Source organism: Pholis gunnellus (assembly GCF_910591455.1).
Source record: "Pholis gunnellus genome assembly, chromosome: 23".
NCBI lineage: Eukaryota > Metazoa > Chordata > Actinopteri > Perciformes > Pholidae > Pholis > Pholis gunnellus.
Window position 1 is genome coordinate 8,706,528 of NC_136550.1, and position 144,179 is coordinate 8,850,706.

The 144,179-nt window shown below is 42.1% G+C and overlaps 2 protein-coding genes across 5 annotated transcripts in view; both read right to left on the reverse strand.

Annotated features, from left to right (window-relative positions):
- Nucleotides 1-1,722: 1,722 nt before the first annotated feature.
- kcnip4a (potassium voltage-gated channel interacting protein 4a) lies at nt 1,723-114,018 on the reverse strand (the record flags this gene model as incomplete). Of its 4 annotated transcripts, XM_079185202.1 has the most annotated exons (9): nt 1,723-1,770; nt 1,852-1,914; nt 2,009-2,113; nt 2,870-2,977; nt 3,545-3,615; nt 4,170-4,239; nt 10,014-10,134; nt 11,460-11,559; nt 113,961-114,018. In XM_079185202.1, 9 exons carry the CDS (start codon nt 114,016-114,018, stop codon nt 1,723-1,725), a joined length of 744 nt encoding a protein of 247 aa, XP_079041328.1. The 4 variants fall into 4 exon arrangements, with proteins under 4 accessions (XP_079041328.1, XP_079041329.1, XP_079041330.1 ...); XM_079185203.1 differs by lacking the exons at nt 11,460-11,559; nt 113,961-114,018 and adding an exon at nt 100,801-100,939 and having other exon boundaries at nt 10,014-10,138; XM_079185204.1 differs by lacking the exons at nt 11,460-11,559; nt 113,961-114,018 and adding an exon at nt 37,394-37,493 and having other exon boundaries at nt 10,014-10,138.
- A 5,238-nt stretch (nt 114,019-119,256) lies between these two features.
- The window catches only part of adgra3 (adhesion G protein-coupled receptor A3), a 26,349-nt gene continuing 1,426 nt past the window's right edge, over nt 119,257-144,179 (reverse strand). The window contains exons 2-19 of the mRNA XM_079184416.1: nt 137,450-137,521; nt 133,022-133,093; nt 128,509-128,580; nt 128,332-128,403; nt 128,039-128,199; nt 127,189-127,402; nt 126,906-127,070; nt 126,354-126,555; nt 126,066-126,215; nt 125,370-125,528; nt 124,769-124,936; nt 124,369-124,576; nt 124,040-124,248; nt 123,795-123,919; nt 123,421-123,544; nt 122,680-122,825; nt 121,730-121,825; nt 119,257-120,983 (exon numbers count right to left, since the gene is read on the reverse strand). Coding sequence (XP_079040542.1) covers nt 119,495-120,983; nt 121,730-121,825; nt 122,680-122,825; nt 123,421-123,544; nt 123,795-123,919; nt 124,040-124,248; nt 124,369-124,576; nt 124,769-124,936; nt 125,370-125,528; nt 126,066-126,215; nt 126,354-126,555; nt 126,906-127,070; nt 127,189-127,402; nt 128,039-128,199; nt 128,332-128,403; nt 128,509-128,580; nt 133,022-133,093; nt 137,450-137,521 — 3,904 coding nt within the window. The 3' untranslated portion in view covers nt 119,257-119,494. The remainder of the gene's footprint in view (nt 120,984-121,729; nt 121,826-122,679; nt 122,826-123,420; nt 123,545-123,794; nt 123,920-124,039; nt 124,249-124,368; nt 124,577-124,768; nt 124,937-125,369; nt 125,529-126,065; nt 126,216-126,353; nt 126,556-126,905; nt 127,071-127,188; nt 127,403-128,038; nt 128,200-128,331; nt 128,404-128,508; nt 128,581-133,021; nt 133,094-137,449; nt 137,522-144,179) is intronic.

The following is a 144,179-nucleotide window of genomic DNA, read 5'->3' on the forward strand; positions in this document are numbered from 1 at the left end:
AAATGGCAATTTCTTGATGGAAATATACAGATCATGAGTAAAAAATGTTTATTTTTCATTCTCATTACTAAACTAGCTAATGACCAGCATGCCTCGCTAAGGAGATTTTTTTTATTTTTGTGATCATACTGTTTGAACACTTGATAATCTGTTAAACGCTGCAAAGTATTCACCACAAATCCACCAATTCTAAAGTGTACGTCAGATTTCCGGCTGGTTTGATGGATACTTCCTGTACCCAACATCCAAGTCTTTGTGAAAAAGAAGAAGAGAAAAAGTCAGTAACTTACTTACATAAAGTTCAGACACTTCAGTGATCCAGTAGATTCCAACAAGCAACAGGAAGTCCGTAAGTGGGACTTGTACCCAGCATGCCTGGTGTTTGACCACATTTGGGGGGCCAAGCAAAGCTTTAATCACATACAGCAGGAACCAATCAGGCTGAACAGGTGTGGGCGGGCCTTTGGCCCACAGGACGAGGAGGAGGAAAACAGCAGGGAGAGTATTAGCCGACAACCCCAAAAATATGAGTAGAATACAAAGTTACAGTGTTTGTATCACCGATCAAACCCCACTGCCCTTTCTTTTTAAAAACAGTGAATTATATGAACAAATCTAAAGACCTGAAATTCACCCGAGAGCAAACTTTCATTTAATACTGTACAACCAACAATCTTTTGTACAATGACCATAATACCATATAAATAACCTCAAACACTGCTCTTAGTGTAACCTCCTGAACAGTGTTTCAAAAATAAAAACATATTCATAGATGGTTTGCTTTACAGAGAATGTACATACATAGGGTACAATGAAATGCACTGAAAGCAGCATTCATCTTATGACAAAAGATCATCGGCTAACGTTATACTCGTGGTAAATATCGCTACCTGTGTGCTTCTGTAGACCAACCGTCGATTTTATGGTCCAATTTTGACATCAATACAATCCTTGTGTTGTCTCATTCTAGTTGGCAAGTAAACACGAACAAAGTTGTAAAGTTTCTCATAGAGTTCTTATCTAATGCTTTATCAGTGGTATATACAATTGAAAATGGTCAAATGTATATTGTTTTTTACCTCTAAATGCTTCGTTGAGAGAGCAAAACGACTTAAGTTGGGGTGAGAACACTCTGGAATCGAGAGCCAGTCTGGAATGTAAAATCAGAGAAGGGGGTGTGAAGTTACCTTCTATATTTTGTTCTTATTTGTTATGCTGTATAAAGTCACAGTGATTTTCACTTGGCAGTAAATAAAACAAGTCAAGGCTGCAACAGAGTGAGAGGCATCCTGTTTAATGCCCTTCATCGCAAATCTCCCCCGAGTGTTTGTGATGTTGGAGGCTAATGCACTTTGCAGCACTCGCTGTTCAGCAAACAGAAAGACACTCCAGAGACAAAAGGTGGAAATCAACCTTGAAGTGAAGATGTTTTCATTTTTGAAAATTAAACCGAAAACACCTTTTTTTTACCCGCCCCCTCCTTTCTATTCATTGTCATATAATAAAGTTCAAAGATTTATTTACTAAAATGTTCAAAAGGCAACTCATTCCAGAGGGTTCGCACCGTATTGCCGACTCCTACTTGTGGCCCACAGTAATGAACAATATTATATATATATATGATCAAAAGTCTGCATAGCCCACTGTACACAGTTCGGAGTCCAAGTTGGGGCCAAGCTTAAGATGACGTTCTCTTCCAAAGCGTCCACACTCAGCCAAAAGTTAAAGAACGTTCTCAAAGAGGTGCATCGATCGCATGATGTTTTCATCCTGCGCAAGAGAAACAATGCAATGAGAAAAAGCAAGCGTGCCAACAGCAGTGAAAGAGATGCGTCGGGATACCCAGCTTACATTTTGGCAGCAGTCGATAAACTCGTCGATGGTTACCACTCCGTCTTTATTCTTGTCCATCTTCTGTTGGAGACGGAGAGAAGCAGAGATGAAAAACAGCCTCTTTAACTGGGAGTGACACTTAGGGTGCAGGGAGAGCTGCCAGCGACACACTTGCCTGAAAGAATACTTCTACGTGCTGACGCGGCGCCTCTTCTTTGAGGACGGGGTATGTGCATTTTCCCATCATGTCGTAGATGGCCTTCATGATGTCCAGCATTTCCTGCGACACACAGAAAAAGGGTCAATCCACCCAAATTACAAGAAGCATTAATTCCACATTTAACCCTAATCGGCAGGAACGCAGATCATTTTGGTTTCATGTGCCTGACATTTTGAGCTGTAGAGATTTCTGCAGTTACTCCAATGCAATTAACGTGAATGGATATTGTGGTGTTTTTGAACAGCACACGTGGCTCTAGGGATTGTAATGGCTCAGCCCTCAATCGTGGTGCAGGCAGATAAAATAAATATCTCAACTACTATTTGATGGATTGCCATGAAATATGATACATTTATAACCCAAGAGGATGCATCCTTTGATTAATTCCTAACATTTCTTCTCACACGTTTGTGGTTTTGAGTCAAATGTCTCCAGAGCTATTATTTATTGGATAGAGTTCAATTCAATTTGGTACAAACATCGATGTCCACCTCGGGATGAATTGTAATGAATGATTGATCCCCTCTTTCCATTTGGGGCCATCATCAGCTAAAAACCAATGACCATGCCACCAGCCTGTACTTTGTCTTGAGAGCTTAGAATCTAATGTTAGCATGCTAACAAGCTAAACGTAGAAGTTAGATGGTGAACATAGTACACATTACACCTGTTAAACATCAACATGTAGGCATGTTATCGTCCTGATGTGAACTGACCCTTTAACAACAACTCTACGTCACACAAAAGGTGGATATTTGGGTATTCCAGTGATCGTCTCATGGCATTTCACTGCTGATACCGTTTAAAGGGACACACCTCTTTAGTGATGTATCCATCTTTATTGATGTCATACAGGTTGAAAGCCCAGTTGAGTTTTTCCTGGATCGTGCCACGCAGGAGGATGGAAAGGCCCATGACAAAATCCTGCAGTGAGAAAAAGATTCACTGAGAATTGTATTAAATACACAGATTCAAAAACTATCTCTCTGTAAACAAGACATATTTGAAAACCTATGGAGGTAAACAAAGACATTACAAGCACAAATATTCACCATGCACATCACACGTAGGTCGTATTTCAGCCAATTTCACGCATCAACATTTCTGCAAGGATATTATGTCATGTATTAATTAGAAGAAATCAAAAACACCTCGTTATTCAAGTTATTAACCGTCTCTGCCCTCAGGGAATCCCCGTACTTTTGAACTAAATGGACTGCACATTAGCTCTGGGTTGGCATAATGACAGCTGTTCTGTCCTAATAAGCAAATATATGGCCTTCATAAATATTAATCACGTGTTGATAGCATCCCAAGAAGACTTGCTTGGGCTAATTTAGAATGATTGGGGTTGCAGATTACATAATGCCCCAGAGTAAAGCCTTTGGGGTTCGCAGTGTCGAAACTTTAAAAAAATGTTCAGTTTGATGCAGTTTCGTAGGAGACTTCGGTGATGGACAAGACAAAGAAATATGACAATCCTTGGCTTACCTCAAAACTCACAGAGCCATTGTGATCTGTGTCAAATGCATTGAACAAGAAATGCGCGTACGTTGAAGCATCTATGGAGAGAACAAATGAAATATAAAAAAAAAAACAATCTGCCGCTCAATCCTCAATCGACAACAGCAGAAACACCTACTGCAGAACAGAAACATGGTTCAAAAGGAAAGTTTTGAAGCTTTTATGGACAACTTCAAAGAATCAGAATGTATGTTCCCTCATGATGAGAGAGAAACACAATAATGCTGAGAGCTCAGACTTTTATCATTGTGACTCCTCTTTGGTGAGCCATCATATGTACTGGTCTGCCTTTCCTCTCTCTGAACAGATATATCAAAGCCTTCTAATGTTTTCTCTGTTGTTCCTCGGGTAGAATCTTTGCATAATGATGAGAGCTAACAGTGAGCAACTCCAGCCTGCATATGAAATACAAAACTACTTTCTCCCTCTCGCACACATTTTCTTGGGTGGAGGTTTAGCTTAAAAGTACTCTGGAAGTGGTGCAATTTTTCCAAACATGAGTGAAAGGCAATTTGTGTCTAACACACAGGAGGTGATAAGAAGCAGCAACACGAGCTGCAAAAACAAAGCAGTAGGCTCACATGACACAAACCTCCTTGCGGGAAGAACTGTGCGTAGATCTCTTTAAAGGTGTCTTCGTTGACGATTCCGCTGGGGCATTCCTGAAAGACAAAATGGAATCGCAAAGGCATTCAGCATCTATGTGAAAGACTCCCTCTTATATTAAAGTCCTTGCTTTAAATCGGAGTTAAGACGTGCCAATCATTAGTCCAATATACAACTTGCACAAGTGTGACTGACACAGTTGGCACCTCCAAAAGTACATTTTTACTGTAGAAGGAGACATCTTGCATCCAGTGGTTACATTTGTAAATGAGCAATAATTTATTCTAGATTTTTGAATGTAAAAAAAAATGTAAAATCTTTTTTCAATATGCCTTAAAATATTTAAGAGGCAAAACATAAGCCAGCCTTCTAATGTGGCCAAACATTACCTCAGTATTTTTTTTTAAAGTACATTAAATTAGATGACAAAATGTAATATTTAAAGAGCAACTTAACAGTAGCGGCAAATCTTGTTTTTGCTGACCTATAGTGGTTAGACTTATTACGGTCCTTTTAAATTTGTGATGCGGAAGTGTACTCCAGGGTGTGTCAAGTACACTGTGACATCACTGTTGGGTTCAACAGACCTGCATTTTTCAACCAGAGAGGGCAGTGTAACACTGTCTTTCCTAATGAATGTTAAGTTACTCTTTAACTTCAAATTAATAAATGAGTTGCGAGTTTATTTCTGGATCATTATATGTATCCGTCTATGGTGGAAATACGCATTGAGAAGAGCAATATTTGATTCTTTCAAGGATACATCATTTTATTTTCTCAGACATTCTGTAATAGGTAAAGGCTCATGTTCAATTTGATGGTATTCAAACTGCAAACCATCCAAGCCTCAATATTTATCTTGTCCGCAGTCATTCAGTGTCACCCACCTGTGGTTGTCTGTCTTCAGCAGAAAAAGACTGAATACTCTTACATAACACCTCCAAGAAGGATGCTTTTGTCTCCTTTAAATGAAAAGGAGCTAACTAAAGACTCAGTGGATGACCTTGCTCGGGGCAGCGTGGTGATAACGGCAGCTAGTTTTGCTGGTTCAATTTCAGCTTGGTGTGAGGCTGCACACTGCTGCAGGATATTGAATCTTTGGAACAGAGGAAATGCTCCACCTATACAAGACAATAAACCACATATATAGTGGAGGTTGTTGTAGGAAATCAAAGATAAGGAACATACTGTATATAGGATGGATACAAAAACTTGAAAACCTCTCTGATATAACTTCGCCAGAAAATAAAGAAATATACTTGTGCAGTTCATTTTCTATATCTTTATGAGAATTAAATGTCTGGATTTAAAGAGTCAAGAGAGTGTGCTATTTCACTGGGATGATGGGAATGTCTGAGACAAACTATTTGCTTAATGTGAGCAACACAGGGCACACTGGGTTTGCTCTTCCTGTGACCATGTTTGATCAGCCGCGTTAGGAAACAGAACAGTGGGGATGAAAATATAAAGATGAAACACCGTTGTCTCGCTCCTTGTGTTTCAAGAGGATGCTGCGAGGTTGTCTGCATGAATCCCCCGACACTCTTCTTCTGTTGTCTCAGTTACATATCTTGTCGGGTGAGGTGAGGTCAAGAATTTGGGGGAAGTTAGAGAGACAGAATTATAGTCTATTGACTATAATTATAACGTTATGATGTGTTCAAATGTAATTTGGGAAAATTAGTTTTTTGTTAAGGGTAAGGAGATGTTTTAACAACAATATGAAATAGATATTAAAGAGGGTATTACGACCTGTTAAACTTCCTAACACTATAGCTTTAAGTACCTTATAATCATTAAAACTACCAATGCCAAGATCTTTTTTTGATCAATGCAAACATTTGTGTTTCATGCAAATAACTGACAATAACAAATTAAAAGGATAACATTTCATATTTTTGACGGTTCACCCCGACTTCAGTACAGCTGAAATGATTTTTTCCAGAAGTTCAGGGCAGTGGTGAAATATTTAGCATGGAACATTTAAATTCAGCATGTAATACGGCACTTAAATGCATTAAGTGTGTTTAGTTTTGGAAGAGAATATGATTGTATGCAATTCATGGCAATTAAAATATAGATTTTCCTAAAAGGGAAAACGATTAGTTGTTCCTTCTTACTTTACCGTTTGTATATTTGCTTGGCTTAATGCTAAGCTAGGCAAACCTTCCGATTAAATGGACAGATGAGAGTGGTATTGATATTTTCATCCAACTCCAAGCAAGAAAGCAAATAAGAGTATCTTCCAAAACTTCTCAGTTTACTAAACATATCCGCTCTAAAAGCAAAGTTGCTCCACAGCATCTCTGTACATTGACATTGTGAAGTATTTCTTTGATGTTTTGTGTTAATTAGAACGTTGTTTATGATCCACAACACTGCAGTGAATGGGTTGTCAACCATTTGTTGAGGAAGTGCAAGTAGATGTCAAGTAATTAAGGACTTATAGTGGGGAGGGGGAGATTTTTCAAACACGTAATTTCACGTTGCTTGCCTGTGCATGCCTCTGTGTGTGTGTGTGTGTGTGTGTTTCAACACAGATGGTAATTGCAGCTGTCAACACTAATAACACACTGTTTAAGTGGGGCACTAATATACAAATGGCTGTGTTCCAAGTCAGCTTTTTCTTCTCCTAACCTGGCTAAGTCATCCTCACAAACCTGAAGGAAAATGAACGGTCAGTAAAACTGGGATTGCTGAACTGTTTCTTACACCGACGGCAGAATTCATCTGATCACATTCTATCGTCTCTTTTCAGCCTCGCGATGACATGAGGGAGTTTTTCGATTGAGAATAAAGCCACCGTGTTATCTCGTTATCATCACGTACAACACCGTGACCCTGCAATTCAATTTAAAGTTCAGTGAAATAGTTACACTCACTCAATGCCTGAACTGCCTTAAGGTCCCGGCAGGATAGACTTTGATGTCGCTAAGCCAGGGCCTCATTCACACTGTTCTCTATGAGTCAATAATATTGAGATTTTTCTTCCTCCTTTTAATACATTTTTCAGTGAAGCACTGACAGATGAATACATTACCTATTCATTTACATTTGAATATTTTACATCTACTAATTATGGAATTAAATTAAGCATCTTCTGAAACCATTAATGGAATTCACCAAGGTCAAACTTGCTTTCTTTTCTACAAGCATTGATTCTTTCAACTTGCAACACCCCCTAGATTTGATGCAAGGTTATGGTAAAGGCACATTCATAGTTGTTTACTTCTATATTTAATCGGGTTTTTCATATCTGAATATTTGTTTAACTCTAAATCAAACTGAAATTATGGGCAAAGAGCTATTGGATGAATTTAAGTAGTACGTTATGTAGAATGACAACAAATGAGGTACTTTTTCACTTGCCCTTGCATGTTGCTCCATTTTATACATTATTAATTGACAATCTCATTAGACGGAGTGAGAGTTCAGAAAATGTATTTGTATTCATTTGATATGCTTGTAAAATTAGCTCACCCGTGATGATAAAATAACAAATACAATCTGTGAAATGCAAAACCGGCCAGGCATGAAATTCCTTTCCGAGACTCGTGAAAAGTTGCAGTGTGGGGAATGAAATAAAGCTGTGAAGAGAGGCATCATCACGGACAGAAAAGAAAGGGTGAGATCTTAATCTAATGCCCAAGGCAGTGCCCTGGACTGTGAACTGTGAAAGCCCATCAGACTTAGCCAGATGTGAGGACAATATTGTGTTATTTTCTGTCATCTGAGGTCAAAGGATTTGTGAAACAATGGATTCCTTCATACCTTTGAAGGTGACCTTTGCTAAAATTCCTCCAAAAGAACAAGACCACAGTGCCGGACGTCTTGTTTTAGTCCCTACCAGACATATTGCTGGATCTAAGACAAAGCTCTACTTTGACCATTTGTGTGTCAAGTGAATTTTGCACAAATTGTTGTCAGGACAAATAATCTCATTTTGCCACCCGCGGGCATTTGGTTTGCTTTGAAACCCTGGACAACAAGGACAAAGGGACACATTTATCATCACTGGAACTAGGCCAGCTTCTATTAGTCTGGCTGGCCATAAAAGCTTTCCCAAAGTTAAAGCCCGTCAAAATCTCATTCATGAGCTAACTTCAAATCAGATTCATGAGACAATTTGTCTAATTTCAGATTAGATTTTAGAGGAAATGGTGCATTGTTACAAAATCATTTCACGCCAGGTTAATAGCAGACCACCTCAAGGTGTCACTCAGAGAGAAGTAGGACATTCTGATGTAGCGTTTCAAAATTAAAGCCCTTCAAAATCTCAGTCATGAGCTAACTTCAAATCACATTCATGAGACAATTTGTCTAATTTCAGATTATATTTTACAAAAAAATGGTGCATAGTTGCAGGGATGAGCTGTTTGACACAGACGCTTATAAAATGATTTACATTTTGGATTTAGTGATGGAAAAAAGCTATTCAGTGGCTGCCATAGTGACATTACTCTCTCTCTCTTGGCCTAATTTGGACTGCTGCCCAACAACATCTGTCTAATTATACAGCAGTGATGAGTAACTCTTAATAAAAGTGAAAAGCGTAATATTACTGTAATCTGTGATGTAACAAGTCAACAGCTCTTTACTTAAGCACAGTTTAGTGTGTTAGCATTCTAACATTTGGCAAATTAGCACTAAGCACAAAGTACTGCTAAAGATGATGGGACTGTAATAAGATTTGCAGATATTTTGCCAATTAGAGAGTATTGGACAAACTGAAATCTTGACCTGATGAAGGCTAGATGAAAAATCTAAGGGATCACTTAAGTTATAAACAATTAATTGTGAAGGGAACGTGAATCCATTCAATAGTATGAAACATTTTACACGAATGTCAACCTGACGATGGCCATAGAGGAACGATTTTTCACTTGATAAGTTAAACTTTGACCTGCTGGTGGTGCAAGATAGAAAGCTCACGGTTGACCAAAGTCAACAGGATTCATCCTGTGGGCACCATGAAAGTCTGTACAAAATTGCATCGCAATCCATCCAATGGAATGAAGAGGACCAACCGACAGACCAACCAGCCGACTGACCTCCCCAGAACGATGCCACTAGTACGGCTAAACTTAAAATAAAAAACCTGGGAGGGTGTCTATAAACATATGCAAGATTCTTTCCCTCAGTGTTACAGGAAGTCAGCACAGAGTGTGCGGCACAAATTAAAGGACTCATTAGTACACTTCCTACTTCTTAACTCGTTCTCAAGTGGAAGTGGACTAATGGGCAGGCTTTGCATGGACTTGGCTGGAGCACAGTGAACAGAAAACTGAAGCCCCATGGGAATTCCTCTATCACAGGACTCTCGCTTTCCTCCTCGCTTTCATTGCCAGACAATTTGGGTTGAGTTAATTCTGGGTCATCTCATTACGCCTCAAACCAGAGGTGACAATGTAGTGATATGGGCTGCTCTGGAGCACTTTGAACTGAATGCTCATCAGTAATCTCACACCATGTGTTGGAGGTGTGAAATAATTATCCTCGGCACAGTGAACAATGTACAGAAGATTCAATTTTTTGTGGTAAGCTCAACTGGACATAACATAGATGATTCAGCAAAAATGACATTCATCAGAGGCTTGATTATAATTTAATGCTACACAAGCAGAGTGGACGTTGAATAGTTATGAGATCAAGAAGAAAGAGGGGCTGTCTAAAACTCAACACCCCTAAGCTTATGAAAAAGAATAAACCAAATGAAATCAAAGGAAACCCTGTTTTTTCATGTCAAGGAGAGATGTCCAAGAGAGAACAAAGCCCACTGAGCGGTACATTATGTATGGTGCTGAGGGTTCATGGTGGCCCCGTCACTCACATTTTTGAAGCCACGGTAAAGGATCTGAAGTTCCTTGCGGGAGAAACGTGTCTGAGCTTCAAGCTGCTCCAGTCCCTCGGGGCGATGGCGAACTGTAGACAGTTCAAGCTCATCTTCAACGCTGTCTGGAGAGGAGGAGGAAGAAGGTCAGATGTGAACAAATGCTAGTTAGTCTTGGCAAATTAGCATGTTTGAGTCTAGAATTTGAGATATCCCGTTACACTTGCAAATGTCATCTGAAGCTAAGCAAATCAACCTAGATATTTGCATCTTCTGCATTCAAAATGTCACATTTTGGCACCTTCTTGACAACAAAGAAATGCCACAGAAGTGATTCCACTTGGAACCCCCTTTTGTCCTTGTATTTGCAAACGTTAATTCACTAAACCAAACAAATATTGAAATGACCTTGTCTTCTCTACACCAAATACAGCAGCAGAGATAATTAGCGCTATTGAGGCTGGTGAGTCTTTTCAAATTAGCATGCTCGAGGCTAGAATTTGAGATATCCCATTACACTTCCAAATATCAGCAATAGCTCAGCAAATAAACCGAGATAATTGCATCTTATTTTTCCAAAACGTCACATTTTGGCATTAAATGGTCACAAATTCTGTAGAACTTCTTGACAACAAAGAACATCCATCGTGAGTCCAAGTGATTCCATTTTCTCTTTGTTGTGTCAGGTCCTTTTATTTGCAAATGTTACTTCACAAAACTGTCTTTCTCTACGCCAAATTCGGCAGCAGAGGTAATTAGCGTTACTGAGGCCTCGGAACAAAGTCCTTGTGGCAGTGAGCCTCTTCATGAACCCTGTGAAACTTTTTAATGGGCCTGTAATGATGGCAGATGCGGTCTGGGCCCTGCCACCGTCCTGCGCTATCCTCGCAGCACAGCGTTTGACTTGTCTTGTTGGCCTCTTCAAGTGTGACACAGTGTCTAAATGCCTTATTAGCTCAAAGGGTACTATTGTTGCCCACAGCCCAAAGGCCACTTCCTCTAACCGACCACAAATAACCCGCTGCTATGGAGCTAATGCTTTGTATTCATAGGTGATGTTAACTGATATATTATAAGGACACAAAACAGCTGCTTGATCTCATTATACATACAAATGATTAGATTTGATGATGAGTATTGTTTGATGCAAATATTCTGCAAAATGTAATTGTGACAAAACTAATGTAGATTCAAGAACACAATAGGAAACAGGGTTTGGGGAAACAGTCTAATGTGTTTATAAATGCCACATCAAATCACATATTCAACATCCATCCTTTTTACTTATTCAACTGTAAAACCCAAATGTTCTGTGTGAATCAGAAAGCTTGAGCAGCTATGTGTGACTAAAGCCTACATTGAGTGTGCACCCCCCATACCAAGAAAGAAAACACAGGAAAAAAAATAAATCATCACAGGGGAGACAGAGAGCCTTGGAGGAGCCACTTGCTTTGATAATCGGAGGATGGCTTTTTGGCTGCGGAGCATGGAAATAGCCTCATGAGTCGAGCTCTCACCCCGCGCTTGTGGACAATCTGAGGGTAACCTGGGAAATACAGCATTAGGTATTACGGTTACCCAGGCAACTTAAAGCCTCAGCTCATTCCAGGAAACTGGACATGCAAGAGGCGAGGGTCTGTGAAAGTACACATGGACATAGGGCTGCCTCATAGGTGCTTCCTCAGGACAACAAGGTATTGTTTTGCACTGTAATAGTTTAAAAGCTGCAGCAAACACAAACTACCTTTAAAAAAGGAACATGTGCTGGAAGCTTACCTTTGCATTTACAATAGAGTTGCAAAAATATGCGCATGTTTGCTGACATCTAAATGCTGATGCAGTCGGATGAAAATAAACTCAAGAGGAGTTCCCTCTTGTTCTACCGTGTGTATCTACATGTAAAGCAGCAGCACAAGTTCAAGGCGGCCTAAATATGGCATCACTGAAAGTCACGAGCAACTAGTTCACTGGGTTACATTCATTATTAACAAGTCTTTTAGAACAATGTAGGTCATCAGTGTAAAAGCAAGAATATGATATGGAGCCTGTGACCTCAAGTCTGGGTGTAAAATTACATCTCATCAGGCGTCTACTCTTTTCACACGTCGCCAAGCATGCTCCTTTTCTCGCCGGTCCCCCTAAGCAGCTTGCTACATGATTAGTATAATAAAGTGGTGCATCCCAGGCTTGAATTGATGAACACAATACGCAACCTCTTCTGTTCTATGCAGCACCACTCCAAGTATGAAAGTCATTATGTAGTAAGTTCACAGCCTAAAAGCCCATTTCCCCTTCCGAACCGGGCTATTCAGAACATTTAGAGCGAGGTTTATTGGCAGCGGTGGGCGTTAGGACGGGCTTTCAAGTCCATTTGTCAATCACAACAACACTTAATTAATTTCGATCACAGGTAAAAGTACAAGCAGAGGTTGAGCCAGTCAACCTAACGTCAAGATGGCGGGTGAGACTGGTAAGAGGCCTCTACGAACCTTTGCGACAAAAGAACTTAGTGGTAATAATTACATCACTGAAAATTACATTATAAATCTATAAAAAATTCTTGTCAAAAAGTCATAGTGTAGTATGTTGAAAGAAATCATAATATAGAATGTCGGGAAAAGTCATAAATAAACTCATGGTATAATATCTCAAAAAAAGTAATTGGATAGTATGTCGAAAAAAGTCATAAAGAGTCATAGTATAGTATGTTGAAAAAAGTAACAAAAAAAAGTCATGGCAAAGTATATCAGAAAAAGCGAAAATAAAGTCATAAAATATTTCGAAAAAAAGTCGGAATGGCATAGTATAGTACGTTATACTCTAGAGCATTACAGTGAGTACATTGAGTTCACACAGATAATCAAGGCAAGTATCAAGGCCGTAAATATATTATATTCTAGATTTCATAGAAATATCAAGTTGAAAATACTGCAAATACAGCTATAAATCTATCAGTCTACAGCCTCTAAGTCTGACGTGTCTATTAATCACATAACATAAATTTGTGTTGTTACTTATGCTGTTCTATCATCTTGAACAGATTCATATACACAATGAATGACAATGAGCCTTTAGAAAATGCTCATCTAAAATGGCTCGAGTTTGGGGTAGCTTGACCAAATGTGACCAAAAGCAAGATTTCAAAATCTTTGCACACACCGTTTCACAAAGCTGGCAAGGAACCCTGAGGGAAAAGTTGTATAATGGAAATGGAAATGCCACACGGTCCGAGCCTTTTCTGTGCAGAGTTAAACACTGCACAGATACTGAGCAGATGGCTAAAAGCTCTTGGCTCAGATCTGGCACAATGTACACAATGACTAACATCATGGTGCACAACAAAGTTGTCATCAAAGACATTGTTGATTCTGGCAAGTCACGCTGTCAGCTTAAAAACAGTTCATATTGCCCTTTATAATGACGCAATAACTTAGAGATTTAGAGGATAAAGAGACGAAGTGAAGCTCCCATCTGTTCTTGTTACCTGCCTGGCACACAACTTCCTTCCTGAGAGAGGAGGAGACGTCCGAGGGCCTTCACTGAGGTTGAACTAGACAGATGTTGGTCTTGACGGCAAGCTTGCTTTATTTGGAAACATTACTGTACGACTCAAGAGTCATCTTTTTCTAACTTAGAGGTCAAGGGCATTGTGGTGGGCTTCAGTATATTCTTTAGGACCAGCACAGTGACTGAGTTTGGGATGAAGTGCAAACATTATGACTAATAGAGCAAACGATCTGTGCTATCACTAATAGATTTGAAAGCATGACCGTTGGTGAAAAGCTGAACGAACACGAGGGCAATAAACAACCCTCTCTAAAGTGGAATAAAGCAGAGTGTGAGTGACACAGCGCTTAATCAGGCAGGAAAAGAGCATGCAGTGAAGGCTGTCTGATTAATGTTTGCCCTTTTAGTTTATTGACAAAACGGCTCCGACGCTCGAGTACATGTGTGATAATGGAGAGAGCGGCGCGTGCTGTGCGCTGTTGCCCTTACCCACAAAGGTTAAAGATTACCTTTTTGCTGTTAAAAAAACGAAACAGAAATGGGTGTTGTTGTCCTGAGGAATCAAGTATATCAAGCAATAAGTAATGATTCTGCAGAGGCTAAACATTTAACTGATTCAGTCATCACATGCACACACAAAGTCATGCCATACTTTTGCCTTCCTTGAAAGAAAAAAACCTGACCTCTGCTATAACGGCAGGTTGCAGCTGACTGTGCAACTCATCAGAAATGTAATTTATAGCCACCACTGGGTAACAAAGCTGCCGTAGCCATTTTAGCCTGCGGCAATACAAGATAATGAGATCGAATGCCTTTCAAGGGGCTTAAACAAAGAAAAATGCCTCAGCAAAATATATTTACCACGGGATAGAGTGTAACTAGCTCTGAAGACGAAAGCCATGATATGGTCTAATCTAGTAGTCTTCATCAATGAGCTGACTAAGTCGTAAGAAATACTTAAACCCTGGAAAATGAAAGTGACTATGTAACCCACCGAAATGAGTCTGGACAGATCAGTCATAGTTCAACTACCGCGCTTCGTTCAAGACTTGTGAATCAAGAGTCATTCATCTCAAAGGTAAAGTGGAGCTAGAGGGTAAAAACCTCCCTCGCCCCTCAATCAACCGGATCCATGAACCTGAAAACGAGTGGCCAAACAAACATTTGATAAATCGATATCATGTGCAAACTACAACGTGTTCAGTTGACCGCAAAATGTTGCTTGATATCGATAAATCTTGGGTCTTGTGCTGAGGCACGCAGTTTGATGAACGGTGCTGCTGAGCTTGCTGCTTCTTTGTTTTGGTACGAGGGTGTATCTACAGTAAGTGCTACGCAGAGGCTAATGATAGCCTGGAGGTCCACATAGGACGGATGAATTTAACAAAGTAAGTGCAAAAGCCCCTTACACGGTGTGAGATTCAAATTAAAACTATTAAATGGATCAGTGATGGGGGAACTCTAGGTTTAATCTGTGTGAAATTGGGCAAGATAATTCTAAATTTCAGACATTGATAGCATTCATCAGAGTTGTATTTCCTCTTTTGCTTAGTTGTGAAAAGCCTTTTCCCCTCGGTGTTATGAGACTAAAATAGTGCAGCTGCATCTGTGTGTGTGTGTGTGTGTGTCTGAGACAGGGTCTTAACTTATACAATTTAGCACCAGCTCCTCGCTGTCGCTTTAGCGCCGCGGCGCCAAGAAGGCGGGGCTCCCGAAAGTAGGCCACGACTCCCAGGGAGCACAACTTATCTTCTGACAGTTTAAATGATACTGTAGTGTACCAGGCAACAGCACCCAGCAGCACGTGAGCCTGTGCTTGGACAAGGATCATTGGTATTCGCTGTGATCAAAATGTTAACATACAGTCTTGGATGACTATGTGAAAAAATAATGAATATAGGCAGACTGATGCTTGAGTCAAATTGAAGCTAATGATGGCACGAATACTTACTCAAGATGAGCATTACATCATTTTAGAAGCTCCAGGTTTGTTTTTCAGACTTTCAGGCTGATCACACCGATTTTTGTTAAATTTATAAGAATAGCACTCTGCTTATCAGGTTACACAACTCTTCTGTCATAACCATGTTATGTAAATAAACCACATGTATATCAAAACACTGTTATTACAGTAAATGTTGTTGTGCATCATTGTTTTTTCTAATTTCTAAAGGTTTCCACAAAGGCAGCAAATCACTGATGGCTGATTGATTAACTGTAAAATGGAACTGATATAAATCAGATTTCTCTATTTAAACCAACACAACTTCTATGAGGCTTCGAATCAATAAGCTACCGCTGTTGATGACACACCATCCTGACACACGTCACACCTGGACCGAACTCAATACTGATGTTATCTCAACCTGAGCTCACTCCTAATATAGCCTGCTCCAAGTCCTGGCAATGCAACACAGAACAATCAACCAACAATCTCAGAGTATCAAGTTCATCACAAGGCTGCACTGTGTCCACTGCTGTCCATTTAAGGGCAAAGTATGTAAACACAGTCACAAAACAGGTGTGGATTATTGCAGACCAAAGCAGCATGAGTTAGACATGTTAAAAGTTACTGTCAGGCTTTAAACTGATATTACCGGAATTTAATTTATCAGGAGAATTCAAATTGGAATTTAAATTCTTGGGCTTCACTATGGTTTTATCATTGCTTTAGGCATAGTATAATCAGTAGTACATTTCTGGGACATTTCAAGTCCCTTCTGTGAGTGATTGTATCTGGCAGTGGACACCAGTGCTGTCATACCATCTGTCGGCATCTTAACCTGTCTTCATCTGGAGGCAGTTCAATGCAACTGCAGACTGAAATTGATCATTTCCCTTAAGATCCATCATTTGTCGGTGTTTCAAACTAAAGATAAATAGTATTTCATCAACATAAGAACCAAACATGGTCATACAGTGTAAAAAATAAATAATCCTAGTAGCTTTAAAAACTGCTTCTTGAATTGCATGATCTTTAGGTCGAAGCTCATGATTGGTGGCGACATGCTACGCAGGCTGGTCAATAACTCTGTCGATTTTCAATTTAAACTCTCCTATCTCTCTAAAAGGTCAGCTTTAACAGTCTAGCCAGAAAGTCTATTACACAATAGCAGAAGCAAACACCTTTTGGGCAGATTAAATATAAGTCAATCAGAAAAGAGCCAGGGGGATAGATTCTCTTTAAGCCAAATATTTATTGGGTCAGTGTAACACCTCATTCCGTGTTTAAGTCCCAAGGCTGCATGTTGTTTTTGAGTGAAACAGGGACAAATGTGACACTTTTCAGCTAGCAATCAACTGAAATTACACCCAACGAGACAGAAACAAGGACAGCAGATGAGCAGTGTCTGGCAGCCGGGCCAGCCTTGGATTTTATCCACGCTGGCTTTCCCTCAAAATAAATCAAAAGGAAGGAAGTCTGAGGCCAGTGTGATATCAATCTGACCTGATGCCCAAAGCCCAAAGACCAACGCTACTGGCGTTAGTCACCTCCCAACAGAATACTAAATTGGCAATATTGTGCATCTGTTTTGATTTAGTGCTCAAGAAATGCCTCAGTCACAAATCTTACAGATGATCCATCTGCCTCTTTAATTCAAAACATAAGGAAATTTGGTGTAATGCAGACATACAACATGTTGAGATTTGGAGCAGAGCCACATTAGATGGAAGGATTCGATTGAAAGCGAGTTTACTATAAATGTAATACTCTCCTTAGCTCAGACGGATGTTTTTACTCTGCTTCACTGGAATGGGAAAATTTGGATATACACATCTTCACTGTACATATTGTACATAGGACAAAAGATTAAACGTTTCACTCCTTTCCAATGACTGACTCTGTCTTTCCTGGGGTGGAATGATCTCCCCTTTGTAAAACCAAATATTTTCTGATGCTCCAAAACAACGTATGGCCGACATCCAGAATACCAGAGCTGCCAACAGTGGACATCTGCCGATTACAATACTGCTTTTGCAAATGTTAGATCTGCAGATCCAAGTCAATAAATGAAAAGTAATTCAAACACAGTCCCACTGTGTAATGAGAAAAGCTCACTTCATATCAGATGAATCACATGGAAGATCTGCCATTTGTTTCCATTTGGTGGGTCCAAATACAAATAAGCCCAAAGATTGGAGTCGGGGAGAGCGATATGTCTTTGCTGTTATTTAATAAAACAGCTTCCAGTTTCTTATGGCAAGGCAGGAAAAATGGCTGTGAAATCGACTTATGGAAAAAGAGGAAGAGGAAGGCAGAGTAACTGCATCGTCTGTCTTAAAACAAAAGCCAATTGGGAACACTGATGAAAGGCCCACGGTCTGTCCAATGATCCTGAATAATAAAAAAAACAGTCTTTCTGATGAGATGATCAATTTACTTACCCTGAGACATGGCATCAACTTTTGTGCTTTACTGCCAATGATGAAAGGCAGACGCAAATAAATCTGAGTCCAAGCGTCCTGGGAACAGATCTGTGTCTACAGCCAAATGGACTGAAGCCTCGATTATTCCCTTCAGGTTAGCTCTTGCAAGACAGACGGCAATGTAGCACAATCTACAGTAGCTCTATGTTTGCAAAAAGAACGCACTCACCATCGCTTTCTGCCATTGGTGTGTGTTGGCTCACGCACTTAGTTGTAATCAGTTTAAATAAGCAAATCTGAGTATCTAAAATGTCAGTGTGGATGTCAAATAAAATGCTGTCGCTTGCTGTTCTGGTGTGACCGACTGCACTCACTGGAGCACTGGGGACTGGAGGCCAACGTTTTGTTACGAGGGAGAGCATGTTCTCACGCTGGCCATAATGACACCATCAGAGGGGCCGAGGCCTTTATTGGAATCTGGGGGGAGAGAGCAGTCTGTGCTTCTAATTGCAAGCATTTGTCACTTGGAAGTGTTTCAATGTTCAATGTCTGGCATTGGAAGAAAAGGTCCTCTGCCCTTTCTACGACCATCATTTTTAAGACCACAGGATCAAAGGATTAGAGACACTGTCGAAGAGGAGAGAGTCTTTGTCACTCATGTGGGAGTGAGTCATCCGTATCCCAGCTGCCGACAGGAAACTCACACTGATGCCATCAGTCACTCAGAAAAGTTCATCAATGGATTTATGGATTTCTTTCTGACAAGATATTCATCGTTGATACTTCACATATGCAGCCTGATATACCCCAAAATACTTGAATTAAAATGTATTTTACTCTATTTACTGTAGCTCAGCCAAAAGCCAAACAAAGTGACGCAATATATAGTATCTGTTGAGATTTGAGACTGTGGAAAAACTGAAACTAAATTTGCTTGGAGGGTCGATTTGTACTTGCTTACTTTATATTATAATAAGGCTTTCACTCACTACTGTAATACAAAAGGTGCTAGCTAGTGTTTTCTGGTATCATTATGTAGTCGGACACAAAATACTAAAAATAACTTGAGTAAAAAACTTTGCTCCGTGCAGTTAACGGTATCAGTATATACTATAGAGTTCTAGAGTTCACTGGTAATGAGATAGGTCCACTATAGGTCCAAGTCAGCGTTTTCATCCCAGTGTTCCAATTATTTTAACACTCGTGTACCCATCTGATGAAAGTAAAGTGGTGGAAAGAGCCCGGTCTCACTGTAGTCGTCATCAGAAATATTATCCTCAATCAGTAGAAGGAAGAAATTAACTGTCCTGTTCCAGTCAGAAACAAAGCAGATCAATATGAACACGGAAAGGCAGTATGCAGACTTCACAAAAGAAACTAAAATGTTTTTTCCTCATCTGTGAAAATTAGAAGGGGCTCTAAAGCCTGGAATGTTTAATCCAGCTGAAAAAAAAAAAGACACAATTAGCTATATTGTGGGCAAGGAACTACTGCATTATACATGAGAATCTATGTCCTTGGCTTACTGTTGTTGGTGGATGAATGTGGCAACATGAGTATTCATTTTGTTGGCTAATTAAAGTAAACATGCTGGATTGTACATACGGGTTGGGTAACCTTGATTGAAAAATAAACACCACATGTGCAGCTTCAAAAGCACCAGGGATACTTCAAGGTTTTCTGAAAAAGTGATTCTTGTTTTCATAACAACACGAGAACAATTTCCTTGAATAAACCCTCACAATCTGCAAAGCCAAATAGTGTTACGGTTCAAATCACAATGGCGTTCAATCACACCTGAGGATATCGCAACATAGTGCTTTACAGACCTTCTACATCCCTGCACTGCTAGCACACATGTCATTTCATTAAATTCATCTTTAAGAATACAGTTTTACCTCCGGGTGCCTTTTAAGCACAGCAATTAGCTACCAGATCCTTGACTTAGGCATCGGTCATCCTCCTCCTATCACAATTTATTATCATTGATGTTTTCGTCAAGATTGATTGCCCGAGTCATACTTGTCCTGACTCAAATTGACAGGCAGAGTCCTCTCACTTTTGATAATCTCCGCCGTGCCCTTCTTCCCTCTGAAGACACCAGAGAGACCTATAACTTAGGACGCTCAAAGGTTAAGTCTATCATGTCACCGCTCTCAATCGGCAGCATGGAAAATAGCCAAAGGGTAATTGGGCCAGTTGGTTGTTGTCCTTTAAAATGGACCACGTAGAAACAATTACATTTCGCAGGGGAGCTGCTTGGAAAATATCTCACACTTCTCCACCTATAACTGAGTCATCGTTTCCATAGTTTAATCTTTTAAATCCTACCTGAATTCTCGAGTAATAATGCAATTTATTTCCCCAATGGATTTTGGCCAATTAAATTAAATTCGCTGGACGGATTTGAAATGCCATCATATGGAATAATAAAAAGAGATGCCTTCAACTCCTACTCACTCAACTTTGATAATGGATGTGTGACTCAACACAATCCTATAAAGATGCAGTTTTTACCACACCCATAAAACAGTTTGTATACCGGAAGTGTACACACTACTGCACTTAACAAAATGAAGAACACACTTCAATATTTTACCGCATTTCAATCTGTTGGCAGGCAGCCTACTTTAAACACCATTAATACCTTTACAGGAAATGAAAACCACTATGACTGCCCTGGACTCTGAAAGATAACTGCGTTTCTCTTGCTGTTCATACGTGCATGATGTGATCGTCAATGACAGGCATGTCAGAATTGCTGGATCACAATTGAATGCCACCAAACAACAGCTGAAAGGTCACCCATCATTTTGTATCATAACAATTAAGCGAGCTTGCTTGATGTTCAAAATTCATTCCGAGCCAAAGAAAAGCCAAAGTTGTGCCACTTGTTTCAAACAGAAGAGCAATTTTTTCACATTCCTCCAGTGAACCTGAGAAGCTTCCTGTATTGGATACTGGACAACAAGATGAAGCTTGATCAAGGGTTGAAAAAGTATGAGATGCGTCATGACAAGTGAAGTGCATTGGTTTTAGCCTTGATTAAACAAGAGTACAGCCAGTAGTGTCGCTGAGAGGCTGTTCTAAGGCAAAGCTTTCATTTCAGCTAATGTCAGCATGCTAACTGCTCACATTGGCAATACTGACATATGCTTATATTCAGCAGGTGATGTTTACCATGTTCACCATCCACTTGATCTGTCAGTTTGCTAACATTCATGAACCAAAGCTGCCTGAACTAAAGAGTTGGTGTGAACGACCAACCGGCATTACCATACATGGAACCAAGCTTCAAGTATTGCTAAAAGAAAAAATATTTAACGGGTCAGGAAAATGAACCAGATACTGCTCCCTACCCAACGGTAAATTCAGCATTTATAATATCACAATATCAATATACCCGGTGACATTGTAAACATTCTTGCAAATCACGTGATACAAAGAGGAATGTTTTTTTGGGGTTAACCGAGCAAATAAATACCTGAAAAACCTAAGTACGTCATCACTTTGATGCAAAAACCTTTGCAGTCTTTACAACACCAGCTAAAGTGGTCTGATATATCAAATGTATAATTATGGCGGTACTGTATATCTTGTTATAGTGTATATCGTCATATTTCCCTATATTATAATATTGGTTATTGTCAAAGTAAATGTGACAATTTCTTGAGACGTTGAGTTTTGGTTACATTTTCAAGCCCTATAATATACAAGGTTTGGTTTAACTGTAGTGTGCTCTGCATTTACTCAAACACATTTAGTGGTGAACCCCCCCACACACACACACACAGCCATGACTTGCTCACGACTGGAAGTGAAAACAGTCAAATCGGCAGACAAACCGGCCCAGGTCAGCGCTGACACTAACCGTCTCCGCTGCCAGGCCATAAATCCCCATCAAGGGCACAGAGAGCACAAGAACTTTGTTAGATGGATATCAACGCTAAGACACTCTCTGCAGTCCCGCCCGTTAATAGCCTACGGCAGGTCCAAATTGACACGACGTTCCATCCCTGTTCGGGAAATGGTGTACTTGTGAATGTGTGTGTGTGTGTGTGTGTGTGTGTGCGCGTGTGTGATTGATTGAGGAAGAATGGGGTTGGGGGTGTTTCTGCATACAGCTGAACCAGAGAATTATTCATCATTGTGTGACACACTGATTAGTCTGCGCCCTATGAGACTTTGCTCAGCACTTTGCACTAATAGCTCTGCGTTGTATACGCAGAAATGAACATGTGTGTAAAAAGAATCACTGTGTGTGTGTGTGTGTGTGTGTGTGTTTGTGAGATAGAGTGGATGAGCTAAACAAAAAATGAAATGTGTTCCTTGTTATGTTGCAATGCATCCAAACACCAGAGAGTCCACATTTCTTCAATAATCATAGAATTTCCAACAAAAAGGCTCATTCCATTTTTTTACTAGCCAAGTTAAGCTAACACCTAGCCCGCTGCAGATAATTCCTGCCTTTGGATAGTAAGCATTAATACATGCACACATCAGTACAGCTACATTCATAATCAAACTTCGAGTGGTTACCCATACACTGCTTGCCATGCCTTGCTCATGTTCACAGTACAATGCTCTGGTGACTGTGCATTGGCTGATGCAATGACCTTTTTCCTCTCCAACAAGGAAGCGTGCCAGACCAGTGGCTGGGAGAGGCTGATAATTAACTATTTTTTTTCAGGTCTGACGTCCTTTCAATCTGCAGGAGAAGTGATCAGAGTGCTGGACAGTCCCTGCAGGCCTCCGCTTGCAACGTGTCGTCTGCTACGACTTCATCCGAACGAAGCTTGCAGTTTATTTTTTATGCCAACTGACATATTTGCAGCCCAGCTGAGAAACTCCCTCTGCATTTAGCACACAGGGGCTTTTGAAGCAACACCTCTCCCCCAGAGGCCTCAGTGGAGTTGCTCAGGTGGCCGGGCAGTGCAGGGATGTGACCGTGCTGGGCGGCGCCCAGCTGCGAACGTGTCTGACTGTATGAAGGTTAAGCGGAGCGTGCGCGCTCAGTGAAACGTTTCCCCGAGAGGTTTTTACGAAAATAAATAGGTGAAAAAACAAACATTTTTAGTTCTTGCACAAGGTGACAGCTGCAAAAGGGGATTGGTGTTCCAAAAATGGAAAAAAAGAGGTAATTCTTGTGACTGTTGGGTTTCTAAAGGGAAGCAGTGCAGTGACTAAGTGGTTAGGTCTGTCACACTCTAATCTCAGCACTGGCCCCTTTACAGTTTGTGGAGTTAAGTGCTGAAACTATCTATGATGGACAAAGAAGTCATTATTTAGGAGTTATCTATCAAAAATGTCAATTGTTGCCATGGTTTGCGGCTTTGTTTTTAATATTACTGTGAAAGGAATTGTATTCAATTTGGAATTGTTAGCTGAGCAAAACAATCAACTTGAAGACGTCACCTTGGGCTCTGTCACATTGTGATACAGTTTTCACTATTTCTGTCATTTTATAGACTTTTTTTCAAGCAAAAATGCCAACGATTTGCTGGTTTCAGCTTCTTCAATGAAAGGTTTTGATGCTTTTTTTCAGAATGTGAACGCTGGGTCTGGGGAATTAAAATAGGGATTATTTATAGATCGAGGATTCGACAAAGTTATCAACATATCCATTTAAAATGGAAATAAGGTTGTTGCAGCCTTAGAGCATCTATTACCACAAAAAGATTTCAAACTCCCACACCACAACTTTTGATATCCCCTTCCCTCCTTCCTCTCCTGAACATGACATCAGCAAAAACATCAATACCTGTATTGTCTGCTCCTCACGTACCGCAGGCTCAGATAGCGGATATTCTGGCAGTAATTAAACTCTGAGACACCTGTGTGGAATACAGATCACACAATCAGGCGCTTGGCACTCGGCACAGTGGTTTGACACCTCTATCATCTCGCTACGGAAAATAATCAATATCAAGTCGGCCGCATCGGTTAATGCAGAGCGAGGCGGGAGAGCCAGTCTCAACTCGCCGCTGTTTAGTGAAGCATGTAAACTGTTTCGCTCAGCGTGAGCTTGACAGTGTCCCCCGAATGAAAACACAGCTCCCATGTGCCTTGAAAATAACACAACCACAGCCAAGAACGCAGACGCTAACACCGCCGTGCTCCATCGAAACACTTCTCTCTCTCAGGTCAGGTCGGCTTTTTCCAGCGACCCACTATTACACATTAGCACTGTTCTCATCATCTCCCTGAATATGCATACAGCTTTGGAGACTTCTGATTGATTATCCTCATTAGAAAGTAAGGCGTGTTTTCCAAACAGCAGTCTGTGCTGCTCTACTTTATTTAATGAGACGACTGCAGAAGGTCCAAACTAAACGATTTATTTAGGCCTGAAACATTCATGCTTAGTGAGCCTCACTGTGCCCGGACAGTACGATAGGTATGTAATAGGTTGTAATTTGATTGTATTTTGAGCTAATTGACTGTTCACACATTTATGAACTATGACGCAAAAAGTGGCCCCACAAAGCAAAGAAAGATTTGAATCATCATTTGACAGTTTTCAACTCCAGAAATGCAGGCGCAACTTGTCTGTATAGCGTCTCGAATTTCTGTACCGACACGTCTTTCCTGCTAGATAACTTCCTCCTTCCAGTCACATCACAACCTCTCTCTGTTTTCATAGCTTCAGTTTGGAAGATAGCACAGTCCATTTGTTTGTTTTCCCTAGAGTCCCTGACTCCTGCTTTGGTATGGTGAACTCCATTAACTTGTCAAGTTTTCAAATGGAAACATTTGAAAACTGTTTCCATTTGAGCTGCCAAAGATGAGTTACACTTTGCTTGCTAGAACTCCTTTGAAAACACACTTGAAGTACAAGTTTCCATTTCATGCGTCAAGGGAAAATGCATTTGCAATTTTCACGACACATTCTATCAGTCAGCTATTTCTTTTTTTTCCCCCCCATGATTTCTCCAGTTCTGTGTCATCTTTCTCCTTGTTTCTCTCCTCCTCTCCCTCAATCTCCATCAGTGTCTTACCCTCTGAGAAGCTGATGAGCCCCAGGAGGTGCAGCAGCTTGATCGAGGCGAACACCAGCGCCACGATACCCACCGTCTGCAGCCCCTCTGTCTCCCAGATCGCGCTCAGCATTGCTCCACCCTCGGCCCACTCCACGCCACCATGCCCGGACCCGGAGCCCGAGCCGGCCTCTTCGCCCTCTGGAACAGCGCCAGGACGAGCGTTGCCAGCCGGCCCTGCGCTCCAGTTCCCCTGCACCCACTCCAGGACTACACCAGCCCACGCGCAGGGGCCGGGAGCCTCCTGGCACCCGCCTACTGCTCGCGTGCTCCCTAAATCCAGTCTGGGTTGAGCTAAAATGGGTTGAGGTTAAGCGCAAGAAATACTGGTCTCAGGTTTGTGCGGAGCCTGACGTCATTAAACCATCTGATCTCGAGGGGTCACTAAGAATTAAGAAAAGCGTACTCAAAAAGGAAAAAAAAGTCCATGCAAGCTGATCCAAATCCTTCCTTCTTTTTCTTTCCTCTCACAAATGAGGGGACATGTGGAAGCTGTGGAAAAGCGGGCAGAGCAAACTCTGCTCTTCTCTGACAGTTTGTGGCTCTCTCTCGCTCTTTCAGGCACACTGACTGCTCTCCCTGCAAAGTAAAGGGAGGGAAGATGAGAGGGAGTGGACATGAGTGAGGGAGCGAGGAGGGAGGGGAGATGAGATCGAGGCAGAGGGGAGGTGTGGCGCTACAGTGGAAGACGCACAACCCCTCATGAGCTACAGCCCAATTGTTCGCATACTAGAAATGAAGTTTCGTCCTCGCCTGCCACTTATGGCAGGTCGATGAACATTTCTACCAGCCATTCTATCTTTGTGGAACGCTTGAGCGTCAGTGGTACCGGACAGTATGTTTCATGTAGGCTAACCTTAAAAATAATACTTCTTAATATAAAGAAAACCTATCTGCTACGGTGGCAGTTGATGTGAAAATGTTGTACATGTACAGCCAACATTTACCCAGTATTTGGCAAGTCATGCTGCTCGAAACAAATCCTAAAAATGCAAATACAGCGCTAAACGCCGGCACAGGTGTCAATGGATTTTAATAAGACGGAAGTTTTTAGTTATAGTGTGCATGTCTGTGGTCAGACTCTTTTACCTCTGGTCATATCATTAAATCATAAAAATGTCACTATTTCCAGGCTATCTGAGGGATTGAAGATGACGATGACGAGGAAAGAAAAGGGAAATTATTCTACTCGAGCTGGACGGACAGCCAAAACAATAGCTTTCTTATTCGGCAGTCATTATAATCTACTTCGAAAAGACAAAATAAATCTCTCACGCTTTAAACTACTATTGAAAAGAGGCTTTTGGAAATCTTACTCATACGGGTTTGTAAAAGTTTTTTAAAGGCTTGAAGCTGTGAGAAAACTCCAGTGCACATAATCCACATCATCCACACATAAAACAGTGTGTGTGTGTGTGTGTGTGTGTGTGTGTGTGTGTGTGTGTGTGTGTGTGTGTGTGTGTGTGTGTGTGTGTGTGTGTGCGAGAGAGACTGATTCATGCAGTCAATGTTTGTCGCAAATGAGTGAAGACACCACCATCTACTGCCCTTGTGTAGTCATCGTCATTATCAGCCACCACCGAGGAATTATTTCCTCACAACCCTAATAATAATAATTGAATCCATCCATTTAAAGCTCAACATTAAATCAATTTGCAATATCGAACAAGTAAAATGCACCATTTTGAGCCAAACAAACGTCCGGAGCTGTGTTTGTGTTGTGTGCTATTATTCCCTCTAGAGTCAAGTCAGCCGTTAATCATTGCTGTAAATGCACAAAGCCACCTTAATTACAATCATCACGTCAAGAGTATTATTATTATTTTCCGGAACAGAAACTGTGACTCACCACTCTACTCAATTGCTCTCTGATAAATGTTCAATAAGAAGTAGCTTATTTAAGAGATGGAAAAACCTCACATGCAGTCATTTCCATTCATCCGTTTGCTGTTTTGCGAACAACACAGAATGGAAAATGAGGGACGTAAAAAAAAAGAAAAAAATCGTTGTGAATAATTTAGCATGATGCCGTTTGAAAAAGAAAAATTATATTCAGCGGACACATTCTACTTGATCTGGATGGCCCCCTGGCCACGTGAAGAGTCATTGCTATGCCAGGCTCATGCATAGAAAGTGAAAAATACACACCGACAACAAGACTGCATGGACAGTTTGAGTGTGTGCGCTGTCCTTGAAATCGAATTAGAGAAAAAAAAAAGTGCTTTTTCGGACAACAATGTAGTGATGTATGCTTCCTGTATGGGACATTTTCTTTGTCTAAGGGGCCAGGAAAAACAATTCAGTGATAGCAAAAACATTTTCATGAAACATTAAAACTGCAATATTTATATATCAGCATAAAATGAATGTAATGTGAAGGTAACCAAGAGGGAATTATCTCCAAACGTTGCAGTTCCCCTCAGCACCACAGAGCGTGTTAGTGCCTTTCACCTCCAACCAAAACTCACAGCTCTCATCAGTAGCATTTCATGACCCAGCAAGCAGCTGATATTTTAGCAAAGGCAGTTTTAAAAGCCCACTAAACACTATCTTTCTCCAGCACTTAATAACAGATATAGTTTGCAACTATGTGTGAATACAGCGAATTTAGAAGCCAAAGAGTCAGATCATTTTCTCCAGAGACCAAATTGAAAGCTACTGAAAAATAAACTCCTATGAGGAACAACTGCTGGTTTGGTTCAAAGCATTACCCAGTGTGTTAGCTGACCTAAATGTTGGATGCTTCATCGACTCCTGGGCTGGGTTGCAACATCCAGCGCAGGGCTGCCAATATGTGGCCGCTGGCAGTACATCAGTGAAGCCATATCACATCGCCATTCAAGCCACATGTACAGTTTCCTTAATGCAGCCAAGTTCCCCAGAGCCAGAGGGATGCATTGCCTCTGGCTTTACTCCGCCACGACTTGGCTCTGCAAACAGTCCCTGATAGACCGATGGTTAATAAAACATGTAGGAATGATTTACCAATCATAACCTTCCTGCAGCACGGCGATACTATATCCGCCCAATAAATTATTGAAGCAATGAGGGTGGTGGAGGTGAGACATATGAAAAATAAAAGAGTGGAGGTGGGTTTTTTTATGCCACGGAGCATCCATCCAACTATTAGAGTAGCCTTGATTCTATCAACACTGCTGACAGGTAAATATTACACCCCACATCTTCCTACATTAATGTCACAACAATTCTGCACAATCACCACTCCGACATAGTTGCAGGTGTGACGGATGGAGAACCTAAAATGTCATCGAAAGGCATATTTTGTTTTGGAAGACTGAAATTGCAAAATGAAGTTGTATTTAAAATGGAAAAAAACTAAATGGAAGCTGTAGAGCAGTTGACACTGCTATGATGTGAAACAAAGATTTGAGGAAACAAGGGCACTTGATGACACAATGTTGTTCTGATCAGATAATAACATAACGTTCAACATATAACACCACATTGCAAACAAAGTCTCCTGTCCCATATTCTACAGTACAAGCTGCCACGAAACGGTTCTGTCATATAATCATCCTACCGAAGAACTCGTCAGAAATAAAGGATATTTTCCTAAATAGTATTGCCCTTAATCTATAAAATGTGAAATGGACTTTTCTCCACCCATTTCTACAGCTAAGGGTTATGTACCTGAATGAATAGTAAGTAAAGAGAAAACGGCGCGAAAATACAGATACTCAAAGATACTACAAGAAACTATCATTTTGTGTTGAGTGTGGTAATTCCTGTGGATGAAAGTAGTATTCCTAGTCAGCGGAAATGCAGATTGTATTCAAATCAGTCTAATGTATTTCTCAATATCTGTTCATAAAAAGATCCCTATTTGAGATACACGCCTCTTAAAACCACAAATTGGTTTATGTTAATCATTTTTGGGGCTTTTCATCGCCACACAATAAAAAACTAAAAATCGCTCGATGACAGCTTGCGCTACTCAAATCGCCACATGTTTTCATCTGAGGGTTTCGCACAGAACTCGTCCATCCTCCGTAGCCTTTGACGAGCGGCATCTCTGGGTGATCCAAGTCTGAAATGTCAAGCTGCACCGAGGTCTGGCATGTCGGTCTGGCATGTCACCATCCCTGCAGTCCTTATCGGTGTAATGAACAGCCTCAGTCTGGGAGACAAACCTTCAGCCTTTTTGTCCATCTGCCTCTCTAGACTGATAGACATTGATCTTGGGAAAGATTACAGATTTTTCTCACTGGTCGCTGCCATCTGTCTCGTCACTTAGTTTCCATTCTCAGTATTCACAAGGGAAGGATCTTATCACTTTTGTCTGGGCAGAGTGGACACAGAGGACACGACCCGACGACGTCAACGAATCAGTCTCACCAACAGCGGCTGTGAGAGAAACAATATATCGAGAGGAAAAACTAACTGATTTTTCCCGAGAATGTAACAAATAGTGACAAAAGGCGCTTACCAAACAACCTCCGAGACCAGAATTTCCATTAAGTATTGGACAAGTGTTATCTTTCACAGGCGCTCACAGTGAGCCACTGTGAAAGCACGGGACCATAAGAAGGGACCCGGCTTCAAGGTAACCGCCATCAATCAAAGCGGCGCCGATCGGTGGACATGGAAAAGAGGCGAAGATTCGATCGTCCCGCTGTTTATAGACCAGCTTAGTGCAGAAGTGATTGATATAATTAGGCTACACCTGGAGTCATTTGCTCAGACATGCAAAGTGCCATTCGTGTTTGGCTTGTGTTCTCCGCGGCACGTTAAAATGAGGCTGTCATATTTACTGAAGCTACGATGGGGAAGGCAATTATAAGCTGTGAACCGGGGCAACCCTCAGCGAATTCGGTACGTGCAATCAACCATGGAGTGTCATGGGGTAACTCCGATATTGAGGACTTACTTTGTGGACTCTGGATAACTCTGCCAGGTGCGTGTGCATGCATTCATTCACGAAAAGTTTTCAACCTTAATTAAATATGTATTTGCAGATCCTGGGGTGATGTCTCACCATTCAGGGTTGGACGGGCAGTCAACACTTGCCCTCTCTGTGCTGATCATTTTCACACCCAAATCAGGTTTTATCCAGTCGAGTTGACCCGTTTGCAAGTTACGAATGTGTCCTGTGAGAAAGACACAATGAGCCAGTTCAGGAAGCACAATTTTTAACCCTAACCGGGCTTTCTCACTAAATGCACAAGCTCTGCATTTAAGCTGAAACAATACATCAGTCACGTTCAAATCTGAGCAATAAATGCTTTGTCTTGTGCTGTGTGTTGTGTAAATTACAGTGAAAGCTCAGTGAGCCTGCCTTAGCGAATGCCATTCACTTTCAAAAAGACATGCCAGTCTTCTTTTTACAGCAAGACCACGAGATCTTTATCAACGCCCCAATTCATTCCAGATTAGTTCTAGTGTAAAAGGGAAAAGTCAATGGCATTGTCTGCAAAATGGACAGAGCCACAAGGCCCAGGGCAGTGTGCTGCAGCTGATAACATTGACCTGCTTTCCTCCACGTCTTAACCATATTAGCTCTGACGTGGCTATCTGACAGCTCACTGTGGACAACATGGAGCAGCGGAGAGCTGGACACGGATTGCTTTCGCGCGGCCAGCCTGTCATTTGAGTTACCGCGCTCCATCCGTCGGCAGCAAAGTGCCAGTCAAACTAAACTGCAAGTGCAAAGGTTGACGGAGAATATGCATTAGCAGGAGCAGTAAAAAATAAATAAATAGAGAAGACGAGGGAGACATAAAATGGCAGACAGAGTTCACTACGGCTGGAGCCACTGCCCAGAGGATGAGCTATAACAAGCATAGTTTATCAGTAAGAAACAAACGCTGAGACAAAATCAATACAGTCGGGTATAACTTACAGAAAGCATGGATTTGGGAATACAATTGTTTCAGCAATGAGTCAGACTGATAAGTACTGCGATTATAAATTAAAACAATAATATTCGGTGTTTGGGTTCAGTCAAGACACTTGCAAACTTTAAAGGGAAATGCCTTGCCGAGTTTCCAGGTTTATTGAACACACAGATCATGTTAAAACTCTATTAAGCATTTCATCAAATGATACCTGGGGACATTCATTGTACTGCTGAGTTAGCCAATTTCAAAAAGAACCCTAACTGAGGGATCGAACCAAAGTGAAAACACAAGTTAATATTGGACGTGCATTCGACAGGCAGGGACACTGGAATGGACTTGATGTGTCAGGTATCTTCTAAAATGTGTGTTTGTTTCTGAGTCTACATTCTGCCCTCAAAATGCAGCTTTAAGTTAGTTACATTTTCAATCAGTGTTACGCATTTAAACACGTTTGTGTGTATTCTTGAGGTCACACAAGTGTGTTCAATACATTTCCTCTTTGATAAAATATTAGCAAAGCTGAAATTTTGAAACCTTCGCCGTTTTCTATCCATGTTTACTTGCTATTTGTCTTCTTCTTCGCTGCCTTTGTTGGCCCATTGCTGCGTTATCTGTACATGCACCTGTGCTTCAGCGGAGTAGTGTGACATCATTGGCAGAAGTGTGCATCGCTTCACCGCTTGCGAGGATCCACGACAACAAAAAACAGGGACACGCTGATGGAAACAATTCATTTTGCATTATTAATGGTCAAAAATCTCAAATAAATGCTACGGGGCAAACAATCTTCCACTTTATTGTATCCTTATTCACGATTAGAAAATAATTGACTTTTACCTTTCAAGCCTGGATAAACGGTAAACTCATAAAGTTTAATATTCCAAGCAAGCCGTGTTCCTGAGGCAAGCTTTGGTCGAGGTGTTGATATTATTGCACTACTAAATATTCAAGTATTCCATTCAAAGATGATTGTTTGGAGACATCCCTTACCATAACAGTATTTAATGGAGTTTTGTTCATAGATCTATGAAGCAGATCAGATATCACTTTGCAGCAGAACCGGCAGTAGATTTAAGTTCGAATGACCTTAAATTGAAACACAAATAACGTCCAAAAAAGTTAATTACACACCATGAGGGACTTAGTATCATTCAAGTATGTTAAATTAAAAAATTATTAAGCCTTGTGGTAGAAGTAACTGAATTTACCATCAAGCTAATTACTGAAATTCAAAAATAAAGGGGTTAACCCTTTCTAAACATTCATTATGAAAATACTAATTCTATAGATTAATAGCAGTCTCTAGATTAATAACACTGAGCACAGTTACACGAAACCTTGCAACAATTAATAGCAGCATATTGTTATATACGGCACATAATCAGGCCGTGTTTTATCGGGAGGTGGCGAAATAATGTGTGAGAATTCTGAAAAAATGCAGAAACTGAGAGAACACTAAAAGCAAAAGTCTACATTTTCCCATGAGCTCATGCTCAGCGTCATACTATCACACACGTGTGAAACACCAGCCAAAACAAGTTCCCAAGAGCCTCATTCAACTATAACCAATGCATGACAAATGGCAACGCGATTTGACTGCAACAAATGGGGAAGAAATGAAGTGGATTCTTCATAGTATAGCTCCCTTAAATGCATGCATTTACAAAAAGTCTCAACAGTTAGTTTAAGGTCTTGCTTTCTGCAAAAAAACGTTTCACTGCTGACAAATTGCAAAACCGCTCCATGCTGTGAGGTCTGCTAGTTTATTCATTATCTTATGTATTCAGTGGCCTCGAAAAATCAAATTCATTAAATGCAAAGTGAGGTAGTTCAAGCAGAGCTTGATTGTTCAGGTTCCATAATCAGCAATGTGACTTTACAATATACAGCTCAACACTTCCAACTCCAGTCTTTTTTCAATCAAGGCAGAAAACAATCTGGCCTTTCACAAGGCTGCCTGCAGAGAGAAGCAAGAAGCTAATTACAGCAGCGTACATGTGGATTCTGAAAATCAGTGACTTGTAGCTCTCTTAGCATTGCTGAGATTGATGATAGAGTGCGTCTAATGCCTGTGGAAACACCACTAACAGTGTTTAATTCAGTGGAAAGCTATGAGGCAGAACATTATGCCTGTAACACCTGTCTGAAACTCCAGACTGTTATCAAAATGTAGAATAAATTGTAGAGTTTTTAATACTCCTTCACTGAATTATATCCAACTCATTTGTTTAGGATGTCAAAAGAAGGCAATAAAGAGCACATTAGCAATGCTAACATGAATAGGAATTACAGATAGAAATCAAAGCCATCGGCCTCTTTTTTTTAATAACTCGGAACATTATATTTCATAAAAGAACTGTGCCAAGATTGCTCTATTCAACCACTGGCTTCTCCGATACCTTTCCATTTGTACATGGACATGATTGCTGAAGTGTATGTTTTAACTGCCCCGATATTCTTAGAATGTCGAAACATTTACAACATTGTCTTTAACCTGTGACAGGGTGTCATCCTTATGCTCCCAAGTAAGAAGATACTTTTGAAAGCATGTCAAAGTAGCGAGCAAGACCACAAGGGTGCATCAGTCTCCGCTTACACACATTTATAAAAAGCGATTAGAAAGAGACTTGCCACTTTTATCTGTGCTGAACAGAGATCGATCTTTTGCCCTTAGCTGCTTTAAGATGCCTGTCTCGTTTACTCCTTCAGTCATCCTTTTTGCAAGTTAATGTCACGACATTTTATGCATTTTTAATGTGGAAAGATTTACGTTGTCTGATTACCATCTGGTTGTGAAGCACTTTGCAGTTGGTAAATGGACAGCATTTATATAGCGCCCTTCTACATATTGGCTGACATTATATTCATACACGAACGGCCGCAGAGCTGCCATGCAAGGTTCAGTGCCTTGCTCAAGGACACTTATGACATACGGACAGGAGGCGCTGGGAATCCAACCCCCGACCTTGTGATTAAAAGCTGACCCGCTCCATCTCCTAAGCCACAGCCGCCCCATTGTTACATTGTTTTTAAAAGTGCAAGATAAATCAAGCCAATACCCTCCTGAACTAATAAAACACCCAATTTAGAAACATTATTGGGTAAATTGATTAAATGTTAATTAAACGTCTATTGGATGATTAAATGTGTAAATGTCAGAGTGGTCAAAGCTATTTATAGGATTTGGGATGTTTAAATAATTTACCAGCACATCATTGTTTATTGAGCTATTGAGTTATTTAATCATGTTCACAAAAAGTGGGAGGAAAAAACAGGCTTTGCTCACATTCGCTCTCCACTTCACTCGCAGACGAGCAGCTGGTGTGACTGGTGGAGACCAGAAGCTTTGGTTCCCTCTGCTGGCACATCTGTTAACTCTCACATGTACTTGAATGAAGGAGAATGTTTCCAAATGTGAAATGGGGCATCACTGCTGCTGGGAACCAAAACACATCAGTTTTCACTTAAAAATCAGCCCTTTAGCTCAAAGGACAGCACATTTAATATACTTACACTGATGAGTTTTGAATGAAACCATTCATATCGTTTGTGCAAATAATGGAAGATAAACAATTTGTGATGTAATGATAGCAGAAAGGCTCCCAGACTTGTGTCTTATTATGTTGGCAGGTTCTCTGGCTCACAAAACTATTGTACTATATGTTGTTTCATTATCCATAAAAGTAACAGGATATAATAAATAAATAAAACATTTCTAAAAGCCATGGCAGCTGGCGGGCCAGAGATTAAGCCCCTTCATCTCTTTCAGCTACCGTATGCGCCTCTTACTCCAAGAAATTGTGTGTCATAAAGCACCATATGCTTTATGGCGTCTCCTTCGCAAATACTATTATGATGCAAACTCATTTCCACACCATTGTTCATTCACACTGGAACACATCAGTTTCCTCTATGAATCCAAACCATGTGCTTTTTGTGATAAACACGAATGTGGAAATTGAGAGACTCGTTGAAGCCGTGCACAGCTTAGGCCTTTGTTCAAATCATCTCGTACGTCTCCCTGAGCAGTGTGGCACCATTTGTATTCCAGTTCTCTACTTAGTAACAGAAAACCATGTTGAATCGCAGGCTTTGTATCACACACTGCTTGAGAAAAAGGCATCCTGAGTGAGTCAGGGGCACATAGAACGTATACGCTGATCCTTAAACACAGCGCAGTTGCCTCAGCAGCCAAGGATTTATAGTAAAACCTGTAACAATGGGCAGATAATGTGTCACAGTCTGAAGATATACATATAGCTCTACAAACACAACACACCGTATGGGGCCCAGGTAGCTCGAACCAGTGGAGAGACATGAAGAGTGCACTGCTTTTGACAATCTATATATGGAAATAGACAAAGTTGTGAAATAAACACTTTTTTCTCCACTTTTCCGAAAGAAAAACATGTTAAGGAAGCAAGCAAGCAATAGCCAAAACTCTCAAAACTGATGGAACAACAATTATTAATGACTGGAGTGTCTCCTCTTAACATGTACAGGCAGTGCAGCGAAACAGTTAAAAAGAAAAATAATGTATCGCTCTCCTCCTGTATTTTGCGGTAACGATCTGCAAGCTACTGCTTTTGTCCATTTGTAATTGGAAACATTTGTTCCATCCCTTCCTGGCTGGGTAAAGCCACACCTGCAGGGGGAATCATTTGCACAAAGTGCCATATCAAAGGCTGCCCGTGTCAGCTGTCACATCCCACACGCTGGTGGCACACCACTGTCACTCACGGTCACACTACTAAAGAGTGGCACAGAGACTGGAAAGAGCCCGGCTGTGTCCCGGCTGTGTTGCAAGTCTATTTTTAACCAGAAGCCACTACCACAGAGTAATAAAGCAGCCCAATAAAATATGTATTATTTGCTTGTTGGATGCATTTTTGGATTAATATACAATCAAGAGCATCTTGGGTTCAGTTGGACCTCTAAAAGGGCACTCATCCTGCATATTCCTCCTCAAAAAACACTGATCAGATTCAATTTAAAGATGTTTTTCTGTCATGTTCAACACTTGAAATCTTAAAAAGCTGTCATTGCTCTTCGTAAATACTGAAAATGTGAGGGTGCAGTGCTCACAATGAATATTTGGTACTGTAGGCACAGTTGAAAACAGGCAAAACTTACTTCCCAATAAGCAGAAAAATACAATTCCCTTTGCCAAAGTTGGGTACATTTAAAAAGGCTTCTACAACTATAGAAGTATCGCAGCCTTGCATACAGATTACAATATTAAACGTGTAAGATTTCACTTCAAATTAGTGATTACAATGATTCAGCACTTTCTTCTTCTTTAAAGTATTCTAATAGTTCAAGACAAAACAGATCAATAATTCAAATAGCACATGACATATTCATTTATAAAACAGTCTGCATGTTTAATCAAAATGGTGATTATAATGTGGACTGATTTAAAAATTACAGAATGCCAGACATCAATCAGAATGTTTTAATTAATTAGATTTTTGGACACCTTCCAAAGAATCTGCATCTTATTGCACGTCACCTTGACACATCCCGAGTGGATACAGGCTCAACCATTGTTCTCCTCTAAGCTACATGGAAAACATGTCAAAGAAAGAGAAAACCCAAACTAAGTTTAATCTTAAAGCAAAGTTGCCTATTTACATGATCAATATGCAGCATTTATGTGTACCCAAAGCACTGCATTACTATTGAAGAGTGTCATAACTTAATGCAAACGAGATACAACTAACTCATTAACACTCCCAAAAAAAGAGTTTGAGTTTCTCCATTTTCATTCTGAGGTAACAGCCAATGCCATCGTGGCACTGTCCAGCTCTCACTGGTTAAGATCCAGGTTCTCATGCAGAATTACATTCAGTCCTCAACTGTCTCAGTTGAAAATGAATGAACAATACACAGATGATGCAAGCCTTCACATACAATCTCATTTAATTAAAATGGAATAAACTAGCCATCAAAAGTGGAAGCAAAGTGTCCAGATGCTACAAAGACTATTTGACGTCAAATTAAAGCTTTAAATGAGATCAAGAAACACCAGAAAGTAAAAAACAAAGGATTAAAAGCATGTCAGATTATAATAATTGGTCTGCAAGCATCATCACGTTAGCAGCAAAGTCAGCTGGTTCATATAATGATGCAACTTATTACATTTAAATAGCATGAAGGACAGCTGCAGAGGCTTTTCTTTGATGAGAAACCATCAAATGTGAAGAATCATACACCAAGAGGCCAAAACGTTCTACGTAACTAGAAAAGACACTTTTTGACAAACTATCCCTTTTTAGTGTTTATGTACAGCTTGAAGCATGATTTATATTTCCAGGATAGTAGCAAAAAGGAGTCAAACTTGTAGTTTTTTTTTTAACTCAAGGCTACTGTATGATGTATTTTAACTCGAAAAAGACAAAGATGAGAGCAACAGATGGAAGCCCTAAATCAGGACTCAACATCTGGAGAGGGATTTTGTCTTAATACATATTTAACACAAACATTTAAAGATGACAGCCTCCACTTCCGATGCTTTAGACAAACTCACAGTCTCACAAAACTACACTCTTTAAACTTGGGCAACAACTAGTGGTTGGAAAAAAAAAAGAAGAGTTTGCAGTTTCCTTACCGTCATAGCCGACTGCTAACAAACCAAACCGCTCCAGCACCTTAACAAAGAGGACCACAACCACCAGCACCGCAATCATTTCCAGTCCCTCCAAGTTCATAGTAAACATGTCGGACGAATCACAGCCTGCCCATGGTCAAAGACACAGAGCTCAGCGTGCAGCGCTGTCTGCAGGCCATTAAACTCCCCTCAAAAGCCCTGCATCTCTGGGTCCGATGAGAGACCGGTACAAGAAGTGTGTGGATAAGAGAGGAAGGAGGGGGGAGATGGAGTAGTAAGGATAAAGACGAGGGGGCGCGAGGAGAGAAAGGAGAAAGAGAGACAGGGAGGAAAGAGGGAAATGGAGGGATGAACCTGATCATTGTGACAAACAGGAAGAGAAATGATGACATGATGCTAAAATAAAAGTAGGAAAATGTGAGATGGTACCGAGTACTGTTTGGGTGTGTGCAGACGTCAAAAGCACCCAAGTCCCGATTTTTTAGCTTTTATGTTCACCACAGCTAGGATGCAAGACAGAAAATCATTATTCACCAACACTCATTCATCAGGTTGTTTCACACTAGATCTATTTGGTAACCTTTAGTATAGCGCCACCATCAGGCGAAATCCTTCAGTTTATGACTAAATACTCAGTTGCACTTTGTGTTTATAAAATGTAAAGTATGCTGAAAGGCTAAACTATGAAGGTGAACGTGACAAACATGTTTACCATCATAGTTTAAACATCAGCATATAAGCATTGTCGTTGTAGCATGCTGACAATAGCATTACCTCGCGGCCTTACAGAGCTACGAACATGGCTGTATGCTCTTAATCTTGTTACATAGATTAAACCTTTTTTAACTAATCTCAATTTATGGAAGTATTGTCTTAATTAATTGATTAATTAATGATAAAAAAGGAGTCTACAAAATAACTGTGCTAATCAGAGGTCACAACATGTATGAATTGAGTGACATGAAAAGATCTCCAATATTTTCCACCTTTTTAATATTTACTCTGTTAAGGAACTAATGGCGGATATGATCGAGCTGTGGCTCAACAAAGAAGCCGTGCAAAATGTCAGCTCGAGAAGGAACCCGCGTGCGTGACCTCACCGCCGCCTGGACTTAAAATAAAGCACGAAACCTTAAAAGGGAGAGATGACAAGGGAGAGGTCAGAGAGAAAGACTACACGGCAGAGAAGAAAGGACTCGGAGGTAGCGAGTTGAAATGTGCCTGCAGGTGGCTGCTGGGAAAAAAAGGAAAATAGTTAAATTGGTGTCTCCTGCTTCTCTTTCAGTAGGTAGATAATAACACTTCTGTCTATAGTTTTCCAATAGTCACGACTAAACATGATCGGGTATGTTCACATGTCTATATAAAAAACCTCTATGAGTCTTTAAAATGGGCTTTATTTGGTCAGGTACGAGTACACATAAAACTATGAACGTATAACATCTCTCTGCCAAAAGCAGATGAAAGGAGCTTGAGGCTTTTATAACATTTTTGAAAAAGTGAAATATTTATTTCGTGCAGAGCAGTATTCACCACAGCCTGGTACAGAAACACAGGGAGACGATCCTCCATTCGTACTCGCAGCTCGTCAGCACAAAGGGAGTTGTTGGGACCGTGATTTACCATGGAAACAACCTCTGTGCTGTGCATGCTATTGGACAGCTCATTTAGCCCACTATCAGTTACTTGCCTTTGTGGCAGCTGAGCAAGAGCCAAATAAAGCTCTCGAGCCCCAAGAGTGTCTGCGTGTGTGTGTGTGTGTGTGTGTGTGTGCGTGTGTGTGCGCGCCGTCTCTGGACATGACAGGGCAGTAGGGTAGAGGTTGTAGGGTGTTAAAAAGGTTTGATAGAAGTCCCGCAGGCACAATATGTTGCGAGACAGAGAGGAAAATAACTTCCAGCTGTGTTTTAAATTGAACTTACTTTTTTCCTTTTTTTCCTGAGATGTGTTTTTATTACGCCCTAATAACAGAACATGACTTACTCTCAAAGAAACTGCCTGCACTCTCCAGCATCTGCTCTCCAGTCACCTCGCAACTTTGCATAGGGGGCAATCAAGGCCCTTGGCTAATGGTAATGAAAATAATCACTGTTTGTGCATATCATCAGCACACAGTATGCTGTATCAATCAGTGTGCGATAGGTAATTGCCAGAGTGGAACATTGTGGTGTGCTGGTTAAAGCCAGGACTGCACACTGTACTGTAGGTGGCAAAGACTGTCTGCAGCACCTGCAAACTTAATACAAACCCTGCTGCATGAGAAATACACTGGGTTATCAGTAACACTTGAGCAGGGTATCAGTCCAAAGTTAAAATAAGTTGGTGAATCATTGATACCCAGTGGGAATTGTGAAAATGATGATGACACACAAACAATGTTCAGTGGCTAAGAGTTTGTTACATATTGATATCTAAAAACAAAACTGGATGTCCCTAGATTACTTTTATTTATTTTTCAAATGTAAGACCGATGATATTCTTTCTTTTCCTTATTGTGGGCAAATCCCATTAAACAACCAAACAACAACAATTGCCTGTATTGCCTCTGAAGCCAAAGCCTGATGTCTCTGTGCCATAGAGCTCCATTGTTGTCCAAAAGCTATTAAAATGACCCACAATGTTGCACTGGGTGACATGTTCCTGCAATACAATGAACACGGGCACTACAGTACTTTGACTCAATGTCACATACACCAACCTGCCAAGAAAGTCAAGAGCACACACTTGAATCAATCCGCAGCTAAAAATAGTCCCAAGTGCACCATTTACTCCTGTTGAGTAACATTTGCTAATATGCAGTACACATGTATGATCCAATTATAAAGATCTTCATCTCCAGTAGGAACTAATTTGGGCTGTGAGCCACAGACAAACTGGGTAAAGTAAATCAAAGGTGGGCTGAAGCATTGTTGGGTTTGGTTTTTTCAATGGATTTGTTATTAATGATAAAAAATACACAGTATTGCCAGCCTTAACCTTTAATCTATTCAACTTATTGATGCTTCTTTCTTTACACAATTCAGCCCTTTGATTTTCAGTTAGAAGCTTACTTACCATCTATATGCACTATTGGCATTAAATCAACACATTTTCTAGTTTTCTCAACAAGTAGTCACAACAGGGGATTAGCATTTCAATAGCCCTCCTTGTCCTCCCTATATGTTGGCCTATTTAAATCAAAGTGATAGGTGGCCATGCAGGTAAAAGCTCTGAACGTAAATGAATAAGCACAAAGAAAGGAAAAATTGGTTTCTTTGTGTGTACCTAAATCAAGTTACAAGTGAATTATTATCTCCAGACAAAGCGAAGTGCTGCAACATGGCGTTAAAACGAATACATGTCCTCCATTGGTCTTTACAGAAATTACACGAGAAGGCCCCAGTGGCCTGAAACCTTCAAATAATATGTTTGCTATGCAAGACATTTTCTTGGAAAGATGCAATACAATTTAAAAATGCTCTTTGTTTTAATAGAAAACAATATTAGAGTGAACTCTTGCTAAATAAGTATTTCACATAATCTGTATGAACTTTGACAAGGTTTGATAAATGACAACTCGACAGGACCCACATGTATTATCCCGCTTCCTCCAGTAAATTATCAAAATTTGAATATTGGTTTTAATTGCAATGTATCTCAGTCAATCAGCCATTAAAACGCCGTACTGTTTCTTTTAGCTCATCTTACTGCAAGAAGCTTGCTTGTTGTATTTTGCTGCCATCATGTGGAAACTAGGAGAACCAACAAGTCCAAGTAGAGTAAATGTAATTCTGCAAGTACAACTTAATCTGTTACACGTGTTTCCGCTGTTTTTACAATTGTTAGTTATTCACGTATGACAATATGGACTTAATATTTTGGGTAATATTAGACAACTATTTTCATATTCCACTGACAGTAGTTCATTGTAATTCCTTGTCCTCATTAATAGATGCATGCGTTTTAGAATATCCCCAGCTTAGACTGCTTATATATATTTTTTGCATTGACTATCTAATGATTTATAGGAAAAACATTTATTATTTCTATTGTCATTTGTATTTTTATACAGTCTGTAGCATTAGCATGAGGTTTTCTTACATTGACTGACGGAGGTCCATGACAGAAATGCTGTACAGCAGAAACCGTCTGTATTATGGTGGGGAAGGAGGTGGGAACGCCAATCAGGACTGCATGCTGACACTCAAGAAAGTCTCCGTCTGCTTTGCAGATGTCACGATGCGCTGCTGCCATGACATACTGTGAGAAACATCACTGTCTGTACGTGGCTAAGCCCACTTTCCTGCACCTGCAGAGCCTCTCTGAAGCACGGTGCTGGTTCTCAGTAAGCCCTCCTAATACTTGGTCACCGTGTCCTGTGGGAATGGAGTGATTAATTTCACAGAACAAACTGCTGCATCCCACGACGGGAAACCCAAAACAAACGTGCAGCCCTAAAGCCAACTGATTCTCCTTTCAATTTAAATGCTAATTTAGAAACCTGAAAAAAAAATCAGTCCAGTACAATGACACAGTGACTTTGAAAAGGGCAGAGATTACATGAAGCTGATAACAGAGGAATAAAGAAACCCAGAGGGAAGCAGGAGCTGCATAAGTGACCCCTCCTTATTTCCTCATGTAAGACGAGCCTTACACATTTGCATATCACACATTTGCATATCTGAAGGCATTTACACGCACGCCATGTGGCTTCAGAAAATCAATGACATTTCCCCAACTGTTGTGAGAAGAAATCTATTTCATCAAGATGATTTTCCACATGCAACCTTTTGTAAATGCAAGGTAAGCCTTGCATCAGAAACATGATGGGTAATGGCAACGCTGGTCCTCGGCAAAGTGCTGCTCTGCAGTCTATAGCAGCTCAGAGTAATTCATAGAGGGCAATCATGTTCTGAACATCATGCACGCTATATTAATGACCACTGGGCATTTACCAGAATCGTTAAGAGGACTTCTCACTCGCCTGCCGTGTATACTGCGATACGGATCAGTAGACTAGCACCTGGGGTGAGATGAGAGTGCCAAAGAACCATGTCCAAACCAAATGTTCTCTCAAATCTCTGTCATATTGTGACATCCATCCGGCATGAGATGAGTAAATCTGTGAAAAAAAATGTTGCATGTGACAGATGGGTCGGAAAAAATCGAATGGGAACAATTTGAAGTGGTTTGGGCATACGGGGCTTTTTTGCAGTAATTATGTGCCTTTGACTAAGAGACCAGTAACAAATATTAGTCTTTTATCTACAGTAAAGAAGACAAGCATTTCTCAAAGATTTTGCCTGTTAATTAAACGTGTTAATAAAAATGGTGCTGGTAGATGCATTTGCTGCCGTTACACTCAACTGGGTCATCTAAAGCTTAGAGACTGCTTATTTAAAGAGTAGGGATGTCGGCTCTGAATGTGATTTTCATGCGATCAAATTTGGCTATGAGCGAGCGATTGGTGGCACTGGCTACCCCCTAAAAATGACAGCTGCTCTCCCTGTGGTCGGCCAAAGTCTCCGCTCAGTTCTGTAAACACCAGAAGGCCTGGAGGGAGACTGGTCAAGCAACAAGAACCACAATGGACATCCCCATCACTCTGTGGGATAATGTCACGAGGGATAAGCTCAAGAAAACAAACCTCAGCATATCTCAACTTACTTTACATCGCTTATTCATTCAGCTTAGTGACAAAAGAACAAATGTGCTTCTATTCTAGGAATCGGTGAACTTTGTTCAGACTTTGTTGAACGAATTTCACCTGCATTTTGGACTCTTCCAGTTGGTAGCCTGAGTCATAGTTAATGTGTTGTCGTTTCCATTCGAACAGCGCCTACTTCTGAGTGTACCTATCTCACGCCCACACAAACTCAACTCATAAAAGCTCCTGACAACACAAACATTTAAAAACAGGATTGACAGTAAGCACGACAGGACGGACACATCAGCCAGCACCACCATAATGCCACGTCTCTTATTCTGAGGACATTTGAAACACTGTGGAAACACACAAAGCCGGGGCGAGTGTGAAAAGGAGTTGGAGGGCAGAGTTTATGGGGGCTAGCATCGTCTCTTGTCATGTAGATGATAATTAATGGGATGTATTAGAGTGGGTAGTGGAGTAGGACGAAGGACAGTACATGTTTTAATATGTGGTCCTCATCTAAAGAGCACTCTAAAGTGTGAATCAGAACGTTGCATAATTTTTCTAAATTTTTGGTAGAAATTTCAATACAAAAACAGTTTCGAGCTGGATTTCCACAATAAACTCATTATTTTGACCTTCTTCGAGGATGTGAGGGTTACAGTTTTTGAAATGCGACAACTAACTGTTAACAATTGCAAAGTTGTATTATCATTGCATTTTAGGGTGTCTTCTTCAATTCTGATTGTTTAGTAAACAAAATCTGAGTGTCCATCACAATTTTTAGGAGCCAATTTGACAGATATTCACCTTACAGTGATACAACACAGAGAAAAGCGGCCTCAAATGTTTGGCTTTTTTTTTTGATAGTTGACTTAATTGTGTGTTGATATATCCACAGCTAACTAATCTATTATCTAATCAGTTAATCCGCTCATTGAGCCTTCACTATACCTCTTCCCTGAACAGCAATTGTCCAATCACAGCTTAGCAACCGCAACTAGGAAGCTTGTCAAACTTTGGATTTCTTAACGTTCTGGAGCTGTGTGCAAGCTTTCCAATGTAAAAAACAAACAAACAGAAGAGCAAAACTGTAAGAAACAGAGTTAGCAGTGTATTTATGTGCTAATATATGGCTACAGCAGTTATAACTCAGCATAATAGCACTAATGTGTTGTACTACAATCCCCAAACACAATCATTTCTTTAATTTCCCTTTATCTGCTTCATATTAGCTAAAAAACAACATACAGGTCAGTCTCCAAATAAGCATTGTAATACAGTGCAGTGCATGCTTATCTACTGTAAGGCTGTGTGTGCATCTGGATCTCATGTTTTCCTTTCTAGGTCCCTGTGAAAAGTGCTTACAATGCACACAACTGCCCGCTCTTTGATCTATGGCTTCAGAGAGTCTCTCGTCCATTTTGCTTTCAAGCTCTCTCCCAACACCACAGTGAAATATGACTTACTGTGCTTTAGGTGTCATCCATTGTGTCCGTCTCCCACTACACCACTAAATATAACCTCTGACAACCATTGTCCGCGGGCCACCCACTAAATATTTCATTGTTATTCAATAAAGACTGGACTTCCTCGTCTTTTGTTACAGTGACAAGCTGCGACGTTGACGCCGATCAGCATATCACTGCAGGGAGACGGCGATGTAACATTAGCTGGTGTCACTGTGTTGGCAGAGAGTCGATGTGGCACGCTGTGTGTGTGCTGCCACTGTAAAATCAATAGTGGGAAAAACAAATGGAAAAAGTCAAGCAAGTTTGTGGGGTTCAGACTGCAATGTTTCCCAAAAGGGGGCCGATTTCCAGTCAATTTCATGGACCGCTGGTGTGGCAACATGAGTTCAGATGGGATTACAGAGGAAACAGCAGAGTAATGGGGAACTTTCTGAAAACGGAAATCCAAAACACACACACACACACACACACACACACACACACACACACACACACACACACACACACACACACACACACACACACACACACACACTCTCAGAAACACAGAAAAACGCACCATTTTTGCGAGTATTTCAACAGAAATGCCACTGTACAACATATAAAATGACCCAAAATCTTTTCAAACAGGTAATTACATTGCATCTTTCATTAGATAAGCTGCTAGCTCATAAAACACGAGTCAAATTAAACCGTCTCCTCCCCTTCCCATCAAGCCTACCTGTAGTCTTGCGTCTTTGTTTCGGCTGAACAGAGAAGATGACCATTAAAGCCCCCATGATGCCCTCCAGACTTTCTCGCTTAGTGATCTGGAAGTCCTGCTAGATTTCACACACTTTCACTCCCACACTAGGATGGCTTGACAATAAAAATGGAGACAAACAAAATATAGAGCTGCTGGGAAGCTTTACATGAAAAATGAAGTCTACGGTCCAAGCTTCCCTTTATATTCACCCCGGCTAGGTGGGCAGCACGGAGAGGAATAGGAGTGGGAGTAAAAACATGCGTGCCTCTTGAGTTTTGAATTTTGACGCGCACGCTCTGCAGCCCCCTCCTTTCCTCTATTTTCCCGCTCTGAAGTGAGAGCTTGTTATCTGATCTCTACTCTGCAAAAGCTTCTTTGTACCAGTTGATCACGCTCGGAAAGAGAGCCAGTAACATGCTGTGGAGAGGGGTACTGTAACCCTTTTCCGGCAGATCTCTCCTCACACAGGGAGGGAGAGATTGGAGGATGGCAAGAGGGCTTTTGCTGTAGATAACCATTGGTCCTTACTAGATGCCTTTTAACTACATCCCTGCTAAGGACGGGGGGAGGGGGGGGGGGGGGGGGGGGGGGGGGAGACCATGCTGTGTCCATAAAAACTAAGTGCTGAGAACTCAGGCCGCCAGTGGCTGATTATTGTATGTCTAAATTAATGCAATCATTGGTGAGCAATGTCAGGGAGAACACCTACTCATGCAGAGGAGTCCCTTAGGTAATAGAGTACCTGATTAATAAAAGCAGGATATTCCTGTGATAATATCAAATGTCATTTGATCCAACCACGATAGTTAAAACATGTAGTAATTGAATCCCTACATGCTGGCAGTCACATTCGTAGCCAAGAGAAAATAAACAATAAATATTAAGAGGAGTGACAGTTTGACCCCTACACTTCCAGAAAAATACATCAGTAAAGGTTATTGCCCATTCCATAATATAAGCTATGAAGATTGCCTCTCGAGAATTGATCCTGCGACTGCTTATTTGGCAGACTCAGAACGACTTTGGAGAAGCTTTTTTCGGATTATGGTGAAGGTCTGCAGGTCAGAATCGTGTCTTTTCCCTTTCCATCCTTTGCTCAGAGCGGGTGAAAAATGCCACAGCGGTTCTTGCTTGATGCGACACATCAAAAGACAAAACAAGAATGAAACGTACTTCCACCAACTGTGCCGCCCACACGCAACTCCTTTCATGAACTGTGACGGCAGTCCAATTCAGAGTTGGAACAGCTAACCACTGCAATCAAGTATCATTTCTCACCCACTCCATTAACCTGCTCCCTGTCAGCCAGGTGCACTTTGTTGCTTTGAGGCCGGAGTATGTAAGACAGAGGGGTAAGGTACATACAGAAGGGGAGGCTCTGTACACTATATGTACACACACACACACACACACACACACACACAGAAATGACTGCGACAATTCTGAAGATCAAGGACCTTTAATTCAATAACCAGTGTGCACTCTATTCCATTGTGTCTTTCAGGAGTCTGACCAGCAGAACATGCAATTACTTCAGCATGACGCCTGCATTATAATACTAACAACTGCCTTGAAAGAAAGCCCGTCCTTTGCCTGCACACTGCTGCTTTTTAGCTGTACCAGTTAGCCCGGTTCTGATACAAAGCTCAATAAAGACAAATACAATTTGAACCTTTCCTACACCTGATCAGATGAACACATAACTCTCTGCATGGTCATTTGTCTTTGCTTTAGATTGTAATTCTGGAACATATGATGGCTGTTCTGAAAATATCAAACTTAATCTCTTAAATTCTTCAGATTTCTGACGGATATATCAGCGTGAGGGTCAAAGTTCAAGGTGCAACGTTGTGACGAGGAAGTATGTCCCAATTGAATGCATACTGCATGCAACAGTGCGTACTTTGCAGTATGTACTAAAAGTAAAAAGAAAAAAAAATAGGTGATTTGGAAGCGTCTACAGCCATGCTAGCGGCTCAGCGACGCTGTACTCAAAATGCTAACGGCAGCATGCTAACAAGCACAATGACGCCATTCTGACGTTTAGCTGGCTCTGAAGGTGCAAAGCACCAGCAGATAATGTCTGTTTTACCCGCACACAAAAGTAGCAATGTGAGACGGTGTCAAAAGCATATCATCTCAGCATTAATTCTTAAATTGTAGCCTCGGTTTGATGTCGGGTCCAAATCAGCTGAGCATGGCTTTTCAAAGGGTAGCCTAATTATGTTGAAGCGGTAATGACTTTTCATTAAATTAGGCACTCAAGAGAATAGAGTGGAATAATCAAATGTCTCTGGGGTAAACCAACTCCACATACTGAGGCTTATTCCACACCACTTCAGGAAAACAATCTCATCAACTATGTGGGATTTTAGAAACAAATTGAGAAGGCAGCACAAGTGGTTTATAATTGAAATGAAGTTGAATTTAAGCGCATGGAAAACACCAATCTAATCACATACCAGTAACATCATCAATAACAATTTGGCCTGGTAATTTCAAGGACTAATTTTGAAACATCTGCTTAAAAATGCAACGCTTTTACATCTCAAGTATCTAGCTGCTCAGCGGCCCACATACTTGATATGTCTGTCCATTATCCAGTGTGTAAGTGGTGGGCTTCAAGCCCGTGTCCACCCTACAGTACCTTTCTTCCTCCTCCTTTTTGCTGTTAATCAATGTGATGCCATATACAGCACCTCATTACAAGGAACACTTCTAGTCCGTAGGTGTTAGTGACTCAGACACAGGCTGTCGTTTGAACCAACGATGTGCAAAGGAAAAATGGAAATGTAGTCAAGCCATCGCCACAGGGAGCTTGTGAACAGCAGTTGATGCATGAGGAGAGCGACGGATCAGACAAGTTTTGCTGTGCAGAGGTGGCTATAGACCAAAACAAGATATTAGTGATTCTTATACTTTTCATAAAGCCTCTCTTATAAGCTAAGGTACCCGAGTAACACATGGAAACAGTAAATTGCATAGACAGTGTTACCTGTTCTATTCACTATAGATGTTTCTGTCGGATCTCTGATCTGTAGTTTAATTGTAAGAGCAGTGAACACAGGATGTTAGTCAATAGACAAACATTTGCACTTAGATGCTCTATAAGTCAACTGAAGCTCTACATTTACAGTAAAGACTTGTCGAAGGCGTCTTCATTTCATTGTAAATGTAAACCAGGGGTGGCATGTGACACACGCCTAATTCAAACACATTCTTATCTAATCGCAAGTACATAATCATCATCACGAATGTCTTCAGCGAGTGAAACCAGCAAACCAGTAAATGAAGAGCTGAGCAGAAAGATTCAACCTCAACGGACTCAGTGGCACAGAATCACATTGGTATTGTCTTCTGAATTAAAGATTAAATATCAATAAATTCACCAATAAGTCTGTCAACTTTGATGAGGGATTAATAGTTAGTGTGATTACATTTTTTATGAAAAAATAAAGAAACAATCATTGTGATGCATGTTGCAAATGTGCATCTGCAGATTTTCTTATTTTTACAGATTAGTAAATCGAGTATCTTTGGGTATTGGACTATTGGTTAGGGCAAAACCAGACATTTCTTTGCAGAAATCAAGAAAACTATCAACAGATGAATCAATCACAGTATCTGTTAACATTCGTATTCATGATGGCTCAACCATTTGTTATATTCAGCAAGTTATACTGAACTGATGAGCTTTATGTTCTTCCTCAACATTATGCATATTCATGAGCACATGTTCTTCTTCTCCTCACGTAATATTACTGCCTGCACTGGTCGTTAGATGTTTCACTTTTTTCATATGGTAAATATTTCATTTAACTGGCCTTTAACTAGGTATTTTTCATGTTTATTTGCTGGCTGTGTAGATTAATACAACACTATAAATATATATTTGTTTTTGCAATGGCCCAGTTTGTCCACAGGTATGATTAGTTTCATCCCCATAGGAACAGTATCTATATTGTCCACTAAGTGGCAGCAAAACAATGTGAAGTGTCCATCTCGGTCAGCTTTTGCATTTTAAAAGAATGTCAACATGGTTATGTTATTTTATGCATACATGACATGGATTTACCACATAATTATAAATAAAAAACCCAAAGTTGCATGGGAGCTTCAAGCTTATTTCCCTGCACTACACCATATGTCACTGTATCCCAATGCTTTTGCTGTGCTTTTAGAGTGAAACATACAAGCAAGAGAGCGGACAGCTGATCAACAAAGCTAATGTAGGAGCCTGTTCTTATTATTCCTCTCGACTGATAAACCAAGGGGCCAGAAATTGGCACGGAAGCTTTGATCTATTTGTGTCACATTATCCTCCTGCAGTGAGCAGACAGTGATGACCAGCTTGTGCTGCCTACAAGCAACTCCTGACATTCCCTTCAAGCTGTCCTCCCTTAATTAAAACCAGAAGACCTATAAAACAGACACATGGGAAAATAAGAGCAGACTATTGCTGGTTATCGTGTGCTAACATGCAAACATAAATGATGCAAGTAAGAAGCTTCTCATGGGTATTCAAGTTTACACGTCTCTCTCTTCAAATACTATCTGGCCCCAACTGAATAGTTGTGATCTCTGATGATCTGCACCATTATGGTTCTGGTGTGCAGCGGGTGAATGGCTGCATGTAAACCTGTGCCTTAATCGATGGCTACATCCTGCTGCCGTGCAACACAATGATCCAAACAAGGTACATCAAGAAGGTCTTAGTGTAAGACATATCCGCCAACAAACACACAAGGAAAAAGATGGAGTTATGATATAGCAAGATAAATATCAGTATATTATATTAAAAACAGTCAATGCAGTTTGCTGCACTCAGTTCATTTTATCGTTTATATTACAACCCTCACATACAGTTTTCTCAACTAATCGATGAGTTGACTTGACTGACAGATCTGGGGTTTCTCCACAAAGAATCACACAAAAGACCCATTTTAAATCTTGTTGTGTTTGGAAGTCATTCAGTATGAAAAAGGCAATACAAAAAAAAAACTGTCTATAAAATAAATCTTAGTTTACCAAAACCAATACAGCTAATCAGTCGACAAATAGACTAAGAAGGGGTAGCCCAACAGAATATATTACCGACATTAGAGTGTACTTGGATACAATCTGTGATCAAATATCACAACTTTAAAGCCATTGTATATTTTTTTTAGATCTGGTTTGCAAAATACACCCTTACTTTTCATTATTGAACATCACTATGTATTGTTTTTAAGCCTGTCATGCAAGAAATAACCAAAAGAAAAACGTTTCTCATATATTAGGTGTGTTTTTCTCATTTCAATCAGTGAGTAAGACATGAGAAAATGCATGTCATGTTTTGGACAGTAGAGGGCACAATTGATTCATACCAAAGTATTACCAGAAGTGCGTTCTTCATCTCCAAATACATATCGGGGAGAGGTATCAACTTCAAGTTTGAGCTGTTGACTAAACAACATTGTTGTGTAACTTTACTAAGATTCAATTTTCCCCATCTAAATAGTATTTAGATCAAAACCACTCTGCCTTTGAACAACTGGACATGACATGCAACATCGATTTTAGAACAAAGATTAGGGCCCCTTGAGAAAAAGAACAATGTAAATAACAGAGAGCAGACGTGCTTCTTGTTTTTCCATGACGTAATACACGGCCTGCCAAAAGCACACTGCAAGGTGTCAGAACTCTTTGTAAAACAAACTATAAATCTTTCATTTCCCAATGTACATTAGAATTATTCTGCCAGCTGTGTGTTGCCAAGAGTTGAGGGAAACTCAAGCAGTCACTACTTTCATGCAACATTTTCTTGAGTAACTCTTCAAACCGCAAGCAAAGCAGCACTGTTTAAAGAGGAAATGAAATGGAAAGAAAGTGGTTCACATTAAGCCTTTGCCATGGGAAGTCATCAACACGAGACAAAATGTGAAGATCGTTAATGAAGAGAGCTTTTTCCCTGCGTAGGGAGAAAGATACTGCAAGCAGCAATGCAGGAAATGGTATCGTCTGCTATAGCATATTGGAAGAACAGAAACACAGCTTTATGATTCGGCTCCATTATGCTATCAGCACTTATTTTAATGCTAATAACGGATATGCGGCAAAGCAGTCACTGGTTATAGTGCAACCTAAAAAAAAGACATAAAAGGCAGTTTTTTAAGACTCACATGACTGTCCAAACCAAGCAGCAGTTGGCAAGGGAAGGCTCAACATCCAGATGCTCATTTTGGAAAGAATCTGCAACCTGCTGTTACTAATTAGGGATCAATTAAGAATGGTCTTCAGAGGACACAAGACACACAGCGGGCGCAGAGGTTGTCATGAGGCATATTTTCAAAGCCACACTGCAGCAGCAGGGGATGACGAGTGAGAGAGTTTGTAATGAAAGCGTCTCTGTGCAGTACAGTCATATATGAAGGATGGCTGGGCAACAAACCAATCACAGTAATAACGACGCAGCAGTAAAAATGTCAGCACATTCCCACTCGGCACTTTATTTTTACCGCGTTGTCACCAAAGCGTCTGCCGTCGCAAATACCTGCAACACCTCCATCTGTAAAGCAACTCTGCTATCATCCCGAGACCTGATTAACCATAATACACTGCTGCAGTGACAACGGGCTGCAGTCCCTGCCCAGATGGTCTGAATCAGTGGGCTTCGGCCCGCGTGGTGTGCACCGAATCCAACTGCCATCAATCACGCGCAAATATGGTCCAGTGAAAAGGTTACTTCCCTTCAAATGACGGCACAAAAACAGAAGCCAAATTTCCACAACTGGGCCAAGCAGGGCAGCTTCGAAACTTACATTTATTCAACCCCAGTGAAGCCACTATTTGGTTGGCACTATATCCTGGCTAATAAAATATATCTTGCCCACAATGTCCAACAAGGTAACACAGTCGTTTGAGGAGATCTAGCATACATAATTAAGAAGCCTTGGCAAGCAGGATTTTGCAGGGCTTTGATGTGCACCACGAGACACAAATAACTACACTCTTGTGTGTGTTAATGCATGTGAACACACTTTTTCCATCGTTTTTTCTTCCCCCCTTTTCTTTTAAACGATTGCCGTCTGTACACAGAAATAGGTGTGCGACTCAGCGCTACCTTTAAGTGACTCATCCGAGGCCAGAACTTTCCTCAAGCCACAATAAAAGCTGAGGAGCTAGCCAGAGTCATAATCTAAATCAAGTTTGTTTTGACGCACCATGAAGCACAACCAGCAAATTCAGCATTGCAGACAAAAACAGCTGAAAAAAAAATGACTTCTCTTCACTGCAGTCTTTCAGTAAGAGACAACACACATTTTTAATTATCTCGCATCCTCCGCTAGTGGTTATAAGGGGCTAATCATCACCCTCAATATCACCTTCTCGAGTCAATCTGTCATTAGTGCAGCCCCACCTGCTGCCATTGTGCACCCTGAAGGCTCCGCCTGTGTCACATTCTTTTATTACACGCCGACACGTAGCCGCTGTCTAAATGTGACACTGAGCCCGCGGGTAACGCATCGGTGTTCACCGAGCCGTGCAGGACATCAAAAAAGTGTCCAAACAGCCAAAAGACAGAGTAGCTAGATATGCATAGAGCTGCAAGGAAAGTGCTTTTCTATTCAAACTGGGTGGGTAATGGACCAGATCAAGCCAAAACATATCCGAATCAAAATGACAAATCTGCACAGATGGGGTTAGTTTTCCCCAACCAAACCCCTTCAACACTTCTCAACACAGAGGATATTACAGCAAGGTAATGAGCAGTGTTCACTCACTGGATCATAACTCCTCACATTCGGTTCATCTCCAAATAAAAAGCGATGAAACTCATCCTGAGGTGTGAGGATGAATCCAATAAAACCCTCCGTGGTACACTCTGCTCTGCAGTTATGTGGGGCCACAAATATTGCTAAATAAGAAATCCAGATGCTCGATGAAAACATAATTGAACGCTCCTTTGACTGCCAGTGCTCCTAAATCCCAACAGCAATAAACATTACTCCTCAATCCACTTAATTTTAGCATTTCTGTGTGCTGTACATTATAATTCACCACACTGTATTGTGCTCCGCTTGAGATTGCACCGGAACGCTTTAGTGCTCTGCATGGCCAGAGTAAATCTAAGGTAAATGCACAGTTTAATCAGCTTGTTTTGTGCCAATCACATGTTTTGTTCAGGGTGGAGATTTACCAAGTCAAGCATGATTCAATGCACATAGATCATTGGTAATAAGGCTTTTATGAACAACTAAGAAAGCAAGCAAAACACATTCGACAATAACATTGTATCTTTTGGTCTGATTGTTTGAAATCATAGATCATAGCTATCTTGGCATAATGCAAGTGTGACACTAGAAGTACTTGGGGTAGGGTGTAATGAGAAGTAATAGTGAAAAACAATGGGAGATGTAGGAGTTAATGTTTTTGGAGCTCGGCCCTAAGACTCATGATATTTACTTCTGCTGCTTTCTTTGTGTGCGATACTAAAATGCTAGAATACTCCCCTGAAGCATCACGTAACAGAAGCCACAAGCCGATCATTGAGTGGTATCACCTCTTTTTTCACTGTTCTCTGACATGGTATTAGACAGTTGATTAATAAAAGCTAATCTACAGGGTGATCAAGAACAGAAATACTTTGTAGTTGTACAGTGGACATAGTTTCTTTCGGACATGTCCTTGTGTGCACACTGGGATTTCTACTGTACCATTTAGAGACAAGTTCAAGTACCAGTTGAGAAATCACACTATGTATCGTTGAGTGGACAAGCCGTGTGACTCCTGCACGTCACAAACGGGACCATGAATGACACTTTCATCGACCGCTTCGGGCAACGATCTCATTTAAAATCTATTAAGACTGGCTCTGACGACAGCTCATCACCAACAGTGACAAGTGAAACACTAACCGTGTCAATGATGCCAACACTGCGGCGTCACTCAATTCCGCCCGACATGCATCGGCTCTCTATTACAATAACAAACCAGAGAGTGCAAGGAAAACCCTTTTTCCCCGGGTAAACAGAGGGACATGTTGCAAGCCATCTTCTCACACAGACTTGCAGCCCAACACCAAACGGTATCTGAGCCAGCGGCTAGGGTAACACTGAAGTATCACCTCCTCTCTTACGTTCCCCACATCAAGGCCAGATTACGCGCCAGTGCGGGGAAGCTGCAGCATGTGTTCCACCGCGTTATGCCAGCATTGGGTTTACTATCTATGAGCGGCTGAGAAAAAGTGATGATCATGCTTGGCGGAAACAGTTGATTCGGAGTCTTCTCCGATATACTGGAGGAAGAAAGGCGGATGATTAAAATGGAAGTGTGGAAAATGAGATGAACACTCCTAGAATAGACGTGTTTGTGTTTATCATCCAATTTAAAAGATGGACTCGAGCCAACTGCTTTTGGTCATTAATCCTTGCAGATCAGATCGAGAGTGTGGATCCAAGGTCTGTTTTATGCCTCTCCAAATCACTCATATCTGCTTGCATCAAAACACATGAACCGCTTATGGATTATCTGTGGTCGCATCTTTGATCTGTAACCAACCTCACACAAATGCACTTTGATGCAGGGGTCTAAGACCACAGTACATTACGCACGTTTCTTAGTTTCTAATGCCCTTGTGTTCCATTGTCATGGCACTGATGTGCCTGTTCTGCAATGGCAGAATCAAAAGGCTGAATACTGCCGGCTACAGATAGTCTTTCAAGTGGATGCTACAGCACACGTCCTGACAGGCTAATTCAGTTGCACACACTTCGCACCGACAGCAGGGGACAAACGCTGTGATTAATGTTGTTGGTGTCTCTTCACATGCTGAGACAAAAGAAAGACAATTGCTTCTCTACCAAATACAGTGTAGATATCGCATCACTATCAGCACTGGTGGAGGAGCAAACAGCAAAAATGGCAGATTTCTCTGTGACTTAGATAAGTTGTTTCCCACGCTTTAGCGTTCAAAGATAAGCAATGTCTACTCACGCTCCCTTATCACAAGTTGTGTACAAGCAATGAGTGATGTTCAGGGTTGGGTATCATTTGGAATTTATTTTGTATTACTGTCACTACAATACATGCGTTTTGACATTGATACTAAAAGGGTATTTTTTGTTTAAATATTCTCCGATATTTTTCTTGAGGCAACATTTTCCTGTTTAAAAGAAAGTTAGATCTTGTCTTAACAAATGCAGCCATACAAGTATATTGCCCATGTAAAATTGCCTGAATTGGGACTATGCAGACACTTTTAGGTCAGTACCAAAAAGCTACAGAGATTTGATACGTAGCCATTGAGATGCTCCCTTCACGTGAACCATTTTAAGATGCCACAAGCAGTAAAACTATCCAGTACTTCACAAAAATAAAGCAGACAACTAGTTAAGAATAAAATGTACATACATCATTTTGTGCCACAGAAATATGCCTTTTCACTTTTCTTTTGTATCTTGCATCAACCTAAAACACCCATTGAGGGTCACCGATCCCAGGTTAAGAAACAATGTTATACAAACTCAAGCTGTGTAGGCAAACACTGTTCGAACACACAAAACATCTTTTAAATTCTTGTGGACATCCTAAAGATACCAAACGTGGTAGGCTGACCTTTGGAGAAATGTACATCAGACAGCTTAAATATTCCCACCTGATGGAATGGTGCAGCCATGAAACAAAAGCATTCCTGAATATTTTACTCAGTCAGCATCAACTCTCGTTTCAAGAGAAGACAGGATAGCGTCAGACTGAGTGAAATTTGTCCAAGCTTGAAACTAGTTAAGGGAAAGTAAATGGGGACAACTTGAAAACAGTTAATGTAATGGGAGAGACGCAAGACAAATGTAACAATTAGGTGTACACCTTTGGCAATTAGGCAACTACAAAGGGATGAAAATCCAATTACTTTTCATTATGCTTGATTTAGTTACAACTCCACGGACATCACTGTGGTGTGTAATATGATACAGTCGGTAAACCACCCTATGTGAGCATGCCATACAATGCAAGTCATGCATAACTGAGCGCACAAATCTATGAATTAATCACACAGCAATCTGCTGTGTAACTGCTACTGTACACAAAGTTTCTCTTTTTTTTTTTTGCATTCACATCTGCCATAGACAAAGTCTAGATCACTTTATGACCTTTAGATCCACCTCCACACATAGCGACTGACCTTTCACCCTATCCAAGCTATTTCCAGAGCCAGCTCATCTGTACCTACCAGAAACAAACGTAAAAATGACATGGAGTTAACTTGACATGCAGAAATGCCTGTCTGAATCATGCATTGCGTGGTACATACTGAGCTCTGACAGTGTGCTCCTTCCTGAGACGTTTCAGCTCAATGTAAGGTGAACATAAAACAATGAATGTTCCCCCTGAGGGATGGCAGTTAATGGTGCAGACATCATCCGGAGAGAGGAGAGAACAGAAAAGTCAGGTGGTCGTCATATTGACACTGGCAGCTGTGGTTGTTAAAAAGGCATGTTAGGAGTTAGGCCCATGTATAAGTTATGAAGGTCATGGTTCATTTACAATCCATATGTGGATGTGAAGGAGCATATGGTAAGAGTGATTCTTAAAATGACAAGGGTTGCCACTCAACAGGCCTCTTGGGCACAGACCCAGAGGCCTCAGGGGGCCCTTAGACCAGAACCTCTATTTTATGTAAACTCTTCTTGTTGGGGTATCACAGATCTTAGTGAAAAGCAAAGTCTTGGTCATGTTGTTTTGTGTTTTCAAATTGAGGATGCGCCAACCAAATCCAATCCAATATTTTTTTCTTTACACTTCAGCTGCACAGCCCACTGGGGCAACATTTCAATACAACTCAGGCAGACAGACAGACAGACAGCCTCTCTTCATCTCCAGCATGAACTTAAAAATAGAATTGCAGCTGCAGTGTTTTTTAACCAACACCAGAACCTCGGAAATCTGGTTTATTGACCAAAAGGTCACTGAAAGAGACACAAAACAACAAAAGAAAAGAGACAGAAGGCAACTGTGTAGACATGCAAAACAACTGCATGGAGATGCAAACTACAAAGAGACACAAACTGAAAGAGTCACAGCCATTTGGCATCTCCATCAGTCTGGGGGTCTTGCTCCTATGTACAGTCGGAGGGGTTGGGTGCCTTTTACAAGCAGGTCGTCTAATAATCCATCCATGGAGTCAACTATTTTCTTAAAGGCATGCCAATCTCTCCCACTGCCGTATTCCCCTTCACTGACAATTGACAGGCTGGTGCAGTTTCTGAATCGTGTGCCCTGCCTATGTGCCATTAAATTAATGCCACACACACACACACACACACACACACACACACACACACACACACACACACACACACACACACACACACACACACACACACACACACACACTATAAGGGTGTCTTCAGTGTACTTCCCTTCAGATTCACTGTACTCCTTCTCTACTTCCACCCACCTCCAACTGTATATGACAGATACAGCAGGTGAATACATTCCAGCATTTCTCCCCTCACCCAAGGGAGGGGTTCATTTCCCAAGCCAGGAAGCAGAGCATTATGGGATAGCACTGGCTGGCGGCAGGCTTTTCATGGTTTCAGTTTTAAATCGGAACGCAATGTTGGAAAGCAGCCTCTGCAATTATGTAACTAATTCTGATTACGCCGTTTGCGGCAGTAATTTATTGTCACCCACTGAGCGAGTTTACAAGCCTCATTGCAGTTTTAATGGGAGGCCACCTCAAATTGCAGCCGAGTGCTGTTTGGCATGCATTCGTCAGAGCGCTGAACAAACGGAGCTCAAGTGTTAATACCTTCGCTTTCAGGTAACAGGAAAGTTCAGTGAGGCAAAATTTCCCGGGGCGGTGGGCAACCACACAAATGCACACACACACACACACACACACACACACACACACACACACCACTTAAAACACACAAATACACACCAACCAACCCAAGATGAGTTTTCCACCCAGAGCTCAGATTTGAATGTGCTCTAGGGAAGAGAGAAATGGGGGAATGGGGGTCTTTTAATGCAGTTATCGACTGCTGCAGCGTGCCATCCATCTCGGGTGGAGGACACTGTGAGCCTCTGCCACGGCCTGAGCTCAGAGCCCATCATCTGCTCGGCTCTCTAGGAATGACGAGAGCGGGAGAGGGACCAACCAGGGTTTAGAGACAGGATATAACTGCATGAGGTAAGAGTAGCAGGTATGAGGGACAACTGTGTCCATAAACATGATGCCAAAAAGAAAAAAACTGTTTGACACCAACTAGGTAAGGCTGCATTATCAGTTAGTCTGTTGAATATTCATCATCTAAACATACTGCAGATCACGATCTATAGACATACAGTCGATTTGCCTGGGTAAGAAGCACAAGCCCAGGGATATTACGATGATACCGTATCATAAATCACTTAACCATTAATCCATTTTCAAAATGGATATTGATTTATTTTCTGTGGAGATGGATTCATTTTTTCATCATTTCAGCAGGAAGAGCTGACACTACAAATGGAAGTGACTTATTTGCTCAATCAAAATGACGTTAAATACTGCTGTGTGCGCAAATTCGTCAGCTGAACTAATCGAATTTGCCGATGAAACATTGCCTGCCACCAGTCAACAACGTCACTTGATTTTTTTCCACTTGTTTCCGTTGGGCAGTGTGTTTCCAAATAAACCCCTATGCGTTTCTCTCCTCTGATGAATTACCTCAAGGTGCTTTTTGTGTCTGCAGTACATGAGCCCACAAGCTTAACAACCAAGACAGAGTGTCTCCTCATCTTTCATACTTAAAACCACAATCTGCAAGCTCCCCCCCCCCCCCCCCCCCCCCCCATCTGGTGTGGGGTGTCAGGAAAAAGAAACACGGACCTCAAGTCACAGTGAGTACCAAGACATTTGCTGGCAGCACAGTTTGAGAGCAGCTCAACAGCTATTTGACTCTTCACAAGTTCTAAATTGTCCTCATGGTATATTGTAGACGTGAGCAGACAGACCTTCAACTGGAAGAGTCTCTGTTATGGGAGGTGTCTGCACTGCTTAAATATCCTTAAGGAAAGCCCTGAATCCCTTCAAGCTGCAGTAGTGTTGTGCTGCATCCTAACACGCATAAGGCGTCAGATTAACTCCTATTCTTAACTGTGATGAACATTTTATTATCTCTTTTTTTATTATCGCCTGCCTTTCTTTGAAACAACGCAGATGAAGATAAAGGCTGAATCAAACAGGGCAGGCTCTGCAGGCATCAGAAATTCCCATTTCATGTTCATGCACAGCGCTGCTTTATATCTGCGCCTGGGGTCAATAGGCAATCGATGAATTTCATTTCCCACCTTCATAGCTCAGCAATAGAAAATGGACCAGATTCACCTGAGATCATGTTAGAACTGAACAGATATAGTTCATGACTGTATGGCAGGCATTTTAGCATGATGGCAAGGATTTTAAGACACCCATTCTGCACTTGAATCATACGTTTATGCAGCCGAGCTTCATCAGAGCCAACCTCGTTCACATTAAGAATGGACCAAATTCCCACCTCGGAAAGTATCCTGTCCTTTATCGTGCGAAGGATCGTAAACCTTGAAGCTCGGCCAGGAACAAGCTCCCTTTTATTCTTGCCCTCAGACATGGCTTCCACATCAATTATTCACATTGCTCTGTTTGCCAGAAGTGGGCAATTGAATTTAAACCCAATAAAATGCTGGCGCAACACAAATCATCTGTGATCCCTACAAGCTGTGAAGAGTAGGTTAAAAAAGGCCACATTTCCTATGTTCTTCTTTGATTGTACAAAACAACAGATAGGCAAATATGAAATAGCAATAAGAACTCAACTGACTTGATAGTGAACATGAAGCCTGTGTGTTTTGTATGAGTAGCTGATGTGTTAGGCTCGGTAGGAGTTAGATGAGTGGAGTCATGCTGAGGTCATGAATAAGAGATCAGTAGAGGCACTTTCAATGATCTTATACATAAATCTAGCCTAATAAATTGTCAAGTATGGCTTCAAGGTCCTTGCATTAAGTATATTTTATTTGCCATTGTTCACGTTGTATAATGAACAGTTGTCAGTTTTGGGGTATTGTCTAATCTCATTGGTCTACTGGTGTTAATGCACATGTATTCTGCTCCACGAGTTCGTTGTTCGATAGCTGACGCTGCCTAAACACTGTTAATGCTTGGCCTGTGTTGTTGTTGCATTGAATGAACATGTGCAATGCAATTCAGCACACCAAAACGCCCGCTTGTTCCTTTATCCATCTTTAATAATGAAAATCGAGTAAAGGAAGTCGAGAGTTGTAATCAAGGACAGCTCGCTTTCAAAGTAAAAGATGCGCGTTTTCAAACACGTTTGCTTCAGCGATCAATTTATGGAGAGCAAATATAAATAAATAGACAAATATTCTTAATAATGAACATAATAAATGACTGTTATAAAGTCATATTTCTGCCACTTTCCCACAATTGAACGTGAATCAACTGCCAATGGGTGCAAACCCTGAATTATTTGTATGTAATTATTCATTTTCAATTTGGCAGTCTCCAACAGGGTGCAGATGTTTCTGCTCACAACACTGTATTTCAGACTCTTTGTCAGCTATTATTAAGTAGTTCTTATCATTATTATTGCAGTTTCCTTGTCAAATTCAGATCCTGGAAGAAAAAGTACTAATATCACACTGTGAAAAAACTCTGTCACAAGTAAAAGTCCTGCATTGGAAATGTTACTGAAGTAAAACAAGTATAATCAGGAAAGTTTTCAGGAAACTCTTAAAGTATCAAAAGTAAAGTACATACAAAAAAGTCTAACTCTTCATATGTCTTCTGTGCAAATATTTCTCTCTGAAATGTGGGTAGACCACCAGTTTGTGTTGGAGTACAGAAAAAGTAGCTCAGTGTTGGATGTGGGGGGAGCGAGAGCGAACCAGCTGCTGCAAGGCCGTGAAGCTCAGGAGACTGGTGGTGTTTCCGTTACTGCTGTGACCTTATGCACCACAGAGGAAGAAAGCTGTAAAGAGTGGGAGCTAATCTTGTCAGACACTTAACAAGCCGAGCCTTTCAGAAGAAAAAAGAAAAAGGCACTTTTAATGGACGCACCGTTACATTGCAGCTACACAACTGCCCTAGCAGCTCGTTTTGTTGGCGCAGATTACAGCAGTATCCCTCCATACTGAACCAATTTCAGAAATGGTTGCCCCCATTAGTCACCTAGACCCACAAAAACATGGGAAAATAGGGTCCAGGTAGATAACACCAAAGTCACCCTTTAAATGCAGAGAGAGGAAACTTAACAGCCCAAGTGCGATTATTAGACAATGAAATGAGTGATGACAAAAATACCAACTTCCTTCTTTACACCAATTAGAAAGTAACGCATTCAGTCGTTCACCCTTTCACCACATGCAACAGATTGTATCTGTATATAAAAGCCCAACATTTTCTGTGCTGCTGATGGCCGGCAGATGAATCATGACAGCCCACACATGCACAAGTCCCCTTGAAATGGACAAGTATTTTTGCATCTGTTCCGTCAGTGCAGATGCACCGCCACTACCAGCAGCAGCCCTGCCACAGTGACACAAGCCCACTCACAATCACAGTGACAGGCACTCTAAAACCTCAGTGACCACCTGTTATGGGAATACATATTTAAAGTTCTGGGTTAACAGAGGAACACTAAAAACCTGCATATGGAGATCTAATGAAACCCCGATAAAGAGCAAACAAACAGGCATGAGCTATAGGCTTACACAAAGGAACATGAATGTACTTCCATTGCCCTTCTAATCACTTCCTATATCATATTTTGATTGTCCATTATAACGGTATGGTTGACTGATCAGACTTGCAAAGTGAGGGCAATCAGTATTTGCATAGGTTATACCCAAGGGCTATAAAGCAGCGGTGGGCAATCACAGCCGCAGCACGTGAGGCGACTACATCCCGAAGCTGCAGGAAAGTAATACTCTTAACTCTTGTCTGGGTCAGACATTGTGAGACTTAAAATACATTATGATGTGTGCTGTAATTGTCCAACAGCCCAAATTCAGCTAATCCGCTTTTTGTAATGCAGGCCTCGTCATCGGGGACTGAAAGAAGAACTTCTACACCCTACATTGAGCAGGTTTTGGGAATGAGCAAAAAGGGGAGAACTAACAGAGGTTTCATGCATGTGAACCAGAGGAGATTTGTCACTGACTGCCTTTTCATATCAAACAGTTTACCTTTTGATCCTTTCTCTTTCTTATTATATATATATTATCCTAGTGATTTACTCACCCGACCAGAGAGTCTATTTCAGCCTGTCCCAGCTTGCAACAGTCAGGTTCGCTGAGCAAATTGATCGTTTTGTTAAAGGACAAGTAATTGTGGGCGAGTAGTGTGCTCTTGATTGCCTCTGGGCTTCTTCAAGACCAATTTGTCTGGTTGTCACTTGAGGGCCAGGGCTCAGAACTCAGTGTGGGGCAGGGAAGGAGCCTGACGGGAAATGTGATCTCCCCGTGTCGCGTCGAGTGCTCTCTACTCGCTTGTTTCGGTGTGTGTGTGTGTGTGTGTGTGTGTGTGTGTGTGTGTGTGTGTGTGTGTGTGTGTGTGTGTGTGTGTGTGTGTGTGTGTGTGTGTGTGTGTGTGTGTGTGTGTGTGTGTGTGTGTGTGTGTGTGTGTGTGTGTGTGTGTGTGTGTGTGTGTGTGTGTGTGTGTGTGTGTGTGTGTGTGTGTGTGTGTGTGTGTTTGCTTGCTGAAGAGTGAGTGAGTTTTCCTGGGCACCACAACATTGACGATCGATAATGAGGCCCCCTTTTGTTCCGAGTTTGTAGCGTAGCTGCCTGTTGTTGCTTTAAAGCGTCGAATTTAAGACGTGACTCACCCAGCTTCACAGGGAGAACGTTTGTACCGCTGTACCTTATATCATCAGGTAAATTCATTTCGCAGCCGGGAATGAGAGTTTCAAATGTTTGACTAAGATATTTTCATAGCGCACTTGAACACGTTGAAAGGTAGATTTCCCTGTTTGAACGCGAGGAAAACAAAGATCAATGGATCCTCTGCTGCAAAAGCTTTATTTACTCTCCATGATCCAGAGAGAGTTAACACCTCGACTTGGCCCTTCATCAGCACGGCCTCCTGAAAGCATTATTCAATATGCCGATACTATCCTTTCACATAACACACCGTCACCATGAACAATCTATAACAAGCCCGTCTGTGTCGGGCTAAATGGAATTTCACACATCCCGTCAGCGTCTTTCTCTAATAAAAACCACATGTCACGAACGTATTCGTCAGTGTGGCAGCACCTAAAGTCATGGAGCATCTTTACCTCTTCTGTGTCTTCTCATTTCCACTGTGGTTGCTCCAGGCTCTGGATTTAGCCAGCCATTACAGAACAAGGTCCATTTTTCATGTGTAATGGGGTCCTCCATTAAAACATGAACCTGGAGGTGCCATCATTGAGCTTGGCGCCATCACTTCCACAAAGCAGCTACAGATACTAGAGGGGATGAGACTCGCAGAAACGCTAAAGAGAACAACTGACAGAAACAGAACAATGCTGTTCCCCATTCAACCTCTGGTATCAGCTACAAGGGTGAACTTACCACAAGGGAACCTAATTACTCTCACCAACAGCCTTCTCAAGGTGAGATGTTGTGACAAACTTCTTTCTAGGCCTCAAATTCTCTTCATCCTTTAGCCTGGTGAACCACGAGGATTAAGTGTGGGATATAGTGTTTGATATTCCCATGGGCAATGTACGGCAAACAAGTTAGCGGCTCAGAATTTGCACTTTGCCAAAATATCTTCCTATTTCCCATTTCAAGACACTACTCTGCTGTGGTAGTTTTGTGGAGTGCCTTTTGCATTTTTCTGAAAATATGTATCCAAGTAATGAGGAAATGATGATGAGTGTAGTGAATATAAAGTGCAGTTTATGTGTGATGCATATTGTAATGGTGTTGTGTGTTCATTTCAGTCAACTTTAAAGCTGCACTCATCAATATTTTTATATTAATAAACACATAAATAAATGTACTTGGCCAGCACCAACAGACATACAAAGTTAGCAACTAGCATAGCGTAACGTTTAGCAGCTAGTAAATCAGGGATTAGTAGAGATTATCAGAGAATATTAAAATGACATTCACCATGACTGATCTGATGTTTGCTAATGTTGCTCCTCGTTGGCTTGATGTGTAAATCTGTTGGCAGAACACATTTTGCCATAACAACATCATATGGTGATGATATATCAATGCTGTGTTTACAGCTTGTTGTGTCGCCCCCCAAAAATGGCCAATGAAAATCAATAAATGCAAGATTAACAGTTTAATCAGTGCAGAACATAGTCTCTGAAATATAATCTTCTAAAAATAATATGGTCTTTAATTAAAACCTGGAGATGGCATTTAAGAAAAGCATGCGACTGCAATAATTAAAATTCAAACTGGGTCTCTTATTCCACTGGATTAAAATGTAATTCTTTGCTGAGCTCCAAATCAAATGTATGGTGGGAAAATACAGTGAGGTATCAAATCAGGCAATAACAAATAAGAACAACCGGTTGTTAGAGACTAATGCTTTTCATAATACCTTATCAAAACCCATGAGTTTCTGATTACACGAACAATACCCGTGTGAAACATGGCAGAGAGATCTAGCCTCCTACTGCAGCACACTGAAACCCCACACCACTACCGCCGCATGACACACAATATCAGCCTCCCAGAGAGGGCCTCGTCTTTGACGGCACTTTCCATCAGCACATTGTGGAGTACACTGCTTCAATTGCAGCCACTGGAGAGAACATTGGCACTCTATATTTGCCCTTTACGTATGAAGTCATACCTCACCAGGCAGCCTAAGTGAAGTGACAGACCTGTAAATCAGAAAGCTAATGAAAAGTTAAAGCATAACTCTAATAAAAATGCATAAAGGGCAATCTGAGGCGGGAGAAGTTAAAAGTGGGAAAGTGTGCTAATTTGATTGAATTGTGGTTCTACCTTTTACAATTAAGGATTTCACTATAAGACATGGGTAAATACATTACACCAATCCAGATATCATTACAGCTAGGCTGATGCTTGCATAGCAGTCACATGCATAAATGTATGCAATACTCTGCAATTTAGACATTTGTTGCCTCCAGCAGGTTGTTCTATATTTAAAAAAAGGGAAAGTTTGAATATATTGCATAGTAAGTGAAATGTAATTTCAAAGACCGATGGGTAAAACTACACGCTGGGACGTGTTGGTAATGAGGAATACATTTGGTTAGAAAAAAAAAAGACCATATTTGCTGCTTGGTTGATAGCCCACTGCTCAAACCTCATTCAAAATATCTTTTTTAATGGCTGCATACAAACAACACAGTGGACCACATGTTGGCCTCTCTCCAAAATCAAACCAAGGGTTATATTTATTTTATGTGAAGCCACTCAGGAAATCTGCACATGCAGCTATAGGCACATACTTGCTTTGGTATCCACACAAATTATGCAATTAATCATAAAGGGTCACTGTATAATATTACGTTTATACCGTACCACATAGCAACATCACGCTTGTGTATCCTCTGTACAATTTCAGTCAGCCTGATGCATATAGTCTTCCATTGACTGTTAAAAAACATCTTACTGGTTGTGTGTGTCTTTTCACTAAGCATTATCAAATGCTGTAATCAATGAATACACTCAAAGGTTTCAAAACATGATGGAAAAGCATTATTGAATGTATTATTTATCATAGGACCTCACTTTGCAAATAATTTTGCATATAAGTAAGACAACAGGGGTTAAGAGATTAATTATTACTTATATACATTTCAAGAGGTGACAGAGTAAAGGATAATGTTCTTCATAGTGAAATGTTCTCACTAAAGCCAAAGTGAACTCCATTATTAGCTATATGATACTATCCAATACTGATTTTATACTTCTAAAATAAGTATTTATCTATAGTAAGTTTTTATATTTAAACTCGTTGGGTGTTATCCAACCTATAGTAATAATAATGATCCAAAAATATGTGAAATTACTTATAGTTTTAGGACAAAAGCCTTCACATTTTTGTGGGGGAGGACCCCAAAACCAAATGCCTCCTTGTATACTTTATTCACTGTAGAAATTCAAAAAGTAATTTGTTTTGCTTATACTGGTTGATGTGAATTAGGAGAGTCATTTTTTCAGCTTCAAGCACTAGTAAGATGGGAAGTTTGTGGTCGGTAAAAGTCCTACAGTCTGTTGTTGACACGGTTTCATCTTTCAGACATTTTTTTCTAAGATATAAGACAATATTTTCCAACTGTGATTTTAAAATGAGTAGTCACAGCCACATAACATGATTATAAAGCAAAACTCTTGAACTGACCCCGAAGGCCTGTTTATGCTAAAGCTCTGAATTTTCACTGAGGCAGGAGTCTGAACTCAAAAGTATCTCCTGCCTCAGTAGATAAACAGTTTAAGCTCAAGATGGAGACACATAGGAACGATTTTCAACCGAATGATGCACTGAAAGTGGTGCATCACATCATCGGCCACACAGATCTGAGAATGTAATGTGACCTGGCTTATTTATTTATATATTTGTGTCTGCAGAAGCTGAGCCGAGCTGTCAAAGGAATCTGGAATTGATTGAAGTGTGCATACCTCTGCACGTACACATAGAGGAAGAGGTGCAGTTTAAAGAGCTAAAAATCAATTAAACAGCACTTTTTTGGTTACTTTCTTTCTTGTTCGTTAATGTTGGCATGGAGGAATGGTTGGCTTCTCTCATGACACTGCCACCTCGGAGAATTGTTTTTCCGGCTCATTCCCTGGCATCAAGTGATGCATTTCCCAAAGGACAAGAACGGAAATACAGGAAGCAAATATTGCTTTGTCTGCATCTCTATTTACTCCCTCAGCATTTCCATCTCCACTCCACCGACTCCACTTTATTTACCCTAGCATAGCTCATATTACACGTTTTGTTTCCCCACAAACAGGAAGCTGTTTTATTGTTTTTAAGAGATTACAACTATACACTACAAGAAAGGAATCCCCAGGCTGAACAAGAGGAGAGGCAGGCAAAACGAGATCGTGGTATTATAAACTTTTGTGCAATGTTTTGGAATCTGATCCGCCCTTAAACTCAAAGATCTACGACCCAAACTGGCTTTCCCGGATTGTCATTGTCTCACCGATACGTGAAGCATTCTTTTCATGTATATTTAGTCTGAATGCTCGGCAACGTCACAGTAAGGCTCCAATGCAGTTATTGTTACAGACTAAGCCACACATATCTACCTGATTGCACTGTACTTAGGCTGTTAGACCTGACTGAACACGGTCTGTCCTGACGTGACCTGGTTAAATACACGCGACTAATTCAATCATGCCAACCCAACGATAACATTAACACCATCACTGAATCAAACCAACCCATTATCTGGACGATAAATAGCTCTAATTATTCCACAATAAAGTTTTACGACTGGGCAACACCATGTAAGTGTAGATCTTTTCCCATAAGATTTATTACAATCAGTTTAAACAGAATAAGAGATCAGAGAGAAAAGACACAGATTTCCTTTGGGGGCACAGTTAAATTACAGAAGAGAAAAATGACAGCAGGAGGAGGAAGAACCTGAAAGGAGGAACCACTGCAAAGGGGTGATCTATCCTTATTAGGAACAAATATAATGTATCAAGCAGCCCGTCAGAGGCACTAGAATGGCCAGTGTGATCTGTGGAGCACTGCCTACGAAGAGAAAGGCCTGAGCCGTATTGCCGAAGCTCAGTGATTGCTGAGGCAGAAGTACTGTAAATGGCAAACACAAATACTTTTTCCTCCGTTGCTTTGCATTTAAATTGAATCTGCGACAGTTTTCGGTGGCGTGTGGAAAATGCAGGAGACAGAGGAGAAATAACACCTTGCTTCCCCGGGAGGACGCTCCGTTGCTCGGTGTGTCATACATCACCTCCTCTACTCTTTGCGACATTCACACGTTGAGCTGCAAGCATTTAATCTGTTGGAGGTATTTTGCAGTGTCATTCTTGAAGGAAGAAGCTCAGCAATCTGTGCTACCTGTTCCACAATGGGATCTGTACTGCACTCTTTGTGGGCTGTGTATGTTTAGCTAAGATTGTAGCAATACGTACTGCTAGGAATCTGCCACTAATCATTGCAACAGACACCATTGGTGGTCTATAAAGTCTTAATCAACTAAATTATCCAACGTTCATTTCTGAACCCCGCATGATTTTAAATGTATCCTCCTTTCTCACCCCACACAGATTCAAAATAGCAATACAGACAAAATCATGACTCGAAATGCAACATGTGTGGCCTTATTATTTCAAGGTCAGATCATTTTACTCAATGTCTGATTGACGGAAAAGTGGCTGTTTGGAATATAATCAAATTATTCAAGCTGGGTTCATTCGCAGAGGCATGCTGGGTGAAAAGTGTATGAAAAGGATTAAATGAATCACCGCTCTCAAGCAAATGGAGGAAAATACAGTAGTTCAACTAAAAAAAACGTGTCACAGAAATGTGGCTTTTATCGGCTGAGGAAATGTTAAAAGAACAGGAAGCATGATGGAAACATCTCTATTAACCCTATATATAATATATATATATATATATATATATATATATATATATATATATATAAAAAAAACATACTGGGCCAGTTAGTATTAACTCATGCTGATAAGCCAAACACTGTTCAAACTCCACTGCAGAAGTTTACTTGCACTGTGAAGCCGATGGAAACAGTTGTATAATGTCTTCTGCATCTCTGGAGAAGCTTTAAGTCTGAGAAAATAACCTGAATGATGTCATAATGATTTCACCAGGGCTACCTTGAGCTAGGCTTTGGACAGAAAACTCATGAAAAATGTATCAGCCGAATCTCATGAAATATTTTATTTAGTTGGATTATGGCCATATAGACAACATTGTAATATGAATATTATGTCTGCCCAACCTTAGTGTTATTTGAAAAACAACTGTTAACTCAGTATTCTCATACCGACACCCACCTTACAAGCACTACATGAGGCCTGCTCCAGGTAATTTATCAATTCATTTGACCCTATAAATGCTTTAACAGTGATGTCACACGAGCAAGATCCTTCTTGTTTACACCTGCCCGGCGTTGACGGAGTTATACAGGTAAGTAATGGGGCGAGAGGTGGACCTGTCTGCAGAATGATGGAGATGGAGCTCCTTTGGCTGCATGGCCGTCCGTGACGAGCTGCGCCTGAGAGAGTGACTGATTATAACGTGGGTGTGGGGAGTTGATGGTTGTGGGAGAAATGTGGGCTTAGTCTTGGCCATGACGCCCACAGACCAGGCGGTACCGAGTGGCTAGGTTGTAGTGTCCTTGACTTGGAGCTTATCGAGTGCCGAGGACGGGCAGCAACATTTATGGTCACACAACCGCACATTATCCTCTGCACCCTGCAACGCACACAAACCCTGAGCTGGGTCAGACGGCATCGGAGACCATACCGGCGACTCAAAATATATTGGAAACATGCACCAAAAAAAAAATGTGATTGTGGAAAAATACAACAAGGACATGTATGCATACCAGTGAATGATTGAAATCTACCTTTTTGACAATGCACATGCAATAGTGATGACATACTGCAGCTATTTTACTCTGCAGTGCCTCAGATGCCAATCGCGTGGTATATCTAACAGAAAGGACTGCAAGGAGGAGCACATACTCTCTCCGTGGGACTGTATATAAAGCGTGTGTGTGCAAGTCTAAGTGTGTGTGTATACATTCTCTCCGTCATTAGCTCTAACCTTTAGCTCGCCGACTCTTAATCAATGAGACACCTATGTGAGGAATAAACCTGCTCCACAGTGACAGAAGCCAACAGTAATTAAAAAAGTTAAACACTGCTTGCACTACCTGCCTTGATCTAAGACGCACACACACACACACACATTTTGTTTTCCTGAGACAGTGCACTTTGTTAACTTGTTCCCCGGAAATAATTGGTTTTGTGCAAGATTATTAATACTTGTCCAAAACTGCTGAAAAGCACTGAAGAGCAACGGCCCTTTATGTCATAATTAGAACAAAACCTCACATCAGTTACTCAGGAAAAAAGCGGAAACGCATTACTCCATACCAAAACGATGTAAAAAACCTCAGATGCAGAAATAGGCTGTCATTTACATCCTGCATCTCGTCCAACTTTTCATTGCCAACCTGACATTTCAGGCAAACCTCCGCTTTCTGTGAGGGAGAACGATCCGTCGAAATTTCAATCTCGAACCAATCACAGGAGACATGGAAACAATTTGAGAACAGCCCTTTTCATCACGGCGCCTGAGGAAAATTAAATGTGATCAAGAAAAAGTACAAAAGGGCAGATTCCTGCGAGACTACAGCAAGACAAGTCTCTCAATAAAACATGATGTACAGTGTACGAGAGCTTTTACTTCAGCACTTTCGGTTGTGCATGATTCTTGCAAAAAACGTGTGATTATTTAAGCGCTTATTAGGGGGTTCCTCTTGTTTATCACCAATCTGACCCTCAAAAGTGTAACGATTCTCCTTTTGTTGGCAGGTAGCAGGCGCAGGGCCGCAGTCCCAGTAATTGCCAGCTAACGGAGCACGGAGAGGACATTGTCTCGGCCAGGGCAACTGACAAAAGGCAGCATTTGAAACAAAGAGCCTCAACAGGAAATTAAGTGATTATAATGTGTGCGAGAGGAGATAAAGTTGAGTAGGAGAGGAGAAAGTGGGATGTAAAGCTGGAAAGGACAAGCAGGATAATATGGACGGCGAAAGAACAAGGAAGGAAAGGACGGGAACTTTTTAATTTGAGTCAACAATAGTAATGATCACTTGAGGGAGAGTTGGAGCAGATAGCAAAAGCACCGGGGTAATAGAACAATTCTCTGAGGCGATAACAATGAGCTAAGAAAACTACCAAACAAATTAAACTCCTCTTAATGGTCCCCCATCTTACAGGGCACACAGTCTTGCGCTATTTAGCTTCCACTCAGGTTACCTCTTTCTTATTTAATATCTTCCATAATCATGAAAACAGTGGACCGATTATTGTGTTCTTTGTTTTTTACTGAATGTCCTGCTGGATTCAACACGGTCATACAGCAGCTTTGTAACTAAACCATGCTCACCAAACTAAAAATAACCCCGCCACCCTTTGCCCTCAGAAGGACGCTCGTTCACAAACATTAGCCCAAATGGGAAAACTGATTATGTGGGCTAGCGAGGGCGAATTTAAATGGGGAGGCACACGGGGTAAGGACAGGCGAATGTAGAATGCAAATACAGAAAACATGAGGGGAAAATCAAAGTCACGCAACTTAATTGACGGATGTTGTGACAAGAGGCGATCAATAAAAGCACAAAAAACACAAATTCACTGTACCCAATCGATAGCACTTGATGTCCCTTTAATTGGGTTCAAACGCAGTCATCTCAGTAATAGTCTGTTAGAGTGAAAATTTGATGGCGTAGAGTACACTTTAAAAGTGTGATGGGATTCCCCTGACATATGAAGCGTTAATCACTCTTTTCAACTGTGCGTGTGACATTTCTATGAAAAGCACATCATTAACGAATTATTTATTTCACATTTAGTAATTAATAACAAGGTACAGAATCACTGGAACGATGAATGACAGCAGAATTCCTCTGCAACCACAGGAAGAAATGGAATAAACGACTACATTGACATTGGTGTTTTTTTAGGTACTTCTATAGAGCAGAATTGATGGAGAGATCCAGGCCTTATTACCTGCCATGACAAGAGATGCTGGTATCATTTTCACCTTGTGACCGTTTATATTTTTCCCGTCTGTGGACAGATTTCGTCGCAGTGTCAGCGTCGCAATCGTGCACGATGATGTCATGAAACTTAACAGATGTGCAGTTAAGATCAAAATGAAGGCAGAGTTCAAGGATGGGTGTGGTCAGAGCAAAGGGTGAGGGTTAGGGGGTGGGGCCCAATTTGGCGCACACATAATTCATGTGCAACCACTTCCCAAACCGGACCTCAATAGTCATAGACAAAACTACATGGCGACATTCATTTTCCGTGAGCACACTCTCCCTCTCAACTTTTAGATTACACTGGGCCAGTTAGTCTTGCAGTACTTACAACAATCATGTTACTCCTTTTCAGTCAGGAAAAGGGGGGATCTGAGTGGACCGGCCTGGGGTTGAGCTCCTGTATGACATCCTGGCAATGTAGCCAAGCACTGTGTGCACGGACCCAACGAGCCAAAGAATCTGTGCGGTTCTAGCGTTGGACGGCAACACAGTAGCAGAAACCAGAAACCAGAAGAAGGCTGTGAAACAAAGACAGTGAACTGGGGCTGCCAGGAAGCCGATATGGATACAGATATCACAGTCAAATGTTGTCTTTCTGCCCTCGCCAAAAGGCAGTGAACCTTGGAAAAGGGGTCATGGTGAAAGGTTAAAATAAACTGCGTTACCAGATAACACTGATACTTGCTCTACTTTTTCCGTTAATGCGAGAGGTTTGGCAGATATGCTCTGATGTTTTGGATCACTACAACATCCTATCCTGTCTTCAAGTCAGTGCAAATACATCTTGTTAAGCTGCTGTGAATTACAGTGAGTTGTTACTCAGAAGGCAAAGAAACACTGAATTATCTTTAGTTTCCTCTCACATATTTATGAAACTAACGTAAAGAGCATGAAGGACATACATTGCTCATAAACAATATACAATAGTTTGTCTACAATCCTTTGATGCATTTAACTGCTTTATAAAGACATTCTCCCGCTTGTGTTTCGTTATAGTTCATAACTAACCAATCAAGTGTTGCACAGTACGGACATAGGCGTATGTGTGTATCACGCTCTGAAGTTTGACGTTTGTCAGGTGAGTCAAGCAGATGCCATGTTAGCTCACTGGGTGTGAAAGAAAACATGATGCAACATGGTCAGCCATCTGTTATTGTCGCCTGACCAAACATCACGGCAGAAACGTTGTGCTACAGAAAGTATACTACTTTGTGGTTTTGGACATTGTGATAAGTTTAAGAAAAGCTATAAACCAGCTGAAGAGGACAAATGGGATGCTCCCTTGGTGATTTTGTTCCACTTTAATATGTTATGAACTCTGTAGAGGTTGCAAAGGTTCATACATTTATGCAAATTATTAGAGAAGTGGGCTCAAAGGCTGTTAATCCACAAAGCAAAGGTTATTAGGTTTCTCTATAAGCAAAGCAGCTATTGACCGTACACACTATTGTGATACATTTCTGTATGCGAAATGTTTTATCACCGTCTATATTACAACTTTACGGACGCTACACTATACATTCTGACTATGTTGTCTGCTCTAAACCACAGCCGAGTCACTACATCAAGCAGTGTTAAATAGCAACTCTTTACTTGCCATTCAGACTGGGGACACCGCTGCACGGACGTGATGCCAACCCAACCTGCCCGTGGGTATCAAATATTCAGTGTTTGGTCAGGGATTATGGGCTTTGAACGTGCTGTTCTCATGGGACAGGTGGAACATGACCTGCTAATAGCCATCAGGAAACCAAAGAGAGGGAAACAAAGACGGGTCCTCGCGTCACTGGGCAGGCCCACCCCCCCCCCCCACAGATGCTCCCAAGTGCATGCTGAAAAGTCACCGAGCACACATTTTTCACAGCATCGTCTCGTGTCCATGGAGTGGATGAGCACCTCCACATCTCAACTCAAAAAGAACAGACTTCTCCCTTGCAGCAGTACATTTCATGTTCTTTGTTTTCAGTTTCTTTGGCACCAGATAACTTTTAATTACTGTAGAACTAAGTAGGCTTTTTCAGTAATTCAACATATCCACATATTATCCCTAAGCAGACAGATATTATTCTTTGTTTTCGGACTACATTGTCTCAAAGGACCTGGAACTCAAGCCTCATCTCCAAAAATAAACTATTTAAGGAAAATCTCTTTGGGGGGGGAGGGGGGAGTGGGGGATGTGGACTGGTGTGAGTGCTGAAGGAAAGCTGGGAAAAAGATTCCAGGAGAAAGGACGTAGGCTTCTCTCTGCTTGCCCTGTTGCCCCTGCAGTCCTGACCAAGACAAGCTGTCTCACTACGCTGTCACTCTAAGGAATGGATGGAGCTGAATGGATGGAACTGAACGGGTATACACAAAATTCAGAAAGGAATAGTAGTGGAAATCCAGCATCATTTTGCACAGTTGAGAAACAAATAAAAAAAATCCCATTTAGGTGATTTAGCAATAAAAATGAAACATCTTGGGGGAAGAAATAAATGCTTGTTTGGCATTTACTGCATCCCTGCGCAACCAATATATAACCATTTGAAAGCCCAGAGACATTACAGTCGTTCCGCATTGTTCCATTACGAAGAACAAGGCCAAAGAAATATGTATTCCCACTGCGCAAAAACACAACTACTGCATTGACAAGCTGAATCTAACCGCTGGAAATCAATAACAGCAGGTAAAATGCTCACAGAGGCTCAGCAAAGCTTTGATCGCACAAAGAAAAGAGATACAAAGCAAACTTTTACCATTTATTTGGTTGTTTTTTTTTATAAAAAGGTGAGTGCAGGGGGTCTTGAGGGTATTTATTGTGATTACAACACATACAATAAGCTTGGACGTCGATGAGAGCATGTGAGCCTGCGCTGATGAGAAAAAAAAAAGATGATGCATTACAGAAGCTGGGACGCCTTACAGCCAAACACTGAGGGAAGAAGCAATCAGTGAAGATGCAGTGAAATATTCAAAACAGTATTGCTCCAGAGGAAATGGTGTAATACAAAGTGATGCATTTGCATAGGTAAAAAGAAAGAAAAAAAGACTTGTTTAAAGCCGTCTCACTGCACAACCAGTGGTGCCAACTACATAAAGAATAGATATTGAAAATGTGTCACTTAGAAGTTAGCAGCATCAATCACCCAGCGTTAAGACGTCTAAATGATCCTGATGGATACGCTGGTGGACTGGTAGCTCTCTCCGCTCATCAGTCACAGAGGCTGCATTGGAAATGTTGGAATAGATGAAGATTTTCACTGGGGTGCGCAACGAATAACTTCCTGCCTTCCAATGTATTGCATATATGCTGACACTGCGGTTTAGATTTCTAACCTGTAAGATTTATTTCCGCTCTTTTTTTCCCACTACAGTGGGAAAATTCAAGGCCTACTGGGCAGCACTGGTGGCTTGAATACAAATGTTGGCCTACTCTCACTGCTGTATCTCCAAACCAGTTGCAATACACAATAATGAACGAGTCTCTGTGCTCACTGAAGAAATCAGATCATCCCTTTGAACTATAACTTCACATCAGTGCTCGAAATGTTTCCGTGTACACAAGGGTAATGGGGTCAAAATTGGACCTTAAACATACATCTTGTTCTGAGATGATCTTGTAGATAGATCGTGCGCTGTGTCAAGAAATAGCTTGTGTGTACAAAAAGCATTCACGACATTATAGATGTGATGTACAGCTCAATCTGTCCAGGTCTGTTCTGTTACATCACGCACATCATCTACGTTAGACTACGTGTTTTCACCGGCCTTGGCAAGTGATCAATGGCGGTGAGGCTGTTCTTGGACATCTCAATTAAAGTGGTCTGCTAACTGACTCCATCTATCATTCCCTTCCCTCGGCCACCCAAATATGGGGAGAGCCAGCATGGCTGTGGTCAAACTCCATTTATATTAATCTGCTGCACAGGCTGTGTAAGATAAGTTAATACGGCGTTTCATGGAGAAATGGATCCACTAAAGCAGAAATTCTCTCATGAATGACTGCTAATGGGTTTCGGAACTGTGTCAAGTGTAATGTCTTGCTCTAATTTTTGGTCACAAAGGTTGTAGTTGTACAACGTGTCCCAAACATAGGTTAACTGCACCAACATCAAAGTTCGCTTGATATGCTGACAGCTGGCATTTGAGTTCATCCTCTTGTGGCTTCCAAAGATGGGAAACAGGCTCCAGTCGTGCCGGGTGAAGTTCTCTTTTTGTCCTGAATTGACCAACCAAACTAATATTCTTCAGACAATGTGGCCAAAAAATAAAGAACTCAGCACACGTACAGTAATTGTGTTTGTCCACAGGGAAATATGTCCAGCCTTGTATTTAACAGGATCAATAATTAATAAGGACCGACACTGACATTAAAGGCCATTTTGCACTCAAACAAACACTGTAGCCCAAAGCGCACAATGCCACATCTTCTTATCAACCAAACCTATGAGGACACTAGAGGAAATCACGACCGTATATAATCATTCGTCACGTTAATACCATGGTAATTGCAATGTGACCTAAACGATCTGCTTGTAGCTATGGAAACCAACAGCATACTCCTTTGGGCTGACTCAGTAGATGGATTTCTCCCACGTGCCTTTATTCATTGGTACGATCTACACCTTTCATAGGGCTGCCTCTTTGAAAGCTGCCTCCCATTCCCCGCTTACCTCCACTCTCCCACTCTGTCTCTCAGGTCCAGGAGATGGTGGTCGGCCATGGATGTATGGAATTATTCCCTACTGTATATGAGAATAGTCCCCCTTTTTTTCAATGTGTGTTTATTTCTACATACAACAAGTAGGAAGTAGGAAGGAGCCAGTGCTGGAAAAAAATATATTGCATGTCTCGCATGTACAGAAACATGTTTGGAATTCATTAGCATGCTCATGTAGCACCTCTCTGGGGCTTCGCACCATCTCGCGCCCATGCAACGTGATGATCAACATTTTACTTGACAGCGAAGCTCAGTTACTCCGAGAGCGAAACAAGAGCCATGGAAGGCAAGGGTGTCAATGTTTGCTTCTAGTGTAGTCACATCGTCTGTAGCGCTCACCAGTACTGTATAAACAAAAAAGGCACACACACACACACACACACTGCACTGTATGGTCCAAGAATAAGCAATGGCAACGCAGCCTTAAAGACGTATGTAAATAATCCTTTGCTCCAGTTTGATGCATGCCAGTAATACGTGCCAGTTATCAGAATATGCTACTGCTGCTAACCTTATCCTGTATTGAACTTCTCATGGAGTAATCAACTGGTAATCCACTATAATCCCCGATTTAATATTCTTAGTACCATAGAGTCTATCTATCTATCCTATTAGAAGGGCTCTCGGTGTGTGTGTGTGTGTGTGTGTGTGTGTGTGTGTGTGTGTGTGTGTGTGTGTGTGTGTGTGTGTGTGTGTGTGTGTGTGTGTGTGTGTGTGTGTGTAACAACAGGGAAACAAAATCTATTCTGCTTTGCAGCATGATACAGGTACAGAAATACTGACAAAAAAATGCTGTGTGTGTACAAAGTATGTAACATTTCTTCGATGGTCAAAATGATTTGGGTGCTAGAAGCATGATGACTGCCAGACAGAGCTTGCAGACCCAATGTCAAATGCTTGAATACATTTACATTTGCTTTTGAAAACCAAAGACCGCACAAGAAGCTGTTTGAAAAAAATATGAAGGAGTAAAAAATCATTTTAATGATTTCACCTTTGCCTCTCGTCAAACTGTACTCTCATACACGCACACTTACACAAATTATAATGCAGAGAAGGTAGTAAATTCACACCCACTCTGGAAATCCTCACAGTGCTATAGCAGGGTTTGCAGGCATAAATGTACACACGTCCGACATACTATGAGGCATTGATGGTATGAATGTGTCCTAACTCAGCCCCATGTCTCCAATATTAACTTTGCAATGAGCCAATTTTATCAAAACAGGAATCAAGTGGAGAAGTTTGACCAAACTGCCAAAAGGATGACGCCACAATCTCTGCAGATTTAAGGGGAATCACCGCAAATGGAAACACAGGAGGGAGCCTCTCAGAGTCCCCTAGGAGCCTTACCGGTGTTAAGCGTGCCGGTGACAACTCTGTACAGGTACTGTGCGAACTTGAAGATCTCCCGCTTGCACCTTTTCCTGCAGCTCATCTTCGCTCCTTGGAGGGAGGGTGCTTGGAAAGTTCAGCACAAATGGAGAGCCCTCGCTTCAGGGTTAAAAAAAAAGAAAAAAGAAGAAAATTCCAAGGCAGACTTTTACTTTGACAACGTCCCGCGACAGGACAAGTGTCCTCTTCTCTCCTCCTTTCCTCTGGTGGTGTCAGCGTGGCCCTTGTGTCTGCGTGTGGCGGGAGCAACGATCATGAGTGAGTGGAGAGCAGTGACTGGGGGCTCACGTGTGTGCATGTGTGTGCGTGTGTGTGTCTGGGCTTGAGCGGATCGAGGGTAAGGCTGCCTGATGTTGTACGCTTTTCTTTTGTCAGGTCATTAATATTTGCTTACCAGTGGTTTACCTCCTGCTTTCTTGGGAAGGTTGGGGGGGGCTTCTCTCAGTCTCTTTTTTTTTCTTCCTCCCACAACTCACTCCTTCTCGTCAGACTTTTCCTGCAACTCCTCTGAGCAAACACGCTCCTACTCTTCTTCTGTGTTACAAGAGAATGCCCTGTTGGCTTCACTATACAGTGGTTATCCAATGAGTCTCTGTATCGGTCTCTCTCAGACACACAAACAAACACACACTCCCACACTTGATCTCGTAGTGTGCCTGCTGCTCGCTCTACTCAGCACCATCTGTGGATGTTTTACACTCACTGACGGTTGCCATGGAGGTGTGGTCTGATTGGCCCGAGAGGAGGAGGAGGAGGAGGAGGAGAAGAAGAGGAGAGATAGAAAGCACACGAGGAGGAGGAGATATATAAAAGGAGAATTAAGGGGAAAGTGTCCACGAATGAATCCGCAATGACCGTACATTATGGGGCCGCCGCATCATGTGTACTTGAAGGATTAAACAATGAGTGACAGTAATGGACGACGTTAATGGTAAAACATGAGCTCTTGAGAGGGACGTGGTTGCGGGAGTGATAAATACACTGTCAAAATAACAATAAAAAGTCCACAGACAAAGGAAGGGTCGAGAGAGAGACGCTGTGGAGCCACTGTTTGTGAGATTTCCTGCGACCAAATGTCAAGGTCAGTACTAATAATGACTGACAGGCTACGCCCAGCGTCTGTGAGGACATTAGGACCAACCGAGTGCATCATCTTCTCCACTAATTAGCCCACACTGTACCTCAATTGCACTCATCCATCAATGCCAAGCTCTCCCATCTGAAACGCCTGTCATTAACTCAAACCTTTTACTGGCGCCACTCGTATTACTGCAGTAAATTTGCCTAAGAAAACACCGACTTGTTCGCTTTTTCTCATTATTACACGTCCATCAGGCTGACGGGCGCGGGTATGAAATAAGTTTGGGTCTAAATTTGCACTGAAACGGTGTTGATATTCCACAGGTTACCAGGCAGAAAGCAGGTCTATTTTGGTGAATCCTGCTCCATGTCTGCCTTTGCAGACTCCGACCTTGGAGTTCTTGTCAGCACAAACGCACACAAACACACACACACACACACACACACACACACACACACACACACACACACACACACACACACACACACACACACACACACACACACACACACACACACACACACACACACACACACACACACACACACACACACACACACACACACACACACACACACACACACACACACGCACACACTCTCTGGACAGGAATGAGCAGTGAGGGGATGGTTCCACAGGCAGGAATAAAAAAAGTGTGCTTGGGAAGTAAAGACTTCAAGGACTTGAAGTACTGTGTGAAAATTCTTACTGGGTCGGGCAGCACAGAGAACTAGAACAGTGTCTCAATTAAGTGAATAATTTACGAGGTACCTGTGGGGCGTAGCAGTTGCCTTTGCAACATGACTTTCTTTCATAGACTTTGGCAGAGGACATGACATAGATAATGACTTTTAAAATTGTTTTGCAGTTGAAAGCAGAAAAGTTGCTTTTTCTTAATTGACCATTGACAAAAGCAGGCTTCTCAGTTCTAGCTCCCGACAATTTTTTTGGCTGAAATTACGTTTTATCATAGCAAGCTAGCTAGCATAGGGTAGTTCAAGTGGTACCCCAGGGTAGGCAGTGTTCCGGAAAAAGCAAATATAAAGAAATGTGCCCTTGCAGTGCAGCTCCCCCCCTCTCTGTCCTAAGCCCCTCCCACCAGACGAGCTGACACGTTAACCTTTCGCTCAGTCGTCTAATGCCGTGTTCACACCATTAGGGCACGGCTGCAACAGTTGTTCCTACAGGCAGCTTTACGCGATATCCCCAAGTGTGTGTTGTGTCTGTTTCCGTGCATACACGCTTGAAGAATTGCATTCGGTCCATATTCCACCCACCAAACCCCTGAGAACACTTGTGTGCAATGCCATTACCTGTCATCCAGTCCCTGCTTTCCATTTCCATCCATGTTTCCGATAAACAAAACACATTGACAAGTTATATTCATACAGCCGCCTGGGAGCAGCTACACTGGAGTATTTTTAGGAGACACAACTGTCCAGAACAAACTGAGTCCAATGAGGTTTGCCACCTCGCTGGTTCTGAAGGGAACAGATGGTGTACTGCTCACATGAGTGATTGGCAAACTAACACTGACCAACCTTACAATTTGTTTCTCGGAAACACAGCGTCACACAAGTCACACTTTTTTTTTCCTTCAAGCAAACACTCTCAAGGACTTCCCCCTCATCCCCCTGTTGAGTGCGAAGTGTGATGTGTGGAACATATCGCCACATTCCAAGTCCATATACAGTCAGGAAAATCTGTTAACACGAGTCATGTTTACCTGAATGAGTATGATTGAGGCAAAACAAAAGAGTGATAAGGAGGCTGGGGTCAACACAAACACAGATGCTGAAATCTTTGAGGGATGTGTGGCTAAGTTTAAAGACAAATCACATGTGCAAGTTATATCTGCTGATCAAAGAGGGTTTGTACTTTCAGGTTTGTGTGAAGGCACAAACTCAGAGTTTAAGAATGAATTGCCATAACGTGTGTTGATTAAGAATCAATACATGAACTGCAATCTAAATTGTAGCTACTAAAGCATCAAAGTACAGTGAAAGTATATTTTTAAACCTGGCGCAGAATAATTTATCGAGACGCTCCTTAACAGGCAACTTTACTTGGTTTAACTGTGGACCGATTTCACCTATGTTCCTGAACGGAATTAAAAATCAAAGTAGCGCACAGTATAATATTAAAAATGTCAATTTGTCTTTAAAAACCCCTCTGAAGCTCATTCTAGAATATAAAGTCCCGAAGAAACTTTTCAGTCTTTCCAGACTTTGATGGAACATGAGCTTTTTCATGTTGCACCCTGCAGCGACGACAGGAGGGACATGAAATAGGCTCCACTCAGGGAGAAGTTGACAGATATATCGATCCATCTCGAAAACAGTAACTGCAGGTGCCGGGGGTGAGAGCCACCATTACCACACCGAGAGCTTTTCCCCCCCTTCCTGTGTGAAAGCAGCTTGATCGGCTGTAAAACTGCAGAGAGCAGCTTGTCGTCAAACACGGGGGGCAAAATGTACGACCATAGACATCCTCTGCTAAATGTATAAATGCTAAACAGCAGGGAAACGTCAGTCATTAAATAAACAAACCGCAAGATGGAAATGAGAAATCTACACGGAAGCTAGCTCTGCTGCGACACAAAGCACCCAGAGACAAATGAAAAACTGCCTTTGAATCTTTGAGATGAGAGTGCATGATACATCTCCATCAGTGCAGGCCAGAAACTGGGAGCTTCGGGGAATGTGGCCACTAAAATGAACATCAAGAGCTGAGCCACAATCTATAACGCACCCGTCTGCAGTTGAGTGTGCTTCAGTGCGCCGGATAAGTGCTCCACCTACTCACCTTACCCTTGCTTGACAATATCCAGAAAAAGGTTCGGAAAGTTGTCGGAGTGGAGCATGACACTGTCCGTTGTCAACTGGTCAGCCTTAGACATGTCAGATTTGTACTATATTTACCAAAGAATATACGTTATTCAAATGTGTACATTTTGGGGGTTTTCTACCCCCGATTGAAGGATGCCCCTAAAGGATTGGGCATTAACAGCTTGTGCAGGTATTGATTGGATGTAAGGCAATATAATATTGTATTTACTCTCATGTATTAACCACTGCAATTTAGTTGTATATGTTGTTTGTGACTCGTGAATTATGAAGTGCTTTTATTTCAGGGGAGATTGATTGTACTTTCTATTAAATATTTATTAGTGTTCTATCAAAAAAACACTTCTATTATTTGCTCCGAGCAGACATGGAAAATGAATGGAGACGATTAAACTGTTATTTCCATCAAAATAAACGTCACAAGAAAAACTCATTAACAGCACAGCTACAAAAGTCTGCCTTGTCAAACCCTGCAGGCACAGTATCTGCAGGCTCATTAGACAGGCACCGAGTGTAATGTCCTCCAGTACCTGAACGTATCGCTGAACACCAGCATGCACACAGACATGAACAATATCTGCAGTATTCAGTACCAACAGCCAGCTTAGGCTGAGTTTTTGGCGAGCAAGGAAAACTTGGAACACGTCATCAGCACAATACAGGAACCTCATACCGAATCTGATGTTATTGATCATTTGATTTGAATTGAAAGGGTTACATTTTAAATGAAAAATGTTTCAGTCCATTTGAGACTTCGTTGAAGGAGAGTTATCTTCCCTCTAGGTCACGGAGGGTCTTGATTGACAGTACATTGTAGTAGTTTAGTATGTGCTATACCCCAAGGACATTCTGAGACAACTCCTGTTTCAGTTATTATCAATGATTTGCCCTCTGCTTTGAAAAATGCAGGTTTAACAATGTATGCTGAAGATTCCACTGTGTATTATGCAGCAACTACATACCATGAACTAAATGAAGCTTTGGCTAACGGGTTGAATATGATTATCCTTAAATATAAAAGGCAAAGTTATAGTGGACCTCGCCCTTGACAGTTAACCTCTCATGGACCGAGCATATTAATACAGTGGTTAGTAATGTGGCCTAAGTGTTCTCCCAACGTACAATCACACATGATGGGTCGAGTTTCTAAATCATTCATATTTGCGCCTTTGTTCAACAGTTTGGTCGTCTGCATCTAAAACAAACCTGGCAAAAATTGAAGTCACGAAACACGATTTTGAGAGTAATGCTTTGTCATTTTGTTTTGCTGATTTAATGGTCTGCCTCCTGAGAAGGAGAGAGCTGCTCAGCGATCAGAGAGAGAGAGGCAGCAGGGAAAATCTGTTTGTAGAGCCAGCATATCTTTTTGTACGTCACTCGATGTAGAAAAGGGTTTATTTCGACCAAACCACAATTTTCCTCAGTAAATATCTTAAATGCTTCATCAATTATCTGAAAGCATAGTTCTGATTAATATTCTGCAGGTCGACTTCAAGGAATCAACTATTTTTCCACCTCTTAAATTCCATACCTATGCTATAATCATTGAATTAAGGCTGCAACTTGCCATTATTGAAAAATATGTTGGTATTTTCATGGTGAATTGATTCATCTTTGAGGCTTTATAATTTGTTGAATAGCGCTAATCACATTGGTCGAGACCTGTTAAGTGCAAAACAGCAAATTCTCACATTTGAAAAGCTAGTAACCGTGTATGTTCAGCAATTTCAAAACACAGACTATTTGTTTCAGTGCTAATTTAAATATTTTAAATGGAAATGTCAAATAGGTAATTGCAAGGAAAAACAGTGAAGCTTGCGTTCATATTAAAAGCAACAAAATCATGAACACAAAAGCCAATGTGTACATGAAAACTGGTCCAGCTCCCAAAGCACAACCAAGAGAAACATGCCCTTAAACAAAAGCCCCTCAACTTGAGTCACCACGCTCCAATAGTGGACATTCTGCTGAGTAAGTAGAAAGCTGTGAGGAGACTATAGCGGCATCAGTTCTGTTTATACGGTTTTGTGTCGGAATAAATCCCCAGAGAATGTCCTGCATTAACATTCCTGCCGCAGATGATTTCAAGAGTGTGGAGGAAAATAAGTGGAAACAGTAGATATACTGAAGACTAAGGGTGATGCATTCATTTTCTGATAGAACAGCTAAGTCTGGGCTCTCGGCCCAGAATTGCTTACTGCACACACAATTTCACGAGCCTCAAAAGATGGTAAGGTGGTAATATGATGCAGCATCGCCAAACATGCACAATGACAGTGAAATGGGACATTCTCACAGCAGAGAGGCAATAAAATAACAAATAAATCAATGTCGTGGAAAGTGGTCAGAATGTTCATTCGCAATGAGGCAGTTAGAACCTCAATCATTTGCGGCGGGAAAGAAATTAAACTACATTCTTTAGCACCTGGCCTTAAATGACCGCATTGCCTCATCAACATGAAGTACAGCTTCTTCTTTTTTTTGTAAAAGGAAAGGATGAGTGAGCTGTGGGGTTTCACATTCATGCCTGGCTCATACTTTCTATCAGGGTGAACCCAATAAAATCCCGGGATGGGTGCAGTGCAGTTCCCTTCGCCCCACATGAAGTTTATGGTTTTGCTCAAAAGGCGTAACAAGACTGCCAAAGTCTAAAAAAACGCTGAATTGTCGTAAAAGCCTCACAAGTCATCTGAAGAATTGTTTGGGTTTTTCTCAACGTCAGCAATGTCAAAGTAAAGGTTTTCTAGACTAACTGGCTTTAAACATTGGGTCTGCATTGTGCAACCAACGGGGAACCGTGAGCAGAGCCTTTGCCTCGGGAGATGCAGGACACTCTAAAGCTATCAAGCCAAACGGCTGCTATAGCAACCTTTATGGAGATAAAGCACACAGATGTGGTCATTAGGACAAAAAAAAGGTTGATCGATTTTGCTAAGCCGTCATTAGGAAAAAGGTTAGCCGATTTGTTAAGAGCATATTAGGGGGCGAAAAAACCAACAACAACGTCTGAGGGGATCTTTGGTGTTAGTGATGATAAAGTGCTCCATGAAACAATTAATGCTGCAGCTTCATCGGGAGATCAAGTTCGCATTCTGGGAATAGACTTGAAGGCTGGACTTGAATCAAAGCAGAGGAGGATTACCGTTTCAGCCTGTCTGGGTTCAAACAATGTAGGAACCAATAACCAATCAATGAGCAGTGAAGGATAATAATTTCTTCATGCTGACCACGACTAGCTCAGCAGAAAGAAGAAAGACAACAGCTTGTGCTTTGCCTGAAGAAGTATTTGTATTTTTAATTCATTCTTATTTCATCACACTTCTTTAGATTTATAAAGTAAATTAAATATATAAATGCAACTAAAGATAATTTGTATTGCTTATAAATCTGCTGATTATTCTATTGATTGTTCTATAAAATGTATATAGGAAATAGTAAGAAATGGCAATTATGAGCCCAAGGGGATGAACCCAAAGTGATGATGCCTTATTGTGGAATTCTGATTCGGTGTCATACATGTACAGAATATTAAGCATGTATGAAAGCATACTTCCACACATAGTGTGTCCTAAAATGCTGCTGATAAGAACCATTTTGAGATCATGTGAAGCAACTCTGTGCTTTTCTGAATCGTAACGTTAGCGGTAGCTGTGACAATGCAGGGTGTCACTGCAGATGAGAGCCGGGTCGATATCCAAAGGACAGTAATGAATTGCTTATGACATCAGTGTACTAATGTTAGCACAACTGTTCCCTTAGGGCAATGCTGAAAAGCATATGGGATGCCTCGTCACATTGAAATCCATTAACAGTTGTACGCACTTTACAGACCATTTAGATGCAGCGTGTGAATACTCTGTGCTGCAACAGAATAATGGATCGTCATACCGAACGTATGGCAGGTTTGAACATTTTGCTTTCTCTAAGTGCTTATCAGGATCCCCACTGCAGTCACTCTTCATTGGCATTCATTACCATTCTTTAGAATCGGGCGTTTTGAAAAGGTCATTACAGAAAACTGATAAAATCCCCTTCATTATGAATCCGCTGATGGAATACTCGTAACGGCACAAACCTGAAATGCAATCTCACGTTCCTCCAAGAGAGAACACATTACTGAATATCTCTGTCATCACTCCTTCGACGCATCCATCTACAACTCTGGCTGGGGCTATTTGGGGAGATGAAGGCTCTCGAACAAGACTCCGATAAGGCTAACTCGCTTTGTATGTCCATTCACATGTAGCTGAGAGGGGGGCCTGGAATTATTTCCTGAGAAAATAACCAAACGGAGTGAGATGGACCAGCTCCACTTCAAACATCAACGGCGTATTTATTCCCACTTGCATTTGAATTGCTGGCTCTGAAATAGTTAAATTAACTTCCAGCTCTTAGGACATTAGGTATTGTATTAATGCCTGCTGAAAGCCTTATTGCGCAATTCTGATCGTTTATTGCGTTTCTTTTTGTCACACACACACACACATTATGATTTCAGTGTAGCTACTATCCAATACCAATCTGAAAAGGTTACATGACCAAAATAAACCACAAGGATTTCTCTTTTGTTACATTCATTAGATGTCTGAACCATTCCCAGAGGCTCTTAACTTTGCAGTGACATTGCAGCAACATTCACCTGTGATCCTGTTCAGTCATTTCTTTTGATATGCATTGGAAACATGGACCGGTGATGATAGGTACTTTGAATTTAGCTTGAAGCATTTCTCAAAACCCTCATGGGAGGTCCAGCACCTCATTATCTCTCCTTTAAACAATGTCCTCCATGCTCGCTACTGCCAACAGACAGTGTGTATGTTAGGGCGCCGCTGTGGGATTATGAGCGTCCTGAGGGGACATAAGAGTTGTAGGAATTCTAATGAGACTTTTTTAGATCGCTCATGCATCACATTTTTGACTCCCTGTTAAAGTGGGCGAAAGCAGAGAAGAAAACGTCAGACACAACGTGCTGTTCTTACGTCATTAAGTAGTGCTATCTGTATGATACACAAGGGAAAACATCTGATTTCGACCACTTAGACTGCAACTCGGTCTTTGAACAGAGGCAAAGCCTGGTGCTGCCTCCAGTACTGCCTTTGCCGCTCTGAACCGAAGACAGCTCTTCCACAGCTCAGCCTGCTATCTGTGAGCAGAGCAGTTGACCTTCTGTGTAATTGGAGGGCTTATCAAACAGAAGAGCATGCTGTCTATCTTATAAAGTGAGGGCAAAGAAGTTAATGCATGGCCCCTGTAGCTTGATAATGCATGCAGGTGACCCGATAGAGAACTTCACTGATCGGTGATGCTAACGCTTGAGGGTTCACCCAACAGAGAGCAGCGTTTAGTATTGGTGAGTTTGTTCGCAAACATGCTAACGCAATAAAAAGTTATTGAAGGAACCAAGTGCTTCTGAGATCATTCTACTTTACGTGATCTAGATAAAATGGTGAATGTCCAAACTCGCCAAAGCCCATTTCACCCACCAGGAACTCCACATTATAATTTACCATATTATAAAACAAACCGGGGGGAGACAGACAAAGCTTGGCTTATTCATAGAATGCTAATAAACGGGACTGAGTTTGTGAGCGAGTCCACTAGAGCTGAAACAATTAGTCCATTAGTTTTTATTACCGATTAATAGATTCAGTCATATTTCAAGCAAAAAGCCGAACATCATCTTCTAGTTTCTCAAATTTGCAGATTTGATGGTTTTCTTTGTCATATTTGACTCATAACTACATTTTGGCGTGCTGTTTGGATAAGGCAATCAATTTGAATATGCCGCCATCGACTCAGATTATATTCGCCATTTTTCATTGTTTTCTGACGACTTTTAGACAAAACAATTAATTATTAATCAATAAAAAGTCTGCATCCCTAAACTGCTCTCTTTATAGTGTGGCACGTGAGCCTTTTCCAGGTACAGGACCACCATTGAACAGAAAAAGGGACATGAAATCTGTAACAGCTGGACGGGCCACACCGGCACATACATGTGACGTGATGAGGCCAGATCTAATCATGCTCACATTTGAGTCAAATGTTTCAACACCTCCAGCCCTGTATTTTGATCAACACTATTCCACTGCCCGTTTAGAGCATGTGCCCACCCGGAAGGGGCCAACGAATACATTTCCCCAACAGAAAGGTTCCAGATTCAGATTTGACTCACAAAATGTAACAATCATTAAACTATCCAGCATCGTATTAGAATTCAATTCTCCAACCTGAAAAGACATGAACTAAATGAAAGTACATAGTTCTTCAAATGACTCTCTTTCGGTCTTTACTTGAAGTGAAAGACTTTTATAGTGCGGTAGTAACAATTAATAGTTTTACTTCAGAAATAAATGTAATTAGCGGAGGTATTTTGCTGGAGGCAACGTTACAAGATACAATCAAGTCCTAACACAGGGGAAATACATGCAGGACTCTGCAGAGCCCCGAATCCCCGCCCCCACTGCTGAACAGAGCACTGTAGAATATATAATACGGTTCATCAATATTGAACGTATCACAAGTCCACATTGCACCAAATTCAAAAAAAAGCTTTGCTGTGGGTCCCCAGCAATACACCCATCATGTTATGGGTAAGAACCGTTATGCAAGGGACAAACCCACGTACATGCATTCATACAGTCAGACTGAGGTTACTTGATTTGTAGTTAGGTGAATCCAATTATAATGCCTATAATTCAAGCATATTATTATTTGTGCACGTTCAAATGGAAATCTCATTAGAATTGAATTCAACCAGGCAAATAAGCGAGCAAGTCCGACTATGATTTGTTTTTACCTGTTGGTACTGTTTATTTATCGAGTGTGCAATAATGATTACGATTCCTTCCTTGTTTACATGTCATTTTCTTTTTTTTCTCAGCAAGAAAGCAAAGGCTTTTAAAAAAAACAGCTGCATAAAGCGTTTAAATAAATTGTGCATTAGATAACAGCAGCACAGAGGAAGAGAATGGATCAGAAAGAAATACGAGGCTTTCATAAAAGACATACAAGTAGAAAAAAAAAGAGTGCAAAGACAACTAATACTAATATCTTCTAATGTTAAAGATGTTGCTCATCTTTACTTACTCAGAAAATCTTAGTTGCAGATTTGGCCTCTTTCCCTTAAAGTTTAAGGGTTTTGGGGCTTTCTGGTGACATTGAAGAGTGGTAAGAAGAGGAAAGAGAGAATGATAAAAGGAAAGAAATCACAATATATCTGAGTAATGAAGACATCTTGCCCAGGACAGTAATGAACTCCTCCTACTCACCTCATCTCTCAGTTTGATTGAGTGAGGGGTCAGCGTACGCTTTCACTCAGAGCAAAAACAATAATGATCTGGAAAGTGTCAGCCCCCCCTATTTACTGTTCCTCAGGCCAGCCGGGTATTCAAATATGATGGCGCACTAAAATCACAGACGTCATGAATCTCAACATGTCTTCTGGGAGATGACTGAATGGGGAAAAGGGGGCAGAGTACGGCAGAAGGGAAATGTAGATGGCATTTAAATGATGGTTATAAACTGTATAATGCTCCTATTTCAAATAGATTTCAATTTCCAATTCAGCAACAACAAATATTGTTTTGGAAATAATCATAAGGCCAAAACGCAAGAAATAAAATTCAGACAAAACCAACAGGATAACACACAAAACGAGGAAATAGCTTTAGTTCTACATTTTAATTTCCAGCCTGAAAATGCTCAACTGTTGTTGATAGTGTGGGGTTATATAAGGATCTTGGGTTTGAATAAATTCAAATTTTCTAGGACATCGATCTTGAAATACTGGCCAGGCACTCTGCATGCTGATCAGTTTGTTTAAGAAGCTGCATCAAACACCTTTTCCTCAAAAGGCACCAGGAACACAAACCGCTCATTCTCTCAAGATTTGAAAATGCTTATTTTAAATATTGTTACTTTGATACATTTTCAAATAATTGCACAACTCTTGTTGTGTAAGGTCATCATATGGCAGTTGGTTGTGTAAATCTTCCTGAGTAGGAGCCAATCAGCCTTTTCCTCATTCTCTCAGGAGCACTAAATGTGAGGGTAAATAGAGCCAATAAGGGGGTAGAGTCCTTGTTAACATGCTGATGAAAGACACATGATTTGTGGAAATGTTGTATCTATTTGTTTTACTATTTTTTTAGTCTTAAGACTTTTTTTAAGACTGTAGACTCAGCATTACAACAATGCTAACATGTAGATGTTTAGCTTGATCACATTTTAGTTTTGGGTATTACATCATCTGCCTAATAAGCACAAAATACAATGCACTGCTGAAGCTGATAGGAATGTCTCTACTATTGGAAAAAATATAAAAATTTGACTTAATGTTGGCAATAGAGGAAAAAGTCAGGGGATCACCAAAGTTATTACAATTCGTCCTCTGGGGGACATCAATGTCTGTACGAATTACATGACAATCCATACCGCAGGTTTTAAAGACATAAGTATTCATCCTCTGGGGACAATGAATGTCTGGTTCTAAGCAATTGTTCAAGCACACATGGGCTTTTTTGTGACTACATTTATGTTTTATGTAGAATTCTGTACAAAGAGAGAAAGAGCTGGTTGTTTATTACCCACAGTTCTCTCATGAGACCTCTTCAATTAGAGATCCCCCGAATAGGGAAGAAGGTCAAAACCTTTAAATCAGTCATTATTGAACACAAGATGTTAATGTTCCCATTACATCACTAGTAAAGTCATTCAGAGTCCCCAGGGAACAATTAGGATTTGGCGTATGGTCGCCTGTATCATTAACCAGCCCAGAGCAAAAACACACTCAGCAAATAACAGCATCAACCTCCATCTACTTATTTCTTCCTGAAAAATGCCTCACATGTCACAGCTCTGGTTTCTTCTTTGTTTTTAAGATGTGAGATACATTCCATGGTCGCCTCAGATTATAGAAAGTTTATTATATAAATGAATACTATGGAGGTGGTTCTTGAAATAAGATTAGTTCAGAGCTTACAGTAAGTGACAGGTAAACAGCTGTGTGCCTACAGAAGCTACACAGAGGAATTGGGATGTGCCAGGAAGGTAATATTGTCATCCGATCAACAAACTTTTAATTCCCTTATTCTGCAGCTACACATGAAGTCTTCCCTTGAACCTTTTTACACCAGGGGGCATAACACTATTCTCTCTTGTAAAAAGCTATTTACTGAATGACTGCCTTGAAGATGAGAAAAATAAAACAACTTAGTTGCTGCCCTGGGAATAGGCAAATTACATCCACCACCATGCAGTACAAATGATCATTACCACTGCAATTATTGGAAGGCCATCATGTTAGAAATTCATCAGCAGAAGTGGATTGCCAGTAAGCACTCCTCGAAGTATGAGAAAATGCATCGCAAGGCGATTATGTGATGAGCTAATGTTCTCTGTTTTACAAAAAAGATGCCATTTCCCCAACTCGTGGTGCCTGTAAATACATGTTTTTTTCATTAAAAAAAAGCACCGTTTGCATGTGTCTGGTGTTACTAATCTCTTTGATGATCTAAAAGTCAATTCAATACTTTAAAAGACACTGAACAAGTTGCACCAATCCAGGCTTGTACACTACAGCCTGAGTGTAATGAACAAGAACTATTACTCCAGAATAGGTGCCGTTGCTTCACCTTAATGTCAAAAACACAGCAAGAACTCATGCAGACAATTTATTCTGGCGAGTGACTCTGTTAGTGTTAAGACGGAGTCAACTGTCATAACAAAGCGTATATTGTGCCATGCTAAAAAGCTCTGCAGGCCAGCTGAGAGCCTTCTCTTTTTCCATGACCTCATTTAGTTTGGTTCCTTGTAGTAGGCCTGGTGTGGTCTGTTGACCCAATTTCTGCAGTGCGCACGTCTGCCGACGGACCGATTTGCACAAACTACAACAGTTACTTAAGAAGGACAGGCCTCATCCACTGGGAGTACTGATACTCCTGTTATTTCCCTCAAGCGAGAACAAGTAGGACAGGTGCCATTAGTGGAGCAGCAAATATAGAGGTTGTCCTTAATGTGTAGCTGCATGGGTGAGAAATTTCTAACCTTGTTCTCTGTGAAAGTGAAAAGAACCTAGAAATGCCGTCGAAAAAGAATGTTCTGGATCGGGTCGATGCCACCAAGGAACTAATAAGACACCAATTTACAGTTGTACAGCAAGAGAAGGACCTTCGCTATGACACAAAGACAACAAAGTGAGCTTTCCTTCACAGCACAAGAAAAGTAATTCAAGCCACTGGCTGGTGTTTCAGGGGAAACTGATCAAGTGCATTTCAGTCTGACTAAAAGCTAAGATGCAATTCCAATACAGGGCTCAGTATCAGGATGAAATGTTCCAATAATAATAATGCCAATATGTACTATCATTTCCGTACTGGTATCAGAACATTGTTTCTTTCAGCACCCACCTTTAAAGGAATATGAACGTTTTTTTCCATCAACCCCTTTTCCGCTAAGCGCTGTAGCCCTTTGCTTGGAAATATCAGTCAGTCCGCCACTTTGGTGCACACTGAACAATCTTAACTACTGTATGGTTTGCCATTTAATTTTGTACACAGTTTTGTACACAGTCAGGTAAAAATGTTTCAGTTAGCCATTGAAATATCTCAACATCTCTTTGATGGCTTAGCAAAAAGACCTGTAGCCCTGTATCAGCTAATGTTAGCATCCAACAAACTAATCTAAGATGAACATGGTAAACGGTAAAAGATTCAGTCTACTGTCAAACATATCCAGGTTTATCAGTGCGGCTGCAGCAGACTCCAGGCTGTTAAAAAAAAAAAAGTCCTCTTGTGTCTCAGAGGAGCAGCTTTTCATTCTGTTGCAGCCAGACAGATTTATGCTGTAAAATATCACTTTTCGGACAGAGCTTCCAACCTTCAGCCATCTGTCTTTGTCTCTTTTCCTGTACATGCACTGTCCCTATCTGTTCCTTCCAACGTTTCTCCTGCTGATTACTATTCCCTTTCTCTCTCAACTTCTCTATTGTCTCAAACGTCTCTCTCTGTGTTCTATTCTTCACCTTCCACCATGTATCTGCTCGCAGATGTCTCTCTTGGCTGCCAGTGGTCTGATTTGCTTCAACTTCCACAGTATCTAACCCTGCTTACTTGTCCCCACAGGCTTAACTGCAGGGTAATGGAACATAAAACTATCAGTATGCAAATGGAAATAGCATTACAAACCTCTCGAAGGCCTTTACACACCGGGGGCAGGACAAATAAACTGTCAGTTGCAGCACTTTTTAAATAAAAAGGTTCAAATACATTCACGCAGGCAAAGGACCGAATACTTGAATCCTATTGACCCAGAGCAGCGTCTGGCAGTCTCTCTGAAGTAAACTGTTGTATAGCCTGAGTTACTGTAAGCTATTTTATTGAGTTTCTTTTTGGTGAAATGCTCCGAGTGATTTTGAGTTCCCACTGGCAAATATTTACGCAGTGTCTTGGGGTTTTCCTGTCAAAGGTAAGAACAGAAGGAGTGGATCTGGTATGTGCTGCGTTAGTCAAGGTTGAAAGGAGTAATAAAGTTTGCCATCGTTCAGACCACAGAGCCTCCGTGTTGTGTGTATTGAATGTGTCTGTTCTGCACAACATGATTGGTTGATGGCTTTATTCGCAGTGCGGAAGCTAAGAAAAATGAGCATTGCTCATCACGTTCTGTGTTAAAGTACTTATGATAAAAACAGTTCACAAAAAATATATTAATGCGCGAATAAATCACTCCTAAAACAACCACCTGGTGTGTAAAGGCCTTTACTCTCTCAAAAGAATGTTTTTTAACTGCACTTTTGTCTCAGATAGTCTCATGCTTTAGTCTTTCCTGCTCAGTTTGTGGACTCTTGCTATTTATTTATTTTTTACCAATGAAGTCAGGCAACAATAAAGTAAAGTAACTTTGACTAAAGGTCCCTGGAGGTTATTTTACTAACCTTCCGCTAAGGTTCCCTCGTCTTTTAACTCGTCTTTAATAAAGCTAGTTGTTACAGTTGGTACAATGCCAACAGATTACAAGAGAATAATCAATCTACTACTTCTTCTTGAACATTACCAGCAACAACTATTGGTAAATCTATAACTGAAAACAGCTAAACTCAACGTGCTCGAATAAACACTCCTTTAAAGATGCATTACTCAGTGAAATGACAATTAAACAGCATGCCTATGAAACTACCCAAACTGTCCAAAAATTACAATCTGCTTGCAACTTTACATCACAAAATGGCATGTAAATGTCAAAATGTTTCCAATGTGCACTTCTGAGATACGGTCCAGCACCATTCTGCAAACACATGCACTGTAGGTTGGCAGTTTCAGTGGGATGCTCCCAGTAGGACATCAATCTCATCTCCTTTTCTTCAGACAGTGACAGGTTGACGCAGCCATCTGGGACAGTGCCCACACCTTGTTCTATACTTGTCACAAACATGGCATGTGACATGTTTGTCTCAAATGCAGATTTTTGCCATGACAAAGTAATATTTGATGAAAGATTGCGATGAAGATATCCTCAGCCAGTCTGCAGTGTTGCCTATTAAAGTAGGTTTTTATTGCTCGAAGCAGCAATAAAAACCTTGGGCATGGGCAAATCTAATACATTTTATTTATTGGGAACCTACTATGGCAGCTCAAAAACACTGCACGATGACATCGCTATCCTTAGATTTGCAGATGATGAAAGTTTGACTTTCTGTAGGCTGCTGCTGCTGCTGCTTATGATACAGTTCTTTGTTTTATGCCAATCAGCTGCAGGAAACATAACATGTTCGTATCGCTGTGTGTGAGCGAGTATAATTGATTAATTAATTTCAAATGATTATTCAACTTTATTTCTAGACACACGAGTCCATAAACTAGAAAAGCTTTGTAAAAATATCATGAACTGGGAATACATTTGACATGTATTGTGTTATTTTAATTAAGAAACGTGCAAATGCTACAGATTACTTTAAAATACCTTTACTCAATATATCCCGAAATACCTCATTACAATAGGCTGGAGATGCCTATCCTCTATGTAGAACATTAAATACATCACACCTTATCAGACGCTATCCCAGGTGGGGATGTGATTGCATTTGCACGGTCTTTCAGGCCTGGCAACGCACCTTTGCCCGCTGCTTGGATGCTGCCTGACAAACAGGCAGGGGAGATAAATTAGACCGTGACAGGGACAGGTGCGTTAAAGCAGAGTGACACAGACACAAGAAAGTCATTTCTGCCCTGCGGCAGCCAAAGGCTTACGAGGTTTCACTGTACCTGGTATCAATCAGGGGAACCTATTTATAGAGGGGCCCGGGCCGCTGCTGGAATACAAACACTTGACTGAAGTAGGTTACCGGCAAACGGCTGTTATCACCAGCAGACAAGAGGATAAAGGGGAACGTGTGAGGACAAGACGGTGGCCAGGTGCAGGATAAGTTATGCAGAAGAGGTTGGTGATTAATGACATTCACAGCCTCACACCAACTTTTCCCAAAACTAATGTTGTAGTCTAGAGCTAGATTAGGGACCTTCAAAGCTCCATGGTGCGTTTTCTGCTCAATTTAACAGGGAAGAGAGCACCTGTTGGAAGATAATCTACTGCTGCGCATCAGATTTTATAACTTCTACTTTCCGTTGTTGATTTATCTCTTGATCTTTTGTTTTAATCGATGGTTGCGTCTATAAAATGTGAGGACATGGAGAGAACTCCCCATCAAGTGTCAAGGTGACAAATTCAACTTCCCAAAACCTAAAGACATTTTGCTAAGATTCATTTAGTAGCTGTCATGGAACTATAAAAGTGAAAGATGTGTTGTTTTTTTGTATTCAGGGCTAAAGCAGTCCATTATGCTTACACGTGGCCTCCTCCCAGAAACTAAGAGTTACCAAGCCTGTGGAAAAACACTTGCATGTGGCAACGAATGCATAATTAATGTTGTGTAGAAGGAGTTCCTGGTATAGCTTGGACAAAAGGACCCGGCTTGGTTACAGCGATAACCAGCACACTGTCACGTGTTGAACCACCCGGCATCTCATTTAGCTGTATCCAATTGACAGGGTGGAGTGCGAGTGTTATTGTCTTCCAACAGGCTACTTTAAGGTCTTTTACAAACAACACGGTTCGCTGGGGTCGCCTCCTCTCAGACTCATCCCTGGCTGTTAGCTGCTAATCCCCTGTTTATTAACAGAGGGGCGTGGGTCGTAGCCAAGTCTGACAAAGAGAACGGCAGACTCACTGTTGCGTGACATAATGGAAAGTGCTTCTCGAATCATGGGTCCTTCGGGGTGGTGATATTTGAGCCATTTATAGAATTGTTGGGCAGAGCATTAGCTGCATTGCGCAATGACCAGCGGAAGACGTTGCTGCCGTTCATGACAAAGCAATGATGATCATAAACTTAAGTTTCTGCACTACAAAACATGAATAATAACTAAATAAATACAGATTAAACAACACACTTATATTGCTTCCAATGGGATCTAATTAACTTGCCATTACATCCGAGGCTATGCATGTGTAATATGTGCAAAGATGTGAAACACACTGGCCACTGTATTTCAACAAATTTGCTCTCGTCATCTCTGATCCCATTAGTTGTAAACAACGGGCAATATCTTCTTCCCGGCTGTCGCAGGTACTAGCTCGCGCCGTGAATAAGATTAATGGCAGGGAAAGGTATCACTGTTGGATCCCTCTCCCTCGTTCTCCTGCAACCATTTTCACAACATATGAATCAAATGGATGACAACAGTGAGACACGGTTGCATCTGAGCCAGCCAGCAGTCCCACGGCAATCTCTCTCCTTCCCCTTTTTCTCCGATCTGAGAGGCTGCATGCTGACTTAACTTGCCCATTAATCCATCATTGCCTTTTTCTATTTCCCCTTCAGATCTACAGAGGCCTGCACTCTTGACCAAGTGGGAAAATAGATTAAAATAAAAAAAGTGAGTTGCTTTACCGAAAGCAGACATGTGACCTAAAACAACAGGCCAAATTGTGATTTCTCATTCAGAAGAATCCTGCTTTATATAGCGCCGGAGAGAACCGCTCTCACCAAGGACACACACCCCAGGACTCTCCTAATGATCTTGAGCATTATCTCCAAAGTAGAGCATCACGGTGATTAGTATCATTCCTCAAGGTTTAAGGGTCCTTTTAGCAGTACTTCTCATCATGGGATTTGGTATCACACTGCGAGCAAACTCAGCAATTTAACTCAAATCAGTGAGGGGAAGCGGTGGGATTTAGACGTGAAGTTATCAAATACATCTTGGTGTGTGTAGGATTCAGCCAGAGGGGCTAGTCTGACAAAATGTTTTTACTGAGGAACACATGCAGCCTTGAATTTGAAACTTCCTCATGAGGCAACATTACCATTAACTCGGCCAAAACAGGAAATAAATTGATTTCCAGTCCATTTCTGTGCTGTTTGAAGGACATGTCCCTGATAGGCAGTCCTGAGGTGGTGGTGTCCTGGCTAAGGTGGGAATTCAATGGCACTGCACTGATTCTCCATTGAGCAGCATGTTCTTTTGGAATGAATGTATGTCAAAAATGAAACACCAACTCCTTTAACAGAACAACAAACAATGTCGACCAAATAACAAACCAGTCAAATAGCTCTCGATCACGTCTTCAGCATGAAACACGAATGTTCTGATTGTAATAAGGGAAAAATAAAACAAGTTGGCCGATCCCACGATTGAGAGCTGCTGCTGATGAACACTGATATGCTCTATGCTCCGTCTTGAATGTCCCAATCATAAAGCAGAATTTGAGTCGACCGTCCATCAGCAAGAGATGCATCTTAGATATAGTGAGTGCATTTGGGGCCAACTGAATTACTACTGCAGTGCAGACACCCGCAGAATTTATGACAGTATCACTGTAGGAGTGATAAAAGGACACGTGGTGTGTTCAGGCGGAGTGTTGTCATGCAGGGTTGATGCATTGGATTATATTAGACTGCACTGCTGTCGATATTGTAAGTGAAACAGGTTAATAGCTGCAGTATGTTGCATTATTAAGAGTTAACAGTGTCAACTTTGAAATCGGTCTACAGGCTTAGTGTTGTTCCTTCAGTGGTATTCATCGCTGCAGCAAATGATGTACGTGTTCAGTGATACATCCTGTGTTATATTGTCACTACCATATGAATCACGTTAAATTACTTCAGGTTTAAATTGGAACAATTATATACACTGGTAATAAACTGCTCTGAATACAGGAAACTGTGTATTAGCATGGTAATCATTCATTTGTTCTGTAGCCTGCTGCCCTCTCCTGGCAGTAAATATGAAGTACAGCGAAGGACCTCTACAGAGTGTGTGTGTGTGTGTGTGTGTGTGTGTGTGTGTGTGTGTGTGTGTGTGTGTGTGTGTGTGTGTGTGTGTGTGTGTGTGTGTGTGTGTATAAATATACATTTTTAATATTCAGAGGAACAGTATACAGTGTAGCTTTTGTCCCCCCCCATTGAGTGAAAATGTAATCTTTCTAACACTTGACAGTAAAATCTGGACATGCAGTACTGGATGTCGTTACTCCCTTCATAGAGACAGCAGGGATTTGTACCATGCTCTCTCAGAGCGGACGTGTGACCCCGTGGACACAGCATGGGCCTCGTGCTTGTGTATTTCTAACAACACCTGCTTCACCTCTTTTCATCCGGAGGGTACGATTGCCACCTGGCAGGTTTTATGGTGCAATCATATCCATGCCGAGAGCTTATTCTGGGCAGCACAGTGAATAGTATTATTAGTTAGTGACGCCATCCAATGACAAGAACACCTACGAACAAACATATGCTAGGAGAGGAGGCTGCAAATACAATGTTGCTGTTAACTTATTATTACAGTACTGCTTTAATTTGTGCTCTGTAATTCATGGTTTTAGTTTGTATACAATTCAGTATTGTCTTTCTTAATACCACTCTGATCCTGTTTAGCTCCCTGCCCTGGGATGGAGGCAGCGTGTTTTCCAATGAAAAAAGGAGCAGTGAACGGAATGAAAGTCGAAGCAAGTGCTCTGTCAAAATCAAAGGCGCCTGACGGGAACACCTGGGTCCCCGTGTGGCTCCAAATACGGCCGCCGGGCTCGCATGTTACAATAGGGATACCTTCATGATAACTGTGCAGAGGAGACTACACCGATTATGTGATCAAGAAACTGCACCTGCCCCATCGACACCGCTCTAATCAATACAAAATGAGAAAAGTTTCATATTTTTCTAAGAAAGATGAATATGCATAATATTGCTATTAATATTCATGAAGAACAGCTGTTTTAGAGTCCTTCTATTGTTGTTTTTCCCCCTGCAGAAAAATCTTCATTACAGATGTCATTTAGTCCCTACAGTGAAATTCATGACGGTTTATTAATAGCATTCTAAATAATACACACAACCCGTTTATCTAACAAGCCATATCAATGCGGAACAACACCTGCCAATGACTAAAAGCTCCAGGTTTATGGTAATACTTGACATGTCACGGAGCTATTAAACAATCATGCAAGCAAGCGTCACTCAGCTCAACGGCAACAACGAAAACCGATGAAAAGCAAAGAAACTGCAATCTCATAACTTTTACTGCAGCCAAAAAAAACTAAACAAGTTTTGCACATAGAAACATTTTGTGTGCACACTACACAAGACAGAAAAAAAGTCATATTTAAAAGCCTTCCCATTTTCATGATTTATATGAAAGATATAAACCTACAGTTTATGTGCTTAACACCAAGTTAAATAACTTAATAATTAGAGCACACATTTCTTTTTAATGTCAATATCTAATTGAGTTTTCATGAATCTGCTTTCAAAGATAAAACTTGAATGATTTCCTTGAGTAAGAAAGGGGGCTCAATTCAAGTTCAGACGGATCTAAATGTGATGCAATAGCCGAGCCAAGTGATCCCTTTGTTTAACTGCCCGATAGGTTTCCTGTTCCAGTGGCAAGGAAATGGAGCAATAAATCCTATTTTATATAATGCTATATATCCATTGTGAATATATAACCCGAGCAGTAATCAATACTGATTCAAAGAGAATTAATTCACTCGAGCTCGTTAGTGTGACTCATGGTGCAACGCGTTCCGGTCACTTTAGAAAAATCATAAAATTCTGCTGTTCTTTTATAAAAGGTAGAAGGATGACTGACCCATACCACATCTATGTGTTTTATATGGTGAGGATATCCTGAGCGGGTTTTGGACGGAGTTCATTCTGGACTCCGGGGCTTTTGCTCCATTTCGTCTCGTCAGAACTCGGGAACAGTTAGTGAGTGTATCGTGTTACCGTTAAATCCAAACTCAAATACATGGAATTAGTTTACTCACATTGGTTTTTGCAGTCCTCTTAAGTGCACACTGTACTTCTAATATTTCTCAGACTTTGTTCTGCAGTTCTCCACTTTCTTTTGACAATGTTTAGGAAATCGTTTTTGTTTTTTTTGCCTCTTTAGTTTCATGGAATAACTGTTCATTAGTCCTTCAATCTAAACGCCAAGGTACCCTCCTATTAATTATACAAAAGACACTACAAGCCAAAACAGGTCCTCTTAATTCTTTTGTTCATCTTTAGCAACTTTATCTAATCCGGTCATCTCTTTTTAAGGACAGGGACCTGGGAACAATCTAGACTAACTCGGACGAAACTAAGAATTTGACAACCAATTATCCAACGAATGAGGCAAATAAATCACATTCCACCACCTTGGTTTCATCATAGCTGCCATCTGTAGCCATATATCTGTGGTTTTTGTACCTTTTGGGTTTGAGGAGGCCCAGGTGATGATGCGCCGCACCAGGCAGCAGTTGAACAGGACTTTCTTGGAGAAGCCGTGGTCTTTACGGATGTGCTGAAGGTCCTCCCTCCACTGGGTCCTCTTGTTTGGTGTACACATGGCTGGAACTCCTCTATTTATAAATATAGTGTGGCGTTATTTGCAGGGACTTTAACTAAGTAAATTCTGTATAGATACAATCCTTATTATTTGGGTATTTCTCAAAGAACTGCGTGTATTAAAGCAATCTAAACATCTAAACACAAATAGCCACAGCAGCACGCAAAACAAACTGTCAAGTTCAGGCAATACACCTGAGAACATATGCTAATTTGGTATTTTTTTTGCCAGTTATGCATGGCCATAATGAAATGCAAGACATTTCAGCATGCCCTTTAAAATACTTATCGTGTGCGTCCTCAGTTGCTTCAAGGAGGCAAGTTATTCTTCCAGCTATTCCAGGACTAGTGATGGTCAAAGTAAATGTACCAGGTAGACTGTCTTCATGCAAACTGACCTGCAATCCTTTGCTGACTCACACTGATAGATTGTCAAATGAAACCAGCAAACATCTCGAGCGTGTCCAGGTAATCATCGCAGAGTAAAATAAACTTTTATGACACGACTAAATAAAAACAGGACCTAGTGATACCCTACCTCATTCAGTGTTATGTCCCCCCTGAAGGTCCCATTCCAAGAGCAAAAGTTTCAAACATCGACAGATCATCAACTGCTCTGACTGGAGGACTTTTTGGTTTGCTCTCACATCGCAAATTGATATCCTTCAATGCACAGAAATGGAGGTCCAGTGCGAGGGCTAACTGCTGTAAATTGTTCCTCTGAGCATCATCTTACCTTGCAGGATAAAACACACGATGTGCACGCTCTCTCTGCTTCCTCAGTCTGCAAGGGATCCTCAGGTTTCACACAAGCACTTTCCCCTTTCCTGAGCTGATCAACAGAGTGTGAACGGGGGAGGGGGTGGGGGGGGGGGGGGGGGGGAGGAGGAAGAGGAGGAGGAGGAGAGCGGGAACCGCTCTGTGAAGCAGAAAGAGGGAATGAGTGAGAGAGGGAATTGCTGGAAGACAATGTGGCTTTTGCTTCAAGGTAGAGGACCATATGTGTGATTTTAGTCAAGTATCAGAGAAGGAGGAGAGAGTTAAAGATGCTGGTGGCTCTGCATTCACAGTGGATCCCTTTAGATCATCCTACTTGAGCCTCTTTAGACACATGAAAGCCTACAACACACACAGTCACGTATATATACTTAACATGCCCACTCCCTCTAACAGGTTTCTGTCACAATCAGAAAAATTGAATTAGATGCTGAGTATTGTTTACTTATAGTTTAATCAGATCATTCTTGATTTGAATCAAATGTTGCCATCTGGTGGAAGGGACCAAAGTTAACATAATTTATGGGCAGCATTGCCGTGCCTAAGACAATTCCCAGCCCTCAGTAAGAACAGGCAGCTGGCGTGTTTGCAACATCTTTTTTGTGCCAGATTAATTTCCGAAATTTTTTCAGCTACAAACCAGTTTTCAAAAAGGCCAAAATGAGATATGTGCTTAATTATAAGGAGCGTGAATCAAACACACACTGGTGGTAATTCTTCCAAAAAGAAAGAAAGAATACAGCCTCCTAGTATAGCAAAGGGAAGACAAATAATACGAAATAATAAATCACTGTCATACTATTCACAGGCTCCTCGACAGCAGCAGCTAGAAAGACCAACAGATGTGTTCAAAATCAGCAGGGACACTCTGCTGGGATGCCCGTGAATCAGAAATATCCATAAAACTTCTTCTAGCGTCCTGTACCTACCCTGGCCCTTCCCCTCTGATCTCAGATTCATTTTAACAAGACAGGTATACATTTCAGATATTTTAATTATTATGACAGATCAAAATGAGCATTTAAGCAGCGTCTTTTTAAAACTCTGTCCCGAGTTCTTTGGTTGAAGATGATGCATACCACAGCACAGCCATTACAGCATGGACTTAACTACACTGAATTTATGACCACAGTCTTAATGCCTTCCAGACTATTGTCAGCAGAACTTTTGTCAGCACTGCTCAAAGCAATTATTTTACTTATGCTACGACATACAGTCAGTGTCACACATTTATATATATCATGTGCAAACGACTCGTCCCTGGTCTTCGGCCAAATGGGCTTAAGCTTGCATTTAAAAGCACATAACATGAATTGCCGCGCAGCGATAGATCCGATAGTTACAGTTATTGGAACGTGTTACAGTTGAGCACACGGCTCGTAAACAGAACGAAAATCTGAATGCTGTTGACCGTTGGGCGGATGAGTCTTCCCATCCAATCAGTCAGTTACGATTATCTGTCGAGTCAATCCATGAAAAATCACTGAAACGCCACCCACATGCATTAGCTGCTGAACGTAGACTTTTAAAGTGCCGTGTGGTTCGAGACATACAACTGAGCTTGTGGATTCCTCGCACACTTAAATCTTCATTGTTCCTCTTACAGACACCTATCGATTAAGTCAGAGGCAATTTTCTGTAATGTATTCTGAAATCAATCAAGACAGCCAGCTCATGTGGAGTTGCATCATATTATATTACATTCTATTATATTATAAGTACAGAGTAAGTATTTGGCGTCAAGGCTCTGACCTCGTCACTCCCAGAAGGTCAGTTCAGCATGGAGAAGATTAGGGAACCATTACATTCTCCCTCCAAACACTGCATTAGACACAGACTCAGCCACTGTGTTTGGGACGAGCAGAACCCTCCTCGTGATCATCCTAAAACCAAACTCTCTCTTCTGATGAATTGTAGCAGTGACAGGCCATCAGATCATGAGCAGGAGCTCAGCTTATATGTGACATTAACACCAATAATACTCAAAGATGAGTTGCATATCCCCAGCAAGTCACAACCACAAAAAGAAAATGCTCAGCGACTTAGAAAGTAATTCACAATCAATACCAGTGCACCTTCCATACACAGATATATGGCAGCATTCGTGCATTAAATTAGCAGGCATCATATGCACACAGGCAGCCTCTCGCAGGTAACTGATACCACCAAGCAAACATACACCACCTAACGAGAACAAGGCATCGATTTACAACAGACGTCTCGGCGAGTTTTGGAGAAATTGGGAGAGTTGTTGTGGTCCCAGGTTGCAAGCACAGACAGGAAAGTAACAATGTAACTGTTGGCAAGCTTGCTTCGACAATTTTCACATACACAGCAGCAGAGGTGGCACAACTGAGGTAACAAATGCGAAAAAAAGTAGGCAGAGTATTGCACGTGGACTTTTAGGTATAGTGTGCTATCGATTTTAGTGCACTTGTGGATCTTAATTGTTTAAATGAACATTAATAGAGCAGCAGACAACTCTTCGCAATATAAAAGATAGAGCGGAGTAATGTCTACCTGAGCAGAGAATTAAGTTGCCCTCCCTCGGTGTGTGTTGTTATCCCAGCGTCTGTATGGCTGGGCCAGCCGTGTGTGCATGCTAGTGCACGCGAGTGCATGTGAGTGTGCCCCGCTGGTTAGCTTATGGCTGCCGGTCACTGCTCTCATACGGCGGTTACAGCTCTGTCAGCACGTTTGTTGAGAGGGATTGGAAATGCTCCCAATCTCGGATCTTGCAGCTTTAAGACTCCTCCGTTCTATTCTTGGTTAACAAATGGTTAAGATAATAACTGCTTTGGTTTGGGCGATAGCACTGCACATGAACACAAAAATACACATTAAAAGAAATGCTGCAGAAAACACCTTCACGCATTATTTCACTGCTACAGACAGCCTGAAGCCCCACACGCAAACAAGTTCACCTTTGACTGAATAATTGAGCATTATCATGTAATTTCCAGTTTACAACAGCAGAATGGATGTGTTCCAGCAATCTTTTTCAAAACGGCACTTTAATTCACATCCTCAGTTGCGCTTCTGCAGTTAAAATAACTGTCCTTACAAAGCAGCAAACATTAAATAATAAATAAAGTTCTGCTCCAAGCAATGTTTCTGTGGACCCACAATGCAATGTGGTGAACAGACCATTCACAGACCACCATTTGTTTGTTTTTTTATTTCATTTCATCCAGATTGAGTGTCTTGCCCCATTAGACTTAGCTGTAGCTGTGTTCCTAGACCTCAGCAATTACTAGTACAACGTCATCTAAACCAGTAGAAACGACAAACCTCTGAAAATAAGATCAAAGTTGTACTTATTAAACTTACATTATTGTTTGATATCTTCATGTTCCTGAAAGCCTGGAGGCCTCTACAATAAGAACATGACGCTATGATTTCTGCATTAACACTTTAAGCGCTGTTGCAGGGTGCCAAGACGCAAAACTTGTAATAAAAACAGGTATTTGAGGGGTGTTGTGTTGCAGTCAGACTCAGAACCAGTCAAACACCAATGTGCCTAGCAGAACTTCCCACATATTTACAGTACATACTCCTGTGACTCTGGCCTTTTTGTCTCAGTGTTGCCGGTGTTTTTGGAAAAGCTTAAGGAATATATATATTTTAACAACCTTGCTGTCTCAGTATAAAATGATGGAAGACACACATTCAAGACAACAGGCTCATTGGAACAAAGCCCTGCATTTCCATAAAACCTTGCAAGGATAACGCAATAGCCCATTACAGAAGCCATTACCCGGAGCAAAGGAGGTTGCTGTCCAGCAGCATAACATGAATTCAGCGCTTATTTCTTTTGAATGTTCTCCACCACATTGACAGGTATAGAGCGCACTAATTCCCTTTATTTCTCAAGTGTAATGTTAATGCTGTAATGTATTAACTTAGGCCGACAATCATTGTAAGAGGTTGTAATATAATCTACTGTACATGGGAATGTGTCTGTTTTACTTCATGTGTGTATCATGTGACGCTAGGATGGAAAAGGCGAATGGAAGCCAAACAGAAGCAAACATCTGTCCTCATTTTTTGGGTTGCATGTATTAGTTATTAGCTATTTGCCTTGACTTGCAGCTAATTTGTGTTGCAGTACTTCTACGCTTGTGTACTATTGTCATGTAGGTATGCTACAGTTTCACTCTAAGCATGGGGATTTCACAATTATAACTTATTCAGGTGATATTCACAGATGTTTCTGCCCTGTCAGTCTCCTTATTGTGTGTTTTGGCTTGTTGAAATGTTATACGTGTGTAATCAAAAGAGTTCCAAAAAAAAGATGGGAAACATTAGTTTATGGTTTCAAAACCCAAAAAAAAACTATTGCCTCCCCCTAGTCCGCCCCAGTAAAACTTTAAACACACACACACACACACACACACACACACACACACACGACAAGTTGGAGTCATAAATCAGAGTGCTCATTATTCTCTGTTGAAATAGCTTAAAATGAGCCGATGCTTTCGATGCCATCTTTCCTTCCCTGCTCCAGTCTCATAGCGGTCAGAAATGGTTCAGAGTTAGCCGGCCAGTTGGTAGTCACAGCGGGGCCAGACACTAGGCGCACTGAGCTCTGTGCATCGAGGCTGGCCGTCTCTCTGCCTCCCTCCAACTAACACACTTTCCCTTCCCAATTTCTCACACACCCACAGTGACCTTGTCCTTCAAAGTGGTTAAAATTAGAATGCATGAGGGGAAACAGACAATTAAATACACTGCAATGCAGTATTTAAAAGATGGGATGTAGACTCATCTTGTTGAAGTCACAGTTTGTATCAGTGGATGTTGGATCTATTTTCTTTCTGGTTTTTGAAACACGAGAGCTCCATAATGGGGTCCTTGCGGAAACAGTGGTTGTTCCCTTATTTACTTAAGCTGACCTGAACTCGATACAGCCATCTCTTGAACCATGGCACGAGTAATCTGATAGGAGGGCGCACACTGGCTTTGAGAAAGACAAGATCAGTCTCAGAGTTACAGAACAAACTGTGTCTATTAGGGACGCTCCAATACGATACTTAATATCGGGCAATGCTGACACAAATAACGATCGGATATCGTGCACAACAGGGCCGATCTATTTGATTCATTTTATACTTCAACTTTAATTCCTGTTGAAGTTGCTGGAGTACAATTTATTATTTTAATAATAAACCATTCAGTTTAGTTTTTGTATTTATTTATTCAATTTTGTTTTACATTAGGAAAACAATGTTTAAGTCAAGCCTGATGTTGCCTTAAGCATGAAAGACTGATCCCAGTCCCGTCCACACAGTGAGCTCATTAATCACACACACACACACACACACACACACACACACACACACACACACACACACACACACACACACACACACACACACACACACACACACACACACACACACACACACACACATCGGATGATATACTCAGCCAGCTATCGTATCAGAACTGAAAAGTTGAATCAGTGCATCCAGTGTCGCATTTCAAAATGAAAGCCCTTCAAAATCTCATTCATGAGCCAACTTCAAATCACATTCATGAGACAATTTGTCTAATTTCAGATTAGATTTTAGAGGAAATGGTGCATAGTTACACAATAATTTCACGACAGGTTAATAGCAGACCACGGCAGAGTGTAACTCAGGTATAATCAGGACATTCTGATGTAGGATTTCAAAATTAAAGCCTGTCAAAATGTCATTCATGAGCTAACTTCCTTTGAATTTCAGATTAGACTTTAAAAGAAATGGTGCGTCTATAACTCCTTTGCCTGGTTGTTTGTAAGGAGTCCTGCAGCCTCAGAATGTAACTCCAGAATACAAGAATCAACAGCTTCTGTTCCAAAAGGCCAATCGCAAGATTGTCACACAAGATAATGAAAAACAGGCTGCAATCCCCACCTAACAATCCTGCTGATACAATTACATGTCAATCACGGCATTTGTTCATTATTACGCTTCAGTTATGCACAAGTATTAATTATGGCACAAATTAGGGTTCAGCTCTTTTTAAGTGGGTAATTGACAAAGCTCCTGGGAGAAGGCCACTCAGCATAATGAAAAAGAAGAGTGCGGACAGTCGATCAGTTCACATCTCCCGAGTCTCTCTCACACGTGTTAAATGGACTCTGGCATCGTGGCCAATGTAACAGCCAATGTTTAAGAGCAGAAGAAAAACATTTAAAAAGTACGAAAAATTCAACACAGCACATACTGCGAAGAGAAAGTTTGTATGTATAGACACTAGCACAAAATAAGCATAAAAGCATTAAAAAAAAAAGAAGAAAATTCTGACACAAACCTCGACACACACACACACCTCCAGAGACAAGCGTCAAACCTTTTATCACTTCCCTGCCCTCTGTGAGTGTGTTTCCTTTTTCTGAGTCAATGTGTTGGAATGCCTCCATAAATTATTCAGCCGCAGCGCCTGTTATCTGAAGATAACAGTGGCCCTTTATCGGCCAGCGTGTACAGAGACACTGCGCGGGTGACTATACAAGCACCTGGAGGGAATTGGGGCACCTTCTGTGAAAGGATGCGTGTCATTGTGGCAGTGAAGCACACAATGGCATACAGCCAATCAGCAGGTTTATGGCGTAAGGTCACTTTCATTTTCTCTGGGGACGCTCTCATTTTTTTTTTTTTTTTTAGTTCATCAAACAAAAGGGCAATTTCTTTTTTGCCGCCGCAGAACTAATGTGGACTAAAGATCAGGAAAGTTACCTGCCGTACCTTTTCTAATTATAGAGGACAGAGGCTGTTTCTTAGAAAAGAGTAAATACCTCCCCTCCCTCCTAAATACATGTTTGCCAACTACATCACAGGAATCATTAAATATATACAAAATAATAAAAATATAATAACAAAAAAACAAACGAATCATCACTTCATCATTTTAGTCATTTTAGAAGCAAAAACGCCCAAATTCAAAGACTCTAAATGGTGAATATCTTCTTGATATATTAATCTATGATGAAAAGAGCCACTTCATCACTTACCACTTACAGTATATCATCCTAACCTGGTCTTCTTTTTTACAGGTACAGGAAAAGTGTGCGACGGGGAGGATTCTTCACTCCTGAGACACCATGTTCTCTGTATAACCACTTGGTGTCAGCCTTGCACACTACACGGGTGCCACGGCTGCAATACAGCAGACATATTCCTTCCATGATTTTTAAGGTTGAATGTTCGTTGACGTAACATTGAAAAACGATAATTGCTTAAGCCACTGCAGATATGCCTTTTGATGATCATTGCTATTCTCTGCAAACCGCTGTTATACTTCCAATCTATTTTCAGGTCTACCCTAATTAACAAGATGGACTCAGGCTGGCATATGGCTCATGTCTGCATGCTTTACACGTCATAATCTCCCATCAGAATGACATATATAGTTAGTATTGTGCCGTCTATATTAGGTGCTGGCAGCACATTGACTTCTGGAGGGACTACAGCCCCAAATACAACCCCCCCCCCCCCCGTATTGGGATGAGAAGAAAGGCAGACGGACCGTCCAGTTGGCCACTCATGCCAGGCCTGCCTCCACATATGGCCTGTATGATGTTCAGCTCTGACACCATTTCATCAAGGACTCCTTGGAAAGACTCATTCTACTCGACATGCGGCTGATTCGTTCATGTTGGTTCCGTAACTGGTCAGGTTTTATGGGGCACAGTGGAGAATAATGTTGGGGGGGGGGGGGTGCAGTGATAAATAAAAAGTAGCACTAATTTGTGCCGGGACAATTTAAAGTCCCAGGATATCTTACGTCAAAGCAACAAAACAGGAAAAGATGACATGTAAAATAAGAGCTAACAGAGCAGAAGGCCACCTTGGGGGATCAAACCTGCAACTTTTTGATTGGTTCTGTCACGAACAAACTGTAGTAATTAATGAAAAATAAACAAAATGCAAGAAAACGTCAACCATTATCAGGCTGTGAAATTACAATAGACAGAGAGCAAATCAACTGTCCCAAGCTGAACTGAGATAAAATGTAATTTGCTTATTTAACCTAAAAATAGATGGTTAAAGAGCCAATAGGCCATTGGGCGGGAACAAAAAGAAAGATAGAGGAATAATTGGCAGATTAATCGGCTAAGTAACAGTTCAATGATTTTCCCTCCCTGTCCGTCTGTCTTGTATCGTCAACAAAGAAGCTGATAGTGTTGCATTAACTACTCAAGATTTAGCTTTTGTGTGGAGAAATAAACCACAAATGGATCAGATATGTCCCCGTGTGACGGGTGGTGGCTGCGAAGCCATTGGCAACATCAGGGCCCAGTTGCGTCAATAACGGTAGTTTGTACAATGTCCAATCGGCCGCTGATCCAGACCAATTGTTCAACCTCTAGTACAAACAAAGAAAGACACGTTGTTTGGCACTCCATCCAAGAAAGTCAAATCTGTGGCATAAACAAGACTACGGGTGGAAAAATAAACATGAAAGAAAGGGCCACTTCTTTAAATATTCAGCAATCATACACAAACGCCTCACAATTCCGCTGTCCCCATAGTTAACGCCACAGCAATGATGCTCATTTCCACGACATTCCCTTCTCCGTCCCAATGAGGCACCCAGTTTATCCATCACTGTCTTACTCCACCTCTCCCTCCCTGTCCCTGTATCATCCCCTCCTCCTGTTTCGTTTTCTCTCCTCCTTCCCTCATTCTTCTCTGGCCTGAGTCCCAAGGCAGATGGTCCACGCATGCACGATGCTCCCCACCCGGTCTCTCGGAGGGGAAAAGCAAAGGCTGGATCCAAAACAAACAAAATCTGGTGGGAGGGTTCCCTGTGGACGAGCGGGGAAGTTCACGGAACAATTAATCCTGGATTTGACCGAGGGCTGGCTTTTTAAATCGACAGGAAGCACAATAAGGTGGCCAGAAAAACAATCTATCAACGACAAAGACTTCTTCCTTCGTCCCATCTTGCTAAGGAGTACAATTAACTTCACAGCAGTTTGCATGCCATTAAGACCATATGATGTCCCAAACTGACTGTCTATGAAGTCCAACTGTCAAATTCTAATCTATTTATAGAGTGAAGTGAATATAAAACTTGACAAACCGATCTGATCTTTTTTTACTGTAAAGCCTTGAAAGAGATGCAAAGCAAGATTAGATAAAGAAACACATTTACCACCTGAACATGCTGTCAGAATGGGTCTTTTATAAAGCTGCCACTTGATGAAAATGTCAGTCCAATTCAGAGTCTCCTTCAATGAGTTTGTTGGAATACATTTCCTTCATACTCTGATTTTTAATTAGAATAAATTAGAGTGCCTAATGATTTCAAACAGCACACAGAGAGAAAAACTCTCCTGTGCGTCACACTTGTCAAAGCTGCCCTCTGAAAAGCCATCACACAACATTCTGCTGTCAGACAGATTTGGAGCAGTTTCTTCAATCTGTATCTCTGCTTCACTGGGATCTCAGGACCGCTGGCTGACAGATGCTGAGAAAAAGACACACACACGCCGCATGTGGTCAGCTCTCACCGTCATAAAAACTCACATCTAAGAACGGACAGTATATATGGTTCCGTCCTTGCCTCTGCAAAACAAACTTTATTGAAATACATTAACTAAAACCTCTCACACACAATTACTATACTCCTTATTGGGGTTTCAGCTTAATACAAGCACAATCGTGTCCCCAAAGTTCGACATCGCAATCGGCTGTTTTTGTCAGAACATGACGCAGTAACTACAAGTATACTCCGCCCTGAAATATCAATGACTCTGCGACAACATTAGCCCAATAAATGTTGTAAATCGGTTGTTGCATTGAAGCCAAGGTACATAACTCACTGGCTCAAACATTAAACTCCCGACTCAGTGGTCCTAAATATTGATTATTTCAGGAAGGTCTGTTGTAAATGGTTCAGTCATTCGTATGCAGATTTGTATTGTCACTGACCTTTAACTCTCCATCTTATGCTTGCACTTTTCCCCATTGCTGAACTAAAATTTCAGATGTCTTGGGTTTTCTCTTGACTGACAGTTACCGAAAACGCGATGTGTTCATTAACTAGTTCTGTTGGAAAATATGCATCTAGCAGGCTAAACAGTAATTAAATGCACATCCGGGTAAATGAAGCATCGGTTCAACAGCTATGAGGCAATGCCTCGTGGTAACATTTCACTGTTGATGTTCTATTACTTAATGGTGTTCAGCATTATTCGAGGCCCTGAATATACAATACGAGGCATAATTAGCTCTGATAATTCATACTGGTACAAAAGGAAATGAGGACATCCATCACAAAAAGGCCTACAATGGACACAGCTTGTTCTCAACAGTTTCAATACAGAAGATGGAGCTAGCCGTGGTGCTGAAAGTAGCTCATTCGGAACAATAAACCTCGCGGGGGCTACGTTTCATACATCGCCATTTATTAAATTCAGGGATAAGGTACTGAAGGAGAGAAATGTCTAGGGGAGGCGTTGGCACGCAACGACAGAAGTTGCAATGGTGATCCGAGAGAGCTCCAAGGCACTGAGGCAAAGAATCACCGCACCAAGGAAGCAGCTCTTGGGAGGATCAACTCATGGCTGGGTGGATAGAGCATTTTTGTGGGAGATCGTTATGTTTTAAGATTTCCCTGGGGAGGAATCATGATGTGGTAGTCCACATGGGGGACAAAGTGGTGGGGGTTTTAGAGAGTGGGGGAAGAGAAAAAGGACGAAAAGTTGAAATATTAGTCAGTGACATAATTTGGTTTCTCACTAAGAAACTGATTAAATACAGGCGACAGACAAATGCAGTATATTCCTAGCCCCCTCCATTGATCTCCTATATAGACCAACTGAAATTCAAGCCCTCTGTCAGTAAGGGAGACTTCACTGCTGGAGGGAAAACTAGTGAAACCCCAAACTTTTCAAAAACAGTCAAATAAATAAAGACCTAAAAAACACACCTACAAGTTTACGCTCTGATACTGCAGTGTCCTATAACTGAGATATCGAAGTCAACTTACGACTCATTCTGGTCAAAAACGAACATTATTCAGCCCCGTTAAAAGCATTTGTCAAGGTCTACGCGTCCTCATTCACTGGCATGAGTTTTACCATTCAACAGCAGTTATGTTAGCTGTGTGGTACTTGCATAAAACGTTTGCTGGCCGAGTATTACATTTGAGAGGAATACCTATACCAGCTCAGATCCTCGTGGTATGACGCAAATCCTTAACAAAGGATAATTAGGAGTCAATTAGGTGTGCAAACAAACATTAACCTCAGCCAGGAATGATGAGCAGTTAACTGCTCGTCTGGCTCTCAGTAAGGAGCCTGAGGGAAAACCTATGGACTACGACTGAGTGATCATTATTCTGGATGCCAGCCAAGTACTGTGGAGGGGAGAGATAAACCAGTAGAGGATTTGTGCTACTGAATCCATCACGGTCGTTTCCCCCCCCCCCACACGGATGCCCCTGTGCCCACAGAGACTACTCAAATTGAATTGGGAGGGTTCAAAAGTTTCCTGCATACAAAGTGTGTGGCTACAGTGGCTGATCAACATGAAAAATATGTATTTTTTTTTAATTGCAACATGGATTGATTGTTGCGTTAATGCCCTGTGAAATTATTCAGCAGAAACAGAACAAAATTGAAATTGCTGCTGCCCAGCTGGATTTCTGACAAATAGGTCGCCCATACCAAAAGAGCATCAAACCATAGTTTACTTTCAAGAGAAGGCAAAAGTCCAGACTACAGTTTTAGTGACACAGACAGACATATGTTGCAGAGCATACATGCAAGCTTCACTTTGCAATGAGGAAAATACGCCAAACTCCATTCGAAATACATCAATTTAATGTTGCCTTTCAACAAATGCGAATGACAGGTTAACGAGCGGTAATGGTTTTCACCTGTCAATCACTTAACGTTACGTAACATTTTAACTTTTTTAAGTGAATTATATTGCGAGCTATCGCTATAGACGGCATGACTGTTAAGAGGACAGTGTGGAGCTGAGGTAAGTTTGAGTGACCACTAACGCCAACACAATTGTTGTCACTTTTATCCAATTAATGTGTTCGCTGCTGCAATAAAGCCGAATTAAGGAGTGGTCCTACAAGCACACAATCGAAGTTAAACTGTGTCTTTTTGAGCGCTAAGCAAAGCAACGTTAAATTATAATTCTTTCACCAGTTTTATCTGACGTTTTTCTCCACGCAACACCAAACACAACACTTATGAATCACCCGATTAGAACATGCGACCACTGTCCTACCAGGTGAAGAAGCAGCGTCCACCCGGCCAGAAATGGTGTCCACTCTCTTTGTGTCCATAGTTGTTGTTTTTACTTTTTTCCGAAGGTGCACTTTTTAGTCGAAATAGCCTCGTTTCAGTCACAGGCGCTCGTCAATGGCGACTTGCAAACGGCTGGTACTAGTTGCTGCTCATCATCCAACTCCCAAGTTTCGCAGCGAGAGAGCGCGCCGGAACGCTGCGCGTGCATACGGTTGATGGCGGGGGCGCGCAAAGGTGGGTGAGTGTTGGTGGTGGTGGTAGTGTGTTTATCATCTCATGTCTGGAAATAAGATAAATGCATTTGGCTGCTAATGTTTACTGAAGAGATTAGTCAATTAATCGACGATCAACACTTCCGGTAATTATTCATTTCTGAAGAAATATATGTATATACATATTTATATCTAGATATCTTTCCTAGAAAAGTGGAGACAAGTAGACATATTCATTATTAATATAGTTCAATAATCACATTATGCTCGTGGTGTCCACATTGCCTTCTTTTGTCAATTCTTGATGGTCATAATCATTCTTCTGTATCTCAGAACTTCACTCACAGCAATTCCATCAATTGGCCTAATTGTATGGTGTCTCTGTATGGTTGGTTTGGCATGCCTAGGCTGCATTACACTCCACTGTCCCAACTCACAGACAGTTACATAATTCTGTGTCAAGTCAAACTTTGTGAAGCTGCCTGGTAAAGTGGGAGTCTGCACACATACACACACACACACACACACATACTCACAGCATTCAATGCACAGTGTTCTCTGTTCGCCTTCTTTTATCTTGCACAAACAACCTTCAATAGAAACAATACATCAGCTGTTGGACATAACAGTATGTCTGTGAACCGGCATGTAAAGCAGCCAGACAATGAAACGAGCCCAGCCGACTATAACGTCCACACTGAACAGATAAACCTGGAAAACCCAGGCCTGCTCTGAGCAAGCCAAGACAATTGTCAGCTCAGGTAAAAACATGTTTAACAATACAGCACATCTGTTCCATGGCAGCAAAGAATGAGAACTTGCAAAGGATTGTGCAACTGTCTCCCAAGAATACCACAAAGGATAAAATGTTCCGTCACAATAGACAGCTTTAGACAAATCATGAAAGAGGAAGCCATTTACTGGTATTTTTAGACATTTATTTCTGGAATATACATGAATCATATGCAAATCACAAAGGTCCCCGGTGCTTACTGTTCCACTTACCTGACCATGGATCGATGATTCGTCAAGATAGGTGTTGGTCAAGGGCGAAAGGTGCATATAATAGTAGTAGTGAGCACAAAATAACACAAATTAGTCAACTAAAAAAAAAAAAATCTCCATCCATATATGCCTCATTACAAGCCGTATAGAGTTTGTAGACAAGAAAAAATGCATTCCAATAGACAACCTTCACATTTCCAGATGTGTGTGTGTGTGTGTGTGTGTGAGTGAGAGAGAGAGAGAGCGCTACTGTCTGAAACTGTCACTATGAACAATGAGTGATCCTGTTTTTGAGGTGGCTATAAATAACAGCGCACCTGGGCAGAAAGATGAAGCCAAAATCTGTTCAGACAGACTGGCACAGGTAGATGGATGGCAGTGTGAGGGCATTAATGAGTGCAAAGGGCCACCAACACATGGGGAACGGGAGCTCTGCAGATGGCTTGATGTCATCATGATATGGCTGTGTGTGTGTGTGTGTGTGTGTGTGTGTAACTTTTGTGAGAAAAAGATGGAAAGTGACATTAGAGAGTGACCTCATTTTTCCTGATGATTATAGGAAGAATAAGGAGAAAATTGATGTTAAAATATAAGCCACATATTTATGGTTCCGCCGTGAACTTTCATTTCACTCTTCAATAAATATATTATTTTAGCCTGTAATTAAAGTCCAGGTTGTCGGAATACAAATCAGGAATTATCATTTGAAATTACTCCGGAAAAACACACGTACACACACACACACACACACACACACACACACACACACACGCATGATTCTGATCTAATGAAATCAAACCAGCAGCAGAGCTCTGCCCTCTCCCTCGAGATCACCAAATGAGCATCTATTTCTGTCCTGCTCTCAGATAGTGCCCAAAGTTGAATCATGATATATTTTGGTTTGCACAAGGTCTCTGCGCTGTATTTAATGAGGAGACTGTGAATATATTGGAATTTCGTCACTTTGATTCATCTGCACATCACACAGTTAAACAAATGAACATAATATCTTCACCACACACATTCTTGGAGAATGGAAACCACTGCAGGTTAAGGCGATATTGTTTGTCATTCGACAATATAACAGAAGAGTCAATTAGGAGGCGGAAATTGTGGCTGATTTTGCAGTCTTGGGTGATTTGACAAGATGATATAGGGAGTTGTATTCTTCATTTACTGACAGGCAGATTATTTAAGATGGCACTTGCAACCAGCTCTTCTGCCAAGACACCTAAATCAGTCTGAATGAAATAAAACAGAAAGGTAAAGCATTTATCTTATTCAGGACTGAATGTCACAAAGGCAATCTAAGGACGCATTAATGTACAGCTGCCAAAGAGTGTAACTCAAAGAGGCGATAGTCTTTCAGGTTTTGTCTTTGAGAAGTCTTGAACCGGAAGAACACCGTAAGATCAACTGCAGTAGTGACAACAACAAAAAAGTTCAATGGCTAAAAAGACAGGGGGGCATTTGAAAATGCACATTTAGGACGCAGCCCCAGAAGAGTTATTTCACTTTGAAACGTCTTCCATCAGTTGGACAATAAATGACTGCAAGCTGACACCCCTTTGACGTTGAGGTGGCCATCAGCAATGTCGAGCTAAGATCCAAGTTCACCTTAATTCCAAATCTTGGGCGTGTTTGCCGACTGCAAACACCAACTAAAGACTGGAGTTTGAAACGCGCTCCCTTCTCTTTAGAATAATCTGCATTTCCCATCAATTTGAGTCGTTTTCATGCTTTTCACTTTCACTTATTTGAATCAGATACAAAACACGAACAGGAAAGTTCCTATTCAGCATTATCAGCATAAAAAAACAAGCTGGCATTGCAAAATGCTAATTTCCACAGTCAAATTTTTGGGGCTTCGGCGAAGACGTGAGTGTAAGCTATTTTTTAGGAAATTATGTGCAAACATAATATCCTGCAAGTTAAGAAACATTGCTGATGAAAAATACAAATGCAATCAATATGATTTATGTCAGAGTATCCCTGACAGGTGAAGCACAACTGTCAGTTTCTGCTCAGCAATTATGCATTTGTCTTAAAACAATAAAGTCGAGCAGCATTGCGTGACTCTGCTTGAATTCAAACATTTGCAAAACGCCCTGACCTTAACACAACATGCATACTGATGCGACTTTGCCTCATTTTGCAAATATTCAAAACAAAGAAACTTAACCAACCTACATAAATTCCCCAATTATCTTAGCAGACAGCTGCTTGACGCTGACAGCAATGATCACAAACCCTGGATGCTAATTAATGCTTTAATCTACACGTCAGCCCTCGGGAGGTTTTTGGAGCGATTAGTGCACTACAGGTAAAAAAAAACATTTTGGTTCCCCTGGACGGCCGGAGCCACCGAAATTACAATCAACACTGTCAGATGGCTTCATTTTCAAAAAAAGTATCAATCTCCATTCCAGTGGCAAGTTTCCACAACGGAGCCAGATGCTTCCTCCAGGCGCCACGCGCAGCGATTGGAAAATGTAAACAACACATCACTTGTCTGACTCCGGTCGTCCCTGGGCCTCCTGGTGAGGAATTGAGCTCAGCTATGCTCCACAGAGCGCACTAAGTGGAAACGGGCTGGAAAAGAAGAGACTTCACGGAGGGATCATCCCTTTATCTGAAAATAGACCGTTTATCAGAAGCCGACGGTGTTTGAATAAGGCTCTCTGATGTATTATTTCTGGGGCGTTTGATCTGACCCTCAGTACTTCCGACTGGGTCTAAGAAAAGATCTGAATAACTCAATTTGTTTTATCTTAATTTATCATTGATTTCTGCCCAAGGTGTCCCCTGTGATCTTGAAGCAGAGATACCATCATTTTATTTGCCTCGATGAGCTTTTTCCCCCCCTCGCAGCACAAACATCCTCCGATTGTCATTTCTGCCTCGCTGACGACCTAGATGAACTTTATAACAGATGGCAACGCTAAAGAACCGTGGCAATTATTTGGAGATCACTCTTTCATGCCTCGAGGGAATCAGTGAGGCTCCGACTAATCAAGGCGTAACTGCTCTCTACATAATTCAGAAGTCTTATTATAATTTGTCACATCCAAGATGGCTGGGCAATATATCTTTGCCTGAGTGAAATGTGTTTTTTTATTAATATGCCATTAATGAAAAACGGGAGTTATTGGAGCCGTGCCAGCTCCCCTGCGTCTTCTACCCACTGACAAGTTGATCAATAGGCGATGACCACTCATCGCTTCTTAAACGTGGAACATTAAGGGATATATCTTTGCAGCACGACCTCCCACATTTCAAGATGGCTGTCAGTGGCATGCTGTGAGAAGACATGAATATCACTTTAAGTAGGTAGTAATTGCCTGATTTAATAATATTGGAAAGGGTACTCAAACAGCTTTCTATGGACTTTCTGAAAATGATTTCACGGTACTTGCCCTACTTATTAAAAATGTCTGAATCCCCCCCCCTCCCCCTCCCTTAAACCTTACAAAATCAGAGACCTGATTCAACATCAGAATTGAACGGCCACCGTGTCAGATACATTCACACGACTCCATCCAACGCTCAGCAGTCAAATCATACTCTATGCTCTCTGGCCAACAGCGATGTCACGCTGTGAGCGGGACTCTCGTTCAGCTGTCGGCTGTGGAGGAGTCGGAGAATGGAAAAGGAAGAAGACACTCTTCTCATTATTCTTTCTTCTCGTGGCAGCTGCTCTGCGAGTCGGCTGTCAGTCTCAGCCCGGGCATCAAGTCAGCAGAGAAGCCAAGGTGTACAGTGCACTCATCACATCTGCCAGCAGGCAGGGACGAAAACACCGACAGAGCCCCAGCTAGTTTCAATTAAAGCTGGGGAACCCGAGGGCCACCTGAAGGTCAGTGAAAAACCCAATTACCAGCTTGTCATACATTGTCAGCAAGAGTAACTCGTAACAAAACAGCCACGACTCACCTTTGCACTGGCTGCAGACCCAAGAGGAGATGGTCGGTGTTTTCACAAGAATAACAGCTTTCAATCAGGTAAACAGAACTTTTGTTTTATTATTGTTGGGGGGGGGGGGGGGGGGGGGGGGGGGGTCCCGGGGTAAGGGTATGCATCGGGCCACAGCTCAGACCATGCAGTACAGAACTCTGAAAAAGTTATAAAAATAGATCATTTACAATAAAAACATATTGACAAAAGATAGGTCAGTGGCAGTAATGATTTGATTGTTCATAAAATAAATGTACAATCGAAAAAAAAAAAAAAAAAGACACTTCACAGTTTAAAAAGGTGAGAGCACATCACAATGCAGTCTGTGGGACGGAAACGCTTGCTACACAGTAGTTTCATGTTTCCACAAGCCAGTCTTTACACCGGCTGCACTCTCCGTGTTAATTAAAGGCACTGCATGTCCGTTTTCTTTAACTGTGCCACCGGTTTGAGTGACAAGGTTGAGCCCATAGGACTTGGGTTGGCTGTCTAGTTCTGTGCCGCTTGTCTGCTGTACAGGACCGGAGTCTTTACTTGAGCACGACCCAGCGGCGGTAGCCACGCACTCGGCCTCCTCAGTCACCACTGTCCCGTTCCCCAGGGTGCTGCTGCCGTCTCCTCCTCCTCCTCCTCCTCCTCCTTTATCTGCGGCGCGGGGGCGGCGCGGCAGGCTCGCGCTGTCACTGCTGTCCTGCTGCAGCTGGCTCTGATGCCGCTCTCTGTAGGCCATGTATGCTGCCCGACGGCTATTGCGCGCCGCTATGTCGTAATGGTGGTGCCGCCTGTGTGGGGCGCTCTGCACGCTGCCCTGCACGCTGCCCTGCACGCTGCCCTCCACGCTGGTGGGGACGTCGTAGGCGTACTCTCGCAACACCGTGAGCCGACTCGCCCTGTGCGCCCGCGCTCTGTTTTTGTGGTGCCTGCTCACGTGTCCGTTGGTGGCCGCCACCGGATTGTTGATGTTGCTCACCGGGCGGAACTGCACCTCGACTGGCGCCACGTGCATTTTGATTTCATTGTCTAGTGAATGTTCCGTCAGGCTGTTGTCCAAAACAGCCGCACCGTTGGCGGCCGCCGGGGCGGACTTGCACTGGGCTGCCTCCGCGTGCAGATTGGTCAGCTTGCTGCCGTGGGCGGAGTTGCGCATGCTCGGCGCGCTCTTATTTGTGTAAGAAGAGTCTGCGCTGCTCTGGCCGCACTTCGTGGACTCCCCATCCGCCTTGCTGGCTGATCCGGCAGTGGATGTCATTGCCACGCCTGGCTGAGGCAGAAGAACATCCTCCTGTTCGGAGTAGGCTCGCCTCCCGGAGCAACAGGCCTGGGACCAATAGCGCCTCATGTCCTGCCTGTTGACACAGTGATGCGCCACCATGAACGCGCCCAGTGCCAGTGCGGCCACCCCAAACAGGCAGGTGAAAGCTAAGTCATAGGGGTGGTCCTGGGATACAGCCATGGCCCCGAACACCCAGAGGGCCGCATACAGCCCCAACGCCCCCGCCGCACCCATCAGCTGGGCGGCGAAGGTGTGCTCGTTCTCCAGGGCCGACAGGGGCACAGGGTGGGGAGCGGACGCTACGGAGGACGAACCCTCGTGAGGCTGGAGCTGGAGAGTGAGGGGGTGGCAGGGGCTGCTGGGACCATCTGACCCGGCCTCCCCGTTGGCTGGAGCCAGATGCTGCTGCTCTTCGCTCGGCTCCTTGAGCTCATAACGGCGATCGGGGTGGCGGCGCAGCTGCAGCAGGATGCTGAGGAAGTACATGCAGTCCACGAAGATGATGAATCCCACTGGACCATAAAAAGCCCCGATACTGGGCTCCCATGACATCCAGCAACTAGGACGAGGAAAGACAGACGGGACCAATCAAGCATTTCATTTACAGTAAGATAATAGATGTGCTTTTTAATATTCTTTAAGAGTCTTTTCCCCACAATTACATCACGATCATCTTTTAGCAATCATTTAAATTATATAGCATCTCCTAAAAAAGGAAAATTGCCAACAGCGCTCATTAAAACAATACAACATCTCATATTTATCTGTCAGTCATTATTTACTTCAAACTTCAAATAACTCTTTGAAAAACTTTTTTGCGTCTCGTTTTTACAGTAACTGCCCCATTACGTTTAATAACGCAGGCTGGGTTCGTCTTGCTTGCAAGAAATTAATTAAACTCCAAAGACTTCAGACAGATACGGGTGCAGATTTCTCAATTAGTCGGCCGCGTTGCACCATCTAAACAGCTGCTACTGTTGAAGGGGGGCGCGGGGCAGCTCGCTGTAAACTGGCAGCAGTTGCTTGTTGCTTGGATGCGCATACCATTAATAGGCCCCCATAATCAGAACTTCAGGGAATAAACTTTTCCTACCCTCATAAAAATATCCATTATTTACTCAAGCAGCACAGCTTGGCCGGTCGATAACTAAAGCCAACTCCTCCTGAGGACAGAATGTAAAGTAGAAGCATCCAGGCCCAAGAGAGCCTTTAAAGGCTGTTATCCGCATAAATGGACGATGCATTACCATGAGCTCCTACTCAGGGATGGAAACAGTAATTGCTTTCAATACAGGGACTGCTTACTATGGTGCATTGGTCCGGCTGCCGTAGTTTTTGATGTTAGCTGCAGCAGTGATCCCACAGACAATGATGGGTATCCCTCCGCCGATTAAGTAGAACCTTTTGGAGAAAGCACAGAGGGGTGGTTCTGCTTTAGTCTTTCTGTGTGTAGGATGACAAGCTGGCATGAACTGCACACCAGGCCTCTACACTGACACCCTGTGGCAGTTTCACACAACAATCATGACCACTCGCAACAAGAGACGGCTCAATGACATACTCACCTCTTCTCTCTTTCAAAATGCATATCATGTAGACACACACACACACACACACACACACACACACACACACACACACACACACACACACACACACACACACACACACACACACACACACACACACACACACACACACACACACACACGTATCTAACTACACAAAAATAAGGGGTCACACCCGATTACGTCAAAAACATTCCCCTATTTACTCTGATCAGAAATTGAAGTGTAGTTTATACTGGCATTACAAAGGCTCAGAAATGATTAGAAATACCACAAGAGTACAGCATGTTGTATGCTCATGCAGATCCAGTTCTGTTTTAAACAAGAAACCGAAGACAGCACGACATACAGTAAGTTTAATTCTGGTTTGTTCACTTCTTTACTTACAGAAGGTGAGAAGTGGATGCAGCAGCAAGCCGGGACTGGGAGAAAGCTGTAATCAACGACTGTAGCGCTCATCCCCTTGGCAGCGTTTGGTTTTAAGAGCCACAGTAACGCACGCTTGGTAATCATAAAACCGCCTGCAGTTTACTGACACGTTACATGACGTCGGAGCAGCAAATTCTAAGATACTCAAGGGGTTAGCTAATGCTGCTATTTGGAGGCGCTAACGTGTGAAGTTGCCGTGTCAAGCTAAGAAAATGCAACCCAAGTGGATTACTTTTGGCGCGAGTGCCGGTGTTGTACCTGAGCATGGGCCGTGGTGGCGGTGGAGGTTCGTCCAGCTCTTCGTAGCGCTTGGCCTTGCGCGTCACCTGTTTGTAAATGTTGCGTGCGGTCACACCCACCCACAGAGCCGTAGCCAGAGTGGAATAGTGCAGCAAGATGCCCACCTAGAAGAGATTGAATCATTATATGCATGACGTGTGCTGAAGCAAATGCTGCTGAATGCAATCAATCCCCTATGTCAGAATGATAGACTGCACCCGGTTGTTAAATTTCACCCCAAAAAATGTAAATGATGGAATGCAGGGCAGAAGAGTATTTTAAAAAGGCTCGATGGCCCTTTAGCATCTTTTTTTTTTTAATTAAGTATGTCTTCATCAGCCTGAGTTGAAAAATCACCTTGTGAGATATATCTTTATGCCAGAGGGGATTACATAAATAAACAAAAACTTCTGCCAAAAACCTTCATCCAGGTACTGTGCAATGAAAAATGAATAAGTAGCGTGTCTCAGTACAGCACCATGATGGGAGGCGCAGGATGGCCTCCAGACACGAAAACAATATTTCTATGCATCTTTTACTGTGTTTCCACACATCTTTTTTTTACGAGCGCTGTGAACTTAGCCAAAGGCAACATTTCCCCAAAAATGTTTTTCCTTGAAAACATCGGAAGCACTTGTTCATTTTTGACTGCTGACTACATAAGTTTGGACAGAAGCACAGCGGGAGTGTGTTGGAGGAGTCCCGCTGGTGTATACTCACTGCTTGGCACACGCTTGCATATCGCGTTTGATTAATGCCGCCGACAAAGACTCCGCAGGTGAGGGAGATGTGGAAGCAGAGGTTGACCAGCATGTGCCAGAACTTGCGGCTCACGCGGACGGACCTGAGGTCACAGAAACAACCGATCACAGAATTAGAAAAAGGACAAACGTGTCATGTGCAAGCATTTCTTACTTATGGATGGGACAGATGTTTATGCTGACACGGGGCTGGGCAAAACTGACAATATTTGTGGGGATGATACATTTACAGCAACGTGGACATGACGGCCAAAGAAGGAGAAGATTAGAAAAAGCGTTTGTCCCGGGCAAACATAAATAATGAATTACAATCAATTAAAGCGAAACAATTACCTGTGGTGGTAGACGTAGCTGATGATAATGGTGAGCAGGCTGATAAGAAGTATGATAGTAGTGGCATAGATGACTGGGTGCAGGGGCTGGATGCTTGGAGAGAAGTACTCCACACTGCTGAGGTCCTGCATGACAGATGAGGTGAGAAATCCTCAGTTTTACGCAATATTGTAAAGAAAAAACAGAAAAGCGATGCCCTAATTTGCCAATGTTATGCAATGAACATAAGAAATAACCCAACCTACCATCAGCAGACCATAGTTCCCCAGAGAGTTGCACGAGATGGTGGTGAAGTTGTCGTGATGGCCCAGAATGCGGCAGCCGTCGCTTTGCCATCCTCCGTGGCCTCCCACCAGGCTGAAGTTCCAGCGAGCGGACACGGCGTCTGAGCCGCGGGCAAACCGCCGCAGGGTGATGTTAACAGGCGTCCTCAGGACGCGCAGGGACATGCCCTCTGATGGAAAAACACAAACAGGGGTAGCAGAATAGACACATATTTGGTTCTTGTCGTGCTGTAAAGTCTTGTGTTTCAGGTTTCTCCTCTCAACGGTGACGCTGAAACGTTAGGTCTCACCTATCTTGGCCATGATGACCGGGGCGGCAACACTCCTCCTCTTCCCGCTGTCAGCCAGTTGGGAGGAGTTGCTGGTGGAGGGAAAAAACTTGCCATTGCGGAGGCCCAGAAGATGGAGCTTGTAGACCGTGTCCTCTGCCTGCCCGGGGAGCGCAGCCTGGGTAAAGAGAGACTGAGGAAGCTGCAGGGAAGCCTCCACAATGGGGCTCTACAGGGACAAAAGACACACTCAAGTAAAAAATCGAACCATTTCATATTTTAACAATAGATATATTGTTTATGTTCGTCATTTTATGCGTTCGCTGCAAGCAAAACTAACACCCCGCCCCCCCCACACACACTAAAACCTCGTCCAAAACAACCTGCTGACAAATTGTAATTGTCTCCGGACGGGGCTGACCTTGTGAAGGATGCTGGAGAAGGAGCTGGTTGTGTTGCATTTGAAGGCGAGTTGGCGGTCCTGTCCGGGTGTGCGCTCAGGGCTGGACCTCTGGAACAGCATGCAGGTCATGCCGTTCCAGTCGTTGGCTCTGACGATGTGAGCCTCCAGTGCTATGTTGGGGGACGTCTGGAAGGACAACAGGAATGGTGGAATTTTACTCAATTACATTTTTTTTATTAAATCTCATCGTGCAACATGACACAGAGGTCCTATTTAAATGGCTATGTGGGTGTCTCGAAGTGCACCGCCCACTTTGGTTAATGTAGGTGCAGCAGCGCATCGTGCAAAATGGCTGGGCGAAGCGAATGAGCTGCCAATCACAGGGAAGTGGAATGAATGACAGCAATAGCTTAACAAATGGTAAGACGCCTCTTCAGGAAATTGATATTGTTGTTTGGATGGTGTAGAGCTGCGTGACGTTAACACACAGCACCACAAGTCTACAGCTAAAGGCCGATGGTGTGAGTTTTTATTGAATTTGTACAATGACAATAGCTAGCACGGTTAGCTATTGTCATTGTACTAACAAACAGGGCCCCATAGTGTTGACAGGACTAACCATGGAGAAGACTTGTACTGTGGCCAGACGGTAAACAGCAATCCTCTGGAGGCATTCGATGATGCGGGAGCAGGCCATGGCTTCACGCTGAGCCATCCAGAGCACCCTCTCGTCGGCCAGCATCAAGTTACTGGCCATGCTTATCATCACCTCACCCAGCTGCGTGACGAGAAAACATTTCGACTTGGAGTGAATGCCCGTGCAGATTCAAACAGCGAGGAACACATACTCCATGCAGCAGCAGCAGCAGCAGCACGACGGCTTATATTCTAAATTACTTGAATGGAAACAGAAGACGCGAACATGTTAAGCCACATCTTGTTTGCATCAAACAGCCTTCAACACATGCTTGAGGGAGGACTCATGGTTAAGTGACTATTGGAAACACATTTCAAGCATGGTGTCGCCAAGCAGAACTTTTAATATGCTTTAAAAGTATAGTGCTCCTTGCCGACAGCAGTTACAACATGCCAGGAGCTCCTTTCCTTTGAACACTTTTTTTCCTGTTTGTTGGCCTACAGCTGTGCTGAAAGTCGTGACAAGACATCGTTTCTCATTAAACAACATGACAACAAACAGCTGTTGAGCATTAATCCATTTGTCCTTGAACGAGGGAATGCGCCAAACGCATTCCTCGCATTGAACGCGAGCTCGTAAAAAGTTCACAGACAGAAGAGCGGTTTCTGTCGTACTTACGTCTTTAAACTTCTCCACAAACTTGCCAAACTTCTCAATCATCTCGGCGACGAAGATGATGTCCATCTTGTCTGAGAAGTTGGCGGCATCGATCGTGTACACCAACAGGCGCCGAGCCCTGGCCACCACATTGCTCTCATTCAGAGGCATCTAGCAGAAAGACGCACAGAGAACAAATCAGTCTGGATCTGGCTTGAAATGGCCCAAGCAGAGAGGGACCAGCAGAAGAAGAGGAACTCGGTGAAAGAGCCTTACGGCGATTACAATCTCGTTAGTCAGATTACACACCTGGTTAATGACGTATAGAAACCGCGTGACATCTTTCTGGAACTGGCAGCGGGAGTAGTCCTCCTCCGTCCACAGCCCCTTGCGATCGCAGTTGCGCCACGCCCGCTGCTCTTCGCCCGAGCCGCCCGAGTAGGTGCCGGCGCTCGACGGCAGCCTGTTGCAGGGGAGGTAGGCTGTGATCCCTGCCAGGGTGCGCGGCCACCTGGAAGAAGCCCAATCAAAACACAGTCCTGCTGTTTCCATTCTTTAATCACCGACACACGCTACATCCTTAATTTTCTTCTTACTCTGAATAACCTCAACAGCAACAGAGTCATTTAATGATTGTGGTTAAAGCCTTGAAGTAATTCATATGTTTGACCACAAGAGGGGGCCACAGCGCTTGACATGACAGCATGCTGTACACGTAAAAAAAATATAACTGGCTCAAAGTTGTGTATTCACTTTGTGAGAGTGGATCTATGTATTTGTGGATGGATGTCCTCGGTGCTTGAGGCGAAAAGTATAAGTGAGAAGTTATGTGTCTGCTTATGTGTTACTGTGTGCACTCACTTGAACTCTCCCTTGTTGTTGGAGACGCGTTCAGGGGCACAGTACTCAGCGGAACTCTCCAACACAACAATGTAGACGGTCCTGGTGGTGTTGCCCCTGCTCGTCCTGACCCGGCACTCCCAGTTCCCGGTGAAACCGGGGTGGATGTTTGAGATGGTCAAGGCGCTGATGGGGAAACATGGAGGAGAAATTCCAGAAAATGAATAAAAACAATGGCAATGAAATAATAAGCGATTCGTTCTCCAGCTTCGGATTGCATAAATATAAATGTACGCTGCCGTACCTAGCAATGAGAGAGCAGTTCTGCACCATGTGCTTTTCGATGAAGATGCCTTGGGCGGCGTCGGACTTGACCATGCGGCCGTCCTGGTACCACAGCACCTGCATGTCCTCGGCCACGAAGGAAGCCTGACACTGGAACGGCAGGCTGTCCCCCTGGAAGACGACCTGACGCTGGGACGGAGTCAGCTGGAATGAGGGCAGCTCAAGTGGAGCATCTGGGGAGACCAGACCAATGTTTAGAAGGAGATTCGGGTTTTCACCTCTCACGGAAAAATATCTGTTACTTGATTCCTATTTGTCACAAAAAAGGGTTTTTTTTATTCCATCGTCTCTGAACATACCGCCTTTTGTTTTACTCTCTGCACTTTCTGGACACACAACGGCGCCTTGAATTCTGGGTGCTTTGTCATTCACGTCAGGCCACGGCTCCTGCTAGATCTGTGCCATGTATTTCATAATCCCTCACTGTGATGAGTGCCAAACTGATAAGACATGAGCAAGTACAAACAAAGGCAGCACTGGCCTGGGCAGCCCTCGTCTTATCTCCCGTGTCATTGCACAAGCCCCTGTTCTCCAAACACCAGCAGCCTCGCTGATACCAGAAAAAGAAACATTAAAAGAGACTGTGCGCCGTTTTGACACGACAATCTGTGCCACAATTCAACTTGACTTATTTCAACCTTTCGAGATGTCTGGGACTGGACAAATGACGCATCAGAAAGTGTCCCCGAAACGACAAATGACTCCGTTTCAGAGTGTTAAAACTATTATCGGAGGGTGACATCGTTTTCGCTGTGTCAAATCTATGGACGGAATGTGTGCACATCTTTTTTCCAGGTTCGTGTGCCTACCACAGGTGATGAGCTCCAGCTTGATGGAGGTAATGAGCTGGCCGTGGAGAGACTGGGGGAAGGAGCACTTGGTGTTCTTGACCGCGATGTTCTTCTCTTTGATCCAACGCAGCAGCCAAAGGAGGTTGCAGTCGCACAGCAGGTACGGCGTCTGAAACTCCCTGTAGGCGTATAGAAACGCACGTTTTACGACTTCAACGCCACTTTTTCATGGCATGTCATTTTCATTGGAGACATTCAGACGTCTTGCATCTTATTTCAGTGCAAAGTAACATTGCTCTCGTCATACTTACAAAGACTTCAGAGACACCAAGCTGTCAAAGATCCCCTGGGCCAATGAAGAGAACATGTTCCCTGAAAGGTTTCTGGAGAAAAAGAAGAAGAAGAAGAAGAAGAAAAACACTTATCTTAGTCTATTACATAAACGCTTGTTTTAGCACACCATTCATATATTTATTAAAAAGACTTACAGTCTGATCAGACTGGTGAGGCCCTTGAAGATGTCCACGTTGAGACAGCCGATGCTGTTGTTGGACAAGTCCCTGTGGTACAGAGAAAGAAGAGATTATTTCTTCCACGGTTCAGAAACAACACGGCAGCTACAGTGGTGTAAAAGACCATCAATTAGCATTAGAGCGGGTATGTTTTCCAACAGCATAAGGAACAAAAATCCGATTGTATTACGTGAAAGAAATGATACACGGGGAATTGCTGACGTTGCGGAGATAAAGCGTACCAGGGTTAAAAAAAAAGAAGGGGAAAAAAAAGCTAAGTTTGAGAGACGGGTTGAGGCAAAGAGCCCAAAAATTCAGCTGACAGGTTTACAACGTTCAAGGTGATTTGAGATAACGTGTCCGTGTGGGCCTCCAGGGGGAACCTACACATCAAAGGCAGGGTAACACTCTGGGAGACGATTAATCGCCTGCGATTAACGTCAAAAAAACGTCAAAAGTGTGTGTTTTCTCCTCTGGATGTGACCTGACATGATGTCTCTGGCAAACATCCGATGGAAGTGTCTGATGCCTTTCAGGGGGAATCAAAGGCCACTCCGCGGCCGAACACGGAAAAAGACTGATCCTGCCACTGTGAATTACACTCAACGTGCAAACATTTAGAAGTGGCTGCAAAGACGAAATTGTTCACCGGAGGGCTCCAGGTTAACTTTAGCACACCATCCTCTAATACGCTGCCTCCCCACCTGTGGTTTGGGACCCCACAAACCCCAAAATTAGGTTATTATTTATCATAAAAGTTTTCTTTTGGAGAAATAAGGTAAACACATTTGAACCATTGTTGACAAAACAATATTAGTGCAGCTTTTAATTGGCTGAAAGCGAAACCTAATTAGCTTAAGTTGTCAAACATGGCTATTATCCAGCAATCATGCTCTTTAACTTCCCAGAGAGAGAAACCTATACAGCAACCACAGCCATAGTGACTCATAGATTCAGACTCGCGGCACCTTTCCACTCCACAATAGCTGTAACACATATTCTTCTGTGAATGATCCAATCATGGAAAAGTGCCAAGTGAAGAAACAAGAGCCTGGGAGAATAGACGGATCATTACCTCAACCCACCAGCTAAACTGTATCCCGGGGTGCTCCAGCAACGCCATACTGACACAAAGTGATACCTGGGAAACGTCTGTCAGGCACATGCTAACATCCGAACATTTATGTAATTATTGGTGTTGGTCCTTAAGGTACCAGCTGGGGAATTTACTGTGTTGAGGTTATTAGTTCCACTTGGAGGAGAAGAAAAAGCCGCCTATAGCAGGCGGGCCAATTTGTGCGAGCGCCGTGCGTCGGGGGAAGGATAACACAGCCGACGGAGGGGAGGAGGCTCTCCGCTGCTATAGCTAAAGGCATACTTTCATCTCACTTCACCTCCTAGAGTTACAGCTACCTCAAGGGCCTTAAGACAAGATGGCGAATACTGTTATTACTTTAACTCACTTTTACTGTGTTCCAGAATCGTGAGAACTAACATAACTCATGCACATCAGGGCCTTTTTTCTTGTCTGGCTACGCCGACTCACGTCTCTCTATTCTCCATCTGCTTTTACTAGTCGACCGGTATTCATTACCAAAACACCATCGGCCTCGGGCACGTGGCACATTAACAGCAGGATTGTTTCAGTGCGGGGCTCGGAGTTGTTGTGAATGATACGAGGAGCAGTAGTAAAAAAAAAAATAGCCCGGTGTGATTCGGCCTGTTCAGCTGTTGGTGGAATGCACAGTCAGGAGGACCGAGGCCGGATCAGTCCATAGGGTTTGAGTGTTGTATATTTAGAGAGACAAGGCTATTTGAGTACATGTGTAGGAAGTGAAGTAAGGGATACACCTTTCTTTCCCCCTGACGGTGCAGCCAGCAAGAATAAAGAAACCCAGACAACTGGGAGCAGCTGACTACTTCTCTAGCTTGACATGGACAGTGTTTTTGGTATTTTATAAATCTTGGAAAGTTAGTTTTCCAGCATTGGTTTGGTTTAAATAAACCATAAATGTGTACATAATACATAACAGCGACCTTAACGCTGGTCTAAGAGCAGCTCCACTGAGAATCAGAAGACAGCGCTCCTAACTCCCAACTCCAGTGAACTCCCAAACTAGCGGACATGTTTTAATCATCCTTCACCCCGTCCACAAGTTTGATTACTGAAGACTGATCTTTTTTGGAAATCTTGTCCTTCAGTAGATAGACATTAAACCAGAGCTGTGGGCACGACAAAAGCAAGACGTGTTCTTCAGTCAATTGAAATGTTTCATCTTTCTATGTTCTTTCTTTCGCCGACTTACTTAATACGAGACTATTCCACGGAGGTCACACGGTTTCATTCACTGTGACAATGTGTGGGAGTTGTGGTGAGCAGAACATTTACAGTGGAGAGCACTTTGCTAGATGTAACTACTTAAAAGGAGGAGAAATCTGAGCCCCCCCACACCCCCCCCCGTCAACTTGTTTCAAGATGTCTTCACTTTCAGAAATCTCCTACTGGCATCAGTAGCAGTCCATGCTGACCAATCACAGTTCTTGTGGTTCCTATGTGGTATATCCATAGTTACATTTTTGACGAGTTCATCTGCAGCGTAGCCCCTGGAGCAGCACATGGCACGGTAGTATAAATGCAGCTAATGCGTCTCACAACCACACTTCGAAACCCATATTTTCCACGGCGGTACAAAAATGGCTCACCGACTACGACTAAACTAACTACAACTACCGTTTGAGCGTTTTTTCAAAAAGACTAATGTGTTTGATGTGTGGAACCCACAATTATCCAAACTTCCGCAGCCTTCTATTTAAAAGCCCACATCACCGCTTTGTGACAAAACACACGAGATGAATGGGGCCCTTCAAAAGGCGCGTCTTGAAAATGAGACGAAAGGAGGGGGGGGAAGGTAGACACACAGATCAAAGAATGCTAATCAAAGCTAAGGATGAAGAGAAAGGTGGAGAAACATGTGCCAAAGGTATGTCGAATAAATGTGACATAAAAACATTAAAAAAATCTATGTGTATGTACTTCTTGTTGCCAATTAACTCCACTCCCATCTTACAAAACTAGGGAAGAAATAGAGTGGATGTGTAGCGGTGGACGCCAACCTTTTGATGTCGGGCTTCTGTGTTTACATTCCCAGGGTCCAGCACTACCTCATCCTCTCCTCCGCTCATCTTCCCCTTTCTGTGCACCCTCCCTTTCACAGTCGAGTGAGTGACAACCACCCTTTGAAATGAACCGAGGCGGACGGCGGGGGCCAATTAAACTTCGCTACCCTCGGGCAAAAACCAAAACTGTACTCCTGGAACAAACATCCATGTGAGGTTGCAGATCACTCTGTGGTATGACAGGGAAAGTCTTTATGAAAAGCTTGTGTGTGTGTGTGTGTGGTGGGGGGGGGGGGGGGGGATATATAGGCACGCATGAATCCATCCGAGTGTGGAATGAATATGCAGTGAGGATGAGGGGAGGGGGGGGGGGGGGGGGGGGGGGTCTGATGAGGCCGGGTCTAAGCCAAGGAGCTGACTGCCTTCCTGTCTCGCTCTTATTGCTCCCCAGCAGCAGCCAAGCTCAAGTTTGTGTTGGCAGCGGCTGGTTACTGTCGGATGAATTCCAAGTCATGCCGTGTTCTTGCGCTCTCTCAAGCACACACAAACACACACACAAAGAGAAACACACAACTAAACACTTTCGTACACAGCTTCTGACCTCCCACACACACACACACACCACATATCCCAGATGTATTCGTTGCATATCAAAATAATCGTCACATGACGTTCATAGACACCACACACACACACGTTTATTTAGCCGCCTTTTCACCCCCCCACTCTAGTGTGTGAAAGTATTTAAGGCATCATGCTGTCTGCAGTGGTCTCTGGCAGCGGGCCAGAGAAAACAAGGCAGTAGAAATAGACCGCTGCTTGACCACGCCCCCTTATGGACACTGGACACACTCTAGACCTGCCAGAACATGCACAACCCATTGCATAGCTACAAAATAACAGCTGCTTCAAACACAATCTGGTATTGTGTCATTGCTGAGAGCAGTCTCTGACTAAATGCTGTTGAATAAACACTTGCACAGGCTGCCTGCACGGCCCCGAGACCCCATGGATCCGCAACATATTCATCAAAACACAACAGTTCTGCCAATTTTAAAATACCAAAAGAAAAAACGGCTTTAACCACATTTCAAAATGTCAAATAATCACAAGAGGACACATCGAGGAAGCGGCTTCTCTTCACTTACAATATTCACAAGCCACTGTTCTCACGTGGCAAATAATTAAAGCAAGCGCTTCAAACTGCCTTTAAAAAAAAAAAAGCTGGGATTTAGATCTTTTGGGTGCAATAATAACAGAACACCTCAGTGTAGTCCCAGAGGGTCTACATGTGTGAATGTAGAGGGCACACATACTTGCAGAAACCACATGAAAGAGGCCGTGAGGCTGCGGACGCTCCACTACTACTTACAGTCTTTTGAGTGCTGGCAATCCGAGGAAAGCGCCTGGTTCAATACGACTGATCGGGTTACTCCGCAGGTCCCTGTGGAGAGGAGAAAGAAAAATGTTCATGAGCAATGTTAACTGCAACAAAATAGTAGAGCTGCAACCATTAGTCGATCATCAAACGAAAGAAAAATAATCTGCAGCTGCTATCGGATGTGACTCATGCTAATTATATATCTAAGCGTTTTATTGACTTTCTTATAGGTGCGAGTTATGAACTTTTAGCAGACCGTGGTTTCGTATTCTGCAGACTCATCATTAAAGCTTCTAATTACATAGCACCGCTGGACTTTTGAAATGAACATTTCATGCAAGCATCAACATGGCAAGTAAGTAAAAGATAAGTTTGAAACACATGGGTTTCTTTTTCTGTCCAACTGGAGCACCGCGACTTCCACCAACCTCACCCACTGATCTTTAATGCACAGCCGTTGTCATTGAAAACCTGACTCTCAAAGGTGCTCTGTGGCTCTCTCCCCACCCCCCCCCCCCCCCCCACCATACTCATCCTCCCTCCCTCCCCAGAGGTTCAAAGGCTTGCGGTCGCAGAATTCCTGCAGCGCTCACCTGCGCTGGCACTGCCGAGTCACTCATTACAGTGGAGGTTCAGGAGGCTTTCTAGTCGCCACCTGAACCCACACAAAGGGCCTCTGGGTAACTCTGCCCGTTTGATGTGGGAGAGCTGTCATCTGAAGGTGGGTAGGTGGGCCATAGATAAGTCACAGACAGAAACATATCGCGTGATAAAGCTTCTGATGTGAGCTAGCAGAGATGGCTTCTCCGTGCATGGGTGTTGAGAGAAAAATGAGAAAGCAGGACAACAAAAAAGAATCTAAAGACAGACTTTCAAGACCTTCACGGCCAGTAAGGGCCAATTCTGGGACTTTTAGGATGTGTGAACTGGCCGTGCAAACCACCGCGTTCAGTCTATTCAGTTGAAGCTAATTTACTTTTATGTAAACTTTGTTTAGAGTTGCAGTAGTTATAGTTGAAGGAAAGCAGGACGCAAAAAAAAAGCAAATTAAGTTTTGTTGTTTTGAAGTTCCAATAACAAGAAGGATATCTAAATAGGGTTTAATTCTAGAGGACAGAGTTACTGAATGATATCTGCAGGTGGTCTCCACAGTTCAGCTATCAGTCACACTGTGGAAACCTGCTACATTGCCCACAGTAACCACGACGACTAATGACAAAAAAAAAGACTCTTTTCCATTACTTATGGACAAACCAGTCCATACTTAACTATCTATAACTGCACTTCAGATTCCAAAGACCGCTGACCACACATGACCTGGCACCTTTTTCATATATTTGCAGAGAAAAGGTTTTCTTGTCAGTTCTTTTTAAGTTTGCTTTCATCATCTTTTTCTAGCAGAGGCTTATGTATATATATATATATATATATATATATATATATATATATGTATATATATGGCTGGTTCCTGGCATGACGCCGACATCCCCTCTGAGGAGAGAGCAACTGATGTGTGTTGAACAAGCCAACAGTTGCAAGGAATGATGGATGGCTCCCACTTAATAGATCATTAATAAGATCTACAGAACCCATTAAAAATATTTCCCTCCCTACAGTGCAAACTCTCTGCACAAATCCAGCTTCTAGCGAGACGATGCAACTTCTGAAAGAAGAACTTACCGACTTTTGGTGTCTAATATTAGCAAACTTGAGCGGATACGGCTATGTTACTCAGGCAGTGCTCTTATTTGATTACGCCTCTCTACTTGTGCTACTGTCACATTTTAGCATTTCCCGTCATCCTATAATTGTCACAGTGGTCGCTGTCCAGAAAAGTTTACATGGGTTCACTTTAAAGCACGGCCGTCCAACTTTTGCACGGAAAAGAAACATGAAGTCAGATAACCAACTTACTAATTAGTTACACAGCAATTTCTGTATAAAGTTTGCAAACATTAGCTAACCTTGGCCACCACAAGCATCTGGTCAACAAAATGACTGAGTGTATTGAATTGAGCGAGGGTGCGTTTTATTGCGTATGACCTGGTAAAAGCGGTATTACAATATCCATTTCAAACTAACTTTATGTTTATGTCTTACTTCCACAGGCATTGTTCCATTCATGAATGGGGAACCAATTCTCCAGAAAACACTGCACACTGGAGCGGTTATCCCTGCTCTGTATTCCACAATAAGCATTCCTCCACAGCAGCAGATTTAGCAAGGAATTAGCATGTGAGGGTCGCCTAGCTTGGCTCCTATTTCTATGAGGAGGGTGATAATGGGGATTCTGTGTGGCTCATTTCCAAGCAGGGGCACCTTTGGCCCCCGACAAAACACAGCGGTCTCCACAGTTACTTTGCAATTTCATGCAGAGTGCCGGATAGGCGTAATCAATTCTCTACCCCTCTCTGGCGCTCACAGCCAGCTGCTGTCTCAGGCTTCACGACTTGCATACGGGCAGAGTCCAAATGAGGGAGAGTTTCTTTGTGGACTTAAAAAAAAAAGAAAAGAAGAAAAGTCAGGAGGAAGGAGGGGGTGGAAGGCAAGACGGAGAGCCTCGGCTCATTCAAACAGACTGGAGAGCTTGTGGAGAAAAAGGGGGCGTGTGATAAAAAAAGGTAGGCGGGAGGGCAGAGGGACATTTGAGAGAGGGAGAGGCTCCAGCATTCAGAGTGCGTTTGAAAATCGTACTGGTGACACCTCTGGTCTCGGCTTGGCTTCATTACAATGACAAAAGCAAGCAAGCCATCTAGCAACCTCGCTTCGCTGGTTGAGGGTGGACAGGAGTGGGGTGGGGGTCTCTGAGCAACAATGGGAGCTGCTTTCGGAAGGTAAACCGGCCTGTGGATTGGTGCAAAAACAGGAAGGACAGAGTTTTACAACCAAATTGACAGGCCGTTCACAGACAAAGCAGATAAGGGCCTTAAGGGCTCACTATGCGGAGAAAGATCAAAGTTTTCGTTTTTCACATTCAGCACACAGCCTCGTGTTTATCCTCTCGACCTGAGCTCTTAAAACTAATATTTGACCCAGTTCAGGAGCTAACGGAGGTATCCTGCAAATATATGAACAATCTAGGGATGACAATTTAACACAACACATTATAACTCCAAGATGAGAAAAGAGGAGGAAACGATGCTCCTGCTTTATACTGATAATGTACAAACTTTTAGTACAGCTTTGAGGGGTATCGGCAGGTTCCATGACAAAGAAACTTGTGGACTCAAATGCAGTATTATACACACATGTGTATAATTCCGCATGCCAGCTCTGCATGATGTGTTAAAAATAGATTTGTCTAGCAAGTACGGCCAAGAAACAGGAAGCACGTGAATCATAACATGAATGGTCATCAGTGACCAATTAAATCAGATGATTAGAACCGAAATCTTACTTCTGAATCGATACCACAAGGCTAAATGGGTCTGGCCCTCGTATACCTTCTATAATTTCGGGCCTTTTTAACCAGACCAAGAAGACTGACGGGGGGGGGGGGGAACATGCCCTTAGAATTCCATGTCAGTGCAGTCATGTGTTATTGTAGCCTTGGGTAAAAGCGCGGCCATTAAAAGGTCTGGTTATTTTATCTGCATGAAGCCATTCCAGAGTGATAAATCACCCATGGCCCATATGTGCGGGCCCTGAGCCATTTTCTTAAAATCTCCGTAGGAAGGAAACACGGGTAATGACATTCCAATCTCCGAAGTCAGAGTCACGTGGTGTGGATGACATCTCTCCGTTGTTCAAGGAATCTCAGAGACTATCCACGGCAATACCAATAAATGCCTTCACCTTCTAGAACTAATAAGCAATGAGGTGCCTATACGTTGCTGCTCTAAGTGGGCCCCGTCCCAAGAATAACCAAGCAGCTGTATGTTGAGAGTATGTCGCCAGGCAGACAACAACCAAACCTTGGGGCTAGAACTATAATTAGCTCTTTCTAGTGCCATCTCCAGTCTTCCACCATTGACTGATAATCTTGACTGGCTAAGTGCTGTGCGGGTGCCTTCTCATTTTCTATGACCTGTATGTTCCACCGAGGTCAACATGTGTTTTACAAACCCACTCCACAAGCCCAAGCTTCATTTGTGGAGTGATGTATGGCTACTGCCAATGCAGTAGTGGATATAATGTGAAATATGGTGACGTATTTGACAACAAAAGCCCAAAAGTCCAATGGTGATTTTTCATGGATACATGCAGCCTTAATGTCATAAACATCCCTTTTTAAAGCAAAGATTATTCAATGTTTTAGAGTGTGAATCTTAATGCAGAAATTTCAATTGCTGAGGAAAGCTTTTCTTTGAAAGTGCATTGGAAACAACAACAGAAAAGTTCAGACATGGCTGTAAACAAAGATGCATTAATGCCCATGCAAACCACTGGCAGAATAGGCAAAATAATAATAATACTCACAATTTTTCAAGTGTAGATAATCCAATGAAGGACCCATTTCTGAGTTCTTGAATCTTATTGTTGTTCAGAATTCTGTGGGGAGAAGAATTGAATAAATTCAATGAAACAGAAAAGAATACAACTATTGAAATGTTATGTGCATCAACTTAATAAAGTCCCCAAAAAATTACGTATTCATTTCTGTTGTATGAATATAAAAACCCTTTTAATCATATCACACGAAATCTAATTTAATAAATGTAAAGCCTGCCAAAGTACCCAAAATATCAGCTAGGAATGTTTGTTATAATCTGATCTGTAGCAGCAATTGCCCTTTTTACACATTGATTCTGCAATACTGGCATAAAGAAAAGCCTCCGTTACTTTTTTTAACTGAACCAATCAACAACGGCAAAATAACGCCCCAGTTGTGATTCTGTATAGCATTCTGGCATTACGGTAGCAAAAGAGGCGTCTACAGAAAACTTATACTTACAGCTAACACCTGATTAAATGTAATGTAATATGCAGAGAATCATAGCGGCATACTGAGGTATGTCTTACATATACCTCCAATACAAGCAACAAGTACACAACCTGGTACAGAAGAAAATGTGTCATAAATTGTAACTTTATCACCACAAAAATAAAAGCGACCTTGAAAAACGTCCAAGTGTGTTCTTGATTGCTTCCTCCCCGGGTAATAAACCAGATGTTATTATCCACTTTATTCCCCGTTCACAGCACAAGCTGATTCACTGCATACCTAACTACAAAGTAAAGCTCCACTTTCTGTGCCTAAGTCCCAGAGAGTCCCAGAGAGTTCCAGACTTTCTCCCCAAACTACTCCCCAAGGATCTGGAGGAATCAATAGCACTGTTAACTCCCAGCACCAAACCCGAGCAGGGAATTGTGGTTAGCATATGTTTCTGGCCAGCTGGGGGGGATGTGGTGGGTGACATGCATGCTAGTTGCACCCACAATCCTGGGGCCAGATTGGAGTCATTATGGGGTGTTGAGGGGTTGTTTTATTACAGGGTAGGACAGTGGAGACTCATTGTAGATTTGCTGCTTGGCTCCGTGCCGCTCAGAGAGAGTGCTCACACAAATGATTCCTGTGTTTCACAGGCTTCTGAATGCTGAAATGGCAGATGTTAAAACATGGTGATGTACAAGGCTGCAAATTATATATCACCGTCTGCGCACACATGATCTGATGATATAGGCAGAGACGCTGGGCCTCCCCGAGATTGTGGTCACAAAAGTCTCATTTATATTGCAGAATAGTTAGCATGCCAATGGGATGCATTTACCATGAGGCCTGTGTGAATTAAGGAATGCCTCACTCAATCCATATAATATAGAGAGAGCACAGAAACACCTTATGCAACACAGAACTGCAGATAAGCTCATAATGTTTGGCTGACGATGTTGGCAACTGATGCCCCAGAATTTAAGATAGCGACTCATTCAGTTGGGGGCCAATTAGCAGTCGAGCCAATTTTAATTGCTGTAGTCCAATACCACAAATGTGCCTTTACAATCTGTACGTATCCTTTGACCCTTGAAGACCAGGATCTGGAACATGCCGAGGAACGTCCAGGTGCCACCAAATAGATCGGACCTGATCCACACAACCTCTTTTGCATATCATTCATCTTTAGTTTAGGCCTGACAATTTCATATGGCACTCTAAGCCAATTTACGGAGGTACAAAGAGGGTAGAAAAACTGATCAATTTTGTAAACGTGGCGACAGGAAAGCATTGCCAAGCATGCCGACATTTACCAAACAGGAAGTCTATAAGAAAACATGTGGAATGGTCGCAAGTAGACCCTCACCCACATTGACGTTAAGTTATTTGAGGTCACACGCAGCACAAACGGGCCTTTTTTCTTCCCGGAAAGTTGCATAATTAGGTTTACAGAATAGATTATGAATCTTAAACAGCATGTCTGGGAATGATTCTAGTCTGGCTACATAAATACACAATTCGAGCCGTGTGACTCTACGGTCCGTCAAAATAAACTAAGCCCTTTAACTTGCCCTCTTTCCATCCCTCCCTTCTTTGCATGCCTTTCGCTCCTTCACTAGCCCCGTCCCGCTCCCTTACTCATGACACGAGTGTGACCTCGGTGCTTTGGAAACTGCCGCGGCTGCAAAATTGAGTCTTCTTTACACTTGCCTTGGTGAGAAAGCAATATACATAAAGCAAAGCCTCAAATTTGTATGGAGAGCAATTTAACCACCCACATCTCCAGCGCCCTCAGGACGTTTGCAACTAGACCGTCTGCTTCCTTACAGTCGGTCTCTGGACGGCGGCCCGAGGTCTCCAGACTGAAAAATGGCGTATGGAATGTCTTCAGGCTAGGCCTCGAACGATGGAGGAGGGGAACCTCCCTTATCTTGATGCACAGATAAGACTTGCCTGAGCTCAAGCCAGGAACAAGCTACAGGGGGATCCTACCAGATCTCACATCCTGTCTCCTGATACCGATGCTATAAATCTCAACGACATTTATGGAAAACACAAATTTCTCCTCTCTATCAGAGAGTAACTAAACGCATTGGCCCCGATTTCATCTTGCCTTTAAAAATGAGTAAATAGGACAATGGTCGCCCTAATTTCACTTGAGAAAATACTCCTCCGAAAACATACGCCTCTGGCTCGAGGCACATTATCCAGGGGAGGACTGAAAATGGCCAGCCGCTACACACTCCCCTCGCAGGCACATGGCGTCTTCAGGACAGAGCCAACTGGTGCTCTCTCAACACTCCCTTTATGCTCAGGAGGCTTGTAGACAATGAACTCCCGAGAGCGGAGAGCTGTAACCCTTCAACAGGTTTTCAAATAAGTTTCAAGCTGCAGTTGAGCTCATAAAACCCCTTCTAGAGTGACTCCCCCTGAATATAGTGGATGGAAAAGCGGGCCTCAGTTCAGGTGGAAAGGGGAACTGGTCCAAATGACTGGGGTGCTGCGACTTGCCAAGGTAATTCTTGCGGTTAACCAGCACTTTCTTGTTCCACGAATGATCCAAAGCATCTGCAGTACTTGGATTTACTTTGAGAATAAGAACCAAAGAGTAGAAAAGACTGCGATGAGGAATTTCTTTTTTTCATCAAGTCCTTGTGTTGGTACAAGGTAAAAAAGGAGTCGTACAAGCTGTTGTTGCAGCCTCATTCTTGTAAATCAAACTTAAGGCCTTGCAATATCCTCTTTCAACACCCAACAGGCCAAGCCATTCCAGCAAGGTATTCACCTTACAGCTCTATGGCTAAATGGAAAAAAACTGATCCATATGCAAACACCAGGATGAAAGCAGATGAGCAGTAGAGTTAACTAGACAGAAGGCCTCGCATAGCCTTGCCTCATATCTACGCACTAAACTGAGCCGTTTGTCTGGGATTAGATGAGACTTGGAGCAACCTGGCAAAGTCAAAGCTCAACAGGTCTGTGAAATGAAAGGCTGCGAACTGACTAAAAGCGCAGCTGTCTGTGCCTCGCCTTCGGGATTTTGCGAACAAACACTGCAGAACTACTATGAAAAACACAGGAACATTCCAGTTTAGACCAATGGCTTGCCTGCAAAGCAACAAAATCAAATCCTCTGACGACACGGATGACAGCAGGCACCTGTGTTGCAGTTACACAAACACAAAGAGAGCAAACACATGAGATGATTGACATATGGACTGATCGCGCATTCCAAAGTCATGCGTCTGTACGTCCCATGAGATTTCTTTAAAGATCCGACACCCAGAGGGAAACTTCTCCACAAGCCTCAAGTGTAGTGAAGTCTCAAGGAAACCAGATGAGAATGTAACCCTAACTGCCAGTTTTGCTCTGCTGTGAACCAAGACCGTTTACTGCACTCCAATGAGTCCTCAAACTGTGGGGTCTTTTTTTCCTGCAGCGAGGGAGGAAATCCCTGCTTTCTTCCCGACATTAATCCCCGCGCTGCTCTGCAGAGGCCCAAAAAAACCAGGTGCGCTTATTTGCACTGTCCAACCCAGGTGCTCCTCTGAAAAGGATCCGGATTACACTAAACAAGACCTGGAAAGAAATATGAGCTGGGTATGAGCACAGAAAGCCTAAATACAGACAGGGGTATCGAGGCTGAAACTACAACATAGACACACAGAAATAAACAACGCTCATGAACACACCCATGGAGACTACTCACGCAGCCTGATTTATCCTTCAGTGCGAGGCAAAGGTGGAATTCGTGCCCTCGTATTTTAGCCGAGGCCTACACTAACATGGGAGGACAGGCCAGCTGTAAACACATTTGTGTCATTTCCTCTCGGATTACTTCGGCATGCGGTAACATTTCGAGAGCACAAACGCGGGGAATGCATCACTCATTTTTTAAATTTTTTTTCTCTGCAGAGAAGCATTCAGAGCAGAGTAACTACATGCATCCCACCTCAGAGTAAACTAGTACCAGCAGTCATTTAAAGTCTGGGGAAATAAAAGCCACTTAACTGTGCAACGAGGTAACAGTAAGTCACATCATGTGAGAGTATCTGGGCCACGTTTTCTGGCGTGGAGTCAAAACAATCCTCCCAGTGGTTCAATAAGCTCAATAAAGCCTGCAGAGTAGTCGAAGGACTTTTTTATGTTCTTTTTGTTTAAGCCTGATCAAAATTGCTATTCAGTAGGATCCAGACTCCCGATGAGAGAAACAGGAAATCTTAAGTACAAAGGAGAGGGGGGGGGCAGTATGATGAATGGAACAGGTCTCTAATCACACCTGGCTTATACTGTCGTTTCTGGCAAGGCCTTTAATTAACTCACTACATCAAAACATCCATACAACAAGGGAACTATGTTGCCACCATCGCATAGGAGAAATAACTTTATCCTAAACCTGAGCAACTGATTAGTCAACAGTTGATATTTGGTGTAGTAGTAGTAGTAGTAAAAAGTATTAATTACAAACGCACTGTTTAGAGACGTCTGTCTGCTAACGCTAACAAAAGTTAAAGTTCTTAGACCATTTAGATCCAGGTCTTTCATATTCAGAGAACACGGCCACGGAAATCCAAAACGGCTCGATGAAAAGTGTTGACATCGCTTTAAAGAAGCCAAAGAAACAATCTTCCTTGAAAGCTAACAAAATCTACAGTCTGTCTTGAAACTAAACCAAACATAATCATAAAAGTCGCAACAGAATCTAGTGAATTGACAGCGAGAATTCTATTCACTCGTACTAGATAAGTAAGAAAAGCTAAACAGGGCTACGTCTGCTTTGGTTTAACAAGGAGTAATAATGGCCGGTAATAATCTTCAAGCCCGAGAACGGTCCCTCCTGGCAGCTGAGACCTCTTCAGTTCGTTGCAGTCCAGACCAGCTGCGCCTCGGCCACGGTCAACCCCGCCACAAGACAGTTGGGGGAGTCGTAAAACAGGACCACCAGACTCACCGAGAGAGGGCACGCCGATTTTACAGGTCGTAAATTAACACCCAAAAACGATGCGGTCAACATAAATGGCCGTTTCATTGCCACTCGTGTCTCTGGGGAATTGTGAACAGAGCCCCTTCTTGAAGAAGTTAGTGCCGTTTTCCTACAATGGATGACAACAAATGTCTACAAATACAAAAGCCGAGACTGGGAGGTGTTCCTGGAAGTCGCAGTGCTTGACATCAATGCTAAATCCAGGATACCTCGGATACTGTTAGGCAGAGACAAGTAAATCGTTTTTAAAAGGATATTCTAGTGTTAAAGAGAGGCATTTAGCCTGTTTTACTGACAGGTCTCTCTTTAACTCTCAGTTGAGTAGCTGCCAGGTGTGCGGCTCCACCCAGGCCTAACCACAGCGGCCTAATTAGGTTTCTTTTGGCTCCAGCAACTAATAAAATGACTGCAAACATAAAACCAAACTCCGTGCTCAACAATGCCTACCCTACAGAAACATATCACAGACAACACGCTTGTGTATTTCTTGCTTGTGTCTGCATTCCCATGCTACAATTGTGTCATTTCGACAAGAAATAATGACTTAGGGGTTACCGAGCTCAAGCAAGTCTCTGCAATTGTAGTCCGATACGGTCCTGAAATCACTACAAACCAGTGTGTGGGCTATGGAAAGCCGAACGTAAAAATGTATACCTTTGGAAAGTTGCTTCAAAGTAACGTACTGGTGGTAAACGGGTTAAAACGTGCAAACTCACTCAACTCACCGGCCAATCCTATCCCTTTCTTTCCTTCCCTAAAGTCTATTATTTGCTTTCTACTCCTGCTCCCTGCCAGGTATTCTCAGATTTCCCCCCCATCGCTCACCACCACCACAAAGCAAGTGCACTGGACACACAGCTTTGGATTTCTGTTTTTTTTGTTGCTAGTTTTGTGTGTGTGTGTGTGTGTGTGTCAGTTGTTCTGTTCCGCCAAGCACTCTCCAACAAGCCCAAAACACTTTTTTAAATTAAATCCGGCATGGTTTGAAAATCAGTCAGCCTAGTAGGATTTCATGACCGCAATCGATGGGGTCATGAAATCCACTTGTGCTCAGTCCGTTGTCCCTATGTGTGAGATCGTGGCCAAGCAAAGACTGAGTTGGCTGAGTTGGTGTTGTGGACGACACACGATCACAACTGTTGCTTCTGAACTACAGAGTGAACTTTTCTTTTTTTTTACCTGAACATTGGTGGTTGATTATCAATCGAGGGCCAAACCAAAACTGTATGTTCAAGTGCACTTATTGACAACAAAGCACCACATAAACTAGACCCCAGCAGAGAGTTTAGATC